General features: G+C 39.6%; 1 protein-coding gene across 1 annotated transcript; it reads left to right on the forward strand.

Annotated features, from left to right (window-relative positions):
* The first annotated feature begins 24,500 nt into the window (after positions 1–24,500).
* On the forward strand, positions 24,501–93,182 carry slc2a15a (solute carrier family 2 member 15a). The gene is made up of 12 exons (XM_033612617.2): positions 24,501–24,811; positions 29,394–29,492; positions 39,817–39,977; positions 54,747–54,871; positions 55,442–55,587; positions 57,009–57,141; positions 58,467–58,654; positions 69,460–69,570; positions 74,119–74,220; positions 78,108–78,183; positions 84,780–84,907; positions 91,766–93,182. Exons 1-12 carry the CDS (start codon positions 24,770–24,772, stop codon positions 92,018–92,020), a joined length of 1,566 nt encoding a protein of 521 aa, XP_033468508.1. The 5' UTR covers positions 24,501–24,769; the 3' UTR covers positions 92,021–93,182.
* The last annotated feature ends 50,997 nt before the right edge of the window (positions 93,183–144,179 follow it).

Below are 144,179 nucleotides of genomic sequence, written 5' to 3' on the forward strand. Positions count from 1 at the left end.
CTCCTAAAATTGTAAGTTTAATCTTGTCATATTTTAATTTTATTCTCCGAGATGAACAACTTTATTTTTTAACATCCTCGTTCATATAAAACAGACGTACTAACAAACAGAGAAATTGTTTACAACACTAAACCCATGATGACGATTTTACCTGCATTTTACATGTAACTTGTGCAAAGTTAAGTTTAGTTTATCCCCGGAGTGATAGCTGACATTGTGACTATTTTTATACTGCAGCTCAGAATAACTTAAGACACCTGTGTGATGAGAACTGGAAATAAAAGTGAAAGTTACATTTTATTTGAAAAATGATCCACACATTGTTAAGTGGCTCCCGTTATTATGAATGCAGCATCTGGATCAGATAGACCTCATCAGTCATTAACTAGGCTACTTTTCCACTCTTTACTTCAGTAGCAGAAACAGTCTGGTGTTTAATTGTTTAATGTGACATTCAGAGTAGTTTCTTCATTTTACAACAACATAGCTAAAATACTCATTCCTACAAATTTTTAATTATAATCATATCTAAACTTATCTTAGCCCTTGGCCTAATTTTAATGTTTTGAAAATGCTGTATGTTAGGGTTAGTGAAGACAGATAACCAAAACATATCCTTGGTAATTTGAAATTGGCTTCACAGAACAAGCCTCAAATGTCTGCTGAAAAATATTCTCTTTGTTTTTTACTAGCAACATTTTCTTTTGTGTGGCGAAAAAGCTTTGTTGGACATGACAAGGCAACGAATCCAAACATACCTCAGGGTCTTATCAACATAGTCTGGTTCGATCTGCAGCTGCATATGTGAGGGCAACCGCCAACTGAAACCTGAATCATTTATCATTGCCAGGAGAACAACAATCAGACATATGCAACGTTGTCATTTAATTAATGCAAAAAACCTACAAAGGTACCACTAAAGAAACAAAGAGAGCCTACAAGGGTTTATGTTTGAGTAACCAGGGAACCAACTGTATCCTGTCACTTCACTGCCATCCAACCCACCATCCTTTTATCTCCATACAAAGCGGACAAACTACAACAACGACCAGTGGTAAGTTATTGTCACTTCTGCTAGCTTGCATGTTTTTATTTGTAGCCTAGCAAAATTGTTAATTGCAAACCAACCACGCTACTGTAACAAAAATGATATCCTGGTAAGTGACATCAGCTAGGGGTAATTTAGCATAATAGTTGCCGGTGGTAGATATAGTTGTATTGTAATTGCAACATGAGAAGAACTTTTTCTGCTATGGTTAGGTATAGCTTGCTCAATGTTAGGACGGGTTTCTAAAGCACCCAGCTCTCTCCACTTCATCTGTGTGTTTCGTCGGTAACCATTCTACTACTGAATGTCGCTGAAGAGGGATTATTTGTTTTCAGTATATTGTTGCAATCTTTTTTTACTGTGTATTTATTTCATGAAAGATTGTCAGGTAGACCTGTATGTAGTAACTGTTTTATTAAAGCAATAAGCCACATTAGGCCGTGATTTACAGCTAAGGCAGTTTTAGGCAGTCTGCTCTACACTGTGTCGAACAGCGCCTCTAATTGCTTAGTAGTCCAGTAGTTTGAAATGCTACTCCTTCCATAAACTTTCAGCTACAGAAAATACATCTTGCTAAATAGCAACATAAAATAAAACAATCAATTTAAGAAAAAAAAAGTGCAATGTAGCACACACAAATGTGTACATACATACATACACATACACATATAAAGACATATATACATACGTACATATACATATAACATGAATCAGTTGAAACAAGTTAATAACAGCAACAGTTAAAATCAGTCAGGTTTTTGACTAGACTTCTGAATTGACCCATTGGAACCAGAGTATCTAGCTTTAAAGTACACTGCAATTGGTTCCAGGCATATGGTGCAAAGAATCTAAAAGCAATCTTTCCCAAGTCAGTGATAGTTCTAGGAACCTGCAGTACTAACCAGTCTTGTGAACGTGTGTTATGTGTTGTGGCTCTCCAGCCAATAATTGATGATAAATATGAGGGCAATTTTTGAAGATGTCCCTTGTAGATAAATAAAAACAAATGCTGGTCCTTTCTAATAGAAAGAGAAGGCCAGCGCACTTTTTGATAAAGCAAATAGTCATGTGTGCCATAGCTGTCTCCAGTTATTAATCTAAGGACTGAATTGTAGACAGCATTTAGGGGCGTAAAAGTGGAGGCAGTGGCATGGCGATAAATTATATTGCCATAGTCTAGCACTGACAGAAAGATTGTTTCCACAATCTTCTTTCTACATGATAGAGGGAAACAGGACTTGTTTCTGTACAAAAAATAGCTTTGATAGTAATTTCCTTGCAAGTGCATCAACATGTGGTTTGAAGGTGAATTTATCATCAATCCAGATGCCTAAATATTTATAATGTCAGTGATCGTACCATTTAGAGTGCAGATTTGGAGAGTACTGTGGTTAATGTTATTGGCTCTGGAGAACAGCATATATTTAGTTTTGTCTGCATTTAATACAAGTTTGAGTTTTGTTAACTCTATGGGCCCGAAGGACGCAAAGTGCGTCCAAATTTAAACCTGTTCTTCTCTATTGATTTTCTCCGCAACCGTATGTCATAGCGAGAAGCCACGCAAATCACGTGAAACAGCGGAACCGCAGCTTTCCGACCAAACACTTGTCAGTAGTCTAATGTTTTAACAAGGAAAAACAATGATAAAGTTACACTAAAATTATGTATAACAAAGATTTCATACAGCTTTGCACACACATTACTCTTAGATAGATTACTCGTGGATGCAGGGTCGCACAGAAATGCCATGCATATCACATGAAAGCGCAGGACCAGACCTTTGATACCAAACACAGCATTGTGCTGTAATCCCATCACACTGTAAATACCAATCAATTGTCTACAAAATAAAAACCTGACGAATTTCTTTACAATCCATTATACAGATCTTGTTATCAGTCACTTCATATAGTGAGGAATAATATTATTACTATTTTTCTATTCAATTCAATTTCAGTTTTATTTATGAAGCCCAATATCACAAATTCCAATTTGCCTCACAGGGCTTTACAGCATACGACATCCCTCTGTCCTTAGGACCCTTGCAGTGGATAAGGAAAAACTCCCCCCAAAAAAAAACCCTTTAACGAGGGGAAAAAATGGTAGAAACCTCAGCAAGAGCAACTGAGGTTTCTATTATCTTAGATGTAAATATTGCATGTTTCTATCAAATAAAACACATTTTTGACTTGTGAATGAGTCAATGGAATTTCTTGCAAGAATGAAAAAATACTGGCAATCATGTCCGCCTGGCACAAACCACATGTTTTGGACAACTGTGAAGTGACAGAATGTCCCAGCATCATGGTTCTTATATTGCCAGATTCCAAAAAGTCTCCCCTCTTCATATATGGCAGAATATGTCTTCTTCCAGCTTGCTATGGTGAGATACTTGTAAAAATGTAAGAATTTAGTAACACATTTTTTTTCATTGATATAAAAATTTATATAAAATACAGGCACATAGAAGGACAATGATGGCAAATCTGGATAGCCTAGATTGTCCTGAAAAAAAAACAAGATATAGCATGTGTATGTAGCCTTTATAATGACTGTGATATGAGCTTAAAAGTAAAGGCAGGAAAAATACCCCAAAAAGGCCTAGGGCCCAAACTACACATTATTTAAACAGCACTTACGATAACATTTCGGAAAAACACTTAAACATTTCAGAAAATACAATGACATTTCCCAAAACACAACATTCGGTGAGATTCAAACCGTAATAGGTTGCTGCCGCGAGATTTCGGTCGTGCTTTGGAAAGCAGAGCTAAATGGTAAACAAACATGGCACCACACCGGTAAGGTAAGACAACACATTTACATGTCGTTTTCTATATGTTCTCTGACATTTATCTTAACGATATGAGGCAGTCTTTGTGGAAAAAAAAGCTTGTTTAGTGGACTAACTTTGCACATGAAGTATGCCCGTTCACTTACGTTTTAACAGGTCTGACACTACTATGCACCCTGGCTGTATCTAGGCTAACGGCTAACATGCTAACTATTATTTTTATGTCACTAGTCACTTGAAACAAATTTAGGACGATAGGAGACAGGTTGAAATATACCGAAATTTGGTGTGGTGGTTAGCACTCTCGCCTCACAGCAAGAGGGTTGCCGGTTCGATCCCGGGCGTGGGAGCCCTTCTGTGCGTTTCTGTGAGTTTGCATGTTCTCCCTGTGTCAGCGTGGGTTCTCTCCGGGCACTCCGGCTTCCTCCCACAGTCCAAAGACATGCAGACTGGGGACTAGGTTAATTGATAACTCTAAATTGTCCATAGGTGTGAATGTGAGTGTGAATGGTTGTTTGTCTCTATGTGTCAACCCTGCGATAGTCTGGCGACCTGTCCAGGGTGTACCCTGCCTCTCGCCCGATGTCAACTGGGATAGGCTCCAGCCCCCCCGCGACCCTCAAGAGGATGAAGCGGTTAGAAGATGAATGAATGAATGAATGAATGAATGAATCTACCCCCTGGATTAATGATGATATTCGTTGTTTTAAGCGCAAATGTCGCCGTATTGAGTGCCTGTGGAAGTCTACAAAGCTTCCGGTCCATAGTATTTATTTTAAAGAACTCTTAACAGAGTATAACTCAATAAAGCTGCTCGGGCCTCTTATTTTGCTGACCTCATTTCCTCTAATAGGCGGAATCCCAAAGTTGTTTTTGACACTATAAATAATCTTGTCTGTTCCCAGCCCCCTGTGGTGCCTGTCTTCTCTGTTAATGACTATAACAATTTTCTGTAATTTTTGTCAGTAAAGTTGCTAGTGTTAGAGCAAGTATTACCCCCTCTTCTGGTCCTCCCCCTGCTCCTCCTTTATGGCAGCCAATACTGGATCGTTTCTTGCCCATCCCCCTACAAGATTTAACTAAGCTAGTGAGCAGTATGAAGATCTCCTCCAGCCCGTTAGACGTCTTGCCCACGTCTCTACTGAAAAAAGTTTATGGCTCCATCAGCTCTTCCCTGCTCTATATTATTAATAGGTCACTGATCTCTGGCTGCTTCGCCTCCTATTTTAAACAGGCGGTTGTCCAGCCGCTTCTTAAGAAGCCCAATCTGGACCCTTATTTAGCAACTTTAGGCCCATTTCTAAGTTGCCTTTTATTTCAAAGATTTTAGAAAAAGTCGTTGTTAACCAACTAGTCCCTGCCCTAAATAAGCATTGTATCCTTGACAAATTTCAATCTGGTTACCTTCAGAAGCACTCCACTGAGACAGCACTTCTTAGGACCCTATTTAGATGGTCTAAAACATGAAGCGCCAGGCGTGCGGCACATGGGCGTGCTAGTTAGACAGTGCGTTTTCAGACTGTGCGCCATGGCGGAGAGTCTAAAAGGGTTGGACCTACTGTACTCTGTGAATTAGTCATGGGTGTGTTTTGGGCATATCATTCAATAAGCCAATCAGAGTGTCACCTCTCATTCCCTTTAAAAGAGGCGCGATTGGAGTGCATGCGGAGAGCTAGTTAGATGGCAGACCTACCAACTGGAAAGAGTGAGCGTTTCACAGCTGAGGAGACGGATCTCCTCATGCGGGAGGTGAAGGCATGTCAAAACCAGATCTACGGGGACAGCAGACAGGCACCCAAGCTCCCTGAGGATTTCACAATTTCATTAATGACTGACCATTAAGACATGTTTCTGATAAATATTTTAATGTGCACAATAATAACCTTTCACATTGTAATCATATTTAGGGGCCAGGCAGCCTAAGCTGCCAGGACCCTATTGTTTTGCTGCATGTTCTTCTTCTTCTTCCGAGGAAATCATACTTCCCATGCGCGAAAAATCACCTCAGCTGCCTCAGCTGCAAAAACAGGCCAATAGTCCTGATGGTGGCACTACAGCAAGCCTCTAAAGTTCAAAATTTTGAAATTTCACAACAAATCAACCATTTATGTTTCACCAAAATGTAGCCCCAATACTGAAGAAACTTTTGTACATTTAAACCTATTGCAAATTATGAAGTTCATCACTCTGTTTTTTTCAAAAACTGTAAAACTTCTTAAACCTATCTCCTCCCACAATTTTTGCTCAATTGACACCAAACTTGCTACAGAGCATCTTCAGACTGTCCTACACAAATGATCCACACAGATTTTTGATTTATCAAAAATTGAGCCTACAGTGCATCAAAATGTTTGACTGTAAACGGTATTGTAAACATATACTTTTGGAGTCATGGTAGATGATGTTTGGAAAATATCAGAATTTTATCTCAAAAACTGAATTTTTTACAGTATTCTGAATTTTGCTCTCATGCAAACAATTGGAGTCAATGCAAAAATGGCATTTTTAAACATCAGTTTTTAACTTATGGAGCCAATAAATCATTGTTAAAAACAAATTACCAACATCTCCATGCTGTCTAGATGCAATTTGTGTATTATCGGATTTTTGTCTTAATAACTGAATTTTTGACAGCCGTTTGAAATGTGCCTTTACACACTAGCAGCTGCTGTCTTGCACACAGGTGACTGGCTTAGTCGATTTGTGAAGCTACATGTGACATTTTTCTGTTTGCCAGTTAGCTCAGTGAGATAGAGGAAGGTTCTTGGTTTTGGAGATTGTGAGTTCAAGCCTCAGCTCGTGCAACATTTCCATATGAGAAATCTACCCAAACCTTTCATAAAGGTCCAGTCCCATGCCAGATGTCCTCAACTGGAAACACTTGACAATAGTCCTGATGGTGGCACTACAGCAAGCCTCTAAATTTCAAAACTTTGAAAATTCGGGAGTCACGTGGGACCGCTGACCAAGATGGCTGCCTAGAGCAAATGTCCCGACAGATCGCTCACTTTCCCTAGTCTACGTACAAGAAAGACCTTTATTTCTACTACATATCAGTTTCGAACGAAGGCCTGTACCAACTCTGCAACGACACCCAACAAGAAGAAGGCCGAGAAATGGCGGCGTCTACGAGAAAGGGGAGTGCGAGGCATAATGCATGCGAGTGGATACCATTTCTGAAGAGGACACGCTGTCTCTGCTGCTAGTGGCATTGACCGCCCTGACCGAACTGCAAGCTACTCTGGAGAAAGCTATGCGTGAAATGGCTCAAGTCAGCAGTATTCTGCATGATTTACAAGTGGAAGTCTCACAGGTGAAATCATCGCAGACCAAAATGGAGACGGAGGTTGCTGATATCAACGACAAGCTTGAGCAAGCAGATGCGCGAATTACGGAGTTGGAAATGGAGAACGCACGGCTTGAAAAAGAGACGAAAAGGAGAAACCAGCAATATGAGGAACTTCAAAGAGCGGTGCAGGACATTGAGAATAGAGACAGGCGTCTCAACCTTCGCCTTATTGTTGTAAAAGAGCGCTCTGAAACTGGTAACGCAAGAGATCTTGTGAGAAGAATCATAGGCACTCAATACGGCGACATCTGATGCACTGGGCGCAAAACTTTTGGAAACGGAGTTACAACGAGTGCACCGCACCAGGGGGCCGGTACCAGATGAGGGTCGACCACCGAGGACGTTCATCATGTGCTTTCATAACTTTTTGGAGAGGGAGAGGGTGCTCGCGGCTGCAAAGCAACGATACAGAGACAAGAGGGGAATCGTTTGGAAAGACTGTAAGATCTCCTTCTTTCCTGACATGACAAAAGAAGTGGTTGAGAAGAGGAAGAGGTTTGCCGAAGTCAGGAAGAAACTTCATGACCTGGACATCAGATTTACACTGGCTCACCCTGCTACTCTTCGTTTTACGTGGAGGGGAGAGAGGAGAAGTTTTGAGGACCCCTGTAAAGCAATGGAGTTTATTACACACACGCCGCAAGAGTGAATAACTTGGAACATGGGCACATTATGCATTGAACAGGTATGTTGACTGTATCCATCATCATTAATGGCTATGCATGATAGAAGATGAAAGTCATCTAGATATGCCATTCGGAGGACTACTAACCCTGCGTGGATGCGTGTGAACAATCGGAGCTGTGACTTTTTTTTCTTTCTTTTTTTTTTTTTGTCTGTTTGTTTGCTTAATATTTTGAATTGTTTAGCCACGGGAACCGAATAGATGAACTTATGAAACAGGCTGTAGGCATATATAGCTCTTTTGAGTCTTTCTGATTTAAATATGATATAAAATTGTTTTTTAGTTTTAATCCTTAACATATTGAGGTAGTAGAAAGTTTGATTTCTGATGTGGGGATCTGGGAGGTTTGGGAGGATGGTCACTGGCAGCGCCACACGGACCAGTAATGACAGGGATTGCCTGTATTGGGCATGGGGGGGAAGCGGGGAGGGGAATGTTTATCGTTTTTTCTTTTGTGTGTGTGTGTGTGTGTGTGTGTGTGTGTGTGTGTGTGTGTGTGCGTGTGCCTGTGTGTGTAAGTTTTGATTTGGCGTTTTGCACAGACTTGAGTTTTATAGCAGCACACAGATACTGTGTTTTAGTTTTCTCTGACAGGACAAGACTTACTGTATTTCTGGATGGGCATGCTCAATTTATTCTGTTATGGAAAGCAAATTTCTGTTAGTTGATAAATCAATTAATAATGATGTCTAATAATATAAAGATAATTACTTGGAACGTGAATGGTTTGTCAAACCCTGTTAAAAGAAAGAAATATTTATGTTATCTTAAATCTCAAAAGGCAGACGTGGTGTTTTTGCAGGAAACTCATTTGACAGATATGGAAGCTACTAAACTTAAAATTGGATAGGTCAGTCTTTTTTCAGCTGTTTTTCTAGTCAGAAACGTGGAGTTGCAATTTTAATCCATAAGAGGCAAATTGTGTACTGCTGAACCAATATAAGGATGAGGAAGGGAGATTTATATGTGTAGAAGTTAAGATAAATGGAAGCAAGGTAAATCTGTGCAATATATATGCCCCAAATACAGAAGATGCCAATTTCTTCTATAAAATCAATAAACTCCTAGGTGATATTGGTAATGGACAAACAGTGCTAGGGGGGGATTTTAATCAGGTTCAAGATGGCATACTAGATAGATCAACCTACAGCAAAAGAACCCCAAAGGATTGACAGACAATACACCAATTGGTGGAAGATCATGGCCTAGTGGATATATGGAGATTGATTAATCTTAGAGAAAGAGAATTTACTTTTTTCTCTCATAAACACAAATCAACCTCAAGGATTGATTATTTTTTAATTTCAAAATCTATGAGTGATGCATGCATTACATGTAAAATTGGGGCTATTGCACTTACTGATCATGCAGTGGTGATGCTTGATTTAGTAGTTGGTGAGGAGTCAGTTAAGAGCAGCGGATGGAGATGTAACAATTCTTTATTTCAAGATCCAGTCTTTAAGGAAATGCTAGATGAAAATATTAGATCCTTCTTTCAGATAAATATTGGTTCTACTGAGAAACTCAGCACTGTTTGGGATGCATCTAAAGCCTTTATTAGAGGTAAAATTATTGCATATTCAAGCAAAAAGAAAAGAGATAATAATGCTAAAATGATTAAGTTTGAATCCCAACTCAAAAAAAAGGAAAAGGACCTGTCCCTTAATTACAGTGACATGTTATTAAAAGAAATCTGTAAATTAAAATTAGATATTAATGAAATTTATAACAAAAAGGCAGAGTATGCTCTCTTTAGAACAAAGGCCAGTTTTTTGAGAATGGAAATAAAGCCAGTAAGTTATTAGCCAGGCAGTTAAAACAACAAGATGCAGCACATGTCATCCCAGGAATTAGAAACGAACTGGGAGAAATAATCACTAAAACATGTGAGATTAATCAGAGATTTCAGAGATTTTATTCAAATCTCTACTCTTCAGACATGGAGATAAATATGAGCAAAATAGAAGATTTTTTTTCTAAAATTGAATTCCCACAGCTGTCGTCTGATCAGGCACAGGAGATTGATGCACCAATCACCGAACTAGAGGTTAGGGTGGCTATTCAGTCTATGAAAATGGGAAAATCTCCAGGAATGGATGGTTTCCCGATTGAATACTAAATCATATAGATTTACTATCACCTATTCTAACAAATGTCTATACTGAAGCATGCACTCTGGGATGCCTACCGGACACTTTTAATGAGGCTCTCATTTCATTAATTCTTAAAAGTGATAAGGACCCATTAGATCCAGGTAGCTTTAGACTGATTAGCTTAGTGAATGTTGACTATAAAGTGCTTACCAAAGTCTTGTCTATGAGATTGGAAAATGTCCTATCAACAATTATCCACACAGACCAAGTGGGTTTTATTAAAGGGAGGTCCTCTTCTGATAATCTAAGACAGCTACTTCACTTGATATGGTTAAATCAGAATAGCAGTATACCTGTTTCTGCCTTCTCACTAGACGCTGAGAAGGCATTTGATCGGGTCAAGTGGGGTTTTTTAGTTCGTGTGTTAGAAAAGTTTGGATTTGGAAGTTTTTTTTTTAATTGGATTAAGGTAATTTATGCAAAACCTAGTGCAGCCGTTGTCACAAATAGCTTCATATCTCCTTTTTTTTAGACTGTCTAGAGGAACAAAACAGGGGGATCCCCTTTTTCCTCTTCTTTTTATTTTATTTATCGAACCTTTAGTGATAGCTATAAGAAAAGAACAGAGAATTAAAGGTGTACAGGCATAAGCTCTTCTTATATGCAGATGACATTCTTTGTCTGATTTCAGACCCAGCTTCTTCTACCCCAGCCCTTCTTGATATAATGGAAATATTTTCTCAGATTTCTGGTTATAAAGTCAACTTGCATAAGTCAGAGGCCATGCCCATATCCAAGGTATGCCATCCAGCTATGGTTGGGGCTGGTGAATTTAAGTGGAAATATTTAGGGATCAAACTGTGTGCAGATATTGCAAATATAGTACAAATCAATGTCACTCCCCTCCTCACAAAAATAAAGTGCAGTTTAGAAAAATGGAAGGTACTGAATTTAAGTCTGTGGGGCAAGATCAACACCATTAAAATGGTGATTACCCCTCAATTTAATTATCTATTAATGATGCTGCCAATGACAATACCTGGAGAACTTTTCAAACAATACAATCAAATTATAAAAGATTATTTATGGATGGGAAAGAAACCAAGGATTAATTTAGGAAAACTTTTCACAACGAGAAGTAATGGTGGGCTTTCCCTACCTAATGTAGAGTTGTATAGTATTGCCTTTGAGCTGGCTAAATTGGCGAGACATTGGACAAATGAGAGTAACTATTTAGGATGGACAGGAATAGAGCAAGAACTCACTGTCCCTTTTAGTCCAATCGAGGTCTTGTCACAAAAAAAACTAATATTTAATAATCCTGGGAGCAAAGAGGCTAATCCAATTCTACAACACTCAAAGAATGTCTGGGCTAAGCTTCACAAATTATTAAAGATCTCACAGTATAAACAGGGATATTCTTCATCTTGGAATAACCCAGCAATAACAGTGGAGAAAAAAACTATTTACTGGCACTCATGGTTATCGAGGGGTATACGAAATCTATCATCTCTGGCTATTGACAAAATATTTAAATCTTTTGAAGAACTCTGCACACAGTTTGACCTAAAAGACAAAGCTGACTTTTGGAGATACTTGCAAATAAAAAGTAGTTTAGTGAGTCTGGTAAAACAAATGCCTGGTGAAGACAATATAATTCAGGCTTATTTTAAATTACCTAAAAATAATCATTCAGCTGCCACTTTTTATAAGATGACGGCTAATGCCATATATGGCGATACTGAGAGCCTTAGGCTTATTTGGCAGAAGGATCTAGGTTTGAATATTGACAAGGATTCTTGGAAAAAGATCATCTCTAATGGAGGCTGGTTCACAAGAGAAGCTCAGGGAAAGTTTATACACTATAAAATACTTCATCGATATTATTTTACACTTGTCCGTCTCCACAAAATGGGCCTACTGGAAAATAACTTATGCTGGAAATGTAAGATGCATGAAGGCACCTTTATCCATACAATGTGGGCCTGCCCTTTAGTTCGGCCTTTCTGGAGAGAGGTAATCAAAACAATTCAGGAATGGCTTGGTGTACCCGTGCCTGAATCAATCCAGCTGTGCCTCTTGGGAAACAGGTCATGTCTACCTAAAATTTCAAAACCTGCATTTGCTCTTGCCATGACAGGCTTTATTTCAGCTGCAAGAGTTATTCTTCGTGACTGGAAAGGCCAAGCTAGACCTGAATATAGAGACTGGGTTAAATTAATGACAGAGATTGCATCATTTGAACTAATGATAGCCAAATTGCATGATTATAAAGAATCATATCTGCTGGTGTGGAATTAATTTTTGTCTTTTGTAAAAGAGTAAATATGGGATAGTCAAACATTATACTTTTGAGGAATCTATTTGCCTTGCGGATGTATATTCTGTTTTGCTTGTTTGTTTTTTTTGTTTGTTTGTTTTGTGCTTGTGTGGCAAGTGGAGGGTGGGGATGAGTGTGTTGCCAAACAACGCCACCTGGGGAATTTCGCCCCAAGAAGTAGTTACTATTTTTAGGGAGGCTAAAGGTCACACAGGTTCGGATCACCACTGGGCAGGAGACGGTGTTCAAAGTATCAAAATATTCTTTATTACACAGATTATTATTAAAAAGGCTCAGGATTACCCTTGCTCTTTTTTTCTTTTTTCTTTTTTTTTTTTTTTTTTCGGGCCTGACCCCCGGAATGGGTCAACTTATGAACTTTTCAATAAACGATGCTGAGCTGTTGGACTTTTGAAACATATACTGTGAGCTCTGCTGTTTATGTTGTGGGAATGACGCTGTCTTTGTTAAGTCTGTGTTAATTTTTGGTGTTTGTGTGTGTGTGTGTCTGTGTCTGTGTTTTGTTTTTTTTTTGTCTTAAAAATTAATAAAAATGTAAATAATAAAAAAAACTTTGAAAATTCATAACAAATCAACCATATGTGCTACAGCTTTGGAACTTTCACTTTGAAATTTGCTTTTCCATGGCATGGATGGCTACTGTCTGGCACCCTGATGCTTGGCTTAGTCAATTTGTGAAGCCACACATGAACTGTCACTTGCCAATTAGCTCAGTGAGATAGAAGAAGGACCTTAGTCTCAGAAGTTGTGAGTTCAAGCCTCAGCTAAGGCGGAACACATTCTGAGACATTCTAATGTGAAAGTCCTATGTTCAGGCATCATGCTATGTGGATTAGAGACTACCAAGGTTAAAGTAATTATGATCCAGGCAGTTTTGCAGAGAGACAAATACTCTTTATCAACACTTTTCCCTGTTATCCCTTGTCTCTTTTCCCTGTTTATGTGGCTTAGCTATCAGTCAATATGCAGAGTCTATCCAATAGCTACTTTTACATTTTAAAAAATGTTTTCATCTTTGTCACCATGGATAATGTTTAGCTTTAAGCTAGATCAGGCCAGTTTGTTCATAATTGCTAGCAGCTAGTTATTCTTACTTTCTTGTTCTTGAGTTTTTTCTTTCCTTTGTATATTATGAGTCTGATCACTTCAGCCACTCATCCACAATTTGAAGGGCATGCCATAATTATATGATATAACTTCTATGTTGTGATATGCCTTGTTTTAGTGTGTGTGTTGCTCAGAATTGCTTAATTTTACCTAAAATTGCCCAGCCCCGACCATTAAAATAGAACAGAATAGAATAGAATAGAATAGAATAGATCTTTATTGTCATTGTACATTGTACAATGAAATTGCAGAGCAAACCCGTTTATAGATAAAACATAAAAACATAAGAACATTGGTACTAAGATAAAAATAAATAAATAAAAAAAAATAAAAAAAACCCCACATAAATACCAAGCACACAGCTCACACGCACAGACACAGCTCACAGACACATAGTCATGAGATTATTGCACAGCCACTCTTTTTATGCCTTGATTGTGTTCAGCGACACTATTGCTCTCGGGTAAAAACTGTTCTTGAACCTGTTTGTCCGGCATTTTATCGTCCTGTATCTCCTGCCCGAGGGTAGCAGTTCAAAGAGTTCATGTCCGGGGTGTGATGGGTCCCTTATGATGTTTTGAGCCTTTTTGAGGCACCTTGCACTGTACAGTTCATCTAGGGAGGGGAGAGAGCAACCAGTGATCTTCATGGCAGTATTTATGACCCTCTGAAGTGCTTTTCTCTCTGCCGCTGTGCAGCTGGCATACCACACACACATGCAGTATGTCAACACACTCTCTATTGAGCAGCGATAGAAAGACACAAGCAGTTTTTGTGACAGGTGGTTCTTTCTGAGGAGTCTCAGAAAGTAAAGTCTCTGCTGTGCCTTTTTGATGGTCACTGAGGTGTTCGCACTCCACGACAGGTCCTCCTTGATCTGGATGCCCAGGAACCTGAAGTCAGAGACCCTCTCCACACAGTCCCCGCTGATGTACAGTGGTGGGATACTTTCCGTTTTCTTCCTCCGGAAGTCCACGATCAGCTCCTTCGTCTTGGTGGTGTTAAGGACCAGGTTATTTTCCCTGCACCACCCAGTCAGCTGCTCCACTTCATTTCTGTAGGCAGACTCATCCCCCTCAGAAATGAGTCCCACTACTGTGGTGTCGTCTGCAAATTTAATAGTGGTGTTGCTGGTATGGGCAGGGGTGTAGTCATGAGTGTAGAGGGTGTAGAGTAGGGGGCTCAGCACGCAGCCCTGGGGGGGTGCCGGTGCTGATGCTGATGGATGCTGAGAGGTGGGAGCCTACTCTCACCCTCTGAGAGCGATTTGTCAGGAAGTCCAGGATCCAGTGGCCTTGTGGAGGAAGACAGTCCCAACCCCGTCAGTTTGGGCACCAGTCTGTGGGGGAGGATGGTATTGAACGCAGAGCTAAAATCAACAAAGAGTAGCCTTGCATAGCTCCCCTGCTGCTCTAGGTGGCTCAGAGCAGTGTGGAGGGCTGTTGCGATAGCATCCTCTGTAGATCTGTTAGCCCTGTACACAAACTGGTGAGAGTCCAATGCAGGTGGCAGACTTGAGGTGATGTGCCCCCGAACCAGAGTTTCAAAGCACTTCATAATGATTGGTGTAAGTGCCACTGGACGGTAGTCATTCAAGCTGCTTACTGCAGTTTTTTTTGGCAGTGGAACAATAACAGAGGACTTTAGACAGGGTGGGACGATGTACTGGGACAGGGACTGGTTGAAGATCCTGGTAAAGACAACAGCCAGCTGGTCTGCACAGGTCTTTAGTACACGTCCAGGTACGCCATCTGGTCCAGCAGCTTTCCTCGGGTTCACCCCCCTTAGTGTGCACCGCACCTCATGTTCCTCCAACCTGAGGACGTTGTCACGGGTTGAGGGGTGTGATGTGACTGCATGTGGTTGCTCCGCCTCAAAGCGAGCGAAGAAGATGTTCAGTTCCTCCGCCAGCGAGGCGTCTCCATCAGCCACAGCGAGGTTGTTGGATTTGTAGCCGGTGATGTGCTGCACCCCCTGCCACACCTGCCTTGTGTTGTTGCTGCTGAGGTGTCCCTCTATTCTCCTCTGGTATGCTGTCTTGGCCTCTCTGATGCCTCTCCTCAGGCTGGCTCTGGCAGCACTGTACTGTGCCCCATCACCACACCTAAAGGCCTTGTTTCTCTCCTTCAGCGGGGTCCTGACCTCTCCAGTCATCCAGGGCTTTTGGTTTGGATAGACCCGGATGCGCTTCTCAGTGATAACTATATCCGTGCAGAACTTGATATAGCTCAGTACAGATAAAGTGTAGTCCTCCAGGTCCTGCTGTTCAAAGATGCCCCAGTTTGTTCTCTCAAAGCAATCCTGGAGCTGTTGAGAGGTGCCCTCAGGCCAGATTTTAACAGTCTTAGTTATTGGGGGAGCACTTTTCCTAGGGGGGGTGTATGCTGGGATTATAAGCATACACCCCCCCCAGGTCCTGTCATGCCGATGTGCTGTGCGGCCTGCTAGCTCGATAGCCGTGTCCGGGATGAGCGGGTGAAGCCACGTCTCTGTGATGAGCAGAATGCAGCTGTCTCCGACGATCTTATTTGTCGCAATCTGCAGCTTCAACTCGTCCAGCTTGTTGGCGAGGGATCTAGCATTTGATAGAAAAATGCTCTGAAGCGATGGTTTGAATGGCAGCTTGTGGAGCCTAGCTAGCACGCCGGCTCTGCAGCCCCGTTTTTGCTTCCTGTCCCTGCGCCGCCTCCGCCTCCTTCCCCTGGGAAATGTAATCCACGGAGAGCCCGGTGTCCTGGCTATGTCCGCCGGTATCTCATGTAAGCGAAGAAACTCAGCTGTGACGTCTTGCTCACTCCGTAGTCCCAATTTTAGAAGTTCGGGTCGGCTGTAGGTGTTATTCGCCCGGCTTAATGTGAACAAACACACACACCATACAAGCAAAAGTATCAACAACTTGGACCAAAAAAGAGAGCTCTGAACCGCTGTGTCTGTGCGCGCCGCCATCTTCACCTATGTAATAGATCTACCTGGGACTGCACAGCAGCTATAATTTTATTTGTTATCTTTTGCATATGTGTGGCTGCTCCTTGTGTTTTGTTCACTCTGTATATGCTTCCTCTTGGAAACATTATTAGCAGTTTTGAAGGTGTATCATATTATATGTATGCAGATGATATTCAGCTGTATTTTTCTTTTAATCCTGACAGGACCGACAGTCTGAATGTACTGCATGACTGTTTGTCTGCAATTAATGACTGGATGGTCAACAGTTTCCTCCAGCTTAATGCTGCTAAGACAGAGGTCCTTACTGTCGTTCCTGACTGTACTGGTTCTAAGGTGGCTAGCTGTATTAGGTCTCTGAATTCAAATATCCGCTCCAACCTGAGAAATCTCGCAGTTATTTTTGACCAGGCCATGCACTTTGATAAACACATCCATGCGTTGACCCGTACATGCTTTTTCCACCTTAAAAACATTGCAAAACTGAGATCGGTTGTATCACATGCTGAACTGGAAATGATCATTCATGCCTTTGTGTCATCACGCCTGGATTATTGCAATTCTCTTTTCATGTGACTCAGTAAAACTACTGTAGATCGCCCTCAACTGGTGCAGAATGCCACTGCCAGGCTGTTTACCAAATCATCCAAAAACTGCCACAGCCAGTCCCTGTGCCTATACCGTGCATGCCAACTAAGCATGATGTATATTTCCATCACTTTATTTAATAAATAAGACAGTATAATTATGCTGTTTTTAACATTTTTGTTCTTTTGGATTACTCATTAGTTCAGTCATTATTCATAGTTGCTTATCCTGTTAAGGGTCATGGGGGCTGGAGCCTGTCCCAGCTGACACTGGGCGAGAGGCGGGGTACTACCTGGACAGGTTGCCAGACCATCACAGGGTTGACACATAGAGACGAAGAACCAGGATTACTCATCTAAAGCATTACTGTCTGATTTCTGTCCTGGTGTGTTAATGTCTACCTGGTCACTGTTTGAGGCATTATAGTAATTTTAATAAAGAAAAATACATGTATTTTAAACAGTCATTACTACTGAACAAAAAAACCCTTTCTCTTACCCCTAGTTAAGAAAAAGTTCACAAAAGGCTTCTGCATCTTCTTCTCGTGGTAGCGTTGGGGGGCAGATGGGTAATAATGTCTGCTACCCACTTATTTAAAGCCTTTCTGTCTTTTTTGCCAATAAATGAAATGGGGTTATAGCCTACAGCCTCAAGTTTCCACACCTGAAATGAACAGAAGTAGTGTGCACACATTTGTCAAACCCTTGGTATTATTAGATACATTAGTACTGCAAAAAGGCCTTTTATTGTAAGGGCAGTTAATAAAGTATCAATGCAAGTAACATCTTGTTTTAATACAACCCATCAGACAGATGGCCCAAGTCAAGGATAAAAAAAAAATCACTTTAAGGAGGAGACAAGTAATGATAATGTAAGGTCAAGTCATATTTTCCCAGTCTATGATGTTCAATATTTTAAAAATATGTACTTTCTTGTTCTCTTTACTTAATACTAATTTGTGAAATATGAGCATTTTTACTTAATGCAGAACATCCATCCATCCATCCATCCATCCATCTTCATCCACTTATCGTGGGCCAGGTCTGGGCGCTGCAAGCCAAGCAAAGCACCCCAGACATCCCTCTCCTCAGCAATGCTTTCCAGCTCCTCCTGGGGGACTCCAAGGCGTTCCCAGGCCAGATGAGATATGTAATCCCTCCAGCGTGTTCTGGGTCTGCCCTGGGGCCTCCTACCAGATGTGCACAGAACACCTCCAAAGCGAGGCACCCAGGAGGCATCCTGATCAGATGCCCAAACCACCTCAACTGACAGCTTTGGATGTGAAGGAGCAGCGGCTCTACTCCAAGCTCCTTCTGGATGTCCGAGCTCCCCACCCTATCTCTAAGGCTGAGCCCAGCCACCCCACAGAGTAAACTCATAAACTCTCATTCTTTTGGTCACTACCCAGAGCTCATGGCCATAGCTGAGGGTTGGGACGTAGATGGACCAGTAAATCTAAAGCTTTACCTTCCAGCTCAGCTACCTCTTCACCACACTGGTCAGGCACAGCGCCCGCATCACTGTAGAAGCCGCACCAAACCGCTGATCCATCTCATGCTCCTTTCTACCCTCGTTTGTGAACAAGACCCCAAGATACTTGAACTCCCTTGCTTGACCAATCCTATTCACTCTGTATAAGCTTCCCTTGGGTAACATCATTAGAAATATCTCTGTAAATTTCCATTGTTATGCGGATGATACACAATTGTATTTATCAATAAAGCCAGAAGAAACTGATCAATTAACTAAATTTCAAACATGTCTTAAAGACATTAAAACCTGGATGAACACCAATTTCCTTATGTTAAATTCAGACAAAACTGAAGTTATTGTTCTTGGCCCCAAACAACTCAGAAACTGATGATATAGTTTCTCTGGATGGCATTGCTCTGGCCTCTAGCACTACCGTAAGAAACCTCAGAGTAATATTTGACCAAGATTTGTCTTTTAATTCTCATTTAAAACAAACCTCACGGACTGCATTTTTTTCTTCTGCCTAATATTGTGCAAATTAGGCCCCTCCTGACCTGAAAAGATGCAGAAAAATTGGTCCAGGCTTTTGTTACCTCTAGACTGGATTACTGTAACTCCCCATTATCAGGTAGCTCTAATAAGTCTTTAAAAACTCTCCAGCAAATTCAGAACACAGCAGCACTTGTACTAACAGGAACTAAGAGACAAGATCATATTTCTCCTGTTTAGCTTCTCTGCATTGGCTCCCTCTAAAATCCAGAATTGAATTTAAAATCCGTTTTAAAATTACCGTCTGTCCTGCATCTCTCTCTGTGTCTGTCTTTCTTTCTGTCTCATTGTGTCATATGGATTACTGTTCATTTTTCATGTTGATCTGTTCTGTACGACATCTATTGCACGTCTGTCCGTCCTGGAAGAGGGATCCCTCCTCAGTTGCTCTTCCTGAGGTTTCTACGTTTTTTTTTTCCCCCGTTAAAAGGTTTTTTTGGGGGGGAATTTTTCCTTATCCACTGCGAGGGTCCTAAGGACAGAGGGATGTCGTATGCTGTAAAGCCCTGTGAGGCAAATTGTGATTTGTGATATTGGGCTTTATAAATAAAATTGATTGATTGATTGATTGATTGATTGATCGATTGCTTCACACTCGGCTGCAAACCACCACAGTGCATGCTGGAGGTCACAGTGTGATGAAGCCAACAGAACCACATCATCTGCAAAAAGAAGAGATGTAATTCTAAGGTCCCCAAACTAGACCCCTTCCTTCTTCTGGCTGCACCTAGAGATCCTTTCCATGAGTTATTGGTCATATTGCTTTGGTGGTGACCACTTGACAGCTCTGCTCCTTTCTCCACCCGAGCACAATGAAGAGCAGAACAGGCAGAATCAATTTTACGCCCAGGATTTCTCTTTCCGAGGACTCCTTATCCCCACTGGCTATTCAATTCAATTCAATTCAATTCAATTCAATCACTTTATTTATCTCCAAAGAGCAATTTAAAAGGGCATGACAGTAGCTATGAAAACACAATCAGCAACACAAAATTAGCACATACACTGCAACATACAACCTTCACAGTTAAGAGAATAATAATTTATAAAGTGCATGGATTGAAAAGTGTTAAAGTGGTAATAGTGCTTCAGTGTTCAGCGCTGAGGAGCTGGACAGCCCTGGGCCTATCCAATGATGCCACTTTATCTTTACTTTTTTAAATTTAGTGGACAGGCTTCTGTGGCAGATACTGCAGTTTTTCTACTTGCATGATTAAGGCCTAGTCCACACGGACCTGTGTACTTCTGAAACCGTGTATTATTATATGCGATTTGGTTGTTTGGCCACACGCAACTGCACTTTTGGGCCCCCAAAACCATGTTTCTTTGAAAACCAGAGGCCAGGGTGAAGTTTTTGGAAGGACTCCAGTGCTAGCGGTTGCTTGTAGATAGGATAATCGCAGTATTTTATTACCTGTCTCCATTGTTTGACGTCAGAGTGATGGTAAATAGCTCTTTTCTAAAAGTTTACTAACTACTAAAATCCCACATCCTGTGTTAAATACAATGTATCTTAACTATATTTACAATGAAGCTTGATTCTGCACTCTGCACTTAGCCCGTATGTGAATGTTTACCGTTGCTATGGCAACAAGTGACAGCTGACATTAGCGTTAGTTAGCTTAGCTCAATCGGCCGACAAACAATAACCCATAAAATTATAATTCAACATATTTAAACAAAATAAAATATGTTTATGTAGATATTGTAAGTGAGAAATAGTGCAGTAACAGAATATTGGTTTATATCTGTTCAGCACTGCAGAAGTCTGTCTGAAGTTCATGTGTGTTTTGCAGTAGCAGCTTATGTACAGTATCTAGCCTGCAGCAGAGCTGAGCACTGGGCTCCAGATGTCTGTTAAGCTCACTTTTTTTTTCTAACTCCAAACCTCCAGATTATTTTACTGTTAAAACCTGTAAACTTCAAACTCAACTGATGTTGACTTAAGCAACATTACTTGAGGGCATTTTGATGTGTAAATATAGGATTTAGAAGAGCAAGAAGGCCTATCATGGATTAAAGAAACATGAATTAACATTTATTCTACAACAGGTTTTCCATATTAGATAACAATTTACATCCATATTGTGTGTTTTTTGTTTGTTTGTTTTTGTTTTTTGGTCTGCAACGTTCGACTTCATGGAAAGGCCAGAAAACAGGTTAGTGAACCATAGAAAGCAGCATGGGGGCCTGTGAAAACTTTCAGAATATTCTCATAGAACAGGTTGATGCCCTACGAGAAATGCTTGCACAACAGTTTGTATGAAATCCTATGAATTTGTGCACCACAAATGATGTCACCTACAGTTATGTTATTAACATAAAGATACTGAGGTTCAGGTAATAAAAGTTACTGTGGTTAGATTTAGGAAAAGAAACATGTTGAGGACATACCTTTAAATGCCTCTTAAAATGACTCGCAGCCTTTCGAAATATGTGGGATATGTACGAATTTGGGTGTATTGCTTTTCATAGGAAAACATATGAAAAATTTGTGAGAACAGCTTGAAACTTTACAGTGGTTACTTCTGTTTATATATCTCTTAAGCCCCTTTTCCACTGCACAAAAAAACCCACAAACACCCGTTAACATCTGATTTTTAAATGTAATGGGAAAGCTTTTAATTGGCTATGGAAACATACTCACACCTGAGTCAAATAACTCTGCTGTAGACACAGGTATTTATTGTCTCTGGCTCCGATCAGCATTGATTTGAACCCAACACCCATGAACATGCTTATTTTAGCTAATTTACTCGCAAAATACAATGAAAGGCCACCGCAAAAATACTGTATGTCTCTGTCTAAACAGCACTCAAACTTAGATACAAATTAGATTGCACCTAGTTTGAAACAGAGATTGAATAACTAAGAGATATATAAAAAGAAGTAGGCGTCCCTGCCCCTCTACCTGGTCTTCGACCTGCCCGTGATGTAAAACAGGACACATAAAAAAAATTTAAAAAACACCACACACACACAGAAAGCCATGCTTGTCTGCTACAGAACCACTCTTGTCTATTGGTAATGCAAAAGGACTATATAGCCTATTTTTAGCAGGTTCACCAGTGTTTAAAAAACCTGCATACATGCAATAATTTTGGTGGAAAAGACATATGACTTAGTATGTCTTTCAAACTCAGTGCCCAATAAATTGGATTGACATTTGAGCGTTGCCTGGGCTGAATCCATTTTTCACATGAGAACCGGATAGTGCTTTTATCCAATGGTGACATACAGTATTGCTGTTCTCAGGCCAGCTGGTGGAATTTACACATGTATAGTTGTGTAATAGTAACTGGGCGCAGTGTGATGATTTGTAGGCTAATAGACAGAATGACTGTGCCAACAGGCAGGATTTTCTGAACAAAAGCAGCCTTTCATGCAACAGCACTGGAGGTAAAGTCATAGGATTAAAAAATGTGTAATGCTAGACGGGTGATTTGCACCCAGTGATAAGTCACAGAGAAAAATGGTTTTGCTTTTGCAAACTGCAACCAAAATGATAAATGTTTGGTTGTGAAATAAGCATTCTGATTCTTTACTTAAAGGACAACTTCGGTATTTTTCAACCTGGGCTCTATTTCCCCATGTGTATGTGTGTGTATGATTCATGGGTACCACTCATTCTAAAATTGGTTCAGTATTGAGGTGCGAAACGAACTTAAACGGTAATGGAGGCAAATGCGTCCTGTATAAAAGTGCTTTTTTTCGCCACTGACTGGTTCAGATCGCCAGTGCTATCTCTGTAAATAGCATATTGTAGCGGCCCTGGGGCAGTGGTGAGTGTGAATGAGTGGAGTCAGCTGTCAGTCAGTGTTGGAGTAGAGAGGGGGTGGGCATCCCCGCTTGGTACTGTAAGTGAGTATGTGTGTATTAAGTGTGTGTTTTTTCACCACTGACCAGTTCAGATTGCCAGTGCTATCTCTGTAAATAGCATACTAACTTAGCCTTTCCCTTACCTCTGTGCTGTGTGATGTCACAAGCTTTGCTCCACTGTGTCTGTAGCTCTCTCTACTCGTGGGACAGCCATTTTCTTGAGGAAGAGGTGTTTCAGGATTGGATGTCTTCTCTTCTTCAGCTGGCAATAGTCATCTTGGGAGAAGTGAGCACTGCAGACCCAATGGTCTGCAAGGCGCAGTGTCTGGAGAGGAGTGTTAGCGTCCATTTGTAGCACAACTAGCCACAACTTCAGCATCTCTCCGTCCGACAAAGGCAGCCTATGAAAGCTGTAACTTACGGGGTGTTGCGTGACATCCTGTTCTTGCGTTCGGGAAAAAGGCCCATTTATTTGAGCACTCCAAAAACTCCAGTAACACTCCAGGGGGTAGCACGTAAAAGACTCCGTCCTCTGACTCGCGTAACACACACTTCACACACACATACTCACTTACAGTACCCAGCGGGGACCTCTCTGCTCCAACACTGACTGACAGCTGACTCCACTCATTCACACTCACCACTGCCCCAGGGCTGCTACAATATGCTATCTACAGAGATAGCACTGGCGATCTGAACCAGTCAGTGGCGAAAAACAGCACTTTTATACAGGACACAGTTGCCCCCATTACCATTTTAGCTCGTTTCGCGCCTCAATACTGAACCAATTTGAGAATGAGTTGTACCCATGAATCATACGCACACATACACATGGGGAAATAGAGCCCAGGTTGAAAAATACCGAAGTTGTCCTTTAGGTAAAAATAGCAATAGCAGTTTAAAAAGTTTACTTCAAGGACCAAAGCATGTTTTAATATGTACACATCACATATGCTTAGCATATTTACAGAGCAGACCATTCTGGTGTGTTTTGGATTTTTAGATGTATTTTTCTAAACACCCATTAGTTAACATTCATAAGTGTATTATATAAATCTCTCCGCTCCCTTTATCCTGCTCTAATCTCCTCTACTCACCTTTCCCTTTTAGTGCCCCACTTCTTTACTTCTGGTATATTTGCCTCTCTTCTCTTGTTACCTTGCCCCCTCTCTTATCCTATTTCTTCCTACTCTCATTTTATTGTTTCCTCTCCTTGTTTTCTCCTCTCCTTTGCTCTCTCATCCTCTAATTTCCTCCTCTCTATGCATTTCCTCTCTCCTCCTGTTTCCTCCCCTCCATTTGTTTCCTCCACTTCTTTCCTTGTTTCCTCCTCCCCTCTCCTCTCCTCTTCTGTCTTTTTCCCCTCTCCTTGTTTCCTCCTCTCACCCTCTTGTTTCTACCCCTCCATTTATTTTCTTCTTTTCTTTCCTTGTTTCCTCCTTTCTTCTCCTGTCTTTTCCCCTCCTCTCCTTGTTTCTTCCTCTGTTTATTTCCTCTCTCCTTCTATTGTTTCCTTCCTTTCATTTGTGTCCTCCTCTCCTTTCTTTGTTCCCTCCACTCTTCTCTTCATTTGTTTTCTCATTTCCTCTCCTTGTGTCCCTATCTACTCTCCTGTCTTCTGCTGTCTTCTGTTTCCTCCTCTTCTGTCCTCTCTTCGCCTCTCTTCTTGTTTCCTCCACTCCTTGCCTCCTCTTCTGTCTCTTTTTTTGTAAATTCACTTAAAGTTAATTGCTTCCAGCAGGCTTTTCTCTCAGTCTGTCACGCTGCTCTCTGTCATGTGATGACACTGTGCAGGTCTTGTTATCGGGGGCTGTGGATTGCTGCAGGGTGGAGAGGCCCATTGCACATGAACTGGGCTGATGACTTAATCGTGTGTACACTGTGTGTTCACGCTTGCTACTACAGCCATGAGATCCTCTGCAGTGTAAAGAGAGACCCTTCTGCTGGTTGCTGTTTGGGACTGGATAACAGATCTCCCAAATGGCCGAGGAGGTTTTAATTCCGTCGGGGAAAATCACATCGGTAAGTTCAGACTGACTGCATAAATCAGGTCAAATCTAAAGCCAGGGCCGTCAGCTGACTGATCCCCTATTGTTCTCGACACAGAGTCCCAGCAGCTAATAGCATTTACTACCTACTTTCAAACTTTAACATTCCCTTGGGATATAGAAGATCAGTAGCTGCAACTCTGTAAGATCTTAGATCATCAGAAATTACAATCATCAAATCTGTGATGATAAATAAAACCTATTCTAAAAGCAATTACTTCGATTTTATTTTTAAAAAAAACTTGGAGCAACATTATTTGGATCGTTTTTGTTCTTGGGTGAACTCAGTAATATCTTGAGTGGGGCAAATTAAATAATATGAAGTAAACTGTACAGTTTTAGTCCAGTTTACATGAAAACGCACTTGGCCAGCTCCAAGTCAACATATGAATGACATCAGACAATCTTCAATATGTAGCACTGACAAATTGTACATTTTTAAAATTATGAATTAGTTGGATAAAGAGTTAACATTTTTTTCAATCCCTTAGTTCATTGGCTAATCTTCCAAGAGTCCTCAAGTCTTCTCTGGTATTTTTCTTTGTGATGTTCTACTTGTAGTAACGTCTTAATTGTATATATTTATACAGATCTTGCTTTACTAATGATGAAGTCTCTCAAAGTTTTAAAACACAATTTCATCTTTCTGTATAATGCCAGATAAAGAAAGATGTTAAAACTTTTTTTAATCCAAAATTTATCATAGATTTTTTACTCACTCAGAATGTAATGTCTTTTCTAATTTGTCCTTTTATTACCGCTCTCTACATTCTCAAAACTGATACCCATTGGTTTTCCAGTCTATCTATGTAGTGTATCTTTGCAGGTTTCTATCCATTAGTACACCCTCTATATGAGCATTACTGTAGATATCATTCTATAATCAATGTCTTCCCATTGTGCCTCTTAAGATGGGTTACACCAACACAAAATAATGCTCTGATCCATGCTGGAATACAGTAATGTTTCAAAGATGGTAAACCCAGCCACCTTTCTTTTGGTAGTTGTAATGTGTTATATTGTACTTGAGGTCTTTTGCCTTGCCATATAAATCTTGATACCATTTTTTATTCTGTGAATTGGTTTTGAGTAATTGTGCTAGGGAGGGTTTGGAAAAGAAATATAAAAATCTTGGTTGAACATTGGTTTTAACTCTTTAAATTCCTGAACTGAAAATTAAAATGGTATGAGATTCCACATTGCAAGATCTTTGATTTTACAGTACAGAGGGTCATATTTTTTCACACATTCTTTCTAGAAATAGTTGCAAAAATAACAGGGGACCAGGTGCAGCCTTGTTTTACACTACTCTTTCTAATGTGAGGTTTGGATGAATTACCATTTATTTTGTTTCTTGCTGTGGGGTGTCATGGATAGCTTTTATAGTGTTTATCACCACTTCATTTATACCAAATTATTTAAAATTTTGCCATTGTCAACTGACAGATACAAAAGCCTTTTCTGTGTTTCATCCTAGTATTATTACTTTTTATACCCCTGTGCCAGTGACAGCCGTGGCCGCAGCAGGCATTATGTTATCTGGTTGTACATCCCATTGTTGCGAACATGATATCATTGAGGTAGCAAATATCCACTTGGACTCAGGTCAAAGGTCACTGTTACCTTGTCTGTCTCATTCTTGTGAATGTGATATCCCAGGAACACCTTGAGGGAATTTCTTAAAATTTGGCACAAACGTCTACTCAACGATAAATTGATTGGATTTTGGCAATAATAAGTCAAACGTCAATGTCACCGTGACTTTGTCTGTCTCATTCATAAAAGCAATATCTCAAGAACACCTTTTTTTTCAGATTTGGCACAAACATTTGCTTGATCTCAACCATAAACTGATTAGATTTTGGTGGTCATGGGTCAATATCACTGTGACCTTGCATCCATCCCACTCCACTTGGACTCAGGAATGAACTGATTAGCATTTGGTGGTTGAAGGTCAAAGTCACTGTAACCTCACAAAACATGTTTATGGCCATTACGCAAAAATACAAATAAAATTACGACAAAAAGTCATACAGATGTTTATTAGGATATGATAATGATGATATTTTATATCCAAAAGGTCAAAAGTCAGATTCACTGTGGCATGATAATGTTCTGTATAATCCACTTTTCTGGCCATTATTCAATGTCATATCTCAGGAACAGAAGGGGAGACATCAGATATCAGATATTGAATTGAAGACACTAATCTTGGGTGTCCACCTTGAAACTGTGCTGATTGTATAGATCTTCTGTGCTGCCAGGAGGAAGATGTTTGTGAAGCATACATGTTTTCACAGGCATGGATGTTAACAACCACAAGGTGGTAATTTTAGTTCCTTATGTTGTTGATAAAGAATAAAGTGTAGAGTGCATCTTATATTATCTTGTGTTTGATGCATGTGTATAAATCCTGTCTGTTTGCTGTGAAATAAACAAGGGGGGATTTTTTCTCCTTCCTCCTAGCCAATATAGATGTGCATATATGGTAGTCAACATACGTATAGGATCAGGCCTATATGACCCACATTAAATCTTATCTTATCCCCCCTTTAGGTAACCTTGACATTTTAAAGTTAAGCTGGATATATTTCTCTTGACCAGATAATGGTTACACTGTTGGGAAAAGGTTCTGTCTTTGTCTCTCTGCTCCCTCACAATTGTCAGCCAACCATGCCGTTTGGTTTGCGTGAGGAATGCAGTGAGGAATGTGAACAATGCAAACAAGATGGTTTTTTTTAAGAGCAAATTAAGAGCTTCATGTCAAATTAAGACTTCCACTGTTTAAGAACAACACACATATTTTCTGTTAAAGGTATACTAAGCACTATTTTTTGGTTACTGTTTGAAAACACAACATCCAGCTTGACCCCTCCTTCTTACACTGCTTGTAGGTCAATGTATCCTCATAGAACTGTTTGTTTGATATCCTACGAAAAATGAGAGTTCATATATCCTATGAATTAGTGCCTCACGAATGTTGTTGTGCACTTAACTTTAAGTTACATAATAAGTCACTGACCTTAATTTTAGGAAAAGAAACATGTTGAGGACATAACTTAAAATGTCTCAAAGTTCAGTTAAAGTTCACGCCTCTCCTGGGGAAAGTCCCAGGGGAAGGTCTGTAGTTTTGTGACCCATCCACCACCACAACCTACCTCCACTGGACCACTCGGGACTGCTTCCTTGTTTACTCCCATCAGCGCACTGTGCACTGCAGCCTCCCAAACTAAGTGGTTTATGCACCAATTACTGACTCATAAATGTGTGGGATAAGTATTCATTTGGGGGCATTCCTTTTCATAGGAAAACATACAAACAGTTTATGAGAAGTGCCTTTGTAGGTACATTTGTTGTAAGCCTCTGATAGCTAACTAAGCTATTACCTACCTGTCCAACACAAAACAGGCCAACTCCACATCTGTCTTCTTCCCCATTCTCTTTTTCAGTGCTCGCACTCGCATTTTTGAAAAAAGCTTTGTAGGGTTTGCGTTTCGCCTTGCTATATTTTGCTTTTTTTTTTTAGTCTGGTCCCTACCTTTTCATAAAGTTCTGACCTCACCTGCGCATGCTGCTTTTGGCTTAGGGCTACTCGCCCATAAACCAACTGTACTGCTGTACAGATTGTAAAGTCCCCTAGAGTAAATTTGTGATTTGTGATATTGGGCCATAGACGAATTCGGCGAGCGATTTGTGTATGCCGCCATCTTGCGGCGGCGCCATTGCTGCGGTGACATGTGTCAGTCATCAATTCATTACCTTCATCAGTTACTGGAGGCCACTGTCTAACATCATCTATCCAGCTATTCATGATGCTGTCATTGTAGAGAGTCAGTTCACAATGACAGCATAATGAATTGATGACTGACACATGTCACCGCAGCAATGGCGCTGCCGCAAGATGGCGGCATACACAAATCGCTCGCTGAATTCGTCTATAGAAATAAAACTGAAGTGACTCACAAGAATCAATGAAGCAATCATGCCCACTTCACACAGTGATTGGTGAGGTGTCTCACAAGCTCAGTTTTTTTTTTAACTACATCTGTCACTTTTAATGTGAACAACTGAATGCAACACCATAAATGTCTTCCAGGAAGGACTGTCTGAAAGCGCGCTTTTAGACATGGCTGGTCAACATTTTTTACAAACTACTTTGTTTCAAGCATACCCCGCCCTTGAAGGTTCAACCAACCTTATACCTCTTGTATTAACATATTTAATGTGTAATTGTAACATCAATCATTGACACTTCAGTTCCCTCTCCAGACATGTTTTAAAGTAGGCCTACACAAGATACTGATTTAAATTTTAACATGGTTTTCACACATAAAAATAAAAAAAGCCCTAGCGCTACTAGGGCTAGACTCATGACTGGCTGACTGGTGAAAGAGCTTATTGTGCTCAGTAAACATCTTCTGTCTCTGTCTGAAGTCTACCATCTCCTGGCACCACCTGAGTGGTTAGGAAAGTTGATCAAATGTTTTTATTCCTAATCCTAGTTTCTCTGTATCAAATTTCCTAACACATCTGTCTCTCTCTCCTGCTGTTTGCAGCAACTGACCGGCTCTTTGTTGGCGGTGGCGTTCCTTACCTCCTTTGGTAGCTCCATGCTTTATGGCTACAATCTGGCAGTGGTCAACTCCCCTGCTGTGGTAAGATCCATGCTTACACATGCGCACACACATGCACACACGCACACACACACACACACACACACACACACACACAGACCCAGAACTGTATTAACAACCTGCCACAGTGCAAACTGCACAGGGCCCCAAAGGACCCACAGCACCTGTGTGATAAGTGATTTTTAGCTTATTTATTTCTTGCATTTGTCAGGATTTTTTTGTTGTAATGGTTCATTTGTTGGTCTGTTCAACACTTTGCAGCAAGTTATTTAAACAACTGATTAGAGAGGATAAAGAGTTTGATTTACTTAAATTCATGATCACAGATCCTCATACAACAGTTTGTGTGATATACGAATGAAAACCGTAAGTGACATTACGTTCTTAGCCTAGAGTTATGTACTTTAACGTAAAGTTACGTAATTCACATAAAGATACAGAAGTTAGGTTTAAGCAAGTGAAGTTATTGTGGTTAGATTTAGGAAAAGAAACACGGGGAGGACATACCTTAACATAACTCAAGGTTCATTAAAAGTTCACATGGATTTGAACACCTGTCTCCTGGGGAATGTCCTGTGCATCCACTAACCTAACCTCCCTCCTAAGTGGACCACTCAGGGCTTTTTTACTCCTGTCACTGCATTGGTTACATGATTGCAGCTTTCCAAAATACATGGGTTATGCACAAATTACTGGCTCAAAAATTTTTCATGAATGATTACATGAGATATGTATGATTTTGTGTGCATTACTTTTTGGAGGAAAACCTACAAGCAGTTTATGAGAACAGCTTGTCCAGATACAAGGCCTCAGTATACACAAAGTATAGCCTTTTTAAATATTTCTACAGAGGCATACAAATGTACAAACTCAGTGATTTCATTTTTACTACTCATAACTTTTCTCATGGTGTTCAGTGCAAAATACAAATAATAGACTTTCCTAAATTGATACATAAATCACATTAACTCATAAGCAGATCTTCATTAAAATAATATTAAGAAAAGAACATTACAACAAAGTAATGCTCATATCCATCTAATTACCATTTACTGGAAACACCAGTATGGTCATGATCACAAAGTGGATTTATCAGCACTTTAGCTGTTTTAATCATCCTAAAGTCAAATATCTGCTTTCATATAATTGTGTAGTTGGTTAGTTCGCTTTCACACCACAAACCACACCAGAGTTTGTCTGGAAACAGACCCACCTTTTCAGACAGTCTTGGTTAGATTGTTTGGTCTGTACCAGGGTTTGATTGACAGCTTTCACACCAAGCCAAATGAACAGTATTAACCCAGCAAAGGGGAGTAAATTTGTTTTAACCCAACCAAACAGGTTAGGTATTGAAGCACCCTCAAAGCACCCTCTTGAGGTCTTTTCCATCAACATCAGGCTTTAAGAGCAAATCACATGCAGCAAAGATTCCAACTGAATAATGGCATGTGTATGCCAGTCTTCCTCTTGCAGTTGGTGGGAGTGATGCAGGTCCACCAACTAATGTCATCACATGGTAAACTGATTAGGAGGCTGAGGTCAAAAACGAACTGGGGATTTGATCAGACAGAGAGCTGAAAGTGTGTGTAAAAAAGAGAAAGAAATAAAGAAAGTTTGTTAGTACTGGTCTTGTGAGACCAGGACATGTTGGCCACATGATACACAAAGACAAGGTTTCCTCTCTCGTCAGGAAGGAATGCTCTCTGATTGACTTGAAGAGGTGGGATTAACCAAATCCTCTCTAATGCAGTCCCCTCTTATGAAAGTACTGAGTGGTGGCGGAACCTTGCCCTATAGGATCTTAAACATCAGGCAGGTGTCAGAGTTTTTCATTAGATTTTCCCATCTTGCATGTTGCAGTGATGGTGAGAACTGGGTTTTTTTGTCTAGTACATTAGGAGCCTGCTTGTACACAGAGAGAACAGGCTTGAGTGCTGTAAATTTTGAGTTCAGCTTGTCATACAGTATGTTATGGTGGGGATGATCATTGAATTTATGTATAGTTATGCTACTGTAGTTGTTAGCCAGACTGTATTTGGTTATTTGATTACTTTTTTTTCACTTTTTTCTTAAAGGACAAAGTGGAAACAAGGTTTGGGTTAACCTTAACCCTATTTTATATGTGAGACTACTTGGATGAGAACCCTAACCCAAGGCAGTTTGTCAGTTCATCTTACTACTTGGATGATCTCTTAAAGGGATAGTGCACCAAAAAATGAAAATTCAGACATTATCTACTCACCCTCATGCTGAGGAAGGCTCTGGTGAAGTTTAAGAGTCCTCACATCCCTTGCGGAGATCGGCGGGGGGAGCGGCTAGCACACCTATCCTAACCTAACCATGGTCACTTACCAAATAAATGAATATTAAATCAATTATTTATGTTTTAATGTGTTTTACAGTTAAAATCATGAGTTTTTCACAAGCCACAGCTGAGCGGACTATTTAATCTCTGTAGTTCGCAGGCGTTGCCATGGAAACCCGCTGTGGCCGCAGCGTAGAGATCATAGTGACTCTGATCAGTGAAGGGAAGTGAGATGATGGCTAAACATTACGTGATATTATTCAGAAGATGATTATTTCAGAAAGCCAGTGCACTTCTTACCGCTTGTGTGTTACAGATTCTGGTGGTCAGAGGATGATGTGCAAACCACCATTTTGTATGAAAAGTTTGATTGGTATGATTCATTTAGGGTTTTTATTCTCCACCATTACATATGTAAGATTTGTTTGATTATAAACAGTTTATTCAGGTGCCTTTGTTTTTCATCATGAATACTTTGATTAGCTCAATATTAGGAAAAAGTGACGTTAATAAGAATTATTAAACATAACCACTTTCATTATTCGTCCAGCGATATAATTTCATAGTCAGACTAATAAGACCACACCTCTTGTTGATCAGACAAGAGTGTTTAACGCACTTTGGAAAAATTATTAATTATCAATTATCAATTCAAATAGAGCTCAAATAGCCAGGATCTTTGCACCCGTAAAGTGACTGAATGTAATCCTACAGAAAACCAAGACAACGACTTTATAGACAAACATTTATTCTAAACTCCTGACACAGAAGACCAAGACGCAATACAACTAACAACAGACAAGACAATGAGTAAATGCAACTATGAGTGGAATGAATGAATACAGCGATGCTAATGAATGAATGAATGACCAGAGTGAACCAGATGAAGCAGTGAAGTTCGACCGAGGAGAAGAGAAGGACCAGCTGAGCAGGCTGCCCCGTGGGACAGCACCAGGTGCGGTTCACACCAAGGAGCAGCGCTGCTTTTTCCTTTTCCCCCTCCAGAGCATCTTCTTTCTGGTCTGCTACAACTCAGGTGAAACAACATAATTTTCCTGTACTGGGGTTTGATGCGTAGTTTAATAAGTATGGTAGGGAGCATTAGATAAAACTAGGATTTCCCCTAAGTTTTCAGATATTTCCCTCTTTGCTTCCCATGCCACTCAGCTGTTGAATGGTGCTTTTCACAGGTCCATGTTAAAGTTTCCTCTGATGATTATCTCACCATTGCTCACTGCTTCATCTGGTTCACTCTGGTCATTCATTCATTCATTAGCATCGCTGTATTCATTTCATTCCACTCATAGTTGCATTTACTCATTGTCTTGTCTGTTGCTAGTTGTATTGCGTCTTGGTCTTCTGTGTCAGGAGTTTAGAATAAATGTTTGTCTATAAACACATTCAGTCACTTTACGGGTGCAAAGATCCTGGCTATTTGAGCTCTATTTGAATTGACAATTGATAATTAATAATTTCCCCAAAGTGCATTAAACATTCTTGTCTGATCAACAAGAGGCGTGGTTTTATTAGTCTGACTATGAAATTATATCGCTGGACGAATAATTAAAGTGGTTATGTTTAATAATTCTTATTAACGTAACTTTTTCCTAATACTGAGCTAATCAAACCCTACAGTATTCATGATGAAAAACGTAGGCACCTGAATAAACTGTTCATAATCAAACAAATCTTACATATGTAACGGTGGAGAATGAAAACCCTAAATGAATCATATCAATCAAACTTTTCATACAAAATGGTGGAGAATGTCAGCGAGCATTTACTTAATAAATGCTGCCACAGAATAAATTATAAATTATGTAACAATCAGTATTTCCTACATATTGGTGGAGAATGCGGGCACTTGAATAAATTGCTCGTAATTGTACAGAAAACATAATTTGACTGATATTAGTTTGGTTACTGTGTGTTGTTTGATGTTACAGTGAGAATTCGCTGCTGCATTGCTAGGGTTCCCAGGCAAAGTCAGAGATCAGCTTGAATAGTGATAGAGCTACTGAGAGCACCACGAGTGACTCTTTATTGTCTGTGAGACCGTCACTGTGAAACACCAAACGGCAGGACTAGTTGTTGTCTGTGAGACCGTCACTGTGAAATACCAAATGGCAGGACTAGTTTATACGCGCCAGAGCGTTTGATTATTTATTTATTTGTCCCGGTGACATACTCTTGTGGCCTGGTAAAAGCTGGAGGACCGTCACTGTTAAAGAAACAAACGGTAATAATCCTATTGTGACTTTGCTGGAAGTTACTGTTGTTGAATGCGCATATGTTTGGTGTCAGGCGAATTCCCTGCACTAAAATGTTAATAGGCCTAAATAAGAGTTGGTCCATCCTTGTCCCACAAGACTCTGGGCTTGAGAGCAGCCACTCAACCTCCATGCTAAAGACTAGCATAGCTAACTAGTTTCTTTGCAGCCGTCCCAGCACGGTTGGAGTAGCATTATCCACGTATGTTCTAATTGCATTGAACCCTTGCTGTTAGTTGAAACTAACATGCTGAATGATACATTAGTATAGTTGCGACTTGCTGATCCATCATTCTGCTCTACCCTTATTCAAAGCTGTTGATCTGAATCTGTTTGCAAAACCTTCTCTGCCCATGTGGTTGATCATAAGATCAAAGGTCCTGTAACTTAAAGCGACACATACTAACACCCGCAGCCATAACCATAATAATTTTGCCAACCTAGAAGCTAGCTACAAATCTCTATCCTTAAATAGAAGGTGTTTGTCTAAGGGCTTTGGCAAGTTAAAACACTCCTTTTCGGTGAAACTGAATACCCTAAAGCGATTGAACTGCTCCTGTCCATGGAGTTAGGTAAATATGTAATCATCCCACTTCAAAGAAACATTTTTAACTGGAAAGGATGTAGAATAATGAGCTTATAAACAAAGCCAAAAGAAAAATTTTAAAAGGACAAGCCCCAGCTACAAGCCCTGGAATATATGGTCCTCAATTTGAGTGCAAATTTAAAATTTAAGTGACCAACTGTGACCAGATGCAAAGCAAGTGAAAAATGAGTGGAAGGAAAACTTACAGTTTCTAATAACAGAGTTTGCTAATTGCATGAAACGATGATTTTGTCCAGTCCGCAGTACTGGATTAAAGAATAAAAACAAAGGGCTAGAGCCACTTCTGACCTGGACCCAGTCAACAGCTAAGAGCATCCTAACTGTCATGATAAGCCTGAACATATAGCACAGCCAAGTCTGTAGCTCCTTAGTTCTCAGGTCAAAAGTTTGAAGGGAGGGGGGTGAAAAGCATCAACCCTGCACAGGGAAATGTATGGTTGTTACCTGCCATGCTGTTTTTGCTGATCACCAGACCTGTACATCGCCCGACGACCCGGAAGGCTGCGTCAGTGCGAAGGGGGGGATATGTAGGGTGATCAAGCCTGTTTATTTTGGATTTAAACTAATGGACTTTTACTCAGCATCCTGACATCAGAGAAGAATGGGTGACCAACCACTGGGTCACTTCAAAGATAGACCTTCACTCAACTGATATGCTCTCAATAACCCCCACATCACCAGATGTGGCTGGAGAGTTTACGACATGTCACAAACTCTGAAAACGAACAAAGAGACAGACTCAGCCACATGGTCTGAAATGTGTTTCAAATGTAAATCACTGAATAAACTTAAGAGAAGAACATAACTTTATTATTTAACATGTTGATGTTGGTATTATCCAGGAAGAAGATTCAAGTTGAGATGCCACTCTGACACCATGATCCCTATGGTGCAGACATCTGTGTGTATGTTAATGTGATAACACCCACGTTTCCCTGCAGTTGTCTTTTCCTTAGAAGGACAGACAGAAATGTGGATTCCAGGAACCAACATGTGTTGATTGTAATTTTATGTTTATGTTTTATGTGGGGGTTATTGAGATATATATATATATTTATAACATAGTATATATATATATATATATATATATATATATACATATATATATGATGTTATAACATGATCACCATGTATAACATTTAAATCTGAATTAGTAGTGTCTGTTGACCACTTACTTATAAGTTGGTAATATCCTGTTGCAGACGATGTGTTTTTGGTACCATTCAATAGCAGACAGCGCCACGTTGGTAAATATGGAAGCATTCGAAATGTTCCAAGCTTCATTAATTATCTAGGAAGCAATTACAGTAAATTAAACTTTAAATTAGCAAAGGTACAGGAGGGGAGGAGTGAAATGTCCTGCCAGTGACAGTGAACTGCTCCTACTGGACATCAGCCAGAGACAGACAGCTGGCAAGGCCAATCACAGCGCAGAGGCTGGAGCCTGCCTGCCAGTCTCAACCCCTTTGAACAACTATATAGTAAAAGAAGTTCATTCATCTTCTAACCGCTTCATCCTCTTGAGGGTCGCGGGGGGGCTGGAGCCTATCCCAGCTGACATTGGGCGAGAGGCAGGGTACACCCTGGACAGGCCGCCAGACTATCGCAGGGCTGACACATAGAGACAAACAACCATTCACACTCACATTCACACCTACGGACAATTTAGAGTTATCAATTAACCTATCCTCAATCTGCATGTCTTTGGACTGTGGGAGGAAGCCGGGGTGCCCGGAGAGAACCCACGCGGGATCGAACCGGCAACGGCCTCTTGCTGTGAGGCGACAGTGCTAACCACCACACCACCGTGCCGCCCTGTAAAAGAAGTTAAATAAGAAAAAAAGAAGAACTAGAAGAAGAACTTTGGAGCCATGCTGGGCCCCATCCAGCGTGGCCCTGCCAGGCAATTTGATTGCATCCTGAGCAGAACTGAACATGCTAAAACCCAACAGAAAGAACTTTTTGTCACAAGGTCTGCCTAACTCCTGCATCCTGGACCAACAAGGTCAGGACTGAAGAAAGGCAGACTCCTGCATGCCCACACTGGGTGTGTGAATATATATAATATTTCCTACACACATTAACAAATTAGCCATTGTTTCCTATTCAAAATTAAATGCTTCATTACCATTAATAGTGAAATGTGAAAGTGATATAGGTATGTCCATCATAGTGGCATTTGAACTGCCCATTTCATTGTCTTCTTGGTGTTGGGCTCATCCTTCTCATCTTCTAAATTATTTAATTCTTGTCGTGTCGCCTCCTTGTGCCATTTGTCCCTTTTCTTTTCATTCTCTAACCTCTCTTCTTCTGCATCCCAGTCATCAAAATTATCAAATTCACCAAATAAATTAAATGAAACGATAAAATCTCTCATTATGCCCATTGTAATCCGTTGCCTCTGCTCTGAGTCTTCGTTGCTATGGTTATAAACTAGCAGTGGAGCCAGCGCGATAATTTAGAACCTGTCATCAGGCAATTTGACCAAAAATGGCTCTTTAGAAACAAAGGTTACCGACCTCTGAACTAGTTGATTAAATCTTACTACCCTTGTTAGTCTGCACCAGAAATACTAGTCGGTTATAGTCCCCTCTAGACACATGTTAAATACTTATGCTAATATAAGGTCTGGTTTACATTCAAAGACTGCATCTGTGTTTGCCAACAAAACTTCCCCTGTACTAATGCAAACTCTTGTACTGACAAGTGCGCTCTGTGGTGGAAGTTGCAGTTTTCTTTGCCTGTGTTGCTTTAAAGTCTATTCCCCGTCCTATATGTGTTTTCTATATTAGACAGCAATTGATTTTTGTATTAATGACATACCTAATCTCGCTTGCCCAGCATACATTTGAATCTCAGGTTTGGGGGGTTTACTCAGACAGTCTGGTGGGAGAGACTTTCTTATTGCTGGAACCAAATAGAACTCGTAAGCTCGTTTATTAAGCCCCTTTATTATGTGGGAAGTCATGAACACAAACTTGTGAACTCAGAGTTCTTAGAAAATGTTCACTTACAAGATCATTAATACCCCAGAAGCATTCATATGGATTTTTCTCGTGAACACAGTAAACACAACCCCATTTGAAGGGAGCATATATATCCACATTGATGAGAGAAATGGGACAGTAACTTGATATTAAGGTTGGGTCTTTGTTAGGTTTAGTAGGAGTCAAAATTGTGGCTGTGTTCATGTTTGCTTTAAGTCATGAATTTAGTTTTACTTAGGTTATCAGTTTGTTAAAGAGCAGAGATAGAATCAACCAGAAAAGTTTATAGAACTCAGCAGGGGAGCCATCAGGTCCTGGTGCTTTGTTATTAGACAAAAGATTGAGAGCATCGAATGTTTATTTTTTGTTAATGGTGAATCAATTATGTTGGTTTGTTCTTAATGCTGACACGAGTTGGTATCCTCTTGCCTTGGGTTCTTTTTTGATGAATATAGATTGGCACACAAGATTTTATTTATATCTTCAGGTAGGGCTGGGTGGTATGGTCTATAATCAATATCACGGTATTATTTTGAGGGATGCAGTGACGGTATGATATCGCGGTATCGCCTTCTCTCTTTTTTTACACCTTAAATAAAACAATTTAAAAAGCCATTCAAGTCTAGGATGGAAACTATTTATCATCAGAAGTAAAACGGTTGCCAGGCCCTGTTCTGCCGCCATAGCCGGAGTACTGTGATATGACGGTAACCACAAAAGCAGTACCACAGCTCATGTTTACTGCGGTAAGTTACCGTCACCGCGAATACTGCCCAGCCCTACCTTCAGGCAGGGGTGAAAGTAGTTTTAAATTCTTGCCAGTACTATTACCAAAACATTCATTGCTTCATATTGTTCACCTCTCCTCGCTTCATGCATTTTTAAAAAGCAAAGTCAAAAACCAAACAAACAAATAAAAACATTTCAATGTTGGAGTATGAAGTAGAAAGAAATTAGAAACACTTCACAACGTGTATAGTAAAATATTTGATTTAATGTTTAGGGTGCTGGCATGTATGGAACCTTAATGAACACTTAAAACCATGCATGTCATATTTTTTCTTTTTCTCTTTTCCTCTTTACCTATTTTTCATTGTAAAAAACATTGCTCAACATCCGCAATAAACTCAATAAACGATTTAAATATTTCCTATCTAAATCATGCTGACAGTGTTTGAGCCCACCACAAGAATGTGTGGAATTTCGTTGGTTTCATTTATTGTTTGTCTTGTCCCGGTGCAAATGGCGTTTTTCGTCCGTGGTCCAGTTGTCGAAAAATCAAACGTTCCAGTACAATAAATCAAACGCACCCCAACCACTGTGTTTCGGAAGTAGACGCGCATGCGCAGTCACGCACTGCTGAGAGTGAAATCCCTGATCGTTAGCTCACACGCAGCTTGTTCAAGCTGTTCTCTGTGTTGTTGAAATTAAACAAAATAATATGGAACATATCTGCTTAGCCTATTATGCTCTGTCCAGCATGGACCAAAACACAGCACGGGAGGTTCTGAAGCAATTCGGAACGAGATAAAAGCAATTAATAAACGGACAAAGTGGTGTTTAAAACTGCATATTGCTAGCAGATCTATTTTCTGGCCTAAAGTGCGGCCGTGACTGGTTCTGAATGTGGGCTTTAGCAGGCAGCCGCTCTCTCCTCTTCCTGGTACTGCGTACCGCCACTGAATCTTTTAGAGGTACGCAGTACCGGACCATACCGGCTTACTTTCAAGCGCTTGCTTCTGCCATCCTTTCGCGTGTAGGTATGCCATGTGTAGTTCTACTACTTCCTCGTCACCCCCTCGCTCTGAATGTAAGCATGGACTGTAAAGCTATATGGCGAATACTGCCCCCATCAGTTCAGGAAGAGTCATAGCATCTAGTCTTACGCTGGTATCGGTTTTCCGGTTTTTCAAAAAAAAAAAAAACTTCATTATGGAATCGAAAGGTATCACGAGTATTGGTTCTCATGACATCACTAGATATGACAACTTCTTAACCTATGGACTGAGGTCATTGGTATATTAGTATATATAATTGCATATCTCTTGTTATCGAATTATCTTTCATTCATACATCATAAATGATCATTGTTTTCCATTGTTTTTGCCACCTCACATACTGCCTTTGTCTTCTGACCTTTCCTCAATTCTGTTTCTTCTGTCCCTTCAATTGTTAGTACATAAAAGACTTCTACAATAAGACAGCGCTGCGTCGCAATGGAACAGGCCTCAGTGGGGAGACCCTCACTCTTATGTACTCTCTCACTGTCTCTATCTTCGCTATTGGTGGTCTGCTGGGCTCCCTCATCGTGGGCATACTGGTCTCTCGCTTTGGCAGGTAGGACGTTTGTTGTTGTTTTCATGGTTTATTCAGCAGAGTATTCTAAGTTCTAGACCAGTTTTACAACAGTTAGTGTTGGTTTCTTTTAACCATATCCAAAATCTTTCCTTCTACCTTACCATGTAGTTAGAGCCCTGATTTACTGATGTACAAAATAAACGTGCATTCAGAAAGCCTAGCCATACACAAAAAATGCTGTGTTCCAATGTTGTGAGTAATGAGGAGTATTGACTGATAACAATACTGGCAAGAGTATTGGTCAGTCATGTCTAACATTCCCAGGCAAAACTCTGCTCTACATTTACACTTTGAGTGAGAGGGAGGGAGAGAGCATGGCCTTATTACAGATGCAGCAGGTAAGTCTCTGCACCTGCTCAAAACCACTGACACATGGAAGCCGTTTTAGCCAGTTGAACCAATGCTCTGACAGGCAGGGATTTACAAATCACCATGATAAAAACATTAAATAGGAAACTAAAATGAGTTAAAAAGTTCAGTTGATTATATAACAATTACCCAGACTCACTACCACCTGTTACTCACAGTGCCCTGTAGGGAAAGAGATTCCATTATTTCATGGGATACAAAGTTAAAAAAAAAAAAAAAAAAAAAAAAAAAAAAAAGGCAAGAAGGTTTTTCCTTTCTCAAAATGTGTATTTTGTTCACTGAATAATAAAAAACAATAATGCTGTTTGTTTTTTGTCTGACAGAAGTGTTTGTTGAACCTGCTGTGGTGGTTGTATCTTGAAATGGTCCATGTCAGTCAAACCACAAGGAGCTTAGCTTTCTAACAATAGGCCATATGGGTTAACCACTTAAACACAGCAAATACAGCAGTTGTTTACTCATCATAATCATCAAATAAAACCTTACAAGGACTGGTTGATGGGACTCTGATTGTTAAGAGGTCCTAAATCATCCTTTTGAGAGAAAAGTGGAATGCAAACCTAAATTCAACAAATGTTGATATTGATAAAGATCATGACGATACCTCCTCAGACTGTTTCTATAGAGTAGAGTTTGACATCAAGGAGGGAATACTTGTAGTGTTGTAGTACTCGAGATCGGTCTTGGTCTCGAGACCGAGACCATTTTTTGAGGGTCTTGGTCTCATCTCGGAATCGAGGGCATTTTTACTCGGTCTTGTCTCGGTCTTGGACTGGGCGGACTCGGGTTTTTTGAACGAGACTGGTCGAGGCCACCACTGATGCTTTTTGTCCGTGCTTTACTGATAAGAGTGAAAAAGACCATCTCAAAAACAGCTAATAACTTCAAATCATTGGTAGCATAAAGATTTCCCCCAGCTGCAGCTGCTACCTGCCCGGTGTCAGTGTGAGTGACTGACACGCCCCCTGCACACAGAGGATGGAGATGGCAGGAGGAGAGGCTGTGTGAGCTCTAAGATTTGTTTCATTGTGCTCTGCAACAACAGACCAGAATATTGTTTTTGTTGTTATATTTATTTAACCCTATGGGCCTGAACGACACATAGTGTGTCCAAATTCACACCTGTTCTTCTCTACTGATTTTCTCTGTGACCGTCATAGCGAGAAGCCACGCATATCAACTGCGGTCAAGCCAGCCGTGGTTCGCTTTTGCTTGGTCAAATCAGCCGCACGTTTTTTTCTAGTACGCAAATCTACTAACACTTACGGTAATCGTAATGAAACGGCTCCAAAGAGCTGCTGGTAGTGACTGTGGGTCAGACTGCAGAGGACAAGTTGAAGGATATTTTGCCGAACTTTGACGTAGAATAAAAACTTATTTTCCATAAGTAGTCCATGATTCATATACCGCTGAACTTAGTACTCCCTAGATTACGTGCATGAATAATATTAAGTACTTCTACTGTGTACTTTTCGAGTAATCCTGTGTCAAAATCCCTAACAGAGGATAAGATCAAGGATATTATATAACATGAGTTACTGAAGAACTGACCATTAACTAATAGTTAGTTCATCATTAGTTCCTCAGTAACTTCTCATTAGTTCATCATTCGTTCCTCATTAGTTCCCCAGTAACTACTCTAATTTTGTGTAGCTTAGTTCCTCAGTAACTACTCATTCGTTCCTCATTAGTTCCTCATTAGTTCATCAGTAACTACTCTAATTTTGTGTACCTTATTGTAAAGTGTTACCCATAAATCATACAGAGAGGCAATCTGGAAAGGAAACAAGACAGACTGTGTCCTCATTCCCCTGCTTTACCTGCATTATACAGGTCACATATTTGTCACTGTGGTCTCTCAGCCCTGGGATCTTTTGGTGCTCCATCTTCTTGATGTTACTGTCAGCTAGGATTGGCAAATCTATCTCAACTCTTCTCTTCTCTTCTCTTCTCTTCTCTTCTCTTCTCTTCTGCTCCTAGTCAACCACAGTCAACATCTGCTGGCTGATGGTCAACTCAATTCTCAAGTTGTATCCATGGCCGTATGTGCATGGGATGTTATGACTGGAAAAACACCTACTCATGAATCCAAGTTTCAGATTTACACAGTGGTAGAGGAAATACTCTGATCTTTTACTTAACAAAAAGGGAGCAATACCACAGTTCAGGGGTATATGAATCATAGACTACTTATGGAAAACAAGTTTTTTATTCCACATCAAAGTTTGGTGAAATATCCTTGATCTTGTGATCTGTTAAGGACTTTGACACAGGTTTACTCGAGAACTACACAGTAAAAGTACTTGATATTATGCATGCACGTAGTCTTGGAAGTACTAAGTTCAGCGGTATATGAATCATAGACTACTTATGGAAAATAAGTTTTTTATTCCACATCAAATTGGGCGAAATACCCTTAATCTTATCCTCTGTTAGGGATTTTGACAAAGGATTACTGGAAAACTACACAGTAAAAGTACTTGATATTATGCATGCACTTAGTCTTGGAAGTACTAAGTTCAGCAGTATGTGAATAATAGACTACTTATGGAAAATAAGTTTTTTATTCCACATCAAATTTGGGTGAAACATCCTTGATCTTGTGATCTGTTAAGGATTTTGACAAAGGATTACTCAAAAACTACACAGTAAAAATACTTCATATTATGCATGCACGTAGTCTAGGAAGTACTAAGTTCAGTGGTATATGAATCTTGGACTACTTATGGAAAATAAGTTTTTTATTCCACATCAAAGTTGTGTGAAATATCCTTAATCTTGTCATCTGTTAAGGACTTTGACAAAGGATTACTCGAAAAGTACACAGTAAAAGTACTTCATATTATTCATGCACGTAGTCTAGGAAGTACTAAGTTCAGCGGTATATGAATCATGGACTACTTATGGAAAATAAGTTTTTTATTCCACATCAAAGTTGGGTGAAATATCCTTGATCTTGTGATCTGTTAAAGACTTTGACAAAGGATTACTGGAAAACTACACAGTAAAAGTACTTGATATTATGCATGCACTTAGTCTTGGAAGTACTAAGTTCAGCAGTATGTGAATAATAGACTACTTATGGAAAATAAGTTTTTTATTCCACATCAAATTTGGGTGAAACATCCTTGATCTTGTGATCTGTTAAGGATTTTGACAAAGGATTACTCAAAAACTACACAGTAAAAATACTTCATATTATGCATGCACGTAGTCTAGGAAGTACTAAGTTCAGCGGTATATGAATCTTGGACTACTTATGGAAAATAAGTTTTTTATTCCACATCAAAGTTGGGTGAAATATCCTTAATCTTGTCATCTGTTAAGGACTTTGACAAAGGATTACTCGAAAAGTACACAGTAAAAATACTTCATATTATGCATGCACGTAGTCTAGGAAGTACTAAGTTCAGTGGTATATGAATCTTGGACTACTTATGGAAAATAAGTTTTTTATTCCACATCAAAGTTGTGTGAAATATCCTTAATCTTGTCATCTGTTAAGGACTTTGACAAAGGATTACTCGAAAAGTACACAGTAAAAGTACTTCATATTATTCATGCACGTAGTCTAGGAAGTACTAAGTTCAGCGGTATATGAATCATGGACTACTTATGGAAAATAAGTTTTTTATTCCACATCAAAGTTGGGTGAAATATCCTTGATCTTGTGATCTGTTAAGGACTTTGACAAAGGATTACTGGAAAACTACACAGTAAAAGTACTTGATATTATGCATGCACTTAGTCTTGGAAGTACTAAGTTCAGCAGTATGTGAATAATAGACTACTTATGGAAAATAAGTTTTTTATTCCACATCAAATTTGGGTGAAACATCCTTGATCTTGTGATCTGTTAAGGATTTTGACAAAGGATTACTCAAAAACTACACAGTAAAAATACTTCATATTATGCATGCACGTAGTCTAGGAAGTACTAAGTTCAGCGGTATATGAATCTTGGACTACTTATGGAAAATAAGTTTTTTATTCCACATCAAAGTTGGGTGAAATATCCTTAATCTTGTCATCTGTTAAGGACTTTGACAAAGGATTACTCGAAAAGTACACAGTAAAAATACTTCATATTATGCATGCACGTAGTCTAGGAAGTACTAAGTTCAGTGGTATATGAATCTTGGACTACTTATGGAAAATAAGTTTTTTATTCCACATCAAAGTTGTGTGAAATATCCTTAATCTTGTCATCTGTTAAGGACTTTGACAAAGGATTACTCGAAAAGTACACAGTAAAAGTACTTCATATTATTCATGCACGTAGTCTAGGAAGTACTAAGTTCAGTGGTATATGAATCATGGACTACTTATGGAAAATAAGTTTTTTATTCCACATCAAAGTTGGGTGAAATATCCTTGATCTTGTGATCTGTTAAGGACTTTGACAAAGGATTACTGGAAAACTACACAGTAAAAGTACTTGATATTATGCATGCACTTAGTCTTGGAAGTACTAAGTTCAGCAGTATGTGAATAATAGACTACTTATGGAAAATAAGTTTTTTATTCCACATCAAATTTGGGTGAAACATCCTTGATCTTGTGATCTGTTAAGGATTTTGACAAAGGATTACTCAAAAACTACACAGTAAAAATACTTCATATTATGCATGCACGTAGTCTAGGAAGTACTAAGTTCAGCGGTATATGAATCTTGGACTACTCATGGAAAATAAGTTTTTTATTCCACATCAAAGTTGGGTGAAATATCCTTAATCTTGTCATCTGTTAAGGACTTTGACAAAGGATTACTCGAAAAGTACACAGTAAAAATACTTCATATTATGCATGCACGTAGTCTAGGAAGTACTAAGTTCAGTGGTATATGAATCTTGGACTACTTATGGAAAATAAGTTTTTTATTCCACATTAAAGTTGTGTGAAATATCCTTAATCTTGTCATCTGTTAAGGACTTTGACAAAGGATTACTCGAAAAGTACACAGTAAAAGTACTTCATATTATTCATGCACGTAGTCTAGGAAGTACTAAGTTCAGCGGTATATGAATCATGGACTACTTATGGAAAATAAGTTTTTTATTCCACATCAAAGTTGGGTGAAATATCCTTGATCTTGTGATCTGTTAAGGACTTTGACAAAGGATTACTGGAAAACTACACAGTAAAAGTACTTGATATTATGCATGCACTTAGTCTTGGAAGTACTAAGTTCAGCAGTATGTGAATAATAGACTACTTATGGAAAATAAGTTTTTTATTCCACATCAAATTTGGGTGAAACATCCTTGATCTTGTGATCTGTTAAGGATTTTGACAAAGGATTACTCAAAAACTACACAGTAAAAATACTTCATATTATGCATGCACGTAGTCTAGGAAGTACTAAGTTCAGCGGTATATGAATCTTGGACTACTTATGGAAAATAAGTTTTTTATTCCACATCAAAGTTGTGTGAAATATCCTTAATCTTGTCATCTGTTAAGGACTTTGACAAAGGATTACTCGAAAAGTACACAGTAAAAATACTTCATATTATGCATGCACGTAGTCTAGGAAGTACTAAGTTCAGTGGTATATGAATCTTGGACTACTTATGGAAAATAAGTTTTTTATTCCACATCAAAGTTGTGTGAAATATCCTTAATCTTGTCATCTGTTAAGGACTTTGACAAAGGATTACTCGAAAAGTACACAGTAAAAGTACTTCATATTATTCATGCACGTAGTCTAGGAAGTACTAAGTTCAGCGGTATATGAATCATGGACTACTTATGGAAAATAAGTTTTTTATTCCACATCAAAGTTGGGTGTAATATCCTTGATCTTGTGATCTGTTAAGGACTTTGACAAAGGATTACTGGAAAACTACACAGTAAAAGTACTTGATATTATGCATGCACTTAGTCTTGGAAGTACTAAGTTCAGCAGTATGTGAATAATAGACTACTTATGGAAAATAAGTTTTTTATTCCACATCAAATTTGGGTGAAACATCCTTGATCTTGTGATCTGTTAAGGATTTTGACAAAGGATTACTCAAAAACTACACAGTAAAAATACTTCATATTATGCATGCACGTAGTCTAGGAAGTACTAAGTTCAGCGGTATATGAATCTTGGACTACTTATGGAAAATAAGTTTTTTATTCCACATCAAAGTTGGGTGAAATATCCTTAATCTTGTCATCTGTTAAGGACTTTGACAAAGGATTACTCGAAAAGTACACAGTAAAAGTACTTCATATTATTCATGCACGTAGTCTAGGAAGTACTAAGTTCAGCGGTATATGAATCATGGACTACTTATGGAAAATAAGTTTTTTATTCCACATCAAAGTTGGGTGAAATATCCTTGATCTTGTGATCTGTTAAGGACTTTGACAAAGGATTACTGGAAAACTACACAGTAAAAGTACTTGATATTATGCATGCACTTAGTCTTGGAAGTACTAAGTTCAGCAGTATGTGAATAATAGACTACTTATGGAAAATAAGTTTTTTATTCCACATCAAATTTGGGTGAAACATCCTTGATCTTGTGATCTGTTAAGGATTTTGACAAAGGATTACTCAAAAACTACACAGTAAAAATACTTCATATTATGCATGCACGTAGTCTAGGAAGTACTAAGTTCAGCGGTATATGAATCTTGGACTACTTATGGAAAATAAGTTTTTTATTCCACATCAAAGTTGGGTGAAATATCCTTAATCTTGTCATCTGTTAAGGACTTTGACAAAGGATTACTCGAAAAGTACACAGTAAAAATACTTCATATTATGCATGCACGTAGTCTAGGAAGTACTAAGTTCAGTGGTATATGAATCTTGGACTACTTATGGAAAATAAGTTTTTTATTCCACATCAAAGTTGTGTGAAATATCCTTAATCTTGTCATCTGTTAAGGACTTTGACAAAGGATTACTCGAAAAGTACACAGTAAAAGTACTTCATATTATTCATGCACGTAGTCTAGGAAGTACTAAGTTCAGCGGTATATGAATCATGGACTACTTATGGAAAATAAGTTTTTTATTCCACATCAAAGTTGGGTGAAATATCCTTGATCTTGTGATCTGTTAAGGACTTTGACAAAGGATTACTGGAAAACTACACAGTAAAAGTACTTGATATTATGCATGCACTTAGTCTTGGAAGTACTAAGTTCAGCAGTATGTGAATAATAGACTACTTATGGAAAATAAGTTTTTTATTCCACATCAAATTTGGGTGAAACATCCTTGATCTTGTGATCTGTTAAGGATTTTGACAAAGGATTACTCAAAAACTACACAGTAAAAATACTTCATATTATGCATGCACGTAGTCTAGGAAGTACTAAGTTCAGCGGTATATGAATCTTGGACTACTTATGGAAAATAAGTTTTTTATTCCACATCAAAGTTGGGTGAAATATCCTTAATCTTGTCATCTGTTAAGGACTTTGACAAAGGATTACTCGAAAAGTACACAGTAAAAATACTTCATATTATGCATGCACGTAGTCTAGGAAGTACTAAGTTCAGTGGTATATGAATCTTGGACTACTTATGGAAAATAAGTTTTTTATTCCACATCAAAGTTGTGTGAAATATCCTTAATCTTGTCATCTGTTAAGGACTTTGACAAAGGATTACTCGAAAAGTACACAGTAAAAGTACTTCATATTATTCATGCACGTAGTCTAGGAAGTACTAAGTTCAGCGGTATATGAATCATGGACTACTTATGGAAAATAAGTTTTTTATTCCACATCAAAGTTGGGTGAAATATCCTTGATCTTGTGATCTGTTAAGGACTTTGACAAAGGATTACTGGAAAACTACACAGTAAAAGTACTTGATATTATGCATGCACTTAGTCTTGGAAGTACTAAGTTCAGCAGTATGTGAATAATAGACTACTTATGGAAAATAAGTTTTTTATTCCACATCAAATTTGGGTGAAACATCCTTGATCTTGTGATCTGTTAAGGATTTTGACAAAGGATTACTCAAAAACTACACAGTAAAAATACTTCATATTATGCATGCACGTAGTCTAGGAAGTACTAAGTTCAGCGGTATATGAATCTTGGACTACTTATGGAAAATAAGTTTTTTATTCCACATCAAAGTTGTGTGAAATATCCTTAATCTTGTCATCTGTTAAGGACTTTGACAAAGGATTACTCGAAAAGTACACAGTAAAAGTACTTCATATTATTCATGCACGTAGTCTAGGAAGTACTAAGTTCAGCGGTATATGAATCATGGACTACTTATGGAAAATAAGTTTTTTATTCCACATCAAAGTTGGGTGAAATATCCTTGATCTTGTGATCTGTTAAGGACTTTGACAAAGGATTACTGGAAAACTACACAGTAAAAGTACTTGATATTATGCATGCACTTAGTCTTGGAAGTACTAAGTTCAGCAGTATGTGAATAATAGACTACTTATGGAAAATAAGTTTTTTATTCCACATCAAATTTGGGTGAAACATCCTTGATCTTGTGATCTGTTAAGGATTTTGACAAAGGATTACTCAAAAACTACACAGTAAAAATACTTCATATTATGCATGCACGTAGTCTAGGAAGTACTAAGTTCAGCGGTATATGAATCTTGGACTACTTATGGAAAATAAGTTTTTTATTCCACATCAAAGTTGTGTGAAATATCCTTAATCTTGTCATCTGTTAAGGACTTTGACAAAGGATTACTCGAAAAGTACACAGTAAAAGTACTTCATATTATTCATGCACGTAGTCTAGGAAGTACTAAGTTCAGCGGTATATGAATCATGGACTACTTATGGAAAATAAGTTTTTTATTCCACATCAAAGTTGGGTGAAATATCCTTGATCTTGTGATCTGTTAAGGACTTTGACAAAGGATTACTGGAAAACTACACAGTAAAAGTACTTGATATTATGCATGCACTTAGTCTTGGAAGTACTAAGTTCAGCAGTATGTGAATAATAGACTACTTATGGAAAATAAGTTTTTTATTCCACATCAAATTTGGGTGAAACATCCTTGATCTTGTGATCTGTTAAGGATTTTGACAAAGGATTACTCAAAAACTACACAGTAAAAATACTTCATATTATGCATGCACGTAGTCTAGGAAGTACTAAGTTCAGCGGTATATGAATCTTGGACTACTTATGGAAAATAAGTTTTTTATTCCACATCAAAGTTGGGTGAAATATCCTTAATCTTGTCATCTGTTAAGGACTTTGACAAAGGATTACTCGAAAAGTACACAGTAAAAATACTTCATATTATGCATGCACGTAGTCTAGGAAGTACTAAGTTCAGTGGTATATGAATCTTGGACTACTTATGGAAAATAAGTTTTTTATTCCACATCAAAGTTGTGTGAAATATCCTTAATCTTGTCATCTGTTAAGGACTTTGACAAAGGATTACTCGAAAAGTACACAGTAGAAGTACTTCATATTATTCATGCACGTAGTCTAGGAAGTACTAAGTTCAGCGGTATATGAATCATGGACTACTTATGGAAAATAAGTTTTTTATTCCACATCAAAGTTGGGTGAAATATCCTTGATCTTGTGATCTGTTAAGGACTTTGACAAAGGATTACTGGAAAACTACACAGTAAAAGTACTTGATATTATGCATGCACTTAGTCTTGGAAGTACTAAGTTCAGCAGTATGTGAATAATAGACTACTTATGGAAAATAAGTTTTTTATTCCACATCAAATTTGGGTGAAACATCCTTGATCTTGTGATCTGTTAAGGATTTTGACAAAGGATTACTCAAAAACTACACAGTAAAAATACTTCATATTATGCATGCACGTAGTCTAGGAAGTACTAAGTTCAGCGGTATATGAATCTTGGACTACTTATGGAAAATAAGTTTTTTATTCCACATCAAAGTTGTGTGAAATATCCTTAATCTTGTCATCTGTTAAGGACTTTGACAAAGGATTACTCGAAAAGTACACAGTAAAAATACTTCATATTATGCATGCACGTAGTCTAGGAAGTACTAAGTTCAGTGGTATATGAATCTTGGACTACTTATGGAAAATAAGTTTTTTATTCCACATCAAAGTTGGGTGAAATATCCTTAATCTTGTCATCTGTTAAGGACTTTGACAAAGGATTACTCGAAAAGTACACAGTAAAAATACTTCATATTATGCATGCACGTAGTCTAGGAAGTACTAAGTTCAGTGGTATATGAATCTTGGACTACTTATGGAAAATAAGTTTTTTATTCCACATCAAAGTTGTGTGAAATATCCTTAATCTTGTCATCTGTTAAGGACTTTGACAAAGGATTACTCGAAAAGTACACAGTAAAAGTACTTCATATTATTCATGCACGTAGTCTAGGAAGTACTAAGTTCAGCGGTATATGAATCATGGACTACTTATGGAAAATAAGTTTTTTATTCCACATCAAAGTTGGGTGAAATATCCTTGATCTTGTGATCTGTTAAGGACTTTGACAAAGGATTACTGGAAAACTACACAGTAAAAGTACTTGATATTATGCATGCACTTAGTCTTGGAAGTACTAAGTTCAGCAGTATGTGAATAATAGACTACTTATGGAAAATAAGTTTTTTATTCCACATCAAATTTGGGTGAAACATCCTTGATCTTGTGATCTGTTAAGGATTTTGACAAAGGATTACTCAAAAACTACACAGTAAAAATACTTCATATTATTCATGCACGTAGTCTAGGAAGTACTAAGTTCAGCGGTATATGAATCTTGGACTACTTATGGAAAATAAGTTTTTTATTCCACATCAAAGTTGGGTGAAATATCCTTAATCTTGTCATCTGTTAAGGACTTTGACAAAGGATTACTCGAAAAGTACACAGTAAAAGTACTTCATATTATGCATGCACGTAGTCTAGGAAGTACTTAGTTCAGCAGTATATGAATCATGGACTACTTATGGAAAATAAGTTTTTTATTCCACATCAAAGTTGGGTGAAATATCCTTGATCTTGTGATCTGTTAAGGACTTTGACAAAGGATTACTCGAAAAGTACACAGTAAAAGTACTTCATATTATGCATGCACGTAGTCTAGGAAGTACTTAGTTCAGCAGTATATGAATCATGGACTACTTATGGAAAATAAGTTTTTTATTCCACATCAAAGTTGGGTGAAATATCCTTGATCTTGTGATCTGTTAAGGACTTTGACAAAGGATTACTCGAAAAGTACACAGTAAAAATACTTCATATTATGCATGCACGTAGTCTAGGAAGTACTTAGTTCAGCGGTATATGAATCTTGGACTACTTATGGAAAATAAGTTTTTTATTCCACATCAAAGTTGGGTGAAATATCCTTAATCTTGTCATCTGTTAAGGACTTTGACAAAGGATTACTCGAAAAGTACACAGTAAAAGTACTTCATATTATGCATGCACGTAGTCTAGGAAGTACTAAGTTCAGCGGTATATGAATCATGGACTACTTATGGAAAATAAGTTTTTTATTCCACATCAAAGTTGGGTGAAATATCCTTGATCTTGTGATCTGTTAAGGACTTTGACAAAGGATTACTCAAAAACTACACAGTAAAAATACTTCATATTATGCATGCACGTAGTCTAGGAAGTACTTAGTTCAGCGGTATATGAATCTTGGACTACTTATGGAAAATACGTTTTTTATTCCACATCAAAGTTGGGTGAAATATCCTTAATCTTATCCTCTGTTAAGGATTTTGACAAAGGATTACTGGAAAACTACACAGTAAAAATACTTCATATTATGCATGCACGTAGTCTAGGAAGTACTTAGTTCAGCGGTATATGAATCATGGACTACTTATGGAAAATAAGTTTTTATTCTACGTCAAAGTTGGGCAAAATATCCTTCAACTTGTCCTCTGCAGTCTGACCCACAGTCACTACCAGCAGCTCTTTGGAGCCGTTTCATTACGATTACCGCAAGTGTTAGTAGATTCGCGCATTAGAAAAAAACGTGCCGCTGATTTGACCAAGCAAAAGAGAACCACGGCTGGCTTGACCGCAGTGCATAACATGACAAACAGCGGAATTATAGCTTTCCGACAAGACCAACCACTTGTCGGTAGTCCAATGTTTTCACAGCGGAAAAAAAAGATAAAGTTACACTTAAATGATGTATAACAGAGCTTTCATACAGCTCTGCAAACACAATACTCTTGGATGGATTACTTGTGAATGCAGGCTCGCACAGAAATGCCACGCATATCACATGAAAGCGCAGGAGCAGAGCTTTCTAGTGATACCACACATCATTGTGCTGTCATCCCATCATGCTATAAATCCAGATAATTGTCTACAAATAAAAACCTGACGAATTTCTTTACAATCCATTATACAGATCTTGTTATCAGTCACTTCATATAGTGAGGAATATCGTATCTTACCACGTCTTAGGCTTGCGTGTGTTTCTCCCTGTCTATCCACATTTGTAGTCCAGCTTTCAAGATGCAAATATCTCCATATTGTCCAGTTGACACTTCATCAAACTTTGTATGACAAGACCAGCCACTTCACCTTTGTGCACCCAGACAACACCCAGTAGCCTAATTATGCATGCATGACAGGGCCGTAGTCACCATATACATTGAGGGGGACATGCTCCCCCGCCAATGCCCAAAATGTCCCCCCAATATATAACTGAAACTGAAAAACAAATATTATCTTGGAGGACATCATTGCACTTGGTTGACTATTTTTCTACTATCTTAGATGTAAATATTGCATGTTTCTTTCAGATAAAACACATTTTTGACTTAAATGAGACGTAAATGAGTCAATGGAATTTCTTGCAATAATGAAAAAATACTGTCAATTATGTCCGCCTGGCACAAACCACATGTTTTGGACAACTGTGAAGTGACAGAATGTCCCAGCATCATGGTTCTTATATTGCCAGATTCCAGAGTCTCCCCTCTTCATATATGGCAGAATATGTCTTCTTCCAGCTTGCTATGGTGAGATACTTGTAAAAATGTAAGAATTTAGTCACACGGATTTGTTTTTTTTTCATTGATAAAATTAATTAATTAATTAATTAATTATATTAATTCATTAAAAATTAATATAAAATACAGGCACATAGAAGGACATGAAATGATGGCAAATCTGGATAGCCCACAATGTCCTGAAAAAAACAAGATATAGCATGTGTATGTAGCCTTTATAATGACAGTGGTATGAGCTTAAAAGTAAAGGCAGTAAAAATACCCCAAAAACACCTAGGGCCCATAGGGTTAAAAGCAAACTTAAATAAAGAAAACTCACATTTTGATGTTTTTTATGATTTTCCTTTGATATATACGGTCTTGATCTTGTCTTGGTCTCGACCTCTAAATGTCTTGGTCTTGTCTCGGTCTCGGCACTCTCTGGTCTCGGTAATGTCTCGGTCTCGGTTGGTGCGGTCTTGACTACAACACTAAATACTTGTCCTCAGAAGCCCTCTGAGCTGTATTTGGATGTTGGCTCTGCTCTGTCCTAACACCTTACCCAATAACCCCTGCAGACCACCCAACCATGGGGGTGGATCATGGCCAATTGGCAATACCAGCCTGAGAGATGCTCAGTAGCATCTGGTGCTGCCACCACCATGAACACCTGAACAGTCAACACTAATACACAATCACAGCGAGGAATATACTATGCCATTTTTCATAGTTTTTAGAATGACACTGGTAAACATGGTCAAGTATATGTGTTTTTTCATAAAAGAGAAATAAATGGGATAACACAAGTTTAGGAAATAAGGCCCTCAAAGACAGAAATACACACACAAACACACACATACACTGGCACATAAGGCACTAGATCAGGGCCTTGTATCAATCATGCCTCTATCCTCTGTGTTGGTAACCCCCTCCCCGGTGTCCTGTTGTCCTTCAGAGTGCACAGTGTCGTCTCGTCCCCTCTACCCTTCAGAAGTGTACTAGCCCTTAAAGTGCAGAGGAAAGTTCTCTTATGTTTAGTGCAAATCAGCTGAAAGCTCCATTCCTCTCCACTATTTCACAAGACTTCAGTAGACATTTAAATGCAAATGAAAAGCAGGCAATTTATTATCCCATATACAGGTTGATCACTTCCTTCACACAATAATGTTTTATTCAGAGCTCACAACCAACCTTGTGAGCTGTGTTAGCGTTTTATGGCTAATCAGGCCTTATAGAGGCATACATGTCTATCATTATGGCTGTGTGTATATCAGGTGAGAGGGTTACTGCTAGCGACCGTATACTGCTGCTGTCCTCACTGTTTCATAAACCTCTGGGTCATATCCTTTTATGTATGTTCATAATGCCTGCCTGCTGCGTGTGTGTGAGTGTGTGTGTGTGTGTGTGTGTGTGTGTGTGTGTGTGTGTGTGTGTATGTGTGTGCACTTTCAGGAAAGGCACAGTGGTAAATGCAACAGTGTTGGTGTTTATTGCTGGCTCACTCATGGGCTTCAGCAGGATTTGTGGTTCACCTGAGATGGTCATCATTGGCCGCTTCATCACAGGAATCCACTCAGGTACACACACACACACACACACACACACACTTATATACACACTTCTACATCCATTGCGCACTGAGTTGCACTCATTTAATGCTGTTTGTGTGGGGCATGCACACTATGAGGCCAAATGTATGCGGACATCCTTTATCCAGTTCAGGGAAGGCTGTTTTTAGTTTCAGCATAGTGATGTCCATGTGCAAGAAGCCAGTTCCATTAAAAAAATAAATAATAAATAATAATAATCAATTTTGAAATTGTAAAAATACTCTTACCCAGACTTCCCTTCCCAGGTTCCATGTCAGATTTGTAACCTTTTTTTATCCCACTTACGTTTCCAGGACAGCATACAACAATCCCATTTTGTTATTGTTGTTTGGTAACATTCAGGATGACATGCTTTATTTCAGTGTCCATATACTTTTGTCTATGTAGTGTCTGTCTCGCATATGGTTTTTTACATAACAGTTATACTATCGTGTTGAATTATACCATGAAGTCTTTATAAAACATTTATTTTAAATCAGTGCATTGTTACAAAGATATTCTTCTTTGGGTTTTTTTTGTTTTGTTTTTTTACTGCAGGCATCTCTCTAAGTGTGGTGCCAATGTACCTGGGCGAGATAGCACCTAAGAATCTGCGAGGCTTCCTGGGTCTTGTCCCAAGTATCTTTATTGGCACTGGAGTCTTCGCTGCCCAAATCCTCGGCCTACATGAGCTTTTAGGAAAGGTAGTCAACTGCTTTATACCACCCAGTGTTGATGTGAACATGTGGTCATGGTGGCTCAACAGTAGCTCATGAATTCTTCACTTGCAACAGTCATTACTTAAAAGTAAAAAAAGAAATGTGTTTAACACTAGCTATTATTGAAGCAGACAAGGTAACGTGACTGAATAACGATACTGAGGGGTGAATTAAGACTTTCCCCGAGGCTTAAAGTGTCCCTAACATTGGTGTGCTTAGTGTTACAAGCTAAGAGCCTGAAAAAGCACATCTTGGACTTAATTTGACCAGAGCCTGACCCGAGGTGTCCTGAAATGGCTACGATTCATTAGAATGTATTAAGTATGTATAAACATCCGATGCAGTGTTTAGCTATACAGTAAATATGTAAACTAGAATTACTGCCTTGTGGTTGTATGCCTCTATGAACCAGTCAAGTTGCAGTTACAGTTTCATTTGGAGTCATGACAGCTGACAATGCGTCAAATGTTGCTGCATGGAAGCTGCATATTCTAAAACATTGGTGCTTCACTCACATCTTTCACCCGGCAGCACACAAGATCTATACAATCACCACAGTTTCAAGGTGGGCATCCAAGATCAATATCATCAGTTTAGTATCTGACCAAATGTCTCCACCTTGACCTTATGGATATAAAATTTCATCACTTCATCACCATTTTCTATAAGACATTTGTGTAAAATGTTGTTGTAATTAGTGTATGAATTCTTGAGTTCTTGAATTCTCGACCAAAAGTGTGTTTTGTGAGGTCATAGTGACTTTGTCCTCTGACCTAAAATTCTAATCAGTTCATCCTTGCGTACAAGAGTCAATCAGTGCCAAGTTTGACATAATTCCCTTAAGGCCTTCTTGAGACATTGTGTTCACAAGAATGAGACAGAAAGAAGAAAATTGACATTGACCTTTGACCTTTTACCACCAAAATCTAATTACTTCATCCTTGAGTCTAAGTGAACATTTGAGCCAAATTTGAAGACGTTCCCTCAAGGCATTCTTGAGATATCATGTTGAAGAGAATGAAATGAACGCAAGGTCACAGAGACCTTGACCTTGGACCTTTGACCACCCAAATCTAGTCTGTTCATCACTGAGTCCAAGTGGACATTGTGCCAAATTTGAAGATATTCTCTCAAGGTGTTCTTGAGATATTGTGTTCACGAGAATGCGACAGACAACCCAAAATTATGGTGCCTCCTGCCATGGCTATTATCAACATGATATCCATCATATAACTTTTGTATCAGCGACTAGGAGGTATAGTTTTTTTTTCTTGTTGATTTCTTATCAAATGGCAGTATTACTGTCATTACATCAGTAAGCACTTACCTTCTATGGCTCACATTTACCAGATGAGAGTAACATTCTCAGCATGTGTGTAAGTATAACTGCCCTGTAACTGTTACAGGAGGAGCACTGGCCCCTCTTTCTGTCAGTGATAGTGGTACCAACTTTTATCCAGTTGATGATGTTGCCATGGTTCCCAGAGAGTCCCAGGTACCTGCTGATTGAGAAGCACAACGTCCATGCCACCATCACAGGTTAGTGTTGTGGAAGTGCTGCACATTAGCCATGGGACGCTTTACAGAATAAAGAGAAAAGGCAAAAGGACCAATTACATTAGAGTAATTGTGTGTAACTGTCCCAATAAAAAGAATTATTGTTTTACCACAATGTAGTTATAAAATCATTTTGAGAAATTGTTTTATTGCATCATAACAATTTGGAACTTTGGCTACTTTCACAGAGGTATTACTGCTGGAAGATGTCATCACTATAACAATAATTGTTAATAATTGTCCAAGCTATAAATTCTGTGGCAGAGTAGCAGCATGTACATACAGAACATGATAGGACCAAAAATTAACCATTGTGGCATCCCATCAGTGATGGAAGAAGGACCATGATCATTTACTTAAATAAAATTACCAATACCACAATAAAGAAATACTTGGTCACAAGTTAAAGTCCTGCATTCAAAATCTTACCTCTTAAAAGTACATTATTAGTATCAAAATATACTTAAGTACCAAAAGTAAAGGTAATCATAATGCAGACTAACCCATTTCAGAATAATGTATATTATAATTATGATTATTGATGCATTCATGAATTGAGCACTTTAATGTTGCAGCTGGTAAAAGTGGAGCTAATTTTTTTTTTTTTTAAAGATATTTTTTATGGGCATTTTTTGCCTTTAATTGATAGGATAGTGAAGTGCGAAAGGGGGAGAGAGAGAGGGAGAGACATGCAGCAAAGGGCCACAGGCTGGAGTTGAACCTGGGCTGCTGCGGCAACAGCCTTGTACATGGGGCGCCTGCTCTACCACTAAGCCACAGATGCCCCAAAGTGGAGTTAATTTTGATTACCGTATACACTGCTTGGTAGTTTAATCTGTGATAATAATTAGAATGTGTTAGTTATATTTTGTATTAATATTTTGAATCTGTAAAGTAACTAGTAATAAAGGTTATGACATAAATGTAGTGAAGTAAAAATACAATATTTTCCGCTGAAATACAATGGAGTAGAAGAATAAATAAGTATACTGTAAAATGGAAATACTCAGGTAAAGGACAAATACCTCAAAATGTCCTAGTAAAGTACTTCAGTAAATATACTTAGTTACATTTCATCATGTCAACACACATTAGAGGTCCTAATGACTGTCAGACAGACTGACTGACATCACCATGGGCAGGGCAATATTCTGTACCCACATTTCTGTTATGTGGTTAGTCCATTATCTTGTCTGTCTTTCCAGGTAAAATATGTAAGCTGGTGTCACTATAATGACTTATTTTTCAGGTGTGTCTTTCCTTGATGCGTGCTGTGACAATGCTGCTTGTTGTCCCCTGTCTCCCAGCCCTGAAGTGGTACAGAGCCAAGTGTAACATCCAGGCTGAGATTGAAGAGATGCAAGAGGAGCAGCGCTCCCTGTCCTCAATGGAGACACTGTCAGTATGGAAACTGTTGCTGGATGGTACAGTCCGCTGGCAAGTGCTGAGCGTAGTCGTCATCAACATCGGCATGCAACTGTCTGGCATCGATGCTGTAAGGATTTTTTGAAAGCTGAATAATATATACATAGAAGAAGAAGGGGTCAGCATGCTGCACTGTCTGCCACAATGTGTTCTTCGATGCTACTAAAAACTCTTTATCCAAATTTTCAACACAGTTAAAAGTGCTCCCCCAAAAGCAAATTTTCTCAAACTCTATAGATTTCCAAGTGCACACCAGTATGAACATGTTTGCCCAATAATAATAATTAGTTTATTTGTATAGCACCTTTCAAAACATAGTTATATGTTTATAAGAAGATTTCAAGTCATTCTAAGCAAAAAGCTAAAGTCCAAGTTAATTCACGAGTCATTGGTGTCAAATTGGAAGTCTTTCTTGATTTTGTCATGCCATGTTAAGATTTATCACTTGTGTCCGACGCGGCTTTAAGTAACAGAGTAACGTGACTGAATCTGCACTGACCAGTGTTGAGCTTGTTACTCTAAAAATGTAAAGTTTTACTCACTACTGGTTATCCCTGCCAACAGTAATTCGCTACACTACTCGTTATATTACTTTTATGTTACACTCCATAAAATTCGTTGTTGTCTCCCCAAAATTCAGATGTGTGTTGTGTGTGGATGTCACAGTAATAGCCTGTGAGTGTAGCTAAGGCTAGATTCTGTGCAAATTATTATTATTATTATTTTATTTTATTTTTTTACCTGGGTTCTTCAGTTGCCTTTGACCGGTATTTTCCCAAGGATCTGCCTGAAAGACAGAAAGTCACTCATGGAGCAACATTTCATCCACCAAATATCGAGCCACAAGCTTCATGACTTCTTTAACCTGCAGCTCTCCATGAGTAAAATCCAGTTTTGGTTGTTTAGCCATTATAGCGATACAGCAGACATCCGCAGCCGAGTAGGGCTCACCTTTGGTGGGGTGTATTTCCTGGAGATTCACACTGTTGTGCTGTTGGTAATAGTAGGTATTTCAGATAGGAGGTTTTTACTACTTGTTTTTTGCAGTGGAAAGAGTTTGAGTTCTACTGCTTGCATCAACAGTGTTTTTGTCATCTTTCCTCCTGACAGTCAGGTCAAGTCAAAGTAATGGGAATATTTTCAGCCACTAAGATAAGTGTTTCCACCTTTCAAACTAGCTTGCGGCTTTGTGACATGTTTGCGCAGTGTGATGATGAGTGTGTTGATGTGATGTTGTATTTAAAGTCAGTTGTGAGTGAGGTGATAACAAAAGTACTGTTGTGACAAGTTGTTTGGTTTTGGGTAACTGTAATATTATTACTGAAATTAAATTAGTAATTAGTTACACTACTCATTACTGGAAAAAGTAATATTACTAGTGTATCACTGACACTGACCACAACTCTGTCAAAACAGCTATTAATGTTACATGTGACCTGTAATCAATACCAGTTGTACCCAAGTCAAACATAGCCAGACTTATCTCCACACCAAGGTGAAGGTCTGGAATCACTGATTATCTTTCTCCTATAGGGGAAAAATCCTCTGGCTTGTTTATGTTTCTTTAAACCAATCACTTTCCACTTGGGTGGCACCAAGCTGAGGATGCAGCGACTTTGCCCTTGCAAAATAGTGTTAGGGGTGAACTTGTTTTGGTGGAATATTTGCATGCTGGAAGGCAAGCACTGTCATTAAAATTGCTCAGTGTAAGATAATGCCAAGGAAACATTAACAGTCATATGCCAACTGTGTCATTCAACTTTTAGTGATAAAAAAGACAAACATAATTTGATAATTGGTGCCCTAGAGGTGAGGCCTGACTATACTTAAGCTCTGGAGTCACTGTACCTGTTAAAACTACAGATGATTTGCTGGCTGTAGCTGGCTCTAGCAGAACATTATTATGATGATATCATAGAAGCTCATGTGAAGTGGAACAGACCAGTACATTTGTGAAGTCAGTGTCAGTGTTGCATGCTGCTGCCAGGGCAAAAGATGTGGCAAATCAGCTCCAACTGGTCTTGTCACAAAACAGATCAATATGCTGTGAGATAAAGTCTGGACTTTTCCAAGGTGCACTCACAAGTTGTTTTATTCGTTGTAGATCTTTACAACAATGTACAGAAAGAACAAAGCAGGCATGCCTCACTGCACGATCCAAATGTTTATCAAAATTTGCCATTTTTAGTGTGTTAGTTGTTAGCTCGGGGGTTGTTGTTGTTTCTTGTACCAAAGGGGATTTGGTAAGACGCAGATAGCGGAAAGAAGGGAGAATGCCATCCAAAATCAACAAACCAATGGCAGGTTTATAGCCACAGTCTATATTCGGTTAGTCAAGCCGGTATTTCCCCAAAAAGGGGCACAACATTGGTGTTGTCTTGAGGGCATTCCAAGGTTTAGCAGGTGTTTGCTTTAAAACAGTATCAACAAACATATTCTATCTCTATATCCCCTCTTTGTGCTTGCTTACCATCAGCTGTTGGTTGCCAAATGGTGTCTGCTAAATGGAGTCTCTAGGCTACAGTGATGAGCAGCACAAACTCCTGATGAAACAGCATGAGATGCTTTTAGTCTCTTTTCCCTTCCACTCTGTCTCTCTCACATTCCAGTCGTTCTCTATTTGCTTTTTCATTGCCTTTGTCCGCCTCGACCACTCCCCCTGGTTCTACAGCTCCCTCGTCTGATTGATCCAGCTTATTAGACAAAGACACTGAGATGAAAGTAGGCCTAAATGATCCCTCATCGTTTTATAAGCCTTGCGTGGTCTCGTGAATAAAGCTAAAAAGCTGGTGTCATCATTTTTCTGTCAATGCGATTAGCCAAATTCCCCTCCTGAATTTTGCCCCAGAGATACATTAATTATTCAAATGATTACGGGGGCGCCCGGGCCAGAAAGAGCTCACTGTAAGCACTGGAGCTGAACTCATTAGCACGCCCTTCTCCAAGCTGTATTTTTAAATGCTAATTAGCTCTGCCTAAACAAAGTGAAGCAGTGCTGAAACATGCATATACTGAGAGCAGCACTCAGAATGAGGAGGATGGTCATACGGGTGGTGGTAATGATGATGTAATACTAGAAGAGAAGGATAATATATGACCATATAATGCAGTTGATTTAAAGTAAAATTAATCAATCAGTATTTATCAATGACAGTGATCATGACCATGGTGGTGAAGATGATGATGATGATGATGATCATCATCATCATCATGATCATGGTCATGATGATTGTGCTGATCATGGTGATGATGATGATGGTGGTGATCGTGGTGATGATGATGATCATGGTGATGAAGATGATGATGAGGACGATAATGATTGTGGTGATCCTGGTGATGATGATGATGTTGATGATCATGGTGATGATCGTGATCATGGTAATGAAGATGATGATGAGATAATAATGAGGATGAATATGGTGATGATGGTGATTATGATCCTGGTGATTATGGTGATGATCATGTCACGGTGATAATCAAGATTATGATGAAAATGATGATAATGACTGTGATGATGATAGTAGGCGTGACCATTAATTGTAGTTATTGACTGCATTTCTGCAGTAACTTAACTTATTGCTGTGTTAACTCAACTGACGTTAGAGTTAGCACTTGTTGCTTTAGGAGTCGCTATTACTCTTGTGCAAGCTGCAGCCTGCATTTTACATCATCAACTACAACGCAGTCCGTGATTGGCTGTTGCCAGCCACAGTTTTTATTAGCCCAGATTGGATTTTAATTTCTGGACCGTTTTTGGGGCAGCACTGAGTCCAGACTGATACAGAGAGCAAAACAGGATGTTGAGCTCAGATGGTCTCACCAGGCTAGCAGAATATAGGACAGGTAGATGTTTTCTTCAAACATCGTGACTTTATTCTCACTAAATTACAATTTAACTTTATTCATGACTTCTCAGATAACACATATATGTGGGACATTGTTAATGTGCAGACAGTTCTGAACATGAGCAGGGATATAACTTGATCTACAGGGGAATGATTATTTGAAAGCAATACAGAATCCTTGAGAGCCTTAATGCATTACATTCTTTTATATTTTGAATTGTCACATGCTGCCTGAATTTTGTGTTTTACTTTACATATATAAAGGCATTTCCACCAAGATTGTACAAAACTTCATCAGAATGCAGGAAATTAGGTGTTTGATGCTCATAATGTCCTGGGGAGGGATCCACAGAAACCCTATTTAATGTGTGTCCCCACCAATGTTAAAATCACACCTGTTCCCTTGTTATTAGTGATCATAATAATTACTATAATTAAATGATGATGACGATGATGATGACAGAATAAAGGTGGGAATGAAAGCGATTGTGGTGATCATGGTTAAGATAAGGATAAGGATGAAGATGGCAGTGACTGAGTTGATGGTGATTGTATTTGCTGATGATGCTGACAAACAGGATCACAATGGCGATGATTATGATGAGGATGATAATAATGGAAATGTGATGACGATGATAACAGTGATGATGAAAAACAATATTTGTGATTATGTTGCTGTTGATGATGATGATGGTGATGATAGTAATTGCAACTGTGATGTGGCAGATGCTTGAGGTGATCTTTAGTCCTAAGTGCATGTGACAGTTGGCGAGCCTTGGCACAGTTCCTGACAAACCATTGTGTGTGTGTGTGTGTGTGTGTGTGTGCTTATCTACCTGCTCCTCTAACCATCACCGTCTGCTGTCTCCAGTTAATACACCTCCTGTCCTGTCCTGCTCCCCCTGAAGCTTCACATTGAGTTGAATTGAATGTGAGCAAATGTCTCTCTCTCTGTGGCGATGCTATGCCACCTGTCTTGCCCTGAAGTACTAAATGTCTGCCTCCTCATTAACATTTTTACACCACTGTTTTTTCCTCTTGGAGCATATGTCACATTATGGGGAGGAATGTTTTACCTTTGCTTCTCAGCCAAACTGCTCACTGATGACTTGTAACTAGCTAGCTACTCAGGGTAACTTTTGCCGTGTAGCATGCAGTGTATCTCAATTCCACACACATTACCCTTGATAGTGCGCTGGCAAGCAGCGATAGTCATCACTTGACACTGCTGTCACAATGAGCAAGAATTTTAAAGGATTCATTTAACTGTGTCTCTGTTGCTGTCGTGTTTCTACCATCTGACAGAACAGATATGCTCTCATTTGAATAAATATAACAATCCACACTGCAACATATCCTCGCACAAAGGTTCGTATGATACACTACCAAAATGGTCACGCAACAGTACGTATGACATCCTATGAAGTAGCGCTCTACAAACGAAGTTACGTTCTTAAAGTGACACTTACATTTCTGGAAATTTTACGCTTTTCTTTGTTTAGGTTAAAATGCTATTAAAAAGCTGATGGCACACTAAAATGTAAGTTAATTCCTCCAGAGATAAAAACTCAGAATTATACCATTCTCATATGGTTCTAAGAAAAATCCGACCAGGCCGAGCATCCTGTCTTCCCCACGGGGAGGCCTCCGACTGACATAACCGCTCGTGTAACTTCTGATGCAGCTTCATCCTGAGCTAAAAAGGGACGAGATGGTTGCAGAATTTCTGGTGGACGGGTATTTTTAGTTTGCCTCTAATGTAACATAGGCTATAATGTTATATATGACAGCACAGCATCCAGTTGCTAATGGCTAACGTTAGCCTACTGTAGCGTAGCCTCTGAAACATTAATGTTATCTTCCTTGTGCGTTTCCACTTACTAGTAACTAGGGATGTCCCGATCCAGCTTTTTCACTTCCGATCCGATACCGATATTACAGGCTTGAGTTTTGGCCGATACCGATACCGATCCGATCCAAGCGCATATTATACATATTCACTTATTTTGTTGTCAGTCATGTTAGAAAAGGTTTGATCAAGCGATATTACTCTAACAAGAACAACTACTTAATTGGGTTAGTTAGAATGATCCACAACAGTTGGTATGAGAAACTGACCTGTTTATTGTTAACAGGGTTAAATAAACAAACTTTAAACTTGAACATTAACATTAAATAAAAAATATATCTGGTTTGCTCTGGCTGCTTTGGCCCCTTAATAAATAGAAAATAAATCAACACAAGAAATCTTTAAAATGTCTAACATTGAAATTAAAATAGCAGCAAGACTCTACACACTTGTGCTTTGGCCCCCTAATAAATAGAAAAAAGATTAACACCACAAAACATTGTTGACATTTAACAAACAATGCAGCCTTTCCTTTTCAGTTATTTTAGTAGTGTCAGTGCCAGCCTGGTGCACAGGCACACAATATTGTACAACTGTTTAAACAAGCAATACTCCATCCATGGCTCCAATTTCACTAATTGTGTCCAAAACAATGCCATCAGTGCTCTTTACTTAAACAGTAAGAGTGTAAACCAAATAAAAATATCACTCTCAAAAAACCAGAGCAGAAAACAAACAGTCAGTTAACTAAGTTGACGGCTACTCCTCCTACCCTTAGTGTGTATCTGCCTCTGCATGCTGGCCTGGTGGATTGGTAGTAAGTGCTGGAGCGGATCACTGGAATGGACTGCTTGAATCGTGGAGCGCTGGGCTGGTCTGAAAAACTGGATCGGACTCCGTGAACAACTGGATCAGAGTTCTTGGATTGGCATTTTTCCATGCAGTCCGTTCCAATGCACGTTTTTTGCTAATATCGGTGGCCGATACCAATCCGAATATCGGATCAGGACATCCCTACTAGTAACGTTAACACTGCTATCTAATGTTAGCCCTGTAACCTTATTCTAAAACGCATCAGTCATCACTGTCTCCGATTGACATTACCTTGCCAGCGCCTACGTCTATTATAGACGTAATGAGGACATAATGGAGGAGGGGAAGTAGGCCCTTTGAGGGAGGTGGAGTTGCAGGAGGAGGGGGATGGGACTTTGGAGGGAGGCTGGAGTTGTGGATGTTCAAATTTTTTCTAAGTGCTGTGTGAAATGCAAGAAAGGTAAGAGCAGCTTTAACGTAAAGTTATGTAATTGACGTTAAGTTAAGGAGGTTAGGTTTGGGGTGAAAAACAAGAGGAAACGGTGAGGACGTACCTCAAAATGACACAAGGTTCACACGGTTCTAAACATTGGTAACCTGGCAAGAAAAAAAATCCTGTGTTTTGTGATCCACCCACCACCCCGGCCTACCTCCTTAGTGGACCACTCAGGGCCACTTCCTCTTTACCCCTGTCATGGCATTGATCACATGATTGCAGCCTTCCAAAATACGTGGGTTATGCACAAATTACTGGCTCATGATTATGTAGGATACGAACAAAATTTGGTGCATTACTTTTCATAAGAAAACATACAAACAGTGGATGGGAACATCTTGCACATTGACTTCCAGAGTAGTTTGCAATACATAACTGGGACACAGTGGAGTTTTGTCAGAAGGATGAATGGGCTTGTGGGTGCTCCCTCTGTTAACCCAAGTAGAAGTAATACGTCAGTGTTTCCATGGTTCTGTTTAAACAGATCTATAATAACAAGCATAATAGCTAGAGCAGTTATTCTTTTAGCAGCAGAAAGCTAAGGCTTCTGTCTTCCCTGTCAATTATGACCCCACCTCACCTTACCTTATGTGCTGTGCAAATGTGGTATTTCACTGTAATTACACCAGTGTTTCCCCAAAATGGCCGCGGGAGATTGCTGTTTACATAATGCTGGTCTCTATAGATTAAAAACCATAATAGATAAAGCATTCTTTTTTCTTTTTTTTGCTGTAGAAAGCTAAGGCCTGTGTGTCCCCCATCATCATGTTGTTACTTTATGTTACCCTACCTTACATGCGGTGCAAACATAGACTTTCACTGTAATTATGCCAGCATTTCCCCTGGAATTTCCCTGTAATGGCCACAGGAGCTCACTGTTTGCATAATCCTGTATATATCGAACTAAAATAAACACCAAAGTAGCTAGAACATTCATTCTTTTTGTAGTAGAAAGCCAAGGCTTCCTTCTTCTGTCATCAAGTTGCACGCTGGTAATGACGTCACTGTGCTGCGCTACGTGTGGTGCAAAACTGAGCATTGGTGCCAGAGGAATGAATGATGAATACATCACAATGCCTTTGGACTCTGCTGATAACAATGAGCATATCTCAAAAACTAATGTACAGTACAGGCCAAAAGTTTGGACACACCTTCTCATTCAACGCGTTTTCTTTATTTTCATGACTATTTACATTGTAGATTCTCACTGAAGGCATCAAAACTATGAATGAACACATGTAGAGTTATGTACTTAACAAAAAAAGGTGAAGTAACTGAAAACATGTTTTATATTCTAGTTTCTTCAAAATAGCCACCCTTTGCTCTGATTACTGCTTTGCACACTCTTGGCATTCTCTCCATGAGCTTCAAGAGGTAGTCACCTGAAATGGTTTCCACTTCACAGGTGTGCCTTATCAGGGTTAATTAGTGGAATTTCTTGCTTTATCAATGGGGTTGGGACCATCAGTTGTGTTGTGCAGAAGTCAGGTTAATACACAGCCGACAGCCCTATTGGACAACTGTTAAAATTCATATTATGGCAAGAACCAATCAGCTAACTAAAGAAAAATGAGTGGCCATCATTACTTTAAGAAATGAAGGTCAGTCAGTCCGTAAAATTGCAAAAACTTTAAATGTGTCCCCAAGTGGAGTCGCAAAAACCATCAAGCGCTACAACGAAACTGGCACACATGAGGACCGACCCAGGAAAGGAAGACCAAGAGTCACCTCTGCTTCTGAGGATAAGTTCATCCGAGTCACCAGCCTCAGAAATCGCGAGTTAACAGCAGCTCAGATCAGAGACCAGATGAATGCCACACAGAGTTCTAGCAGCAGACCCATCTCTACAACAACTGTTAAGAGGAGACTGCGCCAATCAGGCCTTCATGGTCAAATAGCTGCTAGGAAACCACTGCTAAGGAGAGGCAACAAGCAGAAGAGATTTGTTTGGGCCAAGAAACACAAGGAATGGACATTAGACCAGTGGAAATCTGTGCTTTGGTCTGATGAGTCCAAATTTGAGATCTTTGGTTCCAACCGCCGTGTCTTTGTGAGACGCAGAAAAGGTGAACGGATGGATTCCACATGCCTGGTTCCCACTGTGAAGCATGGAGGAGGAGGTGTGATGGTGTGGGGGTGTTTTGCTGGTGACACTGTTGGGGATTTATTCAAAATTGAAGGCACACTGAACCAGCATGGCTACCACAGCATCCTGCAGCGACATGCCATCCCATCCGGTTTGCGTTTAGTTGCACGATCATTTATTTTTCAACAGGACAATGACCCCAAACACACCTCCAGGCTGTGTAAGGGCTATTTGACCAAGAAGGAGAGTGATGGAGTGCTGCGGCAGATGACCTGGCCTCCACAGTCACCGGACCTGAACCCAATCCAGATGGTTTGGGGTGAGCTGGACTGCAGAGTGAAGGCAAAGGGGCCAACAAGTGCTAAACACCTCTGGGAACTCCTTCAAGACTGTTGGAAAACCATTTCAGGTGACTACCTCTTGAAGCTCATGGAGAGAATGCCAAGAGTGTGCAAAGCAGTAATCAGAGCAAAGGGTGGCTATTTTGAAGAAACTAGAATATAAAACATGTTTTCAGTTATTTCACCTTTTTTTGTTAAGTACATAACTCCACATGTGTTCATTCATAGTTTTGATGCCTTCAGTGAGAATCTACAATGTAAATAGTCATGAAAATAAAGAAAACGCGTTGAATGAGAAGGTGTGTCCAAACTTTTGGCCTGTACTGTACATAGTTCAATTATCTTACAGAGTGTGAGGAAGTATTTTGTTTATGTTTCTACATTTAGAAATCTTTTCAATCCTCATGTTTTGTTTTTTTATTTTGTGAAATCTGATGAAAAAAATATGTCCGACTTCTGTAAAAAAAATGTAATGACACAATATCATACTTTTTTTAATTATTATGGTTTATTGACTTACATAACATTTTAGCTTAAGTTGTACAGATTTTAGGTATATGAAGCATTTAAAGATTCTCCAAGAAATCTCCGCACTGGCAGACAATTTCTGTTGCAGAGTTCAAAGCGTTCAACTGTGACTGGCTGGTTGTAAGGAGGTATGGATTTGCAATACACTCTCACTCCGACCTCTTCACATATCAATGTTTGGTCATGGACTTTCCACGCCAAGACATGTAGTGCACTGTACCTTGGTGTTGACATTCTCACACAGTGTTACATGCACTGTCTGTTTTCAAAATACACACACTACAAAATATACACACTATGTTGATACAACACCGCAAATTGACGTTTTTTTCCCTTCAACAACAAACGCATGTGGTTACATTTAGGCAACAAAAGCACATGGTTGGGTTTTGGAAAAAGAACAGGGTTTGGCTTTACATTCATACAGGGAGTGAATATCCACCATCTTGCTCGCCACCCTACACTCCTCCCCCTTTACACCCGCTCTCCTGTCACAGTAATAGTGTCTTCATATCTCCTCTGGTATATGTATCGAAGGAACTCAAGCTCCACACCAGTGCTCCAGGAGTTTGTCGTAGGTGTAGGCCTCTATGATACTAAATAAATGCAATGAATACTTTTTTGTACTCAAAGTACTCATGTAAAAGTGCTCATGTTACACACAGTGAAAGTAAGAAAAAATAAGAAAAAAATGAGAAAAATGAGAAAAGTAGCAGGAGAGCTGCTGCAATAGACTGCCAGTGTCTCTGTGCCATCTTACCATATAAATCTCTCTAAAAATCACACCGACCCCTTTTTTCATTTTTGATTGTTAGTTCCAACATTTTCTAAGCAGATGTCACATGATAGCACAGAAAAATACTATTTTATTCGGATTACAGCATAAAATGGATTTGGAACTTATTTTTCCACCACAGATCTGGTTCTATACCAATGACATCTTTGAGAATGCGGGTATCCCAGCAGCAGAGATCCAGTATACCACAGCAGGGACTGGAATTATAGAGATCATCGCTGGACTCATTGGGGTAATGTTGCAGCTGTATTTCTATTTTTGGTATTGTGTCTAGAAGGTTATTTTAGTAATTGATTTACATAAAATGATTAAATGGATATCAATCTCATGTCTGTGTGTAACAGAGCTGGATTCAGAATGTGGTAAGCTTAGCTTAGCATAAAGACTGGAAGCAGGTGGAAACAGCTAGCCTGGCTTGATCCCTAGTTCACATCCAAAGCTCTCTGATGAATGATTTCTCATTTTTTTAATACATTGAAAAAAACAACAATGTTTTCCATGCAGTCCGTTGTGGACATACATTTTTTTTGTGACATCTTTTAAGTGGCGAATTTGTCAGAGCTGGAAAGTGTGATTGTCCACAACTCCATCGTCACGGCCCTGTTGTCGCTTCCTCATCCAGTAAACGTATCCCCTGAATGAAACCTTTGAGCTTGGGGAAAAGGAAACAATCCTAAAACACCTCCCTACTCACCTGGTGCAACAAAAATCACCTGGAGCCAGGTCAGGTGAGTAGGGAGGTCTGGATGTGGAAGCATCAACAGGGCTGTGACGATGGAGCTGTGGAAATGTATTTTGTCACAAAAACAACCCCTTAATGTTTGTTATGATTTCCCAAAACTTAGTTAACATTTCTCACCTGTGTGTTGGATGTATGGGCTCCAGCAGATTGACCCGACCGACCGGACGCCATCATCGCAAGCAAAACAGACAGTACGCTGCGTTCACAGTGCTATGTGGAAATCGGACATATCAGCACTTAAAATGTGGCTGTTGAACTGCAAAATCTGGCATAATTTATCGCTCTTATACAGCAATTGGTGCTCAGTACTGTCTAAAACAGATTTCTAAATGGAAGTTTGTCACTGGCATCAATTTTAACACTGCCAGTCACATGAATATGGTGTATAGTGTTAAGTGTTAGTCAGAAGGCACTGTCACTCATGATTCCACACTCCTCTCAGTTGAAGCCACACCCCCATGCCACATCAGGGTCAAAAGTCTGAAACTCAAAAAACAGACTTGAAACTGAAAAAAAAAAAATATCTCGATTTGAAAGTGAAAAAATACAATTTGAAACTGTAAAAAATAAGATCTGAATCTGAAAAGCAATGTACTGCTGTAGAGGGGTCAGCAACAAAACATATTTTAGCCATCTAAAAAAGTCCCGCCTAAAAAAATCAATACCAGTTTAAGGTTACGCTCTATTGAGAGTACTTTCACTGCTTTAATCAAATCAAATCAAATCAAACTTTATTTATATAGCACTTTTCATACATTAAAAATGCAACTCAAGATAAAAACAATGAAAAATCGGCTCCTCCCACCCCCCCACATATAACACACACACGCACACACGCACGCATGCACACATTCACACACACACACACACATACACACACACACACACACACACACCCACACACACACTGCTCTCTAACTATCAGTATAGTAACATGGTAGGGCACTGAGGCACCAGGTGAATTACAGTAAAAACCACCTATGGGGAGCCATCCACACTGAGAGGCGTCACAGCTGACGGCCACAGGGAGTGCCGCCACAGAGACCACCCCAACCTAGATAGGGACTGAGGGATCTCCAGGATGACGTCCCCGCGGGCAGACCGGACACACCTCCCAGTGTGGAGGCCCCCCATGAGGAAACACTGGAGCTAAAAACTAAAAGACAATAGGGTAGGATAAAAACAGGCATAAGATAGAATAATGATAAAATGCATAAAAATTTAAAGATTTAGAAAATTTAAAGATTTAAAAAAAATTAAAATAAAGAGTTAAAAATTAATAATAATAAAATGCACAAGGATTTAAAAGTAGATCATTAAGAACAAAGAACAAATAAATAAAATAGAAAATAAAATATAATAAAAGAACAGTAGAAGAAATCAGTTAAAAGCCAAATTAAAAATGTGAGTTGAGCCTCCTTTTAAAAACATCAACAGTCTCTGCAGTCCTGATGCTCTCTGGCAGGCTGTTCCATAAGTGTGGGCCATAATTGCTGAATGCAGCCTCCCCATGGGTTTTTATTTTAACTTTTGGAATGATTAAAAGGCCGGTGCCAGAGGACCTCAGGATCAGCGAGGGTTGATATGATAAAAGCAGGTCAGATAAATAAGATGGCCGAAGACCGTTACGACATTAAAAAACGAATAAAAGAACCTTAAAATCGATCCTGAAACACATGGGGAGCCAATGCAGTGATCTTAAAACCGGTGTAATGTGCGCCTGCCCTCTGGTTTTCATCAGCACAAGTGCAGCTGAGTTTTGAAGTAATTGTGCATTGGAGATTGTCTTTTTGGGAAGACCAGAGAGCAGGGCATTACAATAGTCTAAACGACAAGAGATGAAAGCATGCATCAGCACCTCTGTGTTAGCCTGAGAGAGAAACGGGCGGACTCTGGTGATATTCTTAAGATGATAAAAACCTATCTTTGTTACATTTTTTATGTGTAGAATAAAACTAAATTCAGAGTAAAAAATGACGCCCAGGTTCTTTACACGTTGTGAAGGTTTAAAATCTTGTAGTTTTGGTAAAAGTTTCTCTCTCTTTCCTTCAGGACCAATAACTAAGACCTCTGTTTTGTCCTGGTTGAGCTGTAGGAAATTCACTGCCATCCATGACTTGATATCTAAAATACAGTTTAAAAGGGTATCAGTTGGCTTTGTGTCATCAGGAGACACAGCGATGTACAGCTGTGTATCATCTGCGTAACTGTGGAAGCTAGATACCGTGCCTCCTGATGACGTCCCCAAGGGGAAGCATATATAAATTAAAAGGAATTGGACCTAAAATTGACCCTTGGGGCACCCCACACCTAATTTCATGTGTTCTGGAGGGACATGTATCCATACTTACAAAGAAACATTGATCTGTGAGATAAGAGCTGAACCAGTTAAAAACAGTACCAGAGAGGCCGACCAGGTTTCTGAGTCTGCTGAATAAAATGTGGTGATCTACTGTATCAAAAGCAGCACTTAGATCCAGTAGTACCAAGACTGTGAGTTTTTGTGAATCTGCATTATACCTGATGTCATTTAAAATCTTTAAAAGGGCTGTCTCGGTACTGTGGTTCATCCTAAAACCAGATTGATATTTCTCTAAAATATTGTTTCTATTTAAAAAGTCATTTACTTGCTTAAAAACCAGTTTTTCTAAAATCTTACTTAAAAACGGTAAGTTGGATACAGGTCGGTAAGTATTAAGAGTGTTTGGATCTAAATTACTCTTCTTCAGAAGGGGCTTCACCACTGCCATTTTAAAGGAAGTGGGGAAGACACCCATCTGAATCGAGCAATTTACTATATTTAAAATCTGTTCCTCAAAGAATCCATAAAATGTTTTTAAAAATGATGTGGGAATCAGATCTAAAAGGCAAGGTGTTGGGTTTACCTGGGAGAAAACTCGACCAAGTGTCCTTGCATCAACCAGGGCAAAACTCTCCAGTGTTTCCTTGGATACAAGCCACTGTTCAGGTGTGTTAAGAATTACATTGTGTTGAGATAAAAGACTGGATCTGATATCATCGATTTTACTTCTGAAGTGGTCTGCAAAGTCCTCGCAGAGGGCGTCTGTTGGCATCTTGGATGATTTATTAAAATCAGTGTTGGTTAAAAGATCTATGGTGGAGAAAAGACATTTAGGGTTGTTTTTATTATCTGTGATAAATTTTGAATGTGGGATATTCGTGCCTGTTTGACTGTATTATTGTAGATTTTGAATTGTTCGCGTAATATTTCATAATGAACTGTCAGTTTACCTTAATGTCAGACAGTGATTTTCAACTGGAAAATGAAACCATTCTGTCGTTCTCTTCAAAGCCAGACTACATTGAGAAAAACAGTGATTTAACATTGCTGAACACAGGAGCTGCCTACCTGCTTCCCTGGTGCAACGCATTGACGCCTCTATTCCTCAGTATAGTGGGATAGTAACTGTACATTTATGTGTAAACATAGAAAAACTCCCATTAGCAATGTGAGAACCAGCATTATTTTGGTCACGTCCAGCATTGCATGAAATGTTGCCTTATTTCTGATGCCTCACAGTGCACACTGACATCACAATCTTTACCCTGGACAGTTTCACATTAAGGTCCATTTTCACTCCCCTGAAATACAGTTTGTTTGTGGACAAAAGGCCAAACACAAATTGAAAAAGCTACATATTCAAAAATGTCTGTGGACTAGGCCTAAAACCACAAACTGCAATTATTACTGTCTGTTTGTCAATCAAAAAAGATGTAATATGTTTATCAGAGAACTGTAGAGCTGTTGGTAGGTGTATTGCTGACAGTCAGAGTAGTTGTTCCCACCTGCTTCTTTATGCTAAGCTAGGCTCACCACATCGTGACTCCAGCTCTGTCCTTAAAACACACACTTGAGACTGATTCTATCTTAACATCTGACTCTCAGAAAGAAAGTAAACAAGTGTGTTTCCAAAATATTGAGTTATTCAGATACATTAAGGCTCACTGATGGTGTTGCATCTGTAGTATGTATTAATTTAACAGTGTCTGACAAGATCTCTGTGTCTCCTCCTGTAGTGTTTCTCCATAGAGAAGCTGGGCAGGAGGCCTCTCATGATTGGGGGTTTTTCCGTGATGGGCATCTGCAGTGCGGGAATCACAGTAGCCCTCATTTTACAGGTGGGTGTGTGTGTTTATGTGTGCGTTTCCCTAAATTCTTGAGACCTAAACCTTTTCCAGTACAGGGAGATGAGGATGAAAGGCAAAAGAGACAGTAAGCAAGCTCACATTTCAGCCACTGCTATGTGCCCTTTAGTATCAGCTGAGCTGCTCAGTCAGCCACAGCAGGAATGTAGTTATTTTCTCTGTATGCATTTAAGGAAACATAAAAATGAATCTCAGAAAATGACATACAGTATGGTTATTTCCATTGATTACAATCCCAGTCAGCCTGAGATCCACAGGTGCATTGTGCAGCCCTTACAGCTGTATGTGAGGACTTATATTAGCTATTGTCTCCTACATAAGAAATAAAAGGAGAGTGTTGTATATTAAAAATAAATGTTATAAATTTCCCTGTTTGTTGTTTTCTCTATTGCTCAGTTCAATAGCTTGGTATGCTTAAGCAACTACAGGACTATAGGACAGGACTGACAAATGTTAGCTTGTTCGGTCTAGTGAAACTTGAGGGGTTTAAAAGGTTTGGTGTAAAAGATTTAGGGAGATTTAGTAGCATCTAGTGGTGAGGATTGCAGATTGCAACCAGCTGAAACTTCTCCTGGTTAGAATTCCCTCAGTGTTCATTTTTCAGGAGGTGTTTACCATATGCCAAATTATCCACAGAGGTCTGTTCCTCTCCAAAACAAAAGAACCAGGGGATTTAAACCAGTAAAAACACTGAATAAAGTAGTTTCACATTACAAATCAGTGTTTCTCCAATGCTGTTTGGCATGTCAGAGACGGGCCACTGTCCCACCACCAATGTGTGCTCACCTTGCATTTTCTTATAACCTAGTGTTTGCTCACCTTATTCCTGATCCTGACATTCAGGAGGTTTTAACCATGAGCCAAATGACCACAAAGGTCCTTTTCTCTCCAAAACAAACACCCAATGATTTATACTTGTAAAACTACAGAATAAAGCAGTTTCACGTCAGAAATGAGTGTTTATCTGATGCCGTTTGGAATGTCAGAGATGGCCCGTTAGCCTATCACCTGCTAGACTATGCTTACCTTTTTTCTAGTACTTAAGATATAGATGTTCAAGAGGTCTCTTCCTCGAAAGCAGTTTCACATTTAAATTCTGTTTTTTTCCAACATTGCTCATCATGGAGGGGCTGCTAATTACAGTGGCTGGCACAAAGATGTCCCAATCTAGAGTCAGTGTTTGGTTTGTCTATTCTGGGCAACTGTAGAAACATGGCAGTGCAACATGGTGATCTCCGTAGATGAGGACCTGCTCCTTATATAGATATATATGGCTCATTCTGAGTAAAGGAAAACACACAATTCTTATTCTTTTCTTATTTCTTATTTCAGGTGATTATACACTAAAAAAACATACTAATTATATTATATTATATTATACACAGCTCAAAAAATGAAGGGAACACATCACCCATCCCAGATCTCGATGAATGAAATATTCCAGATGAAAATCTTTATTGATTACATAGTGTAATTCATTGAGAACAAAATAATGTCAGAACAATCCATGGAAACCAAAATCATTAACTCATTTAGGACTGGATTCAGAATCATTCCCAAAATCAAAGTGGAAAAATCAGATCACAGGCTGATCCAACTTCTGTGAATTTCCTCAGGACAACTCATAATGTGGCTCAGTAGTGTGTATGGCCTCCAAGTGCCTGTATACATTCCCTACAACATCTGGGCATGCTCCTGATGAGACGACGGATGGTTTCCTAGGGGATCTCCTCCCAGACCTGGATCAGGGTGTCCGTCAGCTCCTGGACAGTCTGTGGTGTGATGTGGCGGCGGTGGATGCTATGATCCATGATGTCCCAAAGGTGCTCGATTGAATTCAGGTCTGGGGAACAGTCAGGTCAGTCAATAGCATCAATCCAGGAACTGCTGACACACTCCAGCCACATGAAGCCAGGCATTGTCATGCATCAGAAGGAACCCAGGGCCCACGGCACCAGCATATGGTCTGACAATGGGTCTGAGGATCTCATCCTGGTACCTAACAGCAATCAGGGTACCTCTGGCTAGCACATGGAGGTCTGTGCAGCCCTCCAAGAATATGCATCCCCAGACCATCTGTGACACATCACCAAACCGGTCATGCTGGAGGATGTTGCAGGCAGCAGAACATTCTCCACGGCGTCTCCAGACTCTGCCACATCTGTCACATGTGCTCAGTGAGAACATGCTCTCATCTGTGAAGAGAACAGGGCAGTAGCGAATTTTGGCGTTCTCTTGCAAATGTCAATCGGGCTGCACGGTGCCGGGGTGTGAGCACAGGCCCCACTTGTGGACGTCGGGCCCTCATGCCACCCTCATGGAGCCTGTTTCTGACAGTTTGGGCAGAAACATGCACACGAGTGGCCTGCTGGAGGTCATTTTGGAGGGCTCTGGCAGTGCTCCTCCTGTTCCTCCTTGCACAAAGAAGCAGATAGCGGTCCTGCTGCTGGGTTGTTGCCCTCCTTCAGCCCCCTCCACCTCTCCTGGTGTACTGGCCTGTTTCCTGGTATCTCCTCCATGCTCTTGACACTGTGCTGGGAGACACAGCAAACCTTCTGGCCACTGCACGTATGGATGTGCCATCCTGGAGTGGTTGCACTACCCGAGCAACTTCTGTGGCCTGCAGATACCGCCTCATGATACCACTAGTGCTGAGGGCACTGGAAAAATGCAAAACTAGCCAAGAAACAACCAGAAAGGGTGCAGAGAGGGAAATGGTCTGTGGCCACTACCTGCAAAACCATTCCTAAATAGGAGTTGTCTTGGTAATTTTATTTAACCTTTATTTTACCAGGCAGATTTGCTTGAGATCAAATGATCTCTTTTATGAGCAAGGCCTGGCCAAAATGGCAGCATTAGAGAACAAAACATAATAAGACACACATAAAGAAAAAGCACAGACATGAGAAAAAGAGAGAAAGGCCCAGAGTCCTATGGAGGGGTTATGCCCGACAAATACAGTCCAGTGGGGGAAGGGGGAGGAGGAGGAGAGGGCTGGATGGGGCAGAGGAGGTGGTAACAGGGGATCCTGAGGAGGAAAAGTTCATGTTAAACAAAAACTGAAAAAACAGTGCACCACGATACACACTAAACGAACACTTGTGTGATGATAATAAAATAGTATATATATTATGTATAATAATATATTTTGTGTGTGGGTACCCCATTTTTTCCTTCATTGTATGCTCTTGCACTTGGCCTAAAAATTAAAACAAGTATCTCTCTGCATGTAATCCTCATTGATCTATTTAATCTTCACAACCAAAACAGACTGTTTGCATCTGTTAACATAGTGCTGTTTTGCATCTGAACACATTAGACAACATACACACCTCCAGGCAATGTAGAGAGCCCAACGCCTGAAACCCATGCAGACATGAGAACAAACACAGCCCATGCAGACATGAAAACAAACACAGCCCATGCAGACATGAGACCAAACAGCCCATGCAGACATGAGAACAAACAGCCCATGCAGAAAGGCCCCATCTCTTCTTCTTTCAGTCACTTTCCTGTCCTCTCTTCCTCACTTTCTCCAAGTTACTTTCTAGTAGGGGACAAGTGGAAGTGAGGGAGGAGAGGAGGGAAGCAGAGGGAAAGACAAATGAACACATCCCAGATGTTTAACAGGGGAATGAGTGTGGGGAGTAACAGCTGGGCCTGTTTCACTTTCAGTTGGCAGAGCACACTGTATTCCTGCTTTGCCCTGTGGAACAATGCTCTACATGAAGGGCCACGTAGCAGCAAGCTGAGGTGTGAAGCTGTGTTGGAAAGGGATGGAGTCAAGTTTCCAATTAGAGAAAAGAATTAAATGTGATCAGACTGACTTCTCCATGTTGTGCTGTTTCTTCTCCCTGCAGGCTCACCTATCATTCATGCGCTACGTCAGTGTCTGCTGTGTAGTTGGCATCATCGCTGGCTTCTGTATCGGTCCAGGCAAGTTGCTCTATGTTGCATGTTAAAGGACTATAATGATGTGGACTTAATTCAAGCTACGCAGACACATTTGATGGTGGAACCTCCCGTATTGTTTTGCACTACCAATATCCTTCCATGCGGTAAACAGGACACCATTAAACAGACCATATCATTAAGCTGTTCAGGGTATAGTTTTGCTGTCGTTATTCATATTACATTCTGTCAGCAGAGCGATGAACAGATAACTGCAAAGTAAAATAAACAGGAAAAACAGGAAGGAGAATTCCAGGCGTGCACGCCACTACTGTATATTTAATGGAAAAAGAGTTTAACACTTTATAAATACTTTACAAAGAGAAGCACAGAACACACTGCCAGCTACCTTCTAGTACCTTCATCATAATGGAAAGTGCAGATCATTTTCATTAGCTATTAATCTGTTGATTATTATGCATCCGTGCTAGTGAAGGGGTTAAAGGGTTTTTTTGGGGGAGTTTTTCCTTATCCACTGCGAGGATCCTAAGAACAGAGGGATGTCGTATGCTGTAAAGCCCTGTGAGGCAAATTGTGATTTATGATATTGGGCTTTATAAATAAATTGATTGATTGAGTGATTGATAGTTGTGGCCAAAGGCATTATGTTTTCGTGTTGTGCATCTGTCCATGTCATTCTCTTGGACACAATATCTCAGGAACATCTGAAATAAACTTCTTCTAATTTGGCGCAAACGTCCACTTGGATTCAAGAATTATGTTATTGGATTTTGGTGGTCAAAGGTCAAGGTCACTGTGACCTTGCATCCATCTCATTTTTGTGAATACAATATCTCAAAAACACTTTTAGAGAATTTCTTCAGATTTGGCACAAACATCCACTTGGTCTCAACAATAAACTGTTTAGAATTTTTGGGTGAAAGGTCAAGGTCAATATCACCTTGCGTCCATCTCATTTTAATGAACACAATATCTCAAGAGGGTCATGAGGGAATTTCCTCAAACTTTGTACAAATGTCCACATGGACTCAACAATGAACTTATTAGAATTTGGTAGTCAATGGTCAGGGTCAATGTGACCCCACAAAACATGTTTTTGGCCATAAGTCAACAATTACTGCCCTGATCATGACAAAATTGTACACAAATGTCTAATATTTTTCTGGCCATTAATCAATGTCATAACTCAGGAACATAAGGGAAGACGTGTGGTCAGATCAGTAGCTTAAGGTAGTTATGCCAGACCCTAGTGCACGCTATTATGCACATATCATCTTGTCACAATGTCAGAGACTTGACATTAAATAACATCAACATACATATTACCCAGCAATCATAATTGCATATCTGTATATAACAAAAATACAAAAAGAAAATAAGTTAATTTAATTTAACAAGTTTAATAGTTGATTTATAGTTGTAGAATATTTGATTTATAAGATAGTTGATTTGTATATGGGTTTGCCTTTTTCAAGAGCATATATAGCAGATGGCAGTATTTTTAATTACATCAGAATTCTTCTTCCAATACAGGCAGATTTTCAAGATGGCAATTAACAATAAGGGCCTATTCTCCACCCAACACATTGTTGGAGGGGCCACTCTCTCCAGGGCCCCCCACCTCACAGGCCCCAGGGCAACTGCATTACCTGGACTGTCTGTATTTATACCCCAATGTCAGATTCTGAATCTTAGGTGTCCATCTTGAAACTGTGCTGATTGTGTAGATCTTCTGTGCTGCCAGGGGAAGATATGTGTGAAACATCCATGTTTGCACAGACATGAATGTAAACTACAGGTGCAAGTTGACTGGTTCCCAGATGCATACAGCTGCAAGTGATGACTCTAGTTTTGTTTAATTGTTTTTTTCTTCAATACAGTCAATTATTTGGTCCATAAAACATTACAAATGTAACGAATTACAAACGAGGCCCTGGACACACCCATGCTTTGGTGTTCTTTACAGACCACAAGTAGCATGCATAACGTGAAAATTATGCTAACTGATGAAGAACAGATACATGCAGACCAGCATGTGGATTTTAGCTCCACAACATACAAAGACAAATTTCTATTTGAAAACATCCCTGGTTCTTAATTATTTCATGTGTGCTAAAGTGGTTTTTCAGCTGCCATCCCCTGCAGAGTGGATGAATCCTGTTGATATTTTAGGATATTATTGTTAAATACTGCACTGGCCACGTGTCAACATGATGACATCATGATGCCATTTATTTAGGAAGACAAAATGTGCAAGTTACAGCTGTAACGTGTTACATTTAAGGTGATTCTCCCCTACCTATGTTAAACACACATGTTGGATTGCAATGGTATACAGAATGTATATTATTATCAGTCAGAATGACCCTTAAGGGAATGAAAATGGAATGGTTATTTTTGGTTGAACATACATTTTATTACTATAATTGAAACCTGAAACCATTTTGTTAATAAAAGTATGTGTAAAAATCTCCCCTTTGAAAATAATAACAATAAAGGGGAGATTCTCTGTCAAGCTGCTTTTATTCCCCAAATATCATACATAAGCAAATGTATACGGTATGATAAACAGCAACTTTCATAACACGGTATACCTTAAAACTGGTATATCGCTGCAACCCTACACATGTTTTTCCTATTCAAGCTAGACCTCTCTTAAGTTCAGCTCAATTCCATTCAATTTTATTTGTAAAGCTAACTAAAATAGCAATGAGCAGGAATTCAACTACAGATTCTATTATATGATGGACCACCGCAAAACAAAGTTTAAGTGAGTCATTCTCCACACAGGCAAATGATCTCTTTGGACTTAAAATATGGAAGCACATGCAACAACACCACCAGATATCAGCTCAGCTGCTACAGATAAACTTTTTTTTGGTTAATATCAATGCAAATGAATAAACTGTACATGAATACAACATCACCTAAAGACTGCAGAACCATAAATGCCAATAATACCAGCATCATCGCAAAGTGAATCTCAGCAGCACCAACACAGCAGCAAAGCTGAACTGAGAAATAGCGAACAACAATGCAGCTACAGTATAACTAACCTATTGCCATTAATAAGCAAACAGAACCTGTAGTGAGCCAACAGCTGATCCACAGTTGAGTACACCAGTTGACCTTGAGTCTCAGAAAGTGAACAGCAGGCAGAAGAGGTAATGCACTGTAATTATTTACTCCCTAAATAAGTAATCCAAAAGTGTAAGGTGAACTGGGCCAGTAAAGGGGATTGCAATTAGTGTATCAACAAAGCTTCCAGTGATTCTGCATAACTATAATTGGATGTTACTTGCCACACAGCTTTGAATGAGCATACCATTGTGAAGTATATTGCAAACAACTGATTCCAATTAGCCAATACATGCAAAACCTCAGTGCTCTGCCTGAACTAAAAATGCAAGAAGCTGGAACTTTTTTTTTTTTTTAATTTCTTAAAAAAAAAAAAAAAAAATCCTGCCAGTTCAGTAATCGGCAAATCATTTTAGCTCCTAGTGTGAACTGTCCACAGTGTGTGTTGTGGATGATCCAACATTATCAGGACACTGTCTGATACTGGAATATTTGCAATCATTCCAATTATTCACTACAATGAATTTAGGTGGACACAGATGTCAAATAAAACCAACACTATCTGGCTGGAGAGATACGACTACAGAGAAGTGAAGACGTGTATGTTTGGAATTTCAATCAGATGTGATTGCAGCGGAGAAGGGCTGATTTTGCTCTTTTTTTCTTAAGTACAACACATTTTAAAAATGAAGGTTACTTTATTCTGTACTCTCTGTGTGTCACTTCTGCAATTTCCAGATGATAAACAAAACCTCTGAAATGATTAATATGCAGAAGTTCAGGTTCCTTTGTGTTATTGGATGGCTCCCTCTGGAGGTCATACACTAAAACATCCTAAGAGTTCTGTATTTTCAAGAAAGATAGAGTCCCAGAGCTCAATCTAATTAATTTTCATATTGATGATATGGCTTGTCAAATCTGTAAATTGATACTTTATCAATAGTATTTGCAAGTGTTGATAGCCACCGGAATCACATACTGTACATGCTGTTCACTTACAATGAGTGATAAATATTGTTTTTCTTCATGCAGTTATGCATTCTAACTATCCATGTTCTATGGCTTCCTAATGGATAATATAATGCATAATGCAGTTTTAATGATATAATAATTAAATATTAGTATTGTGTATTGTTTGATATATGACTCTTGCATACACACGCTGGCCTGGCCCTTATCTCATCATCCGTTCTCTAATTAGCCTTTCATAACCCTTATTGGTGTGAAAGATGATGCATTAGCATCAATAATATTTATAGAACTGTTGCTTGCGTAACAGAGGAGACTAATCTGCGCTTCCTTTTTATAAAAATGCACAAGGTACTTGATTTGTGAAAACAAAATGCTGCTTTAACTCTAAAGAATGGAAACCTGAAAGGAAATATGTGCAAAAAATATGTTAAATCTTACAAGATCTGGAGTGACGTCAGATTATTAGATATTTAAGCAATATCACATGGGAGGGAGTGCCGTTGTACTGAAGATCAGCATGGCTGATTCGGTAGTAGGCACGAGGCTGCAGGCCGAGTGCTGAAGATAATCATAATTGTGCTGATATTCAGTGCGACAGCATGACCTCAAGTGTAACATTGCTTTTATACAACAGTTCCACAAGTGGCATTTATCAGCAATAAAAAGCAGCAACAGGTTATGATTTGTTTGTTTATTTAATGATTTATTTGGCCCCGCCAACACAAATAGTTCGGCAACTGGACTGAGACTGGACTGTTGCCAAGCAAAACATAATCATCCCTGCACACTTGCTTGCATCTTTGTGAAAAGTAGGTCTACACTTTACCACAGACCAGCTACTTTGTATCATGTAGGCTACATCTGTACGTTTCCATTTATTTTGTGACCAGTGAAATACATCTGTTAACAGATGACACCCTTCCTCCTTTTCTGATCATACATTATTTAACTGAAATGTTATTTGTGGTAATATGTTTCATTTTGTGGTAAAAGTTTGTTAAGACAGCACAATTTCAGCTAATTAACAATTAACATAATTAATGCCTCAGAACAGCTGTAAAGCAGACTGATTCATGCATAGTTAAGTCCCAGTTGCTGTTATAATGTATATCAGCACTCATGGAATGCTTCCCATCCAATCAAAATGCTACTCAATTAATGTCATCAAATTCTATGTGATTTGACCGGAGATACCTGCTCTGTTGTTGTGGAACATGAACATATAACTCATTATATAGAAATAAATTCAAACAAATTTTTAGTTCTCTCAGTTTGGGGTCAAATATTATAAATTCATTACAGAAAGCCGGCAGATCTACATGTACATTGTGATATTGTTTTGTTGTATGGTTTGTTTGTTTGTTGTTGTTGGTGAGTCTGGTGTGGAGGATTTATATCCTGGAGCCGAAAATTTTCATTAAATTTCATTCATTTCAGAACTGACTGGAAGTGCTGAGCTTGAAATATGTGGGCATAATGAAAGACACAATCACACCGCATTGTGGGATTTGTCAGATCAAGGGTTTTTGGAGCTTCACCCATAAAAGGAACTAAAAGTCATGACATCCCAGCCTCTGCTGCACACATTTTACCCTGCTTTTTAATCTGTGTCTCATGAGCAGTCTAATTGAGGTGCAGTACTAAATTACTAACATGCCCCTTTCAATGAGTTCACTTGGTAACTTTTTTTTTCATGTGCTGTAACTGTCACTTTGTTCACACAGCAATAAATGAGAAATCTATGAAAAACATTATACTCCTCTACCTGCTCTCTTGCCTTGTAGCATGTTTAATGGCCTTACTACATGTGAACAAAAACAACCAATCAGAGCCAAGGAGTGTCTAACACAGCTGTCAATCGTGTTATTCACTGCTCATGAACTGTGGTCAAACTGTCAAACTAGGCAGTGCTGATCAAATATGGATCAAGATTCTGTTACTGCATTGCATATTTCTCTCCTCAAACATATTTTAGTGACTGTTTGATTGTAAAATGAGAAAGTTTGTGACCCAGCCGCCATGTTGGGGACAGTTAAACAGAGTATCTAGCGCCGCCCACAGCTGGACCAACTTTCTCATTTTACAGCTTAACAGTACACAAAAATATGGTTCTGACAGTTTAACCACAGTGTCACAGAGTGACTGACATGATTGACAGCTGCTTTAGAGACTCCTTGGCTCTCATTGGTTGTTGCTGACCGTGCCGCTGTCTGATTCTGGCAAATGCCATTAGAGGCAATAGAAAGAGGAGGGACATGATTTTTCACAGACTATCTTGGTGCTTCTCAAAGTCGAGAAAGGATCCTTATTTGGCTAAAGTTCAAGGGTGCTATATCATGGAATCCTGCCAAAAGGACCGAGTTCTCTATTTTCAAGGTCCCTTCCTTGGAAGGACAGGTCCTTCCAAGGAAGCATCCTTGACCCTGTCTCATGCACTACTTTCAGAATATAGTGACATTTTCAGGAGATAGGATGCAAAGTTACTATCATAAAAGTTACCACCTGTATCTTCAACAGCAGTGTTTGATTTGTATTGATGTTTTTATATCTTGTGCTTTTATCTGTTCCAGCGGGGGTTCCTTTCCTGATCACAGCAGAGCTGTTTAAACAGTCCCACCGCCCGGCGGCCTACATTGTTGGAGGATCACTCAACTGGCTGTCTAACTTCACTGTTGGCTTCGTCTTCCCCTTCTTACAGGTGAAAGCTATACAATGTGCTGCCCTGCATAAGCTTTTCTCTTTTCTAAATGTTAAAACCATTACGAGTGCTCTGGCTTATCAATAACCAAAATTGAATTAATATGTTTTTAATGGTGTGTGTTGTATTATGTCTATTGTATGTACCTCTGCTGTACTTGGGAGGAGCTGAAGGGAAATTTATTCTGAGGTGGACAATAAATTCACTCTAATCTAGTCTAATGTAATCTGAACTGGTTAATCTCATCACTGACTCCCGCCTTGGTCTGGTTCACACAGCTCCCAGTAGAAACTGCTTGTTGTTTCTTTTGAACAGTGACTTTCATTGAATGATCACAGAGCAACTTAAAAGATCAAACAAACAGCAAGTTTTATTTTTCATGCGTCCCATTTGTAGGGTTGACACCTGGGCTCATGCAGGGCAGACTATGCTGTAGTCACGTAGCTAGTTTGTAATTTAGTCATGAATAACAGAGTATCTTGTTGTTCTTTGGTCTAAGAATTTCTGCCCTGTCATTTACTGACAGAACTTTTCGAATCTCGTCATCTCTCCAGTTAGACATTTTCGTTGCCATCTTCCTGTACATGGCCCTTCTTCTTCACATTCAAACGTTTGTTTTCTTGCGGCCCTCGTGATATAAACATCATCAACATGCCCACTCGCTTGCTGTGAATTCTCTAGACAGTGCTGTATTCACACATGAGTTCAATCAGACATTACACAGACTCTTCACTTGAGAGCTGACAGGATAAAGTTTGTTCATTGTTTGAAACAACTGATTCAGAAATTTACGTTTTTCACATGCAGCTCCTCCAGATTATGTCTAGATTATTTCAGGTTTGCACTGCATGTGTGAAAAGAGTTTTCCAATTGTTGCATTGCGAGTCCCACCAAGGTCTGTTGATTTTGCAGTCACAAAACTGCACAAAACAGTGTGCTGTGGGAATCAACTGCTCATAATCTGATTCTGAGGCACTGGCTTACTGTGCAGACAGACAAAACTAGGAGACATTCAAAAATGCTGTAAAGCTCCATGAGCTGCATTTGCTCCCTATCAGAGGCCCCGGCACTCACAAGGCACTAAGAGCCCTTTTCCACTGTAGGAAAAAGGATACTTGAAGTTAAATCAAATAACTGAATTAGAGTTATGACTGTCAATCAATCAATCAATTTTATTTATAAAGCCCAATATCACAAATCACAATTTGCCTCACAGGGCTTTACAGCATACGACATCCCTCTGTCCTTATGACCCTCACAGCGGATAAGGAAAAACTCCCCAAAAAAACCCCTTTAACGGGGAAAAAAAACGGTAGAAACCTCAGGAAGAGCAACTGAGGAGGGATCCCTCTTCCAGGACGGACAGACGTGCAATAGATGTCGTACAGAACAGATCAGCATAATAAATTAACAGTAATCCGCATGACACAATGAGACAGAGAGAGAGACAGAGAGAGAGATGCAGGTAATGACAGTAGGTTACAACAACATTATTGAAAGTAATAATATTATAGTTATAGTTCTGGCTACTGTGGTACAATATGTTGAAAGTATGTATTAATATCTGGCAGTATACATGTGTGACAATAGTCATATGTGTATAATAACAGTACAAGTATGACTAATGACTAATGATGGCAGCAGCAGCAGGAGGCATCTGGCAGGACCACGGCAGCAGCACAACCACACACGTCATGCTATCCAGGCACCGCTGCAATATGAGTTAATCTGAGAGACAGTGGAGCACAAAGGCTCCGGAGAAGAAGCCGAGTTAGTGACATCCAGAATGGCCGAGTTAGCAAGATGCAGTAATAGAATACGAGAGAGAGAGAGAGAGAAGGAGAGAAGGTGCCCGGTGTATTATGGGGGGGGGTCCTCCGGCAGACTAGGCCTAAGTCAGCCTAACTAGGGGCTGGTACAGGGCAAGCCTGAGCCAGCCCTAACTATAAGCTTTATCAAAGAGGAAAGTCTTAAGTCTAGTCTTAAATGTGGAGACGGTGTCTGCCTCCCGGACCGTAACAGGAAGATGATTCCACAGGAGAGGAGCCTGATAGCTGAAGGCTCTAGCTCCTGATCTACTTTTGGAGACTTTAGGGACCACGAGTAACCCTGCGTTCTCAGAGTGCAGTGTTCTGGTGGGGCCAAGAACAATAACTTCAGTTTTGTCTGAATTTAACATCAGGAAATTGGTGCTCATCCAAGTTTTTATGTCTTTAAGGCAGTTATGAAGTTTAGTTAATTGATTACTTTCTTCTGGCTTCATCGATAAATACAACTGTCTATCATCCGCATAACAATGGAAATTTATAGAGTGATTTCTAATGATGTTACCTAAAGGAAGCATATATAGAGTAAATAGGATTGGTCCGAGCACAGAACCTTGCGGAACTCCAAAACAAACTTTGGTACGTAAGGATGATTCATTATGAACGTCAACAAACTGAAAACGATCAGATAAATAAGATTTAAACCAGCTCAGTGCAGAACCTTTTAGGCCAATTAAGTGATCCAGTCTCTGCAGTAGAATTTGATGGTCAATTGTGTCAAACGCCACACTAAGATCTAATAAAACAAGTACAGAGACAAGTCCTTTGTCTGAAGCAATCAGAAGGTCATTTGTAATTTTAACTAGTGCTGTCTCAGTGCTATGATGCACTCTAAATTCTGACTGAAATTCCTCAAATAAATTATTATCATGGAGAAAATCACACAGCTGGTCTGCGACTACTTTTTCAAGAATCTTTGACATAAAGGGAAGATTAGATATTGGTCTATAGTTGGCTAACACCTCTGGATCCAGGGTGGGCTTTTTTAGTAGAGGTTTAATTACAGCTACCTTAAAAGACTGTGATACATAGCCTGTTAATAAGGATATATTGATCATATCTAATATATGAGTGTTAACTAAAGGAAAGACCTCCTTAAGTAGCCTGTGTGGCTTTCCCATTTTTTTATTGTTTTCTCACAAACCTTTATCTCATTAAGAGAGTGTTTTCCCTCTTCCTTTTTTGATTGAGGGAGAGAGAAAGCTGTAACATGCAACACAGACACCTGGCCATGAGCCAACCAGGGACTTTACAGTTATCTGATCTTTACTGCTAGGCTACCAGATGCCCCTCTTCTTCCTTTTGTTTTAATGAACTGGTTGTCTTGGCTGATACAGATGCAGTTGTGACATTGTGGCTACTTTTATGATTGTCCTTGTAGTGATGATGAGTCACTTCACCAATCCCAAATCAGCAAATTTGACCATTGTCACCAAGGCCAGCGGAGAACAGTGAAAACAAAAGCAGCACATGACAATGAATACATGTTTCTACCCTGCACTGGAAAAGGCTTGTAAGTGAGCCCAAAGTTACTGTCTTCCTGAGTCCCACATGGTCCCAAAATGATCAACAGCGCTGTATAGAGATCAGCTGGGGCTGGTTGCACCAACAAGGCTTACACCTGGTCTGAGGCTAAGTTGGTCATAATTTGGCATTCTAAGTCAGATCTCATAGTTACACCGGTTGCACCATCTAGGCTTTAGCCCTTTTCTCGCCAAGACTGTGCATAAATCTTACGCCTAGTCAGGAGCAGACGTAGTCAAAATCTCAACCATTTGGATAAGTCAGCAGCCTGAAACACAACATAGGAGCCACAAAGAAAACAGCAATCTACTAATCGCATTAGCTTCCTGCGAAAGTTTCCCTTTTATCCAGCTAACTTACAAACATGATCACGCGTCTTGTCCTTCACTTCGGCTAGTTGAACGAGCGACCAAACGTTCACCGGTGAAAAGTGCACTGCTAATGTTAGTTATCAAGCTAGATAGCTAGCTAATTAGCTGCAGCACACTAAGCAGCAGCACATAAACTTACTTGCAAATGTCACTTCGGTCTGTTAAGATGCTGATGTGGTCCTTTGTCTTGAATACTACTGCTAACAACACACTGTCTATGGGTTATAAGCTACTGCCAAGTTTTTGTTTATCTTTTCTCTCCTTTCATATTACCTGTGGCGCTCCACCTGCCAGCTGCTGTCAATCAAACAATGAGACATGCCTCTGCTGTACAGCTTTATAAATCTTTGTATCCTGATGAAATTTACTTTTCTTTTTCTCTGATCCTTCATAATTATGTCACAAAGGATTGGGGCCACACTAAAGACAAAAAAATTAGAGTCGTAAATCTACAAGAATAAAGTCGTAATATTACATGAATAAAGTAATAAATCTACGAAAATAAAGTTGTAATATTACAAGAATAAAGCTGTTATATTACAAGATTGAACTTGTAATTTTATGACAAATTAAGTCACAGATTAAGTCTGTGAAGTTGGGTAACATGGTATAAAAAGCGACAAAGTGTGTGTAAACAGTGTTGGGAGTGACAGTAATATATGTTTTAGCAGTACCAAAGTAATATAATGCGTTACTAACAAGATTTTAGGTGATATTATTACATTCACAATGTCACGTAACACATTACCACCTGAAAACTGTTTATTGTTTTCATTTTTCATTTATCCACACAAATCTACACCACTCCACTTCTGCCACCAGAAAAAAAATAACCCCTGAAGGTTGTTGTGTCATATACAGACTACATTATAGGAGGGTGTCGCTGGTGACGGCACATCTGGGTGATGCTGTACTGTGCCTTATCATGTTCAATGTGTTTCCATTGATATACCTACAACACATCCCGTTATGTTTTGCATCCTAAGGCTGCTGAAAGCATGTGTGTTAGTATGTTGGATGTGTTTCCATTAACATTCCCTACAGTGGTGGAGCAACACTGGCACAGGAACAGTCCTGTTCCTATGCGTAACTGTCTGTCCTGTGCTGCTGTAGCTGACCGGCAAACCAAACTGGCAGGTGGGTCCTCCAGCTCTGGTGTATTCATGTGTGCTCCACATAGTGATTTACTCACACACCAATTAATATAATTCGATTAAATTCAATTCAGTTTTATTTATAAAGCCCAATATCACAAATCACAATTTGCCTCAGAGGGCTTTACAGCATTTAACATCCCTCTGTCCATGGCCCCTCACAGTGGATGAGGAAAAACTCTCCAAAAAAAAAAAAAAAAAGAAATGACTTTACTATCGTAGATTTATGACTTAATTCTTGAAATCCAAGTGTTTTTTTTTCTTTAACATGGCTCTAATCCTCCTTCGGATACGTTGTCACAGATGATAAATGCTTAGCCACACATTAGCAAGACAGCGGAAGATTATCAAAAATGTATTTCAGCAGCACATGCGCTGCTTGGCAATTGCCATAGTTGCTGGATATTCAAATGAACTTCCATCGGTAAGAGTGTAGTTAAGACTAGGATTAAGTTTGTTTGGTGCAACCGACTTAAAGTCCATTCTAAAGACATTGCAGTTAGGACTAGGCTAAGTAAAGACCAGTTGGTGCAACCTACTCCTAGCCTGGCGTTGCCAGACCCAATTCGCAAAACCTGAATGGGTCTGGACACGGAGTGTACATTTCCTCTATACCCGAAGGGCGGTATCAACGACTGTCACTCAAAGTGCCCCTTCACGCAATTTGAAAGACGGAAAACCAATCAGAGTAAACGAAACGTGTGACGTAGGCTAGCAAAACGCCACTGTAAACAGATCAGCAAGCAAGCGCAGCGTGCAGCAGAGATTACCTGTGATGATGTCTGGGAAAGAGTGTTGCTGTCTTTGCAGATTTCCTCCTCACTGTGGACTCCGAGTTGCATGGCTGTGATTCCCAGTTTGGTTGCTTCCCTGACTTGCTCCTCCATGAGAGCAACTAGCGGAGAAACAACAATAGCCACTGGGTTTTCACTGAGTCGCATCTTTTTCCCGATCAACGGAGCCAATTGGTAAATTAAACTTTTACCAAACCCCGTAGGAAGGACAGCAAACACATCCTTTTTTTCAATAAAAGCTTTCAAAGAAAATGTACATTCCAGTTCTTTCAACACATTTACCATGGCAGTTTCAAAATCAGTAGACATTTTGGTTGTTTACGAAATGCATTCACTCCGCTCCTTGTCCCTCCTATTCTGATGACGTGCCCACCCCAAAGTAATAAACGGTTGTGATTGGCCCGGTAGGCTTTAACCGATGCCAGAATGCGTCTTAATGATTGCATGGCCAGACTGATCCGCAGATTGAAATCAAATATGAGCTTGCGAGATCAGGATGGTTTCACCGGGCTAACCTACTCCTGGTGTTTGACAGGAACTGGATCAGGATCAAGATGCCATGATGGACACTGCCTGAGTGACTTATTAACTTTTTTAAGAATTTAAAGACTGTTTCAAATCAGTAGCGACCATCTGAAGCATTCCTGGTCACAGTGTGCTAATGCTGCATTTACTGGGATGTGGGATGGATGCACAGACAGAAAAGATCACCATGTTCACAGCACAGGATAACTCAAGAGGTTTGTATGATTACAGAGTTGGTCAAATGAAGGCTGCATATACAGTGTATTGAAAATATATTGACACTATACTGTATCTATTAAATTTGTGTGTAATGGCCTTGAACAAAGAAGCTTGGCTCATGTGATGTGTGGTATGTGCTTGATTTTCAGGCACTTCTGTATTGTGACTCTCTGAGTCAGATATACGGAGCTTTCAAAGAGTCTGAGTTTCCCAGTCATAATTACAACTTGGATGTTGATTTCCAACCTCATGCTGCATCATGTCTGTTATATATCATCTTATGAAGCGCTTGAATTCTTAACCCTTTCCCTCACTTTGCTCTCTATTCTGAGTCCGCTGCTGTAATGCAAAATACTTATTGTTTTTGGATTGACAATTCATAAATCACTTGTTACATGTTGTCTTAATCTAATTTTTCTATCCCCATCTTTCATCTAACCATCAGATGTCAGCAGGGTCTTACTGCTACTTGGTGTTTTGCACCATCTGTCTGGCCGTGGCAGTTTATGTCTACATTGTGATCCCAGAGACCAAAAACAAGACATTCATGGAGATCAGCCGGATGTTCTCTAAGAAGGAGGCAGTGCTTGAGACCCAAGGCCTGGCCCACGTGGACCAGCTAAAACTGAAGAAGATGAATGGCTACGGTGGTATGGAACATACTTCACTGGAGTTCGACAGTTCTTCTTCTGTACCCTAACTGAGCTCCAGGTTTTCACTGGGACTGCAAAACTATTCATTACTTCTCTTTGCCATTCCACCATTGTAATATGTACACATTAACCAAACACCACTTAGCCTGGACTCAATGGGCTCTGGGAGGATGTACTGTAAATCAAGCAATTAATATACAGTGCAGTATGCAGTTCTGGCATTTGCAGTTGTTTATTAATTATTTTTTTCAGTCTGAGCCATTAAAGGAAAAGTCCAGCTAAATTAAACTGGGTCTTATTTTCATAGATTTGGCAGTTCTTCCTATCAGTACTAATAAAATTGTTTTCACCAAACCAGTAGCTGAGATCTGGGACCAAACTGACATCACTAAAAGGAAGTCTGATAGGACAAAAAACAGACCATCAGATGGTTGGAAACAAACCTCCAAGTTAGGCATTTGGATGGAAAATCCATCACAGTTCATAAACTTACTTCCTGCTTGATCTTTGACCTACTGTACTTAGTGTAGTTGAGCACAGTTTTCCTGTTCAACAAGGGATTATTAGCAACACTTCAGGTGCTCTCACTTTCAGTTTGCCCTTCAAATGAAGTGGTTTAGATAAGCTTAATAAACTTTGGTTAGCGTTTTTGTGCAACTTCACTGTATAATTGTCACCATATTCCCAGATCACAACAATTACTTTGTTGAGTAAAATGTGATCACAGCTGTTAGGAATGATGGACAAACTGCAAAAATAAGATGCAAGTTGTAGTAAACCACACTTGTGCTTTAATAAACTATGAAAACAAGCCTTCCATGGGAGGGAAAGTATCTAAGAGAAAAGCTATGATTTCTCTCAACTTGGCTCTAATATTTTGTAGTTTAGGCCAGTGGTTCCCAACTGGTGGGTCCAAAAGTTGGTCACAGGTCCATTCTGAATGGACCACAAGTGAAGGTATTAACTTGGGCAGACTCAACAAAACTATTGGAGCTTGGACAGAAATTAACATTTTAATATAATTTTTTTTAATCTTTAAACATTGCAGTAAATATAATCCATTGTGGGAAACCCTGATATTTATGCATGTTATTTTATTGTAAAGTTACATTTCTTGTTTATATTTTCCCTTGTCAATTTACAGACTGTACAGTAAAATGTGCTGAAATTGTTTTGTACAAACAGCAAAATACAGTTTGTTTAAATACATGGAAATGTGTATGTCTTTTTGAATTGTTGAAAGATAACTACATTAATTAATTAAACTAGAAAAGCACTCGGGGAGCGCAGACCTCCGCCAAGCAGCTCGGATTTCCCGCCATTTTATTATTTTATCCACTTCGCTTCAACCAATCACCACCAAAATTTATCTTCTTCAACTCATCATCTGTTCCTTGTCCCATTATCAACCTTTCCTGAAAATTTCATCAAAATCCTTTCAGAACTTTTTGAGTTATTTTGCAGACAAACAAACAGACCAACGCTGGTGAAAACATAACCTTCTTGGCGGAGGTAATAATATTGTAGTACTGTGTCTGTGTGTTTTAATGACTGATTGTTAACAATTTCTCTAGTAGCACATCCCTTCCGAGATTCCTTAACATGGTGAAGGGGGGGACAATAGCTCCTGGTAGGGTTTCTCAAAGCAAAACGGTTTCAAGGAAAGACCCAGACTGAACGATTCACAGATCCTATGAATCAGACATGATGGAGATGAAGCACCTCATCCAGAAAAGGAAAAACCGGGGCACTCCTGTGAGTAATCTGGTGGCCAGGCCTTGACCCATGTGGCTCATGGAGCTGCTGGCCTGTGGACCAAACACTCACAGGGATAGGTACTGAAGTGGTGTGAGCCAGGTGGCAGGCAAGGGCGAAGATCTATACTGATCCCTGGCGTCACAGACTGGCTTAAGGGACACTGAATATTACCTCTTTGGCAGGGACAGAACTGGAGTTGATGCAGGAAGAGGAGCAGTACCCACTAGGAGACCATTTTCACCTCTTTGCTTAGCACTGGTTCAACAACCAAACTCCTGGAGAGTAGGGCTGGGCGATATAACGACTATGAACGATATCTTGATATATTTTTAAGCAAGATATAAATTTAGACAATACCGTTTATATTGATATTTGGTAAAGTTGCGTAGCATCAACACACTCTCCACTTTCAAATCCTGCTTAAAAACTTTCAAATAGCCTATTCAGTATGACTCCCATCCACCTAGCCACACACATCCATCATTTACACAGAATTTTATTCAATGTAAACTTGTTTTGCTGTTGTTATTTGTTTATTTTATGTTACTTTATTCTTTACCTCTGACTTTTTATCTGCTGTTACTTTCACTATCTTTGTCTGTAAGGTGACCTTGAGTGTCATGAAAGGCGCCTATAAGTAAAATGTATTATTATTATTATTATTATTACATAACACATACCAGAGTCCATCTCTCCTCACACTCTCCGCACAGCTCTGCCCCAACGCTCACAAGTTCGCCAGCAACACTAAGAGAGACACAGAGCTGCTCCTCTGTTTAATCTGTCTGTCAATGAGTCTACAGTGTGACATCAGTCTATATGTTGCACATGCTACGCTAAATCAGTCTGTGAGATAATTGAAATTACCGCAGCACACGTGCAATTCAACGCTGCTCTGCTAGTTTATGTGTGAGGTGAATCATAGAGGGTCCCCATTCTTCTTGGTAGTTGTGGTCTATTTTGTGACATGAAGACAGTACCTCCTAGTCACAGCGCCGACAGATCTGTTTTAAAAATACAGCGACAAAACACAGACATTTCACATACAAGACATATATAACGCAAGTGTCTCTCGCTCCTTCCCTCCCTTTGCCTCTCTGATGATACTATGTGCATAAATAACAAAAGCTTTTTTCATTTTCATTTTTTTAGCACTAGCTTTAGTTTAGTTTTTTGTGTCCTGTGCTGCAAACCTTTAAACCTCTGTAGCTCCAGTGTTATGTGCAAAAATATTAGTGTACAGCCCTGCTGTGTATTTTATATCATTTTTCATTTACATGTTGTGCAGCTGTATATTTTCAAACAGGGAAAAAAATCCTGTCTTTGCAGTTTATTTTGATCACAGTAAGTGCTTGTGACATCTCAAATGTGGCTTTGACTTGCAACTGAAAACATGTAGCCCATTTTGTAGAAACTACCAAGATATATGCTTTTTCTCTTTTTAATCTGTCATAGACTGTGATAAACAGTATGTTAAATAAACTCCAGTCAGACTCATGATAATTCTGCACAATATTGGTTAATCATGCAAGATCACTTTACATTTTTTTTTTCCATTTACCTCATGATTGCAGGAATATTATACAGTTTATTGACATGCACCAAGTTAGAGCTACGCAGGCTGAACTAATGTGTTTTCATAGAAAGATGATAAACAAGCAAATGAGGGGACAGGCTTTATCTAATACATACAATTACAGTTTCTCTTAAACACACACACACACACACACACACACACGCCATGCTGATCCTTATTGACAGCACCAAAACTAACTCACTTCTGACCCTAAGTGGTCAAAAAGGAAATTATCCTACCAGTCCAGTCTAACTGAGAGACAGATGGTGAATGACTGTTTATGTAAGTGATCATTTCACTCAGACACATACAAAGCTTGAGCTTAGATACTTTGGTGGTTTTCTAGTTCAATTTGTTTTACCTATACATTACACTTATAGTTCACCTATCACTATAAAGTGTATATAGTCCACTATCGATTGGCTTTAAGGAAACAAAACATTTCCCATGAAGGAATTTGTTGTGTATGCATGCACACACATGTACACAACAGATTCCTTCACGGGATGATAATCTAACAAATGTTTAGTTACGTAAATGTTTAGCAAAACTAGATGTGTTTGGATTTCCAGTAGCACAGTAATGAATACAAGAGACTTAGATAGTGCTGCAAAGAAATTTTCTGTACGTTTTTTTTTTTTAATGAAATCTGTTTGCCTTGCTATGTTTTCATTATTTGGGTGCTCTCCTTAAAGGGGAATGCCACCCAAATTTCCATTTCCAATATGTTATTTCTGTGACCTATGAGAGTTCAATCAATATTTGCAACTTTGTTAATTTATGAAAAAAATAAAAATAAATAAATAAATAAATAAATAAACTATCATGGTTTGAGTTAAAACAAATAGATTTCTGCCAGAAACTCAGAGAAGTAATTATAAAACTTGTGATGTCATAGGGTATAAAGTTTGGAGCTGCTCCATAACCAATGCATGGGAGGGATGTCTGTTTTCTTTTTTAATACTGTAATAATACAATACAAATGAACTTAATTCTATCGTAGTGTTCTCAGTTCTGAAACAGAAAATGTACCCACATACTCAGAACATTCAATCAATCAATCAATCAATTTTATTTATATATCACAAATAACAATTTGCCTCAGAGGGCTTTACAGCATGTGACATCCCATATTAGACCCTCACAGCGGATAAGGAAAAACTCCCCAAAAAAGCCCCTTTAACAGGGAAAAAAAAACCATGTTATAAACCTCAGGAAGAGCAACTGAGGAGGGATCCCTCTTCCAGGATGGACAGATGGTCAACATAATAAATTTACAATGTTCCATATGACAAAATGAGACATAAAGAGAGACAGAGAGAGATGCAGGACAGACAGCAATGACGGCTTACAACATAAAATATGTATGAATGTGACAATAATCATATCTGCATGCTCTGTCATTGAGAATATTTCACCATTCTTTGTCTACTAAGCAGCTCCAGACTTTATACCCTATGACATCACAAATTTGAGTTATAGCACAATAGCTTTTAGATCTGGGAGACAATTGTTCATGTTAACTAATATTTCTGGATGGCCTTAGACCAGAGGAATAAAATATATGAATTTAAAAAATGAGCATAGGTCCCCTTTAATGCCATTCAATATAAATTTTTTTTCTGGGACCACTGAGAGTCTGGAGAGGCTTATATTTCAATTTATACAGTCAGTACATGATTCTAAGTAGTAAGTTATCGAGAGAAATGCAGGCCAGCTGGACAGAATCCCACAGGTATGGCATAACGTGATAGGCTGAATTTAATATTCATGTTAACAATGTTAGACAAATGTGCTATCATTCTTATCACATCGTTCCCTCATCAACAAGGGTGGATTTCTGGAATGTTAAGTGACAACGAACTGCGGGGTTTTTCCTCAAAACTGTGCTTGGATGTGCATAATAATTTTACATATATAACAACAGCAAATTTCAAAAGTTCCTTCCTGGTGAATGTAACCATTGAGGGAGAGCTGAAAACTGAAAAAAAAAGAAACAAAAATAGAAGAATTACAAGAGAGTGCACACAGCGCTGCCATCTGCTGTGTCATCTTGGTAACCCATTCGGTCTGTAGATTAGTGGGCGCCTCAACCAGCCTGTAGGTGAATTACCAACAATAACTGGATGGATGTTGTGCAGAAGTCAATTGTGATATACACCGAGGGTTAAATGTTTGTTTTCGTTTTTCTGATGTGGGACACGTCTACTACCTGGTCACATATGATCACGCATGCACGCACGCATGCACACACGCGCATACACACACACACACACACACACACCACCTCACACATCCCTGCAGTGTAATTAGTGGTGGTGCCTCTGTCCCTTAGAAGCATTATGGTGATCTTTAATGTAGTGTGTACCCCTCTGATCATACAAGCCTCTCTCTGTGTTTGTTCATGTGCGTGTGTGTGTGTGTGTGTGTGTGTGTGTCCCAGTGTCCCTAGCCAAGTGGCTGTCACTGGAGCTGATGGCATTAGAGCAGGGGGGCACAGGACAATGACAAATGTCTGTTTTCATGGAACACGGCCGGTGACAGATAGAGTGGCGACAACATCGCTGAGTAATAAAAGTGGATGGATGATCTAGCAGCAACAGCTCACAGCTGCTGTGATTAAACCAGAGACGAAGAAACGATTGGAAAACACAGGACTACAAAAATTAATAAATAGGATACAGCAAACATATCACAACTTACAATTTTACACTGAAGAAGACAAACACTTGTGCTGCAGTGATGTTGCTCCATCCCATGTAGGAATTGTTTTTGGACTTTGTTGCATCACCACCTGTCTGACAGCCACAGACCATTGGGCCATCTCCCTCTGAGACTCAGAGAGTGGCATGTGACAGACATCCTGGGGGAGGAGCTTGGGAAAACTGATTTGATCATCTGTCAAAAATTGTTATCTGCTAACTACAGCTATTAATTATAGGCTCAGGCACCTGTTTTATTCTGCAGTCATCTGACAACGTGAAGTTTAAAGATCCAGTGTTAAGATTTAGGGGGATTTAGTGACATCTACTGGTGAGGATTGCACATTGCAACCAGTTAAAACTTCTTGTCAGAATTCCTTCCGTGATGAGTGTTCAGGAGGTTTTTAACAGGGGCCAAATTATCCACGGAGGTCTCTCCCTCTCCAAAACAAACAGACCAGGTGATTTAAACCAGTAAAAACAAAGAATACAGCAGTTTAACATTACTAATCAGTTTTTTTCTGAAGCTGCTTGTCACAGATTGACTTCAAACTATGGTGACTGATGTGAAAACTCAGATGTCCCTATCTGAAGCCAGTGTCAATGCCAATGTCCGTTCTGGGCAATTGTAGAAACATGGTGGTGGTGCAACATGGTGATCTCCTTATATGAGGACCTGCTCACCTTGTAGATAAAATGTCTCATTCTAAGGTAATGAAAACACAACGATTCAACGATTTATACACTGACAAAATATACTTATTATATGATATTCCATTTCTGCCAATTTACTCAGCCTGTTCTCATTCCCAACTCGTCAAACAGAGGCGCTTTGTCAGTCATACGCTTTGTGGAGGGGCCCGATTACCACCTGGAAATATGCCCGTGTTCAAAGAAGAACTCACATTTAAACAAAAATGGTGCTTTTTCCATACATACCCTAAATAAGGCAAACCCATCTCCATCATGGTTTTCTGGTTTTGTAAAACAGTGTCAATCTATAACAAATTATAAACTTATTCTTCATAAACTATTTAAAAAACTATAATTTACCAGTAAAAAACTATCAAGTTAAACTAATAATTGTTTTGTTTGTTGTCACCCAGAAATAAATAGTCCTTGTTTAGTTCACATCAAGAACTTTAATTTGCGAACTGGGCAGATCATGCATCCTCATACATGTTATTTTCCTGAGTTAATCATGCTCTTCTTCCTACTACCATAACACTACTTTGCAGTCTAATAGGAACTGCCCCTGACACCTAGTGGCTAGGAGGTGTAATAACATCTAATCAACACAATAATTTCTTTTTTTCTTTTGTAGATTTGTCTTATACAGATATTTAATGATGATTGTTGTGTAATATGTATGTTAATGTGTCCAATATCAAGTATCTGCAAGTGGATGTAATGTAAAAGCGGCAGTAAGACACACTGTTGCTAAAATATATATATATCTAAAACTATGTGTGTGTGTGTGTGTGTGTGTGTGTGTGTGTGTGCTTCATAACTTGTAACTAGGGCATAATAGGGCCGCTCATAATAGCGTGCGCTGGGGCCCATTGTCACTACCTTACGCGACTGGGGCAGTGTAGCGTATTTCAAATGAGATACAAATGCAGGAGACGACAAAGACATTTTAAAAAGTGAAAAGAATTGTCCGTCTACATATTGCAGTAATAGCATCAAAGACCACTGCCATTTACAATGCCTCCGTTTTAAGGTACATTATTCTGTCCACCCTCACCATGTTTGTTATTGTATGAAACTTTTGACTCCACCCTCTTTTGCCATCTGCCAGCTGTATCTTTGTCAACAAAAAGGACACATGGAGATATCAGGGCACTGATGGTCACAACATTTGAAATGGATCTATTTTCACACATTAAGGGAGCATAAATAAGCCCTTAGCTAGCTTACATGAAGTCTGAACTATGACCTGCTCACTCAGAGTATTAAAGAGAAGTGTGATGTATTGAAATATGTGTAATCATACTGAAAGCTACCTGTATGGAGTTTGTAAGAAGTACAGTTGATGTATAATGTTGATGCAGCTAGCTCCACGTATCTGCTTCAAATCTCTGAAACAAAGTAACCTCTCCTCTGTTTACAAGACTCCCACCTTTACTCTCTAATAATTCGCTCTTCACACTACAAAAACATTTGCAGTCGCTTGTTATCTTTCGTCCATCTTTGTCCCCTCTGGCCCCTCTGTCCTCTGTCCCTCTGGGCTGTTGATGGTGGGGTGTGTAAATGCTCTGGCAGATAGCTGATGAATGTGGCACTTCTCTGCTACAGGCTGTAAGCATTTTGTCACAGAGTTTGTTACGACTGGGCCGGCCTATTCTTTATGCTTTAGCACAGTGCTGCTACACAGACAGCTCTGTGGCCACACATATGCTTTCCCCTCACATAAATGCACCAACGAACAGACTGACAGGGAGCCCATCACCATTCAGATCAGGAATGTGAGCTCAAATTCCACTTTATCGTTTATGCTTAAAAATGTTTTAGTGTCTAAGACTTTAGAATATATTGTTTTCATTTGAATATATGAATTATTGTGATGTAGCTGCCTCACTATCTGCAGGTTTACCTTTCTTTACTTGATGAAAGCTGTTCCTGGATCTGCTGATGCATACTGCACTATTAAAGTCCATTCTCATTGAGGGTGAATATCCGCACGGATTATTCTCGCAGAAAAATATAAAAGCTGATTTCATGGGTTCTTATGGAAGTTTGCACACTGGGGCGGAACTTTAATGCTGTGAAAAAAGTTTCCACCCAGACTTTGACCCCAGCGGAAATGCACAGCTGGGCAACTGAAATTGTTTGTTTATAGTGATGTCACGCAGACCCTGGAGAGTCAAAAATCCAGTCACGCAGGAGAAAGGTTGATAATTTCACAGCACCCCGTCCTTTTTGATAAAATACGGGATGATTTTATGAACAATGAATTAAAGGACAACGTCTGGCAGTCCATTGTCCAGCTTGGTGGCTGCGGTGAGAGTGGTAAGTAGAATTAGAATTAGTAGAATTAGAATTAGAAAGCTTTACTGTCATTATATAGAAATATAACGAGATTACATTATTATCATTATTGGACTTATTATAACTAAAAAATATTTAATGACAGAACACACCCACCAAGATAAATCTAAGGGGTCAATTAACAAGTTAGGATTTTTTCAGACATTTCTCAAAACTGTTTGTTTTTTCTTGTGAAATCCCGTTTCACCTCTTTAGGCCTGTAAAACACAAAAAGAGGCTGTATCGCCGTCTGCCGGAAGTCAGACACCGAATATAGCCGATGGGTTCCGAGAATGTCTCTAGTGTAACATATAACATACGCATCGGCAGTGCATTAATAAAACAATAACAATGGCATTAACATGGCAATAACACTCATTTTCCATCCTTTTTATATGGCAGCTAATCTTGCCCTCTGCTCGGAGGGTAAGGAGCTCCTGGACCTCATTGTTTATCCATATTTCTCGACATTTTTGGCTGCTTTTCTTCTTTGAGTTAGCTGCTAACTGCTTCTAGCTGCTTTTTAAATCTCCTGGCAATGGGTCGCACACAAAACACATCGTCAAAATGTCCTACCCTACCCGTCCCATCCTGCCAGCTGTTGTTTTTACACTGATGTCGTTTCAGCACTGTTACTACCTACGATGTCAGCCTAAAGACATGACAACTTTGTTCCCACCATTCCATGATTGTACTTTTAATAAAGACCAGTGAGGTGCAATAATGGTGCTGAATTCCTGCCCAGAAAAGTCTGTGTAAAAGGTGCTTTAATCACCTTTAACTTATTTTGTTGGTTAAAAATCTTACATATGGTTGATCATACCGCACAGCTGTTGTCATTAACCTGGATTTATGTTGATCTTGTGAAATAATTGATTTAAAAAAAAAAAAAGATTTGGTCAGCTGGGTTGTTCCACTCCCCACTAGATATAGGCTGTGATGCAGTTTTTTGTTTTTTTGTTTTTTGTTTTTTTTTTTAAGTGAAATAAGGGCAAAGACAAAGGGATTTAGTGGCTTTCAAGTTCTTTACTACGGACAGAGATGTCTACAAATACTATGTGGAAACACAAATGTGGAGACAAAAATACATAGAAATATATATGAAAACACATATGTGTAAGTGTATGGTGAAGATGTTTCAGTAATGTTGCTTTATTCTGTGTAGGGATTGTTTTGTCTGACAGCCACAGACCATGATGAGCCCAAGGTCACTTTACAATACATAGTAATGAAACAATAACACCAACAGAATAGTACAATACAACACAAGCAGCACAAAACAGCAACAAAACTATAACAAACAACAGAAGAAAGCAGAGAAACTGTGTGATGGTGCACTGGGCATGAGATGGATTATCAAATTAAAAAGCCATGGTGAACAGATGAGTTTTGAGGGTGGAAGTAGTCAGTCAGAGGAGCGCAGTGATCTGGATGGAGTGTAGGGATAGAGGAGGTCCGTTATGTACTGTGGGGCGAGGGCATGGAGGAACTTGTAGGTGAGGAGGAGGATTTTGTAGATTATGCAGGACTTGACCGGGAGCCAGTGGAGATGGATGAGGGTAGGGTTGATGTGCTGCCAGGGCTTGGTGCGGGTGAGGACCCTGGCAGTTTTGTACATATAGGAGTCTGTCCAGGGTTTTGTTGGGAACCCCAAACAGGCATATAAATAATTAGAATATGCCTGATTTTTAGTCAACAAAAAATGTCATTGTAGATATTTTAATCTCCCACAGGCATCTTGCTATACTGATAAAAATCCACCAGAGTGTAAAACAGTAATGCAGGGTTTAGAACTAAAACTGTGTAATGGGGTCTGGTCATTTGACTTTTCTGGTTTTAGTAACAATGGTTTAAAATGCAGCCAACTCTTTTATCTTTGGTCACGATGGTTGCAAGTCAAGTCATCTACACATATTTGTTTGACTGATGCTGCATTTTGCCAGTTCAGCTTTTTTTTTCTTTATTTTTTCTTTTGGCATCATTAAGACTTCTGTCTGAACATGGCCTTAGAACATTATAGGACACAAAACTGTACAAACAGTAGGTGGACAGTAGCGTCATTAACACAAGGCCTCAACAATGGAGGCAACTTTGGGCGGGGGCATGCAAAACTGCATAACATCATAATACTACAACCAGTCAACTTAGTCGCACTCCAAAGTTGTTGAAAACCGTCACTTGGTGAGTGACTTATAGCGTCAGACACCAATGAGAAGAGCTGTCCTTTCTTGTCGGTATGATACAGAGCCAGTACAGATGAGCGCACCTGAGTCCTCGTGCACTCATCAATCATACTGCCTTTACTTTTAAGCTCATATCACAGTCATTATAAAGGCTACATACACATGCTATATCTTGTTTTTTCAGGACTATCTGGGCTAATCAGATTTGCCATCATTGCATGTACTACTATGTGCCTGTATTTTATATTCATTTTTATATCTATGAAAAAAAACAAATCTGTGTGACACAGTTCTTACATTTTTACATGTATCTCACCATAGCAAGTTGGAAGTTGACATATTCTGCCATATATGAAGAGGGGAGTCTCTGGAATCTGGCAATATAAGAACCATGATGCTGGGACATTCTGACACTTTACAGCTGTCCAAAACATGTGGTTTGTGCCAGGCGGACATGATTGCCAGTGTTTTTTTCATTATTGCAAGAAATTCCATTGACTCATTCACAAGTCAAAAATGTGTTTTATCTGAAGGAAACATGCAATATTTACATCTAAGATAATAGAAAAATAGTAATAATATTATTCCTCACTATATGAAGTGACTGATAACAATATCTGTATAATGGATTGTAAAGAAATTCGTAAGGTTTTTGTTTTGTAGACAAGTGATCTGTATTTATAGCATGATGGGTTGACAGCACAATGATGTGTGGTATCATTGGAAAGCTCTGCTCCTGCGCTTTCATGTGATATGCGTGGCATTTCTGTGCGACCCTGCATTCGTGAGTAATCCATCCAAGAGTAATGTGTGTGCAAAGCTGTATGAAAGCTTTGTTATACATCATTTTAGTGTAACTTTATCATTGTTTTTCGTTGTGAAAACATTGGACTACCGACAAGTGCTTGGTCTTGTTGGAAAGCTTTGCGTCGTTTGGATGTCGCGGATATATCCGCAAGATTTGCATCTCTAACGGCCAGTCGGCATTATTGTTTAACGCCACCTCCTGGTCATGAGGAAATGCGGCAGGACAACAATGAAATTTACGGCAGCGGAACTCCGGGTGTGGTGGCGGGCGGGAGGCAGGTCAACTCACCCAGGGTACCTTGCACGTCCTATCTCCATGTGTCCAAGACCAAATGTCAATATGTGACAAGGTTGGAGTGAGAATGTGTTGAACTAGTCTTAAAAATGGCAATTTGTAAAGATTATTCATGACTTTAATTAGATATCACAGCGGTGCCTGGATAGTATGTGTGTGGTTGTGTTGCTGCCGTGGTCCTGCCAGATGCCTCCTGCTGCTGCTGTTATCATTAGTCATACTTCACTGTCATTATACACATATGCTTATGGTCACATGCATATACTATCATATATCAATATATACCTACAACATATTGTACCACAATAGCTGTAGTTATTATTGTAATATTATTACTTAAATTAATGTTGTTGTAAGCTATTATCATTACTGTCTGTCCTGCATCTCTCTCTCTCTCTCTCTCTCTGTTGATCTGTTTTGTACGACATCTATTGCACGTCTGTCCGTCCTGGAAGAGGGATCCCTCCTCAGTTGCTCTTCCTGAGGTTTCTACCATTTTTTTTTCCCTGTTAAAGGGTTTTTTTGGGGAGTTTTTCCTTATCCGTTGCGAGGGTCAAAAGGACAGAGGGATGTCGTATGCTGTAAAGCCCTGTGAGGCAAATTGTGATTTGTGATACTGAGCTTCATAAATAAAATTGATTGACTGATTGATTTGCCAATGATTATTTGGGACAACAGCAACTGGTTGCATTTTTAGCATATTTGAATTTTTAATTTTGACACCCGCCCCCCAAATATTTATTATTGTTACAGCCTTGCATCAACACATGACTTCTTATTTTTAACACACATAATAAACCCATAATGAATAAAACTGCTAGCTACTAACCTCGGCCATTTAAATGTGTTTTATTAATCAACAACAAACGACACTGGCAGGATCACAGTTATGATCTGTAGTGATATTATATGACATTATTGACACATTTTCACAGTATAGTCGCAGGTTAACAAACATCCAACTGCCATATTTTGTATCTTTAGAACTTGATGGATATCCACTAGAATCAATACATTTCTGTGAGTTTGACAGTTGCCTGGCTGCATAACATGAGTTTGTATCAATGGAGACATGGAGACATCATTGAGAAAGGCAGAATTTAAGTGGTTAAATGTACTAAACCAATATCAATCTAATACACTTCATCAGTGACAGTGACATCAAAATGTTTGTGGTCTGACTTTTATCATGACTATTATCATACCAGAGGTGGGTTGGCTGTTATCCCAGTATCAGTCTTCCAGTGCTAAGATTGGTGGTGGCTGTGGTGGTGGTGGTGGTGTGGGGGGGTGGGGGGGTGCCTGTTTTAAATGTTAACCACCATTGCTGTGCCCTGGGGCCACAGACATGGCTACAGATCCTGGTATGCTAACATGGCCTGCCAATAAGCATCTGAGCTGTTTCCAGAGTTGAGCTGGTTTCTGCTGAGTACTCCACTACTCACATGTTTACTCTCCCACATCATTAAAGGCACTTACATGTTGATTGCAGCCTTTCATTCCTCAATGTGTATGTGTTAGGGCGTTTTTCCACCTGTTGGCTTTGATGTGGATGAGCAGTGTATGTGTGGTGTAGAACTGTAAGGCCATTGGCAAGGGTCAAAGGTTAATAATTTACCATTTTATAGGATCCTAACTAAATTCAAGTACATTTTTGGGTCATTTTGTCATTATAACAACAAATGTGTTGTAGCACATTATTAACATTCCCAAATTTAAATTAACAATAAAAGGGATTCAATAAATACTCAAGTTTTTGTCACCGCACATGTTCTTTTTTATTTGTTTTTGGCGAGAGGATAAATATGACTGAACTGCAACAGAGCTGCAAATCAGAATTTACTCTGTACATGAATTTGTCATAAACCACGTTTAAACCACAACATTACACAAAAGATGAAGCGATTTGAAGACCCTTTATTCATCTGTCAGGGAAATGCCATAAGCACAGCTGCAATATGAAAATACTTGTTTATGAAAATTAAACAACAGCATACAGTACACACACAAACACAAAGAGAGGTTTTGTATTATCACACACTACACACTATGTCCCGGAACACACTACATTAAAAATCATGAGGGACAGAGGCACTGCCATTAGCCATTAATTACTATATAGAGTATAGCATAGTTGCTTAATTTTATATTAGAATGAAAAGTTGAATCTCTGAAAAATGTACATGAATTTCAGAATATCATATTTTTGCTTTAATGACAGCATACACTCAAGCTAGCGTGGACTGGCATATTCAAAACATGAAGACCTATATTATCCCCGCTTGTACTGACAGTGTTCCAAAGAGCTTCTTGTGACATCACAGAAGGTTGGATTCTTCAGTCTTTAAGTGCTCCCGTAAATGTTCAATGGGTTTGAGGTCAGGTGACTTTGACAGAGAATCCAAGACAATCAGGACCTCTTGATCTGCTTTGGTCTTCTTGGTACTGTAAATGGAATGGTCTTGCATTTCTATAGCACTTCTCTGGTCCTCTGAACATTCAAAGCACTTTTATACTACATGCCACTTTTACAGACATTCATACAATGGTGGCCAAGGCTACCATACAAGGTGTTATCTGCTACTCACTTAACCATTCACACTTATGACACAGTCATCAAGAGCAAGCTGGCGATCTTTAATGTGGTGTGTCCCCCTCTGATCATAGAACTTCCAATAAGTGGATGACCTGCTCTACCTCCCGAGCCAAAGCCAGTCATGTAGTCATGCACTGCCCCCTTGGAAACCTTTAATTTAGCCATGATTTGACACTGAGAAGATTCCTCTTTGCTTATAATAACAATTCACTTTTGACACTTTCACTTAGTTCCAATGGCCTCAGATGCTCTGTTTCTCACTATCACAATGCTACTTAGTGATCTGCTGGAAACCAGTCACATTTCTAACAGCTGAACACTGGCTGCAAGTTGACTTCCTTGAATGAGCCTCAGATGAGTAGATCAAATACACCTGAGTGTCATCTGAATGCATGCTTCAAATGAACTCAAGGAAATCTGACATTTTGCACAAAAGAGTAAAGTTGGTCAATGCCACAAATTCCCTTAAATTTGATGAATGACCTAGAAATTACCGAATCGGGGCTCCCAGTAGCTCACCTAATCAAGCCCCATGTACAAAGGCTATGTGCTTGCCGTAGCTGTCATTGGTTTGATTTCAATTCCAAGCCCTTTGCTGCAGGTCATCACCTCTCTCTCTTCCCATTTCACGCAAGACTTTCCTATCTAATAAAGGCAGAAATGCTGTTAAAATGATTTTTTTTTCTAAAGAAATGGTGCAGAATTTTACATATGTCTTCCCCATTTTACATGTCATAACTTCTTGTATTTTGAAAAGTTTCTCAATCCTCAAAGTTTTGGAAAGTGTGATATAATGATATTGAAAGAACAGTGATAGATTATTAATAAGTTGAGTTGTACTGCACTGCATGTAACAGAAACTGCCACTAGAGGACACTAATGATGTATTCAAACCTGCCTCCTGGCACAGAAGGAAACAGCAGGTGGAAGTAGGACATATGTGGTAATAACAGTTGATTCACACTGTGAGTCTGTCGTCCGGACAGACTCACAGTGAGACCGGCCCGGGCTCCCGAGCGGCTTCCCTGGATTAGATGACAACATTTCTCTGTAGGGTCACAAAACCATCACCTGACCCTGCTTCATTCACTGTCCTTTCTCTAGAAAACATGGCACAGACATGTTATTACTCTGTTCATTTACGACCCTCAAACCCTGAAAACAACAAATCACCAATACACGGCTCAATACGCAAGGAGGCCCTCAGTGTCTGTGACTTGACGGGCCCCAGCCCCTCTATTGTGCAGAGGGAGTTTACCTTGAAACCTATTTGAAGTCATTGTGTCTTACAGCAGGTCATTGTGTACCAGGCCCTCATCTCAACAAGTAGCAACAGTTCACAACTACCTGTAATGGTGGATCCCCCAACAGCACTGAAAGGGAGACCTGAGTGTCTGCCTCTATGAATAACAATACAACTGTTTCCCAGTTGTGGCCCCTGTGCTTGGTCCCTGGGATCTCACAGTGGGTCTATTGGACCCTATGAAGGCTCTTTATGGTCACTAATACACAAAACACAACAATAGCAGCTTCTCCAGATGCTACTATGATTGGCTGAGCTGAGACTTGAGCCAGGCTGTAAAAATACAACCAGCTCTTTGGGGTTTTAGAAAGCTGAATAGCACTTTGATTGGGTGTTAACAGTGGTTAGGTTACTAGAAGTGCGGGTTCGAGTTAATTGAGCTAAAAGTTTTAACTGTGATTTGTTGAGTCATTGGCTTGAGTTTCTGAGTAGTTTGGCTTAATGTGTGTTTCATATCAGCAACTTCTCACATAGTTCACAGTTCAGGGACCACTTTGTTGTTTAGTAGTGATTTTCTTTTATTCCTCTGGAAAACTGTCTGCAAGATGATGGCATGATAACACCAGGCCATTTGTGCAGCAAAAAACGAAACATCTGTTCTAAGACTAAGACAAGCTCATTCAATATTACATTGACAATTTTTATAACACAGATTATTGTAGGAGCTGGAATATAACCAGGATAATCAGTATGTTGTGTGGTTCACTCAATTTGTCTAACAGGAATAGTAGATAAAAAAAGAAAAGCATTGGTTTAAGTTAATATTTCTGTCTTTTGAGGGTATTAGAAAACACTATTTCCCAAAAGTCCAAGACTGTTACAGATTTAAAGTCCAGTGTATACGATTTAGGGGGATTTTATGGCATCAAGAGGTGAGGACTGCAGACTGCAACCAGCTGAAATTTCTCCAGGTCAGAATTCCTTTTTATTGTTCAGGAGGTTTTAACAGGGAGTGGAATTATCCACAGAGGTCTCTTCCTCTCCCAAATGTGGAGACTGGTGATTTAAACCAACAAAAAACACTGAATAAAGCAGTTTCATGTTACAAATCTGTGTTTTTCCAATGCTGTTTGGCATATTGGTGATGGACCGTTACTTAAGATCCAGATGTTCAGGAGGTTTGTTCTGGGGTTTTACTGGGAATTAGCCACAGAGGTCTCCAAAACAAAGAGATCCAGTGATTTAAACCAGTAAAAACACTGAATAAAGAAGTTTCACATTTTAAAAATCTGTGTTTTTCCGACACTCATGGAGGGGCTGCTAACTACAGTGGCCAACACAAAAATGCAAATATGCTGAAAGACAAATGCCCTATCTAGAGTTAGTGTTTGGTTTGTCCATCCGGATCCACTGTAGAAACATGGTGTTGAACATGGCTACAGATATAAATGGCTCAATCTAAGGCAACAAAAACACAACAATTTTTATTTTCAGGTGATTATTCACTAAAGAAAACATACTCATTACATTATTTTCCTAAATCCAACACATTGGACCTCTAAAGGTCACCATCCTGACAGATTGAGTTCAGTCAGGTGGTGAGCTATGAGAATGGGCAGGGAGTTGTCTTTAATGCAGCAATTGGAAAAAAAAGTTACCAGTTATCAGTTACCATGACATATAATAAACACACTGTCTCACTGGTAAAACTTCATGGGAGCTGTAGTTTTTATAAACCCATAAATCATTTGTTGTGAAAATCACAAATGGTTCAAATTGTATGACATACACAGGTGGAATCAAGTCATTGTTTTGCAAGTCACAAGTAAGTCTCAAGTCCCTGAAATTAAGTCTTAAGTCAAGTTTCAAGTCCTTAACTTTGAGTTTTGAGTCCTAAACAAGTCATAATATGCTCTCAACAAAAGTAATGCCAGTATTAATTTTACAAAAATCATGAATGTTTTTTATAATTTGTATTTATTTGTTAAAAACAAAAAAACAATTTTGTTAAAGACTTCTTTAGCTGTTAAGCAAATGTGATCAAAGCATACGCTTAAAAATTATGTTAATATTAGCCTGGATTTACTGTTCTTTGTGCAACTTCAAAGGTTGAACAAAGTTTAAAGTTGTTGCATCTGCATCTGTAAGTTTTAACCCACACATTCTGCAATTTGTTTTTTGTTGACCACCATGTTGTGTTTGTACTTGAACCCAATTGTCCTTGCTATCATTTTCTCCAACTGGCTCTCAATAACCTCACATTAGTTCTTTATGGTTCTCTCTGTCTGCAACTTAAATGAATGCTGCTGGATTCATGCAAAGAAAGTGGATCTGAAGAATTACATGTTAGAACAGTATTTATATTGGTTAATTCAGGAAATAAATTGACTAATGGAGAACTTTTTAAATAACATACTTTTTAATCTTTGGGCTTGGGGAGAATATATCAAGTATTTTCAAGTCAAAAGGCTTGAGTTGAAGTGAAGTCATGAATAATTGGTGTTAAAGTCCAAGTCGAGTTACAAGTCTGTTTTTATTTTTGTCAAGTAGAGTTTAAAGTCATTAAATTTGTGACTCGAGTCTGACTCAAGTCTGAGTCATGTTACTCGAGTCCACACTTCAACACACTGCAATTATCATGTACATTATATTTAACATTATATTTAATGTAACCTCCAGACACATTTTCCCCTTTTTCACAAAGACAGATGAAGGAAAAAACCTCAGTAACGGACTGAATTTAATTACAAAAGCTAGTGAAACAGCAGCTTAACAAGTGACAACAGGAATCTGCCTCTATACTCTGCAGGCAGGGAGAAACAGAAAAAAGAGGTATCAATTTTCTCCACAAACAGCTGACTCAGTAAACAAGACTGTATCACAGCCACAAAGTTATGTTGCATTTTGAGACAGGATACAAGTCATACTGGGAAACTGGTGGTGGAATAAGTATTCAGGCCCTTTGCTGCAATAAAAGTACAGCACTTAAAATAGTTAAAGTATTGATAGTGCAGTAAAAGGTTCTCTGTCAATGTCTTACTATTTTATCTGATGTTTTTGGAATACTATCACTGCAGCATGAATGTGTATGTTGCATTTTACTGCATAGATGTTTAAGGTTGTGCTCATTTTAACTCCTTTATATACTGTTGGGGAGTTATGTATCATATTCTATAATATCATCATTGTAGAGTGGCTGACCTTTGAGAACTTCATATCTCTAAAAACAGAAAAACAGCCCTGTTTTCAGCTTTATGATGATGCATTTGGTCTGATTCCAGAGGGTTTTTAAAGAGTTCATTTAACTTAATGATCCAGTGTGTAGGATTCAGGGGCATCTAAATGGTATACGAAGTGGATCCTCTGCCACGGAGTCCACCATGTTGTTCTACAGTAGCTCAGAATGGACAAATCAAACACTGGCTCTAGATAGGGCCAGTTGCGGTTTTGCGTACACCGGAGAAGTTTCATTTCTGCAACCTATCCACTAGATGCCACTAAAACCTACACACTGGACCTCTAAGAAGTAGGAGAATGTTCTCAACAGATGAAGGCACACATCATCCTTCACTTTATGACAAACAATCAAAATCAACACATCTGATACCAACACATTCTCATCCCAACTCAACAATGGACCTACATGAGCAAATATGACATGCTGGGTTCCCCTCTGCATCTGTTTTAGATGTTATGGGACAGCGTGTCAATATAAGCTCGTTACATGTGTTGTGTCTTTTCAGAATAAACTTACAATGCACGAAAACACTTTGTTTTTAGATTTATTTCCTAAGGTTTAGGCAACTCAAATCTGTGGTTAGGTTTAGAAAAAAACAACATGGTTGCAGTACGGTTGTTATGAATGTTATGGAACGTCAGACATATGGTGTGTCACATAGGCCTACATCATTAGTGTAGCATGCTACACATACTAACACAGTATGTTCTTATCAAAATGACACCCACTGACTTCTGGTTTACAGGAAATGAACAGCAGACTTCCGGGTGAAAGTACAGCGTTTGTTTGACCCATCCACCAACCCTCCTGCCCTTCTTTACAGACTCACTTCCTCTTTATGGTAGTTGCCTCTGCCTGGTGCGTATCATTCCGCTGTGAAGGGTACCTCTCTGCATCAGAGTTTGACGCCAAGATCCACTGCCAAAAAGGGGATAGTTTAGCTGTCTGGCTTGAGAACTGGCTGAAGATACATAGTTTTCAGTGGACAGAAAAGAGATGAAAAACTATAATCTGAAAGTAACAAAAGCTGTCAGACAAATGTAATGCAGTGAAAACTGTAATAATTCCCATTGAGATGCAGTGGAGTTAAAGCCACAGTGTGTAGGAATTTGTCCAATCTAACGATGAAATCATATATTGTATTCAAACAGATGGCGCACTCTAGCGCCTCACTGTTTCAAATGCGTATTGCAACAATGGTAGCCGCTGTGTACAAAAAAGCTATGATAACATTGATGAAACCATGTCATCCAATACTTCATGGAATATTCATTCAGGCTCCTACACGGACACACTCGACACGAGTTGACAAACCCCCTCCTCACCATGCTGGCTGTGTTTACAACGTAGGACTGTTGGGGCAGATGTAAATCTAAACATACCAATCACATCTTGTCTTTTGACAACTGACAATTGGCTAAACCTCACACACCTCATCCCAGCAGCACTGGCCTGTGATTGCATTACCTTTCTCTTTCAGCAGCTCTCTCCACCTGGGAAAGGCTACCCCGATGTTGATCCTCGTTTTTTGAATTCGCCGGTCACGTTGCCTTTTTGATTCCCTTTTGCGCTTTCTTGGCGACGAGGATTCCGTCTCCCGTGATGCATGATCCAGCATTTTGCTCAAAGAGTGAGACTTTGTTATGCTGCAGTAGTGCTGGGGTAGTAGCGAAGCGCCTCTTGCTCCTCTCCTTTGGCTTCTCAGTCACACAGCGCTGGCCTGGCTCTCAACGAAAATGCCAAAGGCAGGGCTGTATGTCCCTTGCTGGCAGATGTATTTTCAAGATGGCGAAACGTTATGGAACCCCCCCCCCACCCAAACGACTTACCAGCACAATGTACAAACAAATCCAAAATTCTCCTTTTACGAGAATAAGTCAGATTATTGGTGGAGGTAATAGTACACCAATGATGACATATTTATGAATGCAGACATCGATTTTTGCCAATAAACAACAGGAGTCAAATATGGACTCTTGGATTTTGTACATTAATGATATTTACAGTGTATGTGTTCTGAACTGGAGCACCGCCAAGGTGATAATGCATAGGTGCAACTGTGCTTGGCCAGGGGAGCTGTGGTCAGAGGTGTGTCCAGCCTCGCTGGGTGGAGCTCAGTCCACGTAGAGACCAGCACAGACTGACCATCTGTAACCTGTGATTTCAGCAGCAGCCACATTCTGGACCGTCTCTGATCTGTGAGGTTGACCTAGGTCAACTTTTAGCCCTGTCTGTCTTAAACCTTTTACTGAACACTTTTTGTTGCACTCTTATCCAACTACACTATGTAGCTTGTGGAAAATGTGGAATGTCAGATGTGGAAAGCAACACCCTTGTCGTGAAGAAAAGGACGTAACATACTTTGAGGGACACAATATAGGGAGGAAGTGTTTACCAGAGACAATGTTGGCCAATTTGTTTGTGGAGGAAATGACAACAGCAAAGTCAAGTCAAGTCAAGTCAAATTTATTTATAAAGCACATTTAAAAACAATCCAAGTTGACCAAAGTGCTGTACAGTTAGAAATAAATAAAAGAGATATAAGTGAAGTAAAATAATAAACAGAACAAAAACAGCAACCAACATAGATCAAGGCACAAATAAACACAAAGGCAACATCAGGAGGACTCAAAAGCTTAGGTAAAAAGGAACGTTTTTAGCTTTGATTTAAAAGAGTCGGAGGGGGCAAGTCTGGCAGAGGGGGGAATGCTGTCTGGGGGCTGCAACTGCAACTCAAAGCAAAGGTCAATGAAGATACCAAAGGAAGTCCGGTAAACCAGTAAATTAGGACAAAGGCTACAGCTAAGTGACAAAACATGCAAAGTAGACTATGAAATATAAGACAGGCATTTCTTTCTAAAGTGATGTATATATTCTAAAGCACGAACAGCGTGGTATCTTCAGTAGGATCATCTGAGTCAGTCTCAGTCAAAGACTTGCAAGTTTTGTTAGCAATAAACAAACCTTAGAAGTGTTAAGACATGTAGACATGCAGATATTTCATCAACACGCCTACAGTGTGTGTGTGTGTGTGTGTGTGTGTGTGTGTGTGTGTGTGTGTATTTATGCTAATGCAGGAAGAACATATGCTCCTTTTAGTCTTGATCAGTCTGAGGTTACAGTGTGTGATACTGGTTATGATGGTCAATGTGAGAGCTTATTAGCAGTCAGGTAAAAGTAATTTGAAAATCTGGAAATCTAGTCACCGCTGCAACTGTACCAACAGTACAAGGAGCAAAAATCTAAGTGTGTCTTGTAAATCAATGATCACAAACAATAAACTAGAATTACCACCCCCTGGTTGTATGCCTCCACATACCAGTCAAGTTTCTTGTACAGTTTAAATCCATGTCTGTGAAAACATGGATGCTTCACACACATCTTCCCCCTCGGCAGCACAGAAGATCTATACAATCAGCACAGTTACAAAGTGGACACCCAGGATTAGAGTCATCAATTCACTATCTGACCAAATATCTTCCCTTCTGTTCCTGAGTTATGGCACTGAGTAATGGCCAGAAAAGTATTTTATGCAGAACCTTATGATGTCACAGTGAAGTTGACCATTGACCTTTTGTCAGCAGATATAAATAGTTATTACTTTGAAATTTTATCCTATTAGACATTCGTGTTAAGTTTTGTCATAATTAGCATATGAACTTTTAAGTTAAGGCCAAAAACATATTTTGTGAGGTCATACTGACCTTGACCACCAAAATCCAGTCAGTTTATTCTTAGGTAGATGTGGACGTTTGTGTCAAATTGGAGGTGTGTTGAGATATTGCATTCACAAGAATGTGATGGATCCAAGATCACAGCAACCTTGACCTTTGACCTTTGACCACCAAAGTCTAATCAGTTCATCCTCCAGTCCAAGTCAACCTTTGTGCCAATTTTAAGTAAATTCTTGAGGTATCGTATTCACAAAGATGGGACGTACGGACATATGGACAGACATGCAATCTGAAAACATAATGCCTCTGCTATCACTGGCACAAAGAAATTAAAATCATCTCTGTTAGAAGTTACAGTTAGCTGTGTGTCTCCTGTAGGTTTAATCTTGGGGTTAAGGCAACGCTTAGGTTAATAAACACCATTTTAGATTTGCTACCTTATCCAGCATGTGATGAGGCGACCCAACACGAGCCAACTAGAATGCCATTAGGCACACAGCATTCTGTGTGACACAGGACGTAAGGCACCACCCCCCCACCAAAACCCAGGTTTTTAGAGTGTCCCATATTTGTGGCAGTTTGTTAACAAGTGAAAGCAGATACAAACAGTATAACTCATTTTTAACTAGATCAGCTGTACAAGTGTTTACATATGGGATTTAGCTGTAATTGCCAGTAATGATGGCTTTGCAGCCATTTTGTCAGCAGTTTTTTCTCACATGGTCACTTACCATGGTCTGTATGTGACAGATAGAAAAGTGAAATAACACGGAATTAGCACATTAGCCTATCTGACCTTTAAAATTCAACCTAAGAACAAATAGTTGTTCAGGTAAGTTAGCTTGCTGGCCTACTGAATGTCAAAGACTATAATTATAGGTCTAAATCTTTTCGCCCAGACTACAATTTACACTTCCAGTTAGAGCTAGCTACACTGCATGTTAAAATGTGATTTTTTTTTGGCAGAGGTTTAGCATGTTAGGCTCCAAGAAATGTCTGTTTTATCTGCAACTGAGGTTACACACAGATTAACCTTTCACCATGTGCGAGATGCTCACATTAAATGGGAACTGGATTCAAAAATGCAGTGTTCTATCAGACCATTCACTAACAACTGTAGGGCTCACCACATTTGCATGGCTTCTGCCTTCTCTACAACAACCACAAGAGCTTAAGTTTAAAAAGCCATTACATTCTTCATCTTTCCCTGTCAAAGAGAATATTTCTCTTCCCTTTCTAGTCTACATTCTTTTTTCCTGATCCAGCTTCATGTGTCCCAACCAGTGTTTTTCATCCTTGGAGAAGTGAAGACATCTCATCTCAATTTGTCCAAATCACAGCACAGCCCTCATGTAATGAGCATGCCACCACAGTTATGATGATTACAGCGTCGACAGTGGCTAGCAGGCCACAATAATAACTGGTGGGACGTGTAGGAATAGAATGAGAGCAGCAGGGAGGATGAATGGAGGATAAAGGAGAGAGAAATATGCTGTAGGAGGTGCTTTGTATATAGTTTCCAAATCCAACATGATCTGTGATAAGTTTCTTTTTACCCATAGAATGCTCATAAAAATTATTACTGAAAAGCAATTGTGTATATGTGCGTGTTATAGCCTATATTTATAATGTAATAAAGAAGCACTTCCTTGATTTTACATATAAAGGCATATTATTGGGTGTACCAATTATACCCGGACCACACTGCCTATGAGCAGCACGTGTGCATTGCGGAACCTCTTGTTTTTGTTTTGTTTTTTTGCCACCCATGTTAACAGGTTAGAGCAGCCACACTGCCCATGTGAGCAGGGCTGCTCAGGCGAGGTGTGGCTGCTGCTCAGCTGAAGCATATCTAGAAAATCGCAGTCTCACCTTGTTTTCTGTGTGACGCCCTTGTGGTCACCAGATCTAGTGTTTTAGGAGTTTGACCCATACGGCGGCTTTAAGTCAGGATATCTCAGTTTCTACTACCACTGCTACTGCTACTACTGTCTCTTGTAAGCTGTAATTGAATTATGAGTTGGAAATCACTGGAGCAGATCTTTAGCTTTTTTTCTTTGTGAAATCAGTAACAGCTGAGAAGTTCTCAAGCAGGCAATCCAGTCTCCTATAAGCTTTACATGCAACTACTCTATATTTTAGATATGATGTTCATACAGAACAGCGTGATGTCAGTGTGTATTATTTCAGCTTTAGTTTTGGTTGCAGTTCAAATAAATAGAACCAAAGTTGATGTGTAGGTATGTCAAAAAAAGCTTGCTCTTAAAAAACTGCAGGAGAAAATGAGGATGAGGGGGGTTAGAGGCAGGGTAGGAGATGAGAAGAAGAGTGAGTGACAGAGGACAGAGGAGGAGTGGAGGGCAGGAGGGATGGAGTCAACCTGGACACAGAAGAAGGAAAATGAACAGAGGCTGGCAGGGCTCCACAGACTGGAAACAAACAGCAGAAAGTGGCTATACCTCAACACAAACACATGACCACACACACACACACATACAACACAGTGTTTCCGACTCTACACAAACAAGTCAACATCAGCTATTTCAGCTATGTGTGCTATGCTCTGTGTCTCTCTCTCTCTTACACCCATTCGCAATGTCACTGTGCTGACACACTGGGGCCATGCTACAAGTGTATGCACAGCAAAATTACAGAAGTCACACAGTGACAGGAATGTTGTTTAAAGTTGAATAAATGGTGCTGTATCAGCAGTTTTTCCTTGCACAGAAGTTTAAGTGGCATGTAACACAACAGCGGCGGTTTCTAGTGTGACGTACAACCTGTGTAACAGGTAACAGTCATTTCCTGTCTTTGTTATTTGGCAGCTGATTTTGTCCTCTGTTCAGAGGTAGAAGTAGTTGTTGATTGAGTGGGAGAGGGGCGCCCTGGACTGCGAGGATCCCCCCACCTAGCGGTGCGGGGGTATACTTTACGGCCGTGCCTCCTCTGTTGGCTTAAGGCCCTGACACACCAAGCCACCAAGAGAAACGGAAGTGCACAAAGTAAACAAACATCGAAAGTCAAGAGAGAGTAAGACCAAAACAAAGGTAAAAACATTTTTCTTTATCCACTGAGCTCTTAAGCAGAAACGTTTCCTGATAGTTTGTGTTAATGTTCGCTGGCCCACAGTAAATATGCTCTGCTAACTGGCTAACTAGTGTCAAGGGGAACTGCCCATTGGCCCGACAGCCCATTGGTCCAACATCCCATTGTTCTGACCATATTAAACCCATTGTTCCGAAGTCCGTTCCGAAATCATCATGATGCCCTGTGGTTAAGGTCTGGTTAGGTTTAGGCACAAAAACCACTTGGTTAGGGTCAGGAAAAGATCATGGTGTGGGTTAAAATGAAAAAGAAAGTGGCAAACACATAAGCCATGAGCCTGCTTCGCCTCAAGCCTTTCCCAGCTGACCCAGAGCAGGTCGCGGCGCACCATCAAGGTAGAAATACGCCCGCCAGGAGCCGTTCAGCAAGCTGTCAGACCAATGACATGGACCCATGTCAAGACGGTCCTCTGGTTTCCCTTTATGAATGACAAATGAAGCTCAGCTTCAGTTCAATCAGGTAGACCTTCTCTGTACTCATCCTTCACATTTCTCACCATCCTACTCTCACTACTCCCTCTAATCAGCTGACTATGGGTGTTCACACCTCTAGTAATCCAATCACACTTTGCCAAAATCTCTCAGCCAATCAGGATGCCACTGCAAAATTTTAAATCTGCTCTCTCTTCTGCTGATGCCAGCCATCATTTTAATCAAAATCTTCGCACCTTCCTCCACCCCATTCACCTCCAGCTATTGTTAAATTAAACCATCTCTACAGGGTCTAATTGCCAAAGACTTTCCACATTCTTATTTATACATTCACATGTTAATAAATATTCTTTTACCATTAACGAGTCTCTCCTGATTGAAGTACAGACTACCGCCTAGGGCTGGGCGATACAACGGTATGATATATCCAAAAAAGCAAGATATAGGTTTAGACAATGCCCTTTATATCGATATCGAAATATGAATTTTTGTTCTTATCACCAAGCCCTACTATCGCCATCTGTTGGTGTGGAGAGTTATTTTCTCTTCCAGAGGTGCAGAATATATGTGCTGGTAGGCTGTCAGCTGTAGTCTTTGCAGTGTGTTTAACTTTTTAGCCGGGATACAGATGATGTGAGGCAAATCAATGGTCAGCTTTTGTCACCGCTAGTTTTTTAATGTCGGCTTGGTGTGTCTGGGCCTTTATACAGAACCCCGAGGCGGAATAACAGTGCAAAATTCCCACCTTAACCAGTGGAGTGTAAAAGGGGCTATGGAGATAGTTCAGTTAGGAGAGAGAGAAACAACTTTCAATACTTCATCGATGAAGCCCACGCCAGTCTCCATGGGTTGAGCCTCTGACCACACTCAACAGCACTGTTTTGTACGATAATGTCACAGAACATTACTGCTGTTCAGGATGTGGAAAAAGTATGTTATCACAATTGTGCAGTGCAAGCCAGATACTAACACTGTATGAAGTTACTCTTCAAGAATTCAGCTGTAATGTCTGTTTCCTGTGTCACTGTGGATAATCCACAAAGGTTTGCCTGTACAAGTGTTCACAGTTACTGAACACTACCTGCACATCAGGAGCTTCTTTGCTGTGTGTGAGCAGCTTTCATTCACAAACATGTTACCAAAGCCCACCTATACAGAGGACTTCAAGAGTAAGTAACAACAACACAATGGAAATTAAACAGAAATGGGAATTAGAAATGATTATTATTATCATAGATGAAATGTGTGAGAAGATATGCCAGGAGGGACACAAGCTAACAAGCAGCCCCACCTGGAGGGAGGGTTAGGGACCAAGTGGCAACCTCCGGCGCTGCAAAACATAAGCCAACACAGAAGGGCCAAAAACAGCAGTTCTTTGAACAGCCACTTCAGGCTGGCTCTAGAAGCCAGTCAGTCCCCACAGAGTCCCATGTTCAAATGCCCAACTTAACAGTAGATTAAACATCTTACTAGTAAATGGTTTATTTATGGTAAATGGTATGGTAAATTTTGTCAATGGATAAATATTGGAGAGACATTCAGGCAGAGATTAAGCAAATAATGGGGGTACTTACCTTTAAAGCCAGCATTCTTTGTACTGGGAGAGACTCCAGAGGACAGATATCAAAAACCAGATACATTTGCTTGGGGTGTTGCTGTTGATTGCACAGAAGATGATTACAGTGTTATGAAGAAAGTTGTTGTAAAGCCGCCACTGTACAACAATTGAGGGAAAGATTGAAAAGTGAGTAAACGATGGAAAGTCTAACTGCCAAAGTCCCACTAAGGACTGATGTTCTTAAGACATTAACATTAAGTGAACAGTGGTAATACTACAGCTACCGAGACTGATTAAGGACACAACTTCTTGGGGCCATATATAGAGATGTATGTGATTGTGTGTAATTGAATGTATAGTGGTGGTACAGTGACAAACTGATCGAGATTCTTTCCTGACCTTCTCCTCTTTACCTTCTGAGTTTCTAAGCTAGCATATAAGTGTCTGGTTAAACATCTGGGCGACTGCATTTTAGGCCCCTTTTCCACTAAGCAGTCTGGTACGGTTCAGTTCAGTTCAGTACACATATTTTCGATTTCCACTGTGAAAAGTTGTGGATGGTACCAATGGAACCATTCCTTACTGCCCCCATTTTTGGTCAACCCCTTCTGTTGGGGTACCCAGCACACTGCTAAAAGGTGGAGCTATAAACACTACAGTCTGTTAATTAGTCCATAGTAGATGGTCACTCTTGCTCAGCGCTGAGTTGTGGCTTCTTTTGAAGCTTATGTAACCATTGTTCATACTGTGGCAAGTTTTACATATATCAGTAAACTATAACTAGGCTATCAATTGAAAGGATGGTTTTGCTGCCCCTAGCAGCAGATGTAGTCTGAGAAAAAAAATAACATAATTCACTGGGCCAACTGCCTGTGACTTTTAAGGTGGAACATGAGTTGCAAGAGTTGATGGCATGAAGCCATCAACCTTAAATTTCAATATGACAACTTTGACCATTCCATAGTTTTTATTGTCTCTCTTGCATGACATCTTCAAGCGTTTGAAAACATGTATTTATTCCAACCAGAAGTGTTGTTCCTGTGGGCTGTGGCAACACTAAACCCCTGCTAAACTTAATGCAAAAACCCACTATTTTTAAATATAACATCAGCCCAGACTCACTCCAGCCTGTTATATTTTATTCTGAAAATGTCGGTGTGCAGCTTCATTCTGTGAATGATAAATGAGTTGCAGATCTTTCTTTGTGTCACCGGTAATGAGGAAATACAGCGAGTGCTGAATGGAACAGAGTGACAACCACACTGCCCATATTTTAAGAGTACTGTTTACAGTGGAAACGCTTAACAGACCTAGGGTCTAGGTACCCTATTTGAAGGGTTACTTTTGGTTCCAAAGGTACCATACCCAAATACATTCATAATTTATAAGGTTCTTCTTTTTTCTTTATTTACAACTTTGGTCAGATATGCGGGCCTATGGAGTCCCATGGTCTAAACCAACCAGTCATCCTTTATTTAGTTTTATTAAAAAAATATCAGCCTTTCCCAAAGGACACGTCTCTCTAATATATAAAGATTTATTACAGAGAACTTCAACCCCATTCCCTGTCACACAAGCTTGGAATAGCGAATTTGACACACAACAAAGTATCAGCTGGGTCAAAGTATGGGGAAGTATTAGTCTGGCATCTCGTAATCCAAATCATCAGATGATTCATTTTAATTTTATCCATAAAACTTAACTAACTCCCCAAAAATGTTACAAAATGAAACTAACGATCTCGACAAATTGCTTATTATGCTCTCTAAATATATCAGGTTCTTTTTTGTACATGATGTGGGAGTGTCCTCCAGTTAAATATTTCTGGGAACAGATTGCTAAGTGCCTCTCCAAAGTATTACAAACCAATATTCCTTGTTGCCCAAAACTGATGCTCCTTAATGATGATGTTGTTTTAAGTTTAAATGTAGTCCAAAGACATTTCTGGCTGGTAGGAAGCACAGCTGCAAAAAAATGTTAGCACTTAGATGGCAGCCCCCTCACTCTCTTTCTTTTAATCAGTGGAAACAGTCAGTTGTAGACATTGTATCAATGGAACTCTCTACAGCAAGATTAAATGGTGCCAAATATCAGACAATAGTGAGGAGCTCTATTTCATAAAGTTAGGTTATTTATCTTATAGATAAGATGCCCTTTGATTTATTTTTATTTATTTATTTATTTATATTTTATGTTTTTATTTTATTTTTATTTTTATTTATTTATTTTAATTTATCATATATATATATATATATATATATATATATATATAATTTCTATCCTTATGGTGGTTGGCGGGATCTGGGGGGGGGGGGGGGGTGATAGGAAGGGTTGAGGGGTTGAGTAGGTGGGGATCTGTGTGTGTATGTATGTATGTATGCATGTGCGTATCTGTGTATCTCTATATCTGTGTACTTATGTGTATATGTGAAGGTATGTGCATATGTGTAGATGCGTGCATGTGTGTAGATATGTGTATGTGTTAATTGTATGTATAATTCAACAGTGATGGGGTCGATATTTGTCTGCATCATGCTTGACAGAATCGAATCAGAATGTATCGCATGCTTTCTTTTCAGTCTCCTTTGGCTCTTGAACTTCTTCGTATTTTCTGTTTTTTTTTTTGTTTGTTTGTTTTTTTCATTTTGTACTGGAGCCAATGTTATATGTAATTTTTTGTGCACATAACCCCCTTATTGTGCTATTGTCTTATAAAAGTAAAAGAAAAACTTGATCTCAAAGGTACCATACCCAAAGTGTTTGGTGGAAATGGGGCTTTAGGAGCTTTTGTCTGTATCATGTTTGTTTGTTCACTGCTATATGATTACCTTTGATTGAATTAAACAGTCAGGTGTTAAAAAAAAAGAAAAAAAAAAGCTACCAAAGAATAAAAAGTAGATTTTCACAAACAGGAGCTTCAAGTCCTGCTGTCAGAAATCATCACACGAATGAAGTCATGTGACAGACCCAGAGATACTAAATGGGATAATGTTACATACTACAGGTAGTGATGTTAGACTGTCAGGTGCAACACAGGATGATACTGGACAGCAACCCTGAGGCAACTGAGTGTGGAGTGTTGAAATATAAAATCACAAAATCTAAAAATAGATCTCAGTAAATTGGAAAGCTGTTAAATGTAGAGAGCAGAAAATCAACTATGTTTGTCTTGGTTGTATATTATTTTTAGATAATTCATTTAAACTGCAAACTTATTCAGACTGAGGCATTATGATTTCAGTTCATAATTTCATCCGTGAGAAAGGCACACTATCTGCTCATGAGTGGTACGGCAAGCCTGACCACTTGTAAATTTCATTCATAGCTAAGAAAACAATGTGTGAGTGAAAAATTGTGAATTCTACAAATCCTCCGAAATAACTCCTAAATTGGTCTGTACAACAAACAGTATAAGATATTGTTGTTTAAGATATGTTCATAAGCTTATTTGATTATTCCATAACTCCTGCCCATTTTTCTCATTGCAGCAGCTACAGTGTGTGTTAGCAGTGATGCAGTGACTCCTCTCATTAGCATACAGCTTCAGCCATAGATGGATTGTTCCCCTGTTGGTCATCCTACAGGTGATTGATCTGTTAACAACTATTTCCCTTACAGACCTTTGATTGAGTGCTGCTTGTCTTTGCCTGAAAGGACCTGTGTGTGTGTGTGTGTGTGTGTGTGTGTGTGTGTGTTTGTGGGGCTGGAGGCTGGCCCAGAGCAGCCTCAGCTGGGTGTCTTTTAGCTTTCTATTTATGAGCTCTTCTTTACATATTCATTCTGCTACTGTTAAACAAAAGCCACAGATTGCCTTTCTCCCTCTGTGACTGTAGTGCACTGTGTGTGTGTGTGTGTGTGTGTGTGTGTGTGTGTGTGTGTGTGTTGATGACAGAAAAGAATGAGAGGGAAGAGAAACAGGGTTTGCTCTAACTTTTTTCTTTAATTTATTTGTTGGTTAACCAGACATGTCAGGTGAGTATCTTGATGTTTGGATTCATGTTGCAGATGACAGTTTGGACCATATTTCCTGTTCTTCAATATCAGTTCTTTGTTATTTTCTCTAAATGCATTCAGGTTGCAGTGAATGATAACACTTCTATCGGCTTGTTAGGTGTGATTCATTGTAGGTTTTGTCAAATGAAGCTACTGAGAATTGTATTGGAAAGGTTAATAACAACTCAATAGCTTTAAGTACTGATTTATGCACATATTGATGTTAAGCACATTTGCTTTGCGAAAACAAGGTAGGCTTGTACAAACTCACCATGCAGTCTCCCTGTGGACGTAAAACACCTCAAGGTGAGACTAGGCTAAAAGTGCCAGTCAAAGCTCAACAGAAGCATAATTTAAAAAAGGCAAGACATAAAACAAATATCAAAAGCATTAAGGCAAAGTGCAAAAGAAATTCACTATAAAGGATCATTTAGATAAAAATAAATACACCATTTAAGAGCTAGAGAATGGAAGGTAAAAATATTTGATTTAATAAAAGGCAGCGGCAAACCAAAAGTCATCAGCCTTGATTTAAAAGAACTGAGAGTTGCAGCAGACCTGCAGTTTTTTGGGAGTTTGTTCCAGATATGTGGTACATCAAAACTGAAAGCTGCTTCTCCATGTTTAGTCTTGACTCTGGGGACACAAAGCAGAACTGTTCCAGAAAACCTGAGAGGTCTGGATGGTTCATACTGTTGTAGAAGGTCAGAAATGTATTTGGGCCCTAAACCATTCAGTGCTTTGTAAACCAACAGTAGTGTATTAAAGTCAATTTTCTGACAGACAAGAAGTCAGTGTAAGGACCTCAGAACTGGAGTGATGTGATATTCTTTCTTGGTCTTAGTTAGGACTCTAACAGCAGCACGCTGAATCAGCTGCAGCTGTCTGATCAATTGTTCAGTGAGATATGTAAAGACACAGTTATAGAAGTCAAGTGTAAGTAAGTTTTACTTCTTCCTTCTCCTTTTTGGGCATTTAAACGTTAGTAGCGTTAACGTTACTAGTAAGTGGAAACGCACAAGGAGGATAAGGTTAATGTTTCAGAGGCTACGCTACAGTAGGCTAACGTTAGCCATTAGCAACTGGATGCTGTGTTGTCATATATAACCTTATGAATTGAAGTGAACTTCTTTATTTGTCATTTTTATGTGCAGCACAAAAATGAAATGACATTTCGCATACCCCAAGCAAAGGGAAACAAAACATTTTAAAACGATTTGTGCAACATATAAAAAAGAACAGACAGTGCAATAGTAAGATGAAAAGGGTCAACATTTCACAGTCAAAAACTCCACATTCTGAGAGCAGAACTGGGAGATCCTCTTCACATCACAGCACCACGAACTGTTAGTGTATATTGTCAGACCACCACCACGGAGCTTACCAGATGTGGTGTGATGGGGTTAGCTCTTAGCCTAGAGCTTCCCCGGCTTCTGCGTCCTGTCACAGCACTGCCGACACCTCCCCGTTGGGACAGCTCCAGGCGAAACCACGGTCATCTCAGGGCTAGCTCGATGTAGCGGGCCTAGCTTTCTACACATCCCGAGCTCTCTCGATTGTAGTGTTAGATCTCTGCAGTGGTTTCTAATGTCTGCTAGAAACTTGCAACTGTATTGCACTGAAGAATTTACTTCTTGTTGCACCGTGTTTACTTCGCCAGTGCACGCAGAGGCTGCCGCAATCATTGGTCGCACCGCCATGTTGATTCAAACTTAGAGGCAAACTAAAAATACCTGTCCAGCAGAAACTCTGTGACCATCTCGTCCCTTTTTAGCTCAGGATGAAGCTGCATCAGTCTTCGCCATCACTCGAAAGCAGAGCCGATGTTGAACCGAGTTTTGGCTCTTGCAGCATTGAGTTCTCTCTTAGTGTTAGCTTTTCCTACAATCTTCTTTCTTTTGCCAACTGATTTCCCTGTTGGAGCAGCTGGAGGTGGAAGCGGTGGTCCGCATTTGTCTGCCATTGTTACGGAGAAAAGTTTATATCCACAAGCGTCCCTGTTACTAGTTTATATCCACAAGCATCCCTGTTACTAGCGTATTTGTTGTTTCACAGACTCGGGCGGGGGTGGGGGGGGGGGATGTTAGACGAGCGGTTACGTCACTTGGAGGCCTCCACATGGGGAAGACAGACAGGACAGGTGAAAACTCTGACCAATGATTGGTCGGAGTTTTCTTAGAGCCATATGAGAATGGTTTAATTATGAGTTTTTATTTCTGGTGAAATTAACTTACATTTTAGGGTGTCATCAGCTTATTAATAGCATTTAACCTAAACAAAGAAAAGTGTAAAATTTCCAGAAAGGTAAGTGTTCCTTGGTATTTGTTAAGGGACAGTAGGCTGACATTGTAATTTTCTTAATGTGGTTTTTGAAATACAGGAAGAAAATTGTGCCGCATCCGATCGTTGATTTGTTCAGAGCACTTCAGAGCTTGTACTGGACCATAGCTCCCTGGTGACATGATGATGTAAATTTTTGTTTTGTCTACATAATAGTGGTGACATATTTTGTTATTTTCCATAACCTCAGCCAGTGGAAGCATATAGATGTTAAACAGGAGAGGCCCCAGAATGGAGCCTTGGGGAACCCCACATGTCCTTTTTGTTTGTTCAGATGAATAATTACCTATAGACACAAAGTAGTCCCTATCCTTTAAGTAAAAACTGACAGGAAGACAGGTTCATCTTGTTACTTTCCCACTAGTCAAGTTTTCTTTCTAGTGTAGTGCACATTTTAACCAAACTTCCAGAAAATACATCATCACGCAATGTTGTGTTTTGTTTTTATCAATACACCAATGTAGCCATGTGTTAAAAGTTTTTTTGTGATATTACTGCATTTTTTATGCGAGTTTCCACTCAGTTTTTTCAGTTTTTTTTCCTGCAGTACTTCAAACTGAAGTTTTTTGTTGTTGTTGTTGTTGTTGTTGTTGTATTTTTTCCAGGTAATGCATTTTTGAATGCAACATCTTAGTATCATAATTCAAGGTCTATTTTCAAAATTTTTCTTGGAGGCTTCATGGTCTTCATTAGCAGATGGAGTTGAAAAGCAATTATTTATTCATTTATTTTGTTTGTTTCTTTGTTTTTAATGCTGTCTTTCACTTCTGATATGATGACATTTTATTGATTAACTATTTAGGCATAAAAATGGGATGGCATTCTGTTGGGATTCTCAATTACAACACAATATACACAAAGGGAGGATGGGCTAATTAGCTCTGTTGATTCATTCCCTCATTAGTAATTCTTCATGCTTGGTATCTCAGGAGTCTCTCATCAAATTTGATAGGTGGTGAGATCTCATCACTGCATCAATGTTATGGCAGGCACAGAGGGCAGCTGGCCCATCATGTTCGATGTTTTGTTTCTAAAGTTTTTCTGTCCGTATCAGTACAATCTACTCTGTGTCATATTTGTTATTTGTGTCATTCTCCAAGTTGATTGTGTCATCCCTTTCAGGTCTAAACTCAGAGAGGGAGAGAGAGAGAGAGAGCAACCTGACAGCTGTGTAGATAACAGGGCCCTGGTTGCCATGGAGAGGGGATTTGATTGGCAGCTGGGGGGGGGTTGATTGATAAGGACCCCCCTGCTATTCCAGTGACAGCTCCTGTCAGAGAGCCAGCTCGTCTCACATCAGATGTATCAACTGGTACAGCCCACTCCCACCCCCAACACACAACACACACACACACACACACACACACACACACTGAGACAACAGCCAAAACATTTAGCTTACCAACCCATCTATGTCTGCTTCGGTTATTCTCACAGTTTTCCAAAAGCTGGATGACACCGATTCAACAACTGTTCATACTGAATATAATACCCTTTTCCCACCAAAATTAGTACATGTGGATGGGTTGTTTAAACCTGCAAAAAATAGCCACTGTACTCCTTTCCCAGTGCCAGTAGACTAGTGTGTTCACAGCTCTGCAGTAGTTTATACCCTTTATTTGGTAGGATGGTGTTGGCATAAAAGGGGAGAGAAAGAAGGAATAACACGCAGCAAACGGCCGTAGGATGGAATCAAATCTGTACCAGGCAAGCTACTTAGTGCCCCTTGTTTTGTTTTGGTGTCATTTTTGTTTGTCTGTATGTTTGTTTGTTTGTTTTTACTGGTGTGTTATATTCTACTTCACAGAGAGTTAGTAAAAAGTAGAAAGCAGCATGGAGGCCAGTGCAAATGTTACAGTGACTACTTTTTTTTTTTTAATATATCTCTTAATTATTCATGGAGACTAACTTTGTAATGATGTTGGAGTGACGGTATTTTCTAGAGACCCATCATTGCATCTCGCTAGTAAAGGTGCTAAAATTAGTATGTCTTGCGGGTGTATTATTTCCATTACAGCAGATCGAGAATGATCTGAGCTTAAGCTGATGTATATGTATGTGCGGGGGGCGCTCTGCCTGAGTGACTTCTGACACAGCTCCGCGTGTGTAGTGTAGAGAAGTGTGTCTTTTTTTGTACTTTTACTGCTTGTTTTTTCATGCCTTTCTGAGGATGTCATGTTAATAACAACAGTGTTTTCTCTGGCTTGCCTCTGGCTTTTGATCATTGGTCCATGGCATGCAAACAGATTTTATCGAACGCCGCTCACCATCAACCCAGAGAGGCTCGCCTACTCACGGGACTACCTGTTGGAACTGACACAGGCCGCAGCCCAGGTATGCCCCCCTCACAGACAACACTCCTCCTGAATTACTTTGTTTATATAAAAGGAGACGGATACGAAGGAAAAGAGGGTCAAGAGGAGGGATACGCAACAGGCTGAGGAGGAGAGGGAGCCGTTTATCTTTACCTGCAATAATCCTGTCAAATGTAAGGTCACAGCGGAATAACTTTCCACACTCATCAGGTTTGATCAGGACTATCAACAAACTAGCCTCTTCTGTTTCACAGAGACATGGCTATCTGAGGACACAGAGTTTTGCCTGGATGGTTTTAACATCATTCACTTTGACAGGGATGCAACGAGAACATGGAAGTCGATTGGGGATGGGCTCTGCATGGCTGTCAAAAGCAGATGGGCAACAAATGTCGCAGTGAGAGAGACTGTACGCTGCAAACATTATGAACTGATGACTGTGTCTTTTAGACTGCATTATTTACCACAAGAATTTTCTCAGATCGCTGTCATTTTAGTATATGTACCAGGTCCTGATTTTAATCTAGCTGTTGAACATTTAGCGGACTACTACAACAGAGCAGTTAATCAAACTGGGGAACAGTCAGTATTTCTACTGGGGGACTTCAACCGGTGTGACATTACCACACATCTGCCAAATCTAGAGCAGTATGTCACAACCCCCACCAGAACACAGAACATACTGGACATGTGCTATGGTAACATCCCTGGTGCATATACCTCAAAACCACGCCCCCCTCTTGGCTGCTCTGACCATAATGTTATTTTATTACTTCACACATACAGATCAAAACTGAAGACAGGTGAACCTATCACAAAAACCATAACAGTCTGGAATGACAAAGCAACCGAAACACTCAGGGATTGCTTTTAACTGACAGACTGGGACTTGTTTTTTGATACCTGTGGTTGTGATTTTGTGAACATGCTGACTGATGTGCTGACCTCCTACATTATATTTTGTGAGGATACAGTCACACAGACCAAAAAGATAATTATTCACCCAAAAAAGAAAAAATGGGTCACAAGGGACATGAAAATCTGCCTAGTACAAAAGAAAGCAGGATTCCTGCAAGGAGATAGACTCAGAGTGAGGGAGTTGGAGAGAGAGTTCAGAAGGATGGCCAAGCTTGCAAAAATCAACTACAGGAACAAGGTGGAGCAAAAATTAACATCTGGCAATGCAAGGGAGGCGTGGCAGGGTCTAAACATCATGATGGATGGAGCCCCCGAACCTGCAGCGGTCAGCTGCCTGGACCCCGCTCCCTTTGCAGAGCAACTCAACATCTTCTTCGCCCGGTTTAACAGCAACAGCACTCCATCCAACTTTAACTGGTCAACCTCCATATCCTACCACCCAACTATCATCATCGATGAGCAGCAGGTGACCTCCATCCTTCACCGAGTCAAACCACATAAGGCTTCTGGCTATCTATCAGGGTGCTCAAGGACTGCTCCACTCAGCTAGGTGGACTGTTCACTAGACTGTTTCAGTATCTTTTGGACTCTGGATATGTGCCCAGTCAGTGGAAGGAATCCACTATAATTCCAATTCCCAAAAAGTCACCAGCTCAGGAGCTGAAAGACTATGGACCAGTGGCCCTGACTTCTGTGTTGTGCAAATGCATGGAGAGAGTCCTGTGTGACCTCCTGTCTAAAATGCTGTCACACAAAATGGACCCTTTTCTATTTGCCTACAAGGCAAAACGAGGTGTAGAGAATGCAAATCTTACACTGTTGGATATTGTTACAAAACACCTGGACTCTGCACACCCTCACACCAGGATCTTATTTATGCTCTCTGCTTTTAACACTGTGCACATAGACACCTTTCTGTATGCCCTTTTAGACCTTCAAGTTCATCCCACCCTGGTTTTATGGAATAGGAACTTTTTATATGACAGACCACAACAGGTGCTTTTTAAAGGTTTTAAATCAAACAAGCTGATTTTAAACACAGGTGTACCCTAGTTTTGTGTTTTATCTCCAGTTCTCTTTTCTGCTTACACCAACAACATCACTTGTAACAGGAGGGAATGAATCTTATTAAATACGCAGATGACATGGCCCTTGTGGCTCACCCGACTGACACCACTGCTCTGAACCAGTATCAGCAGGCTGTTGAAAACCTGGCCCAGACATTTAATCAGCTCCCTCTTGAGCTAGCTGTGTTGCGGGGGTAGAAGAGAGTCAGCAATCACTCTTTTTAAACCACTCAGCATCCAGGGTCAGCTTGTAGAGCAGGTAGAGTCTTTCAAATGCTTAGGAATGGACCTAGACAACTGTCTCTCCTTCTCTCAGCATGCAGGTACCATATTAAAAAAACACAACAGTGCCTCTACCTGCTGAGGAAAGTAAGGACCTTCAACATCAGCAGACATATTTTAACTTTGGTTTACCAGTCACTGATCGAATCCATACTCACCTTCAGCATCTCATCCTGGTACAGCTCCCTCTCATCCAAAAACGAAACTCTCCCGCATAGTTAACCAGGCCAGCAAAAACATTGGATCACCACAAACTCCCCTTTCGGAATTGCACACCCAGTCTGTGATCAGGACAGCCACCCTGATCACAGATGTCCCCCTTTCACCCTTTCCACCATTGCTTTCAGTTGCTGCCATCAGGGAAACGTTATAAGATTCCACTGGCCCAGAAAAACATTAGAAAAAATCCTTCATCCCCTCTGCAATAACTACTTTGAACAACCAGAAATAGACATGTGTTGATTTTTTAACAGCCCCTGTTTGTATGCTTTGGTATTGTGCTTTTAATGATGCTTTAATGTTTCTGTATTTGAACTTATGCACCTGTCAAAGATGAATTGGCTTAATAAACAAATGCAGCCATCAGTGTCAATGCTGTAATGATTCATTTTGTCTCATAATTCCACACAAGGACTGTGTGTATGGCAAATATCAACTCTATGCGTGTATGTTTGCATAACAGTGACAATGTGGGGTTAAAGTGTTGATATACACATTTTTTTATTCGAGCTGCGATTATTTACGTTAATACTCATTATCTTTTAAATGTGTTTTCTCCACTTTTCAGAGCACAAAGACAGCATTTAGACCATTGTTGTTGGCTACTTAAAAGCAGGTGACAAATCATACTGAGGAGAACTCTGTTACAATCTCTAATCAGTAAAAGAAAAGAGATGATGTTGATCATTGAATTTGTGATTAAAATGTGCAGCAAATGACATGTCTACCACACTTTCTAGATTATTTTAGATCAATGACTGAGCTCAGTCATCAGAGCTTGATGATACAGGCTAACAAATAATAATAATAATTTTCTCAAAACATCCAGCACAGCAGTGCTAGTGCAAATCAGTCTAACACCAGGCCTGTCTGACCTTAAAGCTAGTGCACTAGCTTTAAGGTCAGACAGGCCTGTTGTTAGACTGAGCTTCTTGTTAACCCTGGTAGCTATTTTGGGCTGCTGATAGGCACACACATATGCAGAGGGTCCTACAACATGTTCTGGGAAGGTGAAGAGAGTTCAGTGTCCATATTAGAACAAATAGGCTGGGTGAAGACAGACTCACTTACTTAGCTATCATTATTTTAACTTACATTCCAAAAATCCTTCTTAACCCACTGTTGAATTATAATGTTCATGATCAGTTTCATCTTTGTATGTCCAGCACACAGATGGGACTAGAGTGTCTTTAGGGTTAGCTTAGTACAGTCTACAGTTGGGATGCACAATATTGGATAAACCAATATATAACAGCTCATTTGACCAATAGCAGTATTGGTTTATCCACTTTTTCCCCACCTAATTTTAGTGATCATCATTTCTACTGTAGTGGAAATAACATCATATTATGCATGTATGCTCTTATCATGATGACCCACCAGCAGATGGAGACATGAAATACAGTGGTTTTCAATGTGTAATATTCATTCATTGTGCAAAATAAGAAAAAGCATGTTAGTCGATTCTAATCATTCATTTTAAGGCCTATATTGGCTGATAATGATGACATGCCAATATTATCATGCATCTGCTGTCATATTAGCATCTCTATGAGGCTGGAGTTAAGCACATAGTCTAGTAGGAAGGGGGGGTCCCCATGGTCACGGTGGATTTCTAAATGAAACCATATTTTTGGAATTGTGAAGGTCTGTAGATAATGAATATTGATGTTCCCATCGCAAAAAAGGGTAGTCCTCGGAATTCCGGCGGAATTTCGAATTCCGTCAATCGGAATATATGGAAAAAATTAAAATCAAATGTATCCACAACTTTTGAACCATATATTGTACAGAGACAAATAAACCATCTTTTTTGCATAAATTAAGCAAGAGAAATCAATTAAAATGGTTATTTTAATGATTTAAAATGTATGTCTATGCGTAATTGGCTTTTCTTTGCAAAATTTAGCAGAAAAAATATGAAAAAAGCTATGACCTATAGGAAATCTTCCCAATTTGTCGGTATTTGGTGAGAAACATCAGCTTTTTAATAGCTATAGAAAACTGCCCAGCACTCTAAGCTTTCATTTGATTGGTTACATTTTGCTGTAGCTAAAAAAATAAAGTCTGGGAGACTATTAGAACTATGTCTACTCCAGATTTGTGATAGACAGGTCAAAATGAGGGATAACCATAACTCAGCAGTGCTGTAATTCCAAATACCAACATCAGCATGTTAACACACTCACATTAAAGGGAAATTTTGGTTTATTTCAACCCGTCTCCTATTGTCCTAAATTTGTTTCAAGTCACTAGTGACATAGAAATAATAGTTAGCATGTTAGCCGTTAGCCTAGATACAGCCGTAGCGTCAGACCTGTTAAAACTTAATTGAACGAGCATCCTTTCAAGTGCAAAGTTAGTCCACTAAACAAGCTTTTTCTCCACAAAGACCGCCTCATATCATTAGGATAAATGTCAGAGAACATATAGAAAACGACATGTAAACATGTTGTCTTACCTTACCAGTGTGGTGCCATGTTTGTTGTTTACCATTTAGCTAAGGCTGCAACCGGTCCCATTCCTTGCAACAGAGGTATTCCTCTTCTGTGGGCATTGGGGTACAGCATTCACAGGTAACGTTACACCACCAATCTCCAGAGCTAAATCCTTCCAGCAGCCATTCCTCCTCTGTTGTCCTCTACCTGTTGTGCCTCTCTATCTCTCCTCCTCCGTTCTTCAATTTCAAGAAGCTCTTCGTCAGTGTATTCTGGCTCAAATAAATAAGGGCGGCCATAAAACTCTGCAAAATCAAATTCCTCCTCCACAAAGTCGAAGTCTGGCAAAAAGTCAGCCATTATTCTATAAATCTTTCATAAAATAAATGAATGAACCTTTCAGGCTATTGTCCGATTCTGCCTTCCAGCTGCTGCGGCTTGTTCTCGTGATATTTCAGGCACGGTATGAGATCGCTGCTTGTTCTCGCGATATTTCGGCCACACTTTGGGAAGGAGAGGTAAATGGTAAACACACGTAAGGTAAGACAACAACTCTGAAGACCACCTAAATGTGGAATGTTAGTATATAGGCTTTCCACTTCGAGAGGCGATGACTGCCCTTATTTATTTGAGCCAGAATACACTGACAAAGAGCTTCGTGAAATTGAAGAACGGAGGAGGAGAGAGAGAGAGAGAGAGGTACAACAGGTAACGTTAGAGGACGACAGAGGAGGAATGGCTGCTGGAAGGATTTAGCTCTGGAAATTGGTGGTGTAACATTACCTGTGAATGCTGTGCCCCAGTGCCCACAGAAGAGGAATACCTCTGTTGCAAGGAATGGGACCGGTTGCAGCCTTAGCTAAATGGTAAACAACAAACATGGCACCACACTGGTAAGGTAAGACAACACGTTTACATCTCGTTTTCTGTATGTTCTCTGACATTTATCCTAACGATATGAGGCGGTCTTTGTGGAGAAAAAGCTTGTTTAGTGGACTAACTTTGCACTTGAATGGTTGCCCGTTCAATTAAGTTTTAACAGGTCTGACGCTACGGCTGTATCTAGGCTAACGGCTAACATGCTAACTATTATTTCTATGTCACTAGTGACTTGAAACAAATTTAGGACGATAGGAGACGGGTTGAAATAAACCGAAATTTCCCTTTAACAAAGCGAACATGAAGTTGTTTAGCAGGATTGAATTAAGTGTTTTGCCATTTCCTGGCCCGTCCCCTTACGGGATTATATAAAACCTTTATGGAACATTAACAAAAGTTTTCAGCCAGTTGACACACGTTCTTTCAAAGAATCATTCCAAAAACAGAAAAGAATACCTGGAAAATAGATAAATGAATAAATCCTCATAATCAGCATCACCCACTCATTACTGATACAAGGTTCTCTTCCTGAGCTCCTGTGCATTCCTTAAATAAGATGCCAATTTAATGCCTCTTATCCAAACAACCATTTTAGTCACTGTAAATCGTTCAGTCATCTCATTCATATCCTTTAAATCATTAAACAAAAAATGTCAACGTTTCCAGTACAAAGGACAATAAAAGCTAAATGATACTCATCCATATTCATTCATCCATTAGCTATACACTTATCCTTAAAAAGCTGCAGAGGGCTGGAGTTGATCCAAGCTAACATTGGCAGGGCACACCATGAACAGGTCACCAGCCAATCACCAGGCTGACACTTAGGCCACATCCATATGAATATTTTTTCATTTTGAAAAACATGTACGGGGGGTTGAAGGTGGCGGAAAACAGGTTAGGAGTTGTTTCAACACAAATATGGTGACATATTAAAGGGATAGTGCACCCAAAAATGAAAATTCAGCCATTATCTACTCACCCACAGAGAGGCAGTTAGAGCTACAGGCTACAATGAGGCTAAAAACAGAGTTCAAATGACGTTTTTCCAAACAACTTTTTATGTCGGGGCTTTGGGGCTTCGGGACACTTGGATCACTGCAGACGATCAGTATGGAGATATTTTGTGGTTTCAATTATGTGTTTTTGGACTTTTGAATTTGGGGCGCCGTAAGCTTCCATTACGTGGAGTTGTGTTGCTACCCACTCTCCCCTGGGATCTCCGCAAGTGCTGTGAGGACTCTAAAACTTCACCTGAGCCTCCGTGGGCATATGGGTGAGTAGATAATGGCTGAATTTTCATTTTTCAGTTAATATATAACAAAGCATGAAAAAAATAAACCTTTAAAATAAAAATAAAACTCTTGTATCCCGGTACAGCACCCCCTTGAGTTCTTTTCTAGTAGTTCAAGTAGTTTTCTGTAACGGTATTACTTTTCAGTTCATTGTGCTCCTTCTAGTTTTCTGGTGTTATTTTTCAGTTCATTGTGCTCTTGTTTGCTATTGTTACTATTCAGCAGTGTTGGGAACGTTACTTCAAAAAAGTAATTAGTTATAGTTACTCGTTACTTTCCCCAAAAAGTAACTGAGTTAGTTACTGAGTTACTGCACTATAAAGGTAGCTAATTACCTGGAAAAGTAACTGTAGCGTTACTTTTTTGTAAAATGCTCAAATATGTCAAATTGCTTGGACACCCCCCTTAATGGAACTGTATGTAATGAAGCTCAACTGTATCTAATGAAACTCTGCACTGAATAAGTTAAATGAATGAAATTGACACTTAATAGAATAAATCATTATTATGAAACATTGTAGGCTACACTTATCTAGTCTACACTGCATCGTTGTGTGGGACAACGTAACAGACACAGACAAATTCAGTATTATACAGTGAAACAACAGAACACAATAGATGGTTTAGAACTTGTGACATTTATTGCACAGGCCACAACTGGCCAAAAAATTTCTAAATTAAAGCTATACTTCTCAAGCAATGTACAAATAAAAATAATAATAATAATAATCTTTGTAGTGCAAATTAAAAATATCAAACTGTCACTCAACTTCACAAACGACATACTGTAGCCTACCTCAGGTATTTTCTTCATCACAAAAATAAACAGTTTAACCATATGACTTGCTCTCAATGATAATGAATAAATAAATAAATAGCCTGATGAAAACATACACTCCTCCATTAATCGCACAATTTAAATGTGAAAAGTCTGATTGACTGACCGTCACCTGTGTGTATGTGTAGAAGGAGAGGGGCGGAGGGAGCGGAGCTGTGGAAACATCCTGTAGTCATCATGCGTTTAAATAACTTATTAGACAGATATATAGAGAAAGGCGACGTTTAGAGAACAAGCCCAAATAAGCAACCCCCCGTTAGAAACAAGCCCAAAAAAACGCATCCCGCAACTACCAATATTTGTAAGCGACTTTACAAAAAAAACAAGCCCACAGTCGCGGCTAATAAGCAGACCTGACAACCCTGCTTGTGTGCTTGTGAATACCTGTCCTACTCTGCCTCTGATTGGTTTATGATGAAATTTTACTCTCTCTGAGCCAATCATCATCACTTATGCAGTTGTCTCTCCCTCCCTTCCCCCTAACCTGCCCTCACCAAAGAAAGAAAGTTCAGTTCACTGTGCTCCTTGTATCTTTCTATTGTTGCTTCTCAGTTCACTGTGCTCCTTGTATCTTTCTCATCATGCCCTCTAAAGGGTAACAGGCTTCAGTCTGAGCGGCCATTTTCCATGTGGTCCTCGTGCTTGACGCGTCTCAGTTTATTAGCATGTAACATTGTTTTTGGACTGTAAAAAGTGCAGGCGACATGTCTTGTTCCTGTGGTGGCAATGTGCGTTTGTTGGCTAAACGTAACCATGTGTGTCAAAAAATCCTCAATTTGCAGTGCGTTTATTTTGAATGAGAGTGTATACACAGCGTCCAAGAACGTTAACAACCAACGCACCCAGGGCAATTTGCGTGTCATAGGTCAACATGGAAATGCCATTACCAAGTATTGATATGTGACGAGGTCGGAATGAGAATGTGTTGGCTATGTCCAGGATGCAGTGATGGTGCCCTTGCACAAACAGTGACAGGACTAAGGTTTAATGACAAAGTTGAGCTGTTTCAGTATCTGTGTGAGTTTGTTATTAGCTCGTGCTAACCAGGCAGAGTCTGGGAGGAGAGCAGCTCAGCTGACCGCAGCAACAGAAAGTTTGCTGACGTGGCGGGTAGTAGGGATGGCCCGGGATCAGACCCCCGGCACAAAAAGAATAACATTCAGATATCACTTTGCTGAAAATGTGACAAATCAACTCAGACTGGCTTGAGTCCTGTGAGACAGGGTCTGGGCTTTTTTGTAGCGTGTCAGACTTCTAACCAAGTGTCGTAGTTGCCTAAATCTACCTGTCCTTTTTACCATAATCTGAATCTTTCCCAGACAGTAATCCTACTGTAGTTGTTACACATAGATATTGTAGAAAGCCATTGCCATTTAACATTATCCCCACTTTTGCAGGATATATAAATATCGACCTTGTGTCTGGCCCTGAATAAACTACATTGGTACAACTGTGTGTTGAGCACAGAATGCTTGGAGTTTCAGCATTAAAGTGGTCACACCTTTGAAATATGAGATATTTGTATGAACCCTTTAAATCGTATGTAGTCTAGCACAAACTTCAATTATAAAGAGGAGAAAGATGAGAAGGTGTGTGCAGAGAAGTGAATATGCTGTCAGTCCATCTAGCTGGACAATGAAGGTCTCCGCTCTGTAGGTCCCAGGGGTTATCAGCCTTTCTGAGATATGAGTGACCTTCTCTGTCGCCACCCAGGGGTGATAGGCCCGCTGACAGGGTGGAGCGCAGATAATGCATCCGATTGACAGCCTCATCTTCCCCCGATTAACTGTAGCCCTCCTGCCATGTGAACCTCTCACACCCTTCAGGCATCCCAGCCCAACCACAGAACATTCCACTGTGGCTTCATTGCTGCCTAAATACGGACTGGTGACTGAAGAAGGCATCAAACGCATGACTGTAATGCCTGTAGTACATATCCTGATGGTTACCTCAGTCTCCTGTGGGACACATCACCATAAAGGGGTCAAAGGTTAAGGTTGTACAGGATACTGACACAGGGCATATCATCATCATCATCATCACCACCACTATGTTTTATTTCATCATCAAGTACAAAAATATTTTTTTCCCTCATAGACGAATCTTGTGTAGTATGTAAATATTCCAATTAAGGCTGCTATTGTTGATGATTTTCAGTCTTAGCTAATCTGTTGACTGTTGTTTTAACGAATACAAAAATATGTTTTCATGTGTTTTATGATTTAAATTACAATTCTAATATTTAACTTACATTAAAACATGGTGGGTAAATTCTACCTCTTACAAATTAAAAGTTTAATTCAGAAGCAATAAAATTAGGGCTGTCAACTGATTGTTTTAATCACAATTATTGCCAGATTTCAATAGTTAATTGTGATTAATCACTTTTTTTAATCGCAAGTTTAAAATTCTATTATTTTGCATTTCAAAATGGTTTTAAAGTCCATTTTAACAAGGGCAGTTATTATCAGCATGTCTTGATTGGGAATTAAATGAATGCAAAGAAATTAATTTTATGATCTTGACTTTTCAGATAAGTGCTGGGCACATGTTTCTGTATAGTGTTGTTATGCTGTGTGCCGAACCAGTAATAAAACAAAGGAGTGCAATGTCCAATCAGTGTCAATATGCTGTGCAGTTACTCTGAGATAATTTTGATTATTTGCTTACGTCCAATGATCCTCAATTAATGCAACTTTTCAGGAGTTCTAGTTTAGTTGCTTTCTCTGATTCATGCAGGTTTTGTATGTGTGAAACTATTTTTCCCTGCGACGGTAAGACATATGTCTGGTCACAACATGTCAACCTGAGGACGTCCCCTAAACTCAAGTCTTCCACGATGTTGACTGGTCTGCAGTCAGCCACCCATTTAGCAGTGCTGTAGTGAACCTCTTCAATTTAGTTCCATCCATAGGTCTGTGGTGATTCGCTCACTCACACTGACATCAGTCTGTTTAGCTGCACCTGTGTGTCTAGCTTGTATCTCAGCCTCAAAGTACTTTGGTGACATTTTAATTTCATTGGCCATAAGGTGCATGTTATTTTTTGACTTGTCAACTGAACCCTCTGTGAAATTTTTACATGAAGTGTGCCGTGCTCAATGTGTTCAAAAGTGCAGTGGTGGCATTATTTTCCATCACTGTGGCAGCAGGGAGCCACTGAGTTGGCTCAACTTTAAGTCAGGGTGTGTTTAGGGGACAAAATAGCAGCATATGATTAATGTGAGGAAAGAAAATTGGACCATGATTAATGAATTAATGCTGACAGCCCTAAAAACACATCCTTGTTCAAGTCAATACCCTCAGGGGTTTTGCTGCTACAGCCATACTTGGTCTGGTCTGACCAGTAGTTTCTCCTTTCCCTTACCTTCCCTACCTAAATGTAGTAATTAGTAAAGTAATTTAGTTACTTTTGAGAGAAGTAACTGTAACTAATTACTAATTGTCATACTCTTGCTCAACACTCCTGAGTAGACAGCGTGTGCTTTAGCAATGTGCTCAGTTGTCACTCAACTGTTGCCATGGGAGACACACTCGAGGCTGAGAGGCACAAATATGTACAAAAAAAAGTTTTATCTTCATGTGAAAAATGAAGACTTATGTACAGTAGCTACAGTATCATTATAGTGGGCAGAATTAAAATGTAAAGATATAGTGGAGTAATGCCCACCAGACTAGAGAAGTAAATGAATCCACGCTACCTCTGTGTGTGTTGTAATCCAAGCTTCTCTGTTGTGGTAAGCTGGTCCAGCCACGCGTGCATGTTAGTACTAGTATCACTAGGCTAGGTCATTATTGTTTTGCACTCATAGGGTAGTTGCGGTTGATATTGTGACAGCAGTGGATATGGTTCCCCCCAATCAACACTGTTAGCTCTGTCAGCATTGTTGCTATTGTTTAGTACTACTAATGGTGCTAGCACCATTAGTTGCTAGCTAATGCTCTGAATATCACATAGAGCCCCTTTAAATGTCCAGTTTAGTTGGCTATATTAGCTGAGGTGGAATATCAAATGAACAAGTATATTTTCTTTGGTGAATATTCACCTGAAAATAGGAATTGCCATATTCTACTGCCATCCTTCTACAGTAGCCAAAAATGAACAAACCAAACACTGGCTAATAGATAGGGCTATTTGCAGTTTTTTGTGTTTTTGCATTGGTCATCATAGTTATGAGCAGTCAGAAAAACACAAGACTGCTGTTTTCAGTGCTTTTACAGGTTTTAATCACCTGGTCCATTTGTTTTGAGAGGAAGTAGTCTCGCCACGAGACAATCAGAGATCTCCACCTTCTGATAGTCTGGGGACACACCTTTCTAAAGTGTGTTTAACACACCGGAGAAAACGGCCGGCAACAAAGCAACGCCTCTTGCATTTTTGAAAAGGACACGCCTTCTCGGAAATGTGTGCTCCCCCTTTTTCTCGTCCGCAAGGAAACAAACACACAGAGAGCTTGAAAATGGATGCCGAGAGATTTAACTCTGTTTTATCAAACATGTGCTCAGTCCACAAGATTGTGGAAATGAAGGACTTACAGCAACTTGAGCCATTTTGTACTGCTACACATGTATCTAGTCGGACTATGTTTATGAGCACAAGAGCTCAGCGAGCCACCAAAGGACTGCCTTGCGGATTTACTATTGGTTCTGCAACGTAGGGAGTTTTTTTAAACTCTGAAATTGTATCTGCCCATCTAAACACAAAATCAGGGAAAAAGTCATCAGTCTTTAGTTAAGCAAAGCATCTAAAGACTGACTTGTGAGTCTAGAGAGGAAGAGACCTCTGTGGTTAAAAAACCTTTTCAACGTCTGGATCCCAAGTTATCAGCAAAAGAAGGTGAGCACACATTATTAGTTTTAGGCTAACAACCCGGCTCTGACATGCCAAACAGCATCAGAGAAACATTGATTTGTAACCTAAAATTGCATTATTCTGTGTTTTTATTGGTTTTAATCATCTGGTCCATTTGTTTTGGAGAGGAAGAGAACTCTGTGGATAATTTGGCTCACAGTAAAAACCTCCCAAACATCTGGATCAGGAATAAGGTGAGCACACACGTAATTATCAGAGAAATGCAAGCACACATCGCAGGGTGGGTGAGCAGCCCGTCTGTGGCATATCAAACTGTATGGATGAAACACTGATTTGCAATGTGAAACTGCTTTATTCAGCATTTTTACCAGTTTATATCACTGGGTATGTTTGTTTTGGAGAGAAAGAGACCTCTGGGAATAATACAGCTCCCGGTAAAAACCTCCTGAACAATGAACACTGGAGGAATTCTAATTTTCAGTGGGTTGAAATCTACAGTCCTCACCACTAATTATTACTAAATCTCCCTACTTTTTAAACACTGAACATTTAAAGCAAGTCTGAATGAGTTTTGAATTATTTTTAAGACAATACAGGTTTGGCTGCATGTGCACATACATCCTGTAATATAAAGGGAAAAAATTTTTTGGACACATACACCCAGTACAATCATTTATAAGAAATGTTATTTTAACAGCTAAAACAGTGTGTAAACTGTGCAGAGGGGGGTTTAAGTTCCACTGCATCCAGGGACAATTTCAAGTCCTCACAAAATCCTATGGCTGCAGATTGTCAAAGCCCATTGTGTCACACCTTGACACCTCTTCACTAAACTCTTTTTTCAACACACACTCGATCCAGCACAGGGGCAGTCTTTCAGTCTCTCTGTCATCAGCAGGCAGCCCGTCAGCATGCTGTATGTCTACAGGTTCACCAGAAGTACCACGCTGAAGCTGCCTGCTAAACCCCGTCTGGGCTGTCATGAACCCCACTCCCTGAAGTTCCAGTCCTGCAGGTACTGTGCAGTGCTGTGCTCCAGCTCTAACCCCCAGAGCAGCGTATGGTAAAGCCATCAGGACCAGCGTCCCTTTGAAGAGGGGGACCGAAAGAAACACAACAGTTCTGAACACGATGCCGCGTCTCCCCTTTCCACCGGCCCATTTTTTTCTTTTCCTCTTCGAAAAAATTCCTGCAAGACCCCGTATTACTCTCTGCTTTTTCAATTTATTTCCTCTCTTGCTTGCTGCCTGATCTCTCCCTCCCGCTCAGTCTCTCACTCATTCCACTTAACCCTAACCTGCCTCATACTCACTTTCCTTCTCAGCACCTTTCAATTTTAACACTGATACTGAAAGTTTTTCCTCACCAGCCATCACTTTTGTGATCAGTATAAACAACAAAAAGCTGCACTGAGCCATAGTTTGTTACTGTATGAGCTACAAAATCACCCAACAGTATCACTATAGAACACTTTTAGGTATCTTCTCTTATTCCTACAGGTGTACTGGAACAGAAGCTGGAGCTGGACTGAACCAGCCAATAGTCACTGTCAAAGTCAAAATTCTTTCATTAGAGCTACTTTCGTTACCAAATACAAACAAATTGCAGTGATTGTTGTTTTGTCAGAACAACAACAAAAAAGTATTTCCAAACAGTGTGTGTGGTGCATCTGTCAAAGATGTCACACATGCTGCTCCACTCAGCACCAGGCCCATTTGGTGGTCACCCTCTCAGGAATGTGAAGCCTGCAGTCACCTGATGTTCTCCTGTGTGTACACTTATGTCATTGTCATGGCACGGTGCTATATTAGACACTTATGTGGAATAGTGCAAAATGAGGAGAAGTCTGTATCAATGCAAAAGGTGCTTGTTTTCTTTGTTGATGTTCACTGAGTTGGAATTTGCATATTTCCATTTATTAATAATTATTAAAAAATATTTATTAAAAATAAATTGTGACACCCTTTCTGAAAACAAATGTTGCTTTTGAATTGTTTTAGATGCTGTGAACACAAACTAAATTCACCTCCACTGTACTGGAGTGCAGGCAGAAATCACTAAACCTGGACTGATACAATTAAAAGTATCTGCATGGACAAACTCTTTCTGAATGATGTGTGTGATGTTTGTGCCACAGGTGTTAAATGTCATGACACTCTGCCCATCAGCTGATGTGTATATCACTTTGGTTGATAAACTCCATTGGACATTGAGACCTAGGAAATGTATTTCTATATGAAATACACATTGCTTGTCAAACCTTGGATTTAGGGGAAGCAATGCAGATTTCATCCTGGCCATGGAACAGTGGACCAGCTCTTTTCCCTTTCAGGCCTGCTGAAGAGGTCAAGTTGTGGGAGTATGTCCAGTCTACATTAATTTTGTGAACTTTGAGAAAACTTACAGTCGCGTCCCCCGGAGAGTCCTGTAGATAGTAATGAAGGAGTATGGGGTACTGGGGTTGTTGCTATGAGCCATCCAGTCCTTGTATAACCAAAGTGAGAGCTTTGTCCATACACTTGAGTGGGTGTTGGTCTTTGCCACAGATGTCCCTTGTCCCTTGATTCTTTTTGTTATATTTATGAACAGGACCTCAAGGTCCAGCCAGGGGAGT

Source organism: Epinephelus lanceolatus, chromosome 17 (genome assembly GCF_041903045.1).
Source record: "Epinephelus lanceolatus isolate andai-2023 chromosome 17, ASM4190304v1, whole genome shotgun sequence".
NCBI lineage: Eukaryota > Metazoa > Chordata > Actinopteri > Perciformes > Serranidae > Epinephelus > Epinephelus lanceolatus.

Bases quoted from the DNA above. Each gene is read 5' to 3' on its own strand.
- slc2a15a (XM_033612617.2), top strand. From the start codon at position 24,770: ATGGCCGAGGAGGTTTTAATTCCGTCGGGGAAAATCACATCG. The intron at 24,812-29,393 runs GTAAGTTCAGAC...TGCTGTTTGCAG, and splicing joins CGTCGGGGAAAATCACATCG to CAACTGACCGGCTCTTTGTT. The intron at 39,978-54,746 runs GTAGGACGTTTG...GTGCACTTTCAG, and splicing joins CTGGTCTCTCGCTTTGGCAG to GAAAGGCACAGTGGTAAATG.